Source organism: Vanessa tameamea, chromosome 9 (genome assembly GCF_037043105.1).
Source record: "Vanessa tameamea isolate UH-Manoa-2023 chromosome 9, ilVanTame1 primary haplotype, whole genome shotgun sequence".
Classification (NCBI taxonomy): domain Eukaryota; kingdom Metazoa; phylum Arthropoda; class Insecta; order Lepidoptera; family Nymphalidae; genus Vanessa; species Vanessa tameamea.
The window spans coordinates 5,775,992-5,897,887 of NC_087317.1; the positions used below are offsets into that span (position 1 = coordinate 5,775,992).

Sequence of the window (121,896 nt, forward strand, 5' to 3'; positions counted from 1 at the left end):
GAAATATTAATCATTCCTTACATCACCTATGCGCCACCATCCTTGGGAACTAAGATGTTATGTCCCTTGTGCCTTTAGTACATTGGCTCACTTACCCTTTAAACACACACGGAACACAACAATACTGAGTACTACTAATTGGCGGTAGAATATCTGATCAGTGGGTGGTACCTACCCAGATGGGCTTGCACAAAGCCCTACCACCAAGTAAAATAATATGATGAATAGATTAGAAAAAAGTGAAGCGTATAGAAAGAATATCATTCTTGAATATATATATATATATTTTAAGCTACTTAGATATCATTGAGAGATTGTCAAATATGTCACCTACACTTCTAAGCGAATGTATATTATCTAAAGATAATATTATCATAGCATATCATATTTCGATATTTTTTTATTTTTTCTTCCAGTAAAATAAATTATATTTGAAAATTACTATTTTATTCCTTGATAAAATAATAATTCGAAATGAATCACTTTTCACAAGGGTATTGTGAATATAAAATGTACATTGTTGTTACGACATGACAGAAAAGATAATATTTTATTCAAATATTGTGATGTCGCAAAAAAATGATTAATTATTATATTCCTCGTGAATAATATTTTGTAAGTGGGTCGGATTGAGACAAATAGTTCTTTTTTATAATATTCGTACCACTGTATTAAATCGTTACACATTTAGCTTGATCATAAAGCTCGGGAATAAGTTATTAGTGCTATATTCATGAGCCTCCTGCCCGTTTGCCACCTATAGCATAAAAAAAAATCCTCTCAAGTGTAATAGTTCGTTCTCCATTTGATGAATAGTGAAGTAATAAAAGTTACACCTGTTTTTGAGCTTGTTTGTGTTTGTTATCGCATACGTATGCTATAAAAGTATTGTTTTGCAATATCAATGAATATTGATATCGAAAAAATATTATTGTATGCTAATCGTAAAAACAAGGAAACACTGACTTGCTGGGAACATTGTTTATATGACCTTTTCGAACCCCTAACTTCACTTGATTAGTTAAAACGAGAAAGCGTAACAAAGAAATGATTGCTCACTTTTGAATTTATAATATTATTTATTTAGGATCATATTTTAATGTTTTTTATTAAGTTTGTATGAGGAATACTATAATTGTTATGTTCAAATATAAAAAATACTATCGCTCGAGCATAATATTCGTAAAAAAATAAGGTAAACTTAATTCCATACTGCACTTTAAACATCAAGCGTCATCCAGATTCTCGCGTTAATCACGGTTTAACGCCTCGATTTTACTCACGAAGCTCGCATTAAAATCATACCTCCGTATTAGTAATCGTTCACATCTTTGGCCCAGTTAACTTCATCACAAGGATGAACGTTGAAACATTACCTCCTGCTACAGCTGTAAAGCAAAGTCTAACTAATTTCAATGATTTGTATTTTAAGTGACGAAAATTTCAAATGTAGCCTTTCCGGTCTTTGTCACTTCTGTACATAGAGTATTTCAGTCCTTTGTTCACAAATTTTACAATCAAATTCAGTCAAAATTACAAACGTTACATGGGCGATAGAGAACTGAAAGGAAAAGTGCCCTAATGAAGATATCCTGAAGTTACTAACCAAAGACTTTGGGATTCGCCATTGTACCACGTTATACTACATAGTTTGACATAAAATTTAACCGGCTTCTGGTATTACCAACTAAAGAGTCAGGTCACTGGTTGCATACGTTACCCTCTAATAATCTTTGGACATTTTTAAATTAATGTTTCCACATACCATTAGGTCTTCGAGCAGGAACAGCGCTGTGCTTTGAGCACAGATGCCCAAAATGTGTGGTAAAGAGGTGGTCTCTTTCAGATTTCATGGATTCTCTTGTCCAAGGGGTTTAGGTAGCTTTTCCGCCAAGATTCTCCTAATAAAACAATAAAAAGGATCGCTATCGAATATTTTGCTCAGGTTGAGCCGTATGGAATTAGTCGTGACGATGGCAAGAGACGTGGTTTGCAAATGAAATACTCGGACCTGGGAGTATTTGTACAACAAATTTATTAAAAGTATAACACCTCACCTTATTGCCTCCGCTGATGACAGCAGGGCTTGATTTTGCCCAAAAGATTGGAATTGCGATTCAATGGTGAAATGCTACCAGCATTTTTGTCACTAATCTACGCGGTCATAAATGTATAATTCTTATGTAAATAAATTTAAATACACGCGACGCTACTGTTTTACAGTGCGTAGCATTTGTATGTAGAGTTGCACAGTGCGTGTGCGTAGGTGCGTCAACGTTTTCACTAAATTCTCGCGTAAAACCTGCTTTCGCGATCGCCTTGCTCGCGGGTGTTCACGCCGTAAATGTGGAGCCCGCAAAATACTTGATTTATGATCGCTTAAAGTTGAGCCGAATAATGTCAGATTTTATATTTTAGCAAAAATGCATTTTCCTTGATCGGAGTTTAGCTCATATAACTCGGGTTATCGGTTATCTATACATGTTTTAAATAAATCACTGTAAGTTTAAGACTGGAAGTAATGAATAACTAAATATCAAAATTTGAGATGTTATAGTACAAGAAATCTTGATAATAGAACAATTATATATCAATTCTATAATAATGTTATTTAAATACAATCAAATATATATGTAAATATATAACATGAGTATATGTCAAGTATATGTCCTGAACAGCTTGAGGCGTCATATGCATTGCCCTCGTAACATCTTTGAAATAGATCGGAAAGAAAACATTATTTAAAATAGGTTTTAGAGCATATTCCACTACGCATCTAACAAACACAAGTCCTCAAGCCAAAATCGAGATATATCATTATTTTATTAACAAATTAAAACACGGAAAGAATTCAATCTGAAATCTTTTATATAAACCAAGCACTCTATCCATTATTTGGGTGTAGTACTTAAAACATTTATTATTTATTATTCTTATATAATTTTCATAAATACTAAATAATATTCTTACCTTATGGATAACTTTGAATATTAAATTATTCACGGTTTTAATAAAGGATCGCATCAGAGCGACGCGTTGAATTGAATTTAGGGAAAATGATAACTACATGGCTCGTGTTCCAGGGATTTTGAATAAGCCGCGTACTAAAATACGTCCAATATTATTTTGTATTTACGTAATTTTCGTTTTAATATACTAATATACATTATGCTCAGAAACATTTGTGAAAAAACGGTCACATTGTTTTCATTATAAACGTAGTCACTTTGGTTAAATAAATCGATTTATTTTTTTAAATCCTAGTTATATTGAGGAAAAAAAAATGTAATGAGTAATTTTGTCAGCCATGATACGCCTTAACTTGAGCTTTTTAATAAGAACAAACTTAAAAATAACCGCATGATAACATCGTGAACTATTAAAAAGCGATATGCGTTTATGACTATAATAATTATACCGTTTAAAAGATATAATAATAATAAAAAAAATATATTTTCAAAAAGCCAGCTACAATACATATGTCCGTCTCAATTTGATATAAAAACATAATTATATATGATGTTGTATTATTGTATATATAATGATATTGTATTGTATTATATAAGGATGTTTATATATCAAATTAAGACTACATTGTAGGTCCAATTCTATACATTTTGAGACAGAGTGAACGTCTTTGTCCGTGCTAGTATAAACTGTGTTACAGACACAGGCGCCTTCCTCTTGCAGTTCATTCACAATTTGCTGTTCTTTGTAAAGTATCAAAACTTAATTTACCATAGGTACTTAACACTAATTATAATTTATATTTGCATGAAATGGGTACGTGTTGTGTGAGTGTGTGGGTGTGTGAGGTGTGTGTGAGGTGTGTGTGAGAGTGCGTGTGTGTGGGGGTATGCGTGTTTCTTATATTAGAAGATATTAATGAATATATTAAAGGAGCAATTTATATCTGTTTATAGAAGCGTTCGTAAGATTTATTGCAAAGATTTGTTCAGTCTCATCGTACGTTAACTTTTGGAGAAAGCTACTTATAACAGTTTTACATTTAAATTTAGATGGACGTATCTAAAAATCAAATCACTGTTAGTATATTTTCACCATTTAACGAGTGAGAGACGAATTGCTTTATTTTTGTACTGACAATGTGATATTAATATATGGTTTGTGAAGATTATGTCAATTCTACCGAGACTAACCAACTAAAGGCTCGTTTGGTTAGAGTGAGGCCACCGGGGTGCGTTGTACTGCGTATCGTCGACTGACTGTTGACGCTTCGTCGTATTTCATATAAATATCCATGGTATGCTATATGGTCCGCTGCGACGTTGTCCGACGATGCAAGGATGTGTGACGGATAAGGAGACGAGGAAGAAACTGGGAGTACCGCGTTGTCATAGTAGCGGCAGCATTCCGTTGCGATATCGCAACGCATGTGGTACCTACTCAATTAGTTAAAATCATAGCAATTTACAGCACAAATGTGCAATGTGCAAGCCACCACGCACTCATCAGATATTTTACCGCTAAACTCTGCCGCTGCAAGCCGACCGCTGTTGCAGATGTCCATGGGCGGTTGTAGTCACTTTCCATCAGGTGAGCCTCCTCCTGCCACCTATCACATAAAAAAACAGCTATTATTGTGTTTCGGTTTGAAGGATGGGTAAGCCAGCGGAATTACAGATATAATAAAGGGTTAATATTTCTTGTAGCATCAATGTATATAGGCGGTAATGTCCTGTAACCACGAGGTGGCCCATTTGTCCGACAGCCAGCCTACATTATTAAAAAAAAAAATAGCGTTGCAACGAAGAAACAGACTGGCAACATCCATGTGGCCACACACTTACACTTTCAATAATTTTACTGTGTGTGCTTATTAAGTAAAATTAAACTTGTGCATCCTTGCATGAAAATTACCGAATATAAATTTCTCGCTTTTAAATATTTTTTTATTACTCTATAATAAAGGCGAGGAATTGTGAAATAGTGAAAAGGATGTCATGTTAATAGTAAGTTTTTAATCATGTATGACGGTAAAGGTCATAGTGGGCTTGTAGATGATTTTCATTCCACAGCTGCCTGATTAGGTTAACGCTACGAGCTGTTATACATTGGTGATGCCAGTAAAAGAGCTGACCATCATCTTTGTATCTGCTATCTCATCATCATGAGGTTAAACGATAGTGAGGAGATGGCAGTCGAATCTCAATCTCGTTACGGGTCGGTCGCATTCCTAAATCGATAATACAAATTCTTTATTAATTAAAATACTTTATTCTAATTCTATAATAAATAAACTTATGTGTTAATAAATAGTTTTTTTTTAAAAAACTAATATTTAAAACCCGTGTAACAGAGCGTAACGTATAATTTGCATACCGAAAATTTACTTATAATTAAAAAAAAATGTAATATTAAAATAAATATTGCTACTGCAATGAAGAACAGTGAAATATATATATATATTATATACACATATACATTATATATGTATATACAGTTTTTATTGGCGAATGAAGTTAAAAGATTTTATGAGTGCCAAGAGACACATTTATTATTATTGAGATAACACTATGTAAAGATTTTATTGAAAGCGTAAAATTTAATAGCAAATTTTCGTCTTCAGTTCGAAGGATATACCGATTTTAATATTTTTTTTTAATAAAGACGTTCAAAGTCTAGCAGTGGGACATATAATATATAGACAGTATTTTAATATTAAATAATCTTTTATTCTTATATAAAATATTTTAAAATTACTTAATTTATTGAAAGATTTAATTTATTAATTTCATTACAAACAGACAAACATTTTTTTTTATATAAACTTAATGTTATCATATCTGTCAAATTGCGGTGGCACTAATATGAGAAAGTAAATAAGATCATAACATTATACAGAGTGCTCCATAAAGATATTTTTATTTGATGTCAAATTACATCTTACCAGAGTTCTTACGGTCACGGTGAGTCTTTAAAAATCGCCACATTACCATTTATATTAGAAAGTATACTCAGTTTATACGAAGGGATTCATGTGAGGGTAGAAATTGAAATGTTGACTTATAATGTACTAGCGGTATTACCGGTACGTTACTCTATGTATAAATTTAGAAAAAAAAAATGTAAATATTTTCTTTTTTTTGTTTTTTGTAAATAAAGAAATGTCCTATTGATTAGCTCCAGCTACATTTATATAAAGTTTCATTTCTATCTGGTCAGGGCGTGATTGAACGACATACATCCAAATAAACATTTTTTATAGAATGAAATGTATACACATTTTGAAATCGACTTCAAAAAGGAGCTTGTCAGTATCTTTGCATACTTTTTTCTTTATGTTCGGGTTTATATTTTTTGTTTCTGAACCGATTCGTATTGTTCTTTTTTCATTCTGTTGAGTAAAGCTATAATATAAGATATATAATCAATATTTTCATTAGTATTAAACATTGTTAAATGTTTAGTTGAAAAATTTAAATGTCTTTTTTTTTTGCATATATACATTTTTATTTCACAATAATATAAACAAGAATAGTTATATTAATAATTAAACTTCTAAAGATCGTCGATAGAAAATACGTCCAAAATAATATCATAGAATAAAATGAATATATAGACAATCTTAAGTACAATTCAACTTAATAACGTCTATATTGAAGGAAACTTAATCGTTACTAATTACCCTTTTGTTCTGAAGTATAATCTTTAGTCTTTAATTGAAACTTTGTACGTATATATACTAACGGATATTACGAAATAAATTATTTTATTGATGAAATATTTGGAATAGATACCAATAACCACATCCCTTTTAATATTCTAATCTTTTAAAGACTGAAATATAACGCAAAGGCTTAAAAAAGTCCATCATAAATCCATATTTTGGTATGAATTTGGAACTTGTACTCATATTTCAAAATACCATAATATAATAATAATCAAAACAATGTAGGATTATAATTTCTTTGTTATGATTATTTTAAACAAATGTATACTTTAGCTTTATTTAGAGAGGCATAAATATTGAATATTTTTTTCATAACATGTGTAGGTGCAGCTTTATTTAAATATTTATCACTACGGAAGGGACACTCGGGATATTGTAAAGGCTAATAATTTTTTTGTATTTTTTTTAAAGAAGCTAATACTTTACCTTTTTTTGCGCCATGTGAAGATGCAGCTTTATTAAGACATTTGTCACTAGGGAAGGGCGCTCAGGGAAATTGTACTCATATCGTAAGGGCTAATCCTCAAGAAAGATTCATCAGGTTTAACCGAGGTTCATATCAGTAGGACCCTCGTCGCTGTCGTATATCATTATTATGTTTTATACAACTTACGCTTCTTACCAAATAGATTATATATAAAATATATATTCGCACATAAAAGTAATTTCAAATTGTGTTAAGAATACGATATTATTTTGAATGTAATACAAAGAAATAAAAACTTTACTTCATCAATTTTATCACACGCTATTACAGATGTGATGGTTTCAATTTAATTCGACCTACACATTCAATCCAAAATTACACATTTCAAACAAACAATGGACATTTAAGTATGGAACTCCGTCCTATGTTGCGTCAAATCCTAAATTGTTAAATATAATCGAAATTATTAAGCTTTTTTTTTTGTATATCAGCGTCCAGTATCTCAGAAACGAAACATAATTTGAAAAAATTGTTTTCCGCTTGTCCTTGTCAAAAGTAAACCCATAACAAGTGCTATTTAGGTCGCGTTTTTTAACTCGTTATGAAATGTTGGTAACATTTTATAAATCCATACTTCCATACTAATATTATAAATGCGAAAGTAGCTCTGTCTGTCTGTCTGTCTGTCTCGCTTTCACGCCAAAACTACTTGACCGATTTAAATGAAATTTGGTACACAAATAGTCTAGAGCCTGGACATAGGCTACTTTTTATTTGGAAAAAAGTGCTGTAAAGGGTTGAAAAGGGGGATGAAAGGTAGCAAGTTGAAGTATTGTCATTTTTAGAACTAGAAGCATTAAACTTACATTTTAGGCTGTACACTTATAAACTAACATATCATGACACCCACTAAGGAGCGAATTTTGGAAAGTCTACCCCTAAAGGGGTGAAATAAGGGTTGAAAGTTTGTATAGAAGTCCGCCATTTTTTAAGATAGAAACATGAAACTTTCTTTTTGGGATACTGATAAAAAAGGAGTACATATTTATTTAAGTGATTCTGCATATTCTACCCCTAAGAGGGTGAAATAAGGGTTGAAAGTTTTTATGGGAGTCAGTCATTTTTAAGTTAAAATCATGAAACTAAATTTTTGGGATACTGATATAAAATAAGTAACTAGGTATTTAGGGTCTTTTTGTGATATTGTACCACTCAGGGGATGAAATAAGGGTTGAAAGTTTTTATGGAAGTCGTCATTTTTAAACAAAAAATATGAAACTTTATTTTTGAGCTATTGATTAAAAATGAGTACATACGTATTTAAGCGTTTCTTGATATTTTAGGCCTAAAGGGCAAAATAGGTGTTAACATTTCGTAATCAGGTTAGTCCGGAAGTCTGTCATTTTGAAGTTAGAAGCCCGAAATTTTATTTTTGGGCTACCGATTAAAAATGAGTTGATTTGCATTTAAGCGTTTCTGAATGAATATTCAGAGTTGTTGTGTTGTTGAGTGTGTTTTTAAGCCCTTAAGGTAGAATTACCTTAAGGGCTTAAAAACACACCAATGTGGAATACAAAGAGATATTACATTAACGTAATATTTTAAGTTATTTTGTAAATATATTCATATTCTACGCGGGCAAAGCCGCGGGTAACAGCTAGTTTGTAATATTTCCTATTCAATGTTAGAGATTAAATATCTTTAAGTATAGTCGAATGAGATGTTTTATTTGTTATAACTACTTCAATTCAAAACACTTGAACAATAAGAATTATTAAAAGAACTCGTCAAAATTTCGACATCATTAGATTACCATTAAAGTTGAACAAATGCTTTTCCCTTGCTTGCCATTAAAAATAAACCAAGTTTCATTTAAACAGCGACTTCTATACTTTCAGCTTTCAGCAAGCTTCTAAAAAGTAAATTTATCAAAAGGAGCGCTTACTTGAGAGTTAATGAGCCGACATTGTGGTGATAATGTCCCCGGTACTTAACGCTCACAACGCAACGAAAGGAAAAAATATGGTAGACAGGATTTCTGGAAATATTGTTAAAAGTTATTTAAATTATTATTAGCCGCTGAAAAGGTACCTCACTGTTTCAGGTTATATTAAAATAATAATACCTTTAAATATAATCATTTGTACATCTCTCTCGGTGTCACCGCCTACCTGTGACGTCAATTCCATCGCGCAAGAAATATGGCAACTCTTTTCTTTGTCATAACGTTAAAAATGGAATTCCGTACCAGCACCCTTATTTCCCTTATATTAATCTTATAACCTCGGTTTCTTTAAAAGAGACGTAAGAGGCATGTTGTGGGCCGGCATGGTGAGGGCGAGCTCATTCTTCCTGTTTGTACTGGCAGTCTACGCGTTTGGACTCCACTGCCACTTACGAAAAGGTGGAGTGCCTACCCGGATAATATATTTAAACAAAAATCTTTCTTCTGACAAATATTTAAATATCAACAAAATAGTTGATCAAATTTTATCCTCATCATTATAATAATAAATAATAAATATTGGACAACATCACGTACATTACTCTGATCCCAATGTAAGTAGCTAAAGCACTTGTGTTATGGAAAACCGGAAGTAACGACGGTACCACATACACCCAGACCCAAGACAACGTAGAAAACTTACAAACTTTTTCTACGTCGACTCGGCCGGGATTCGAACCCGGGACATCGGAGTGGCGTACCCATGAAAACCAGTGTACACACTACTCGACTACGGAGGTCGTCATTATATTAGTCTCATCTCCTTTTCTTAATACAAAGTTGGCTATCAGCGGACCGCGTTCTCTACTTATTGACCTTAATTATTGAATTCCTAAAGTGTATAAAATTCATACTGTTTTATTTTATTTTTTTTTTGTACTCTCGATTGAAACATTTAAGTTAATCGAAGACATTATAAATATCTGCAAATAATATAAAAAAATTATGTCTTGTTAACCCAGTTTAGGTCAATATATATGAATAGCCAGGAAGTATACTGCACAGCTGCGCAAACGCAGGTTAACTCTTTATTCTCTTAATTTCATAGTCCGGATGAGGTGTTCCAACGCGACCGGAAAAATATGCCATCCTGCTCCAAGTGCCTGCTTGACCATTAAATACCTTATTTATGTATACATAAATATCCAAATTGAAAGTATATCGGGTACCTAAAATCTTAAAGAGACTTTCTGAAGTTCGTCACAAATAACCATTAACTCCTAAGATATATAAAGCTATATACAGCGTGTTTCGCAAATATTACTAAGATTATTTAATGATAAACGATCAAATAAACTTTTAATACCTTCAAAAGGACTCAATGAAACCATAGTATCATTAGGTTTTGTGCTTACTCCACCACGCTGCACCAATGCATATTAGTGGATACATCGGCACATTCTCATCTGCCACGTGTTTCCTCACGATGTTTTCCATCACCACCAATATCAAAAATATTCATCAAGGAATTTCAAATAAAAAAATTAAACGCATAAATATATCAGTTTGAGAATCCCTGCGTGAGGAGCGAATAACAAAAAACAGACTATCACTTATATTCGATGCCCATTTAAGAGTTCAGGTACAAGAAAGAGGACGAACTCGCTGACCATTAAATATCCACTATCCACTCTGACCCATTTAAACTTACACTGCAATATCAGCAGGTTACAAAGTTAAATTTCCTTTTGAAGTGGTTCGATCCTTTGTGTTTTATATTGAGTTCTATATAAAACGTAACTCTCGGGAGACAGACAAATGTTAGTTTTGTAATATACTATGCACTTATAAATCAATTATTATCTTACTACTAAACATAGTAAGTAATAATGAAGATGTTAAAGCTTAAGGTAATAGCTGTGTTCCGCAATGAAAAGTTAGCGAGCCATTTTTTTACAACCACAAGCACAAGGAAACGAATATTTTACACTTCTTATGTGGTCAATTTATGTGAAATGATAACCATTAGCTCTGCTTCTGCTCTCTGCTGCTGCTCGTGATTTTTTCGCTGGCCGTAACCAATCCAGGCTCAGTTTCGATTGCTTTTTAACGAAACGGGCAAATCCTTACTAGCACCATTAATTGCCAGTTTTTTAACCTTCTAGACTTAGCAGTGTCAGCTGAAGTGCGAGGTGAGTTTTTATCAATCCAGTAGTTTATTGCCGTTGACAGCGTTAAGTATTCAAAACTACCAACCGCAAAGATTTTCACATAATAATAATTTCTTATAAAACAACAGGCATCGAAATTATAGGAGGATATATAGAACAGCAAAATTGTCAAAACTAATATAAGTAGATGTTTATTTTACTTTGTATCCGCTACTGTACAAGTAGATAAGTACTTACTTGTTTCGCTATTTATGATGACGTCAAGTACTAATAAACAAGCACTCTGCTCAGAGACTTGAACTAACTACATCAAACTATTTGATGTCGCAGAAGTTAGGGCTCAATATCCTGACCATTAAATGAACAATTATAAACAGCTGTTAGCAATATTACAGTTCTATTGTAAATTTGATGAATCGTCTATGTGAATTATTCAAGCTTCTTGGAAAGTTTTAACGTGTTTATTTCCTGTGAAAATAAATAATTATAGTATGTTGATCAATGCTTACTAAATATTTTCGTTCATAATATATGCGACATTGTCAAGTTCGTAAAAAATGTCAAGTACCTTATTTAGTAAAAGAGCACCAGATTCTTACCCATGAGAACCCATATGGCCATCATCGATACGGATCGGAGAGGAAGCAGGATCATGAAACAACGTAAGCATCCGCTGTCCCTCTGGTGGTTCATTGAAGGTATCTTTAGGATTTCTCCCCCTCTCCTTACTCGTGCGTACGCCAGCAAGATACCATCGCTTTTTAATAAGGCTTTATCGCTTTTTAAATTTAAAACTAATGACCAAACATGCAAAACGAGGTCAAGGACGATAATTCACTCCAAGACAAATGTGTTTTTGGAGGAATATAGGAGTAACTCTGCTTACAACTCCTAGACGTCTGGGCTGGAACTAAGGCCAGACATAACTTATTGGCCAGACCTGGGATTCTTTCGGGGATACATGATTTGACCGAATTCTTGACCTGCAGCTGTTTAAATTAGTCAATAAAACTCATTCAAAAGTTAAAATAAAAATAAAGAAAACGTAGATGAAATCAAACATGTAGAAGTGCCGAATGTTATAAATGAATATTTAAAGCTCTGGGAGTCGATTTCCTTTTCAGCAAAATGCAACATCCAAGTAGCTCTTACGTGATTATCGTTTCTTTGCCGTTCATGTCTCTAGTACGTGACTTTTCCGGAGAGACAGTAGCAGCCGTCCATCGCATTTTTCACTAGAATAGAATTTGCGAGGAAAAATTGCAAATTTCTGCAACGGTGTCGAGATAAGATGTGGCGTCGCGCACTGACGTGAAGATACACTCAATAGCCGATAAAATTCTCATTACACGCTAGGCAAACTCGTTAGCTTATTTATAGGATGCATTTTAATTTTGTCGGGGAAAATACATCATTTATTTTGTGTTTATACATTAACTTTTAAATATACATATAGCCGCTGAGGCCGAGTGGTTAGAATGCGTGAATGTTACCCGTGATTGTGGGTTCAAGCCCACTGAGGTTGTGAATTTTAATTGACTTTGACTTTAATTAACTATTGGAACCTCCACATAAAGGAACTTATTTAATAAAGAGCTATTTTGTTCACGACTTGTTAATGAGGATGGAATATTTCTTTGACGGTTCCCTGGGAATACTTTGATTTCGGTAGATTAAATTTTTTTTTATATAAAGCCAAGTTATTAGTTTTTGGAATGTGAAGTCTTCATAAAACGAATTATCATAGAATTACTATGAAGACTAATCAAGACTTACATATCCACAATTTTCACAATAAAAAACCACAATTTCGAGCTCATTTGAAGCACATTTTCATAATACGAAGAACTATATTAATGAGTATATTTTAATATTATAAATGCAAAAGTAACTCTATCTGTTTGTCAGTCTGTCTGTTGCTCCTTCACGGCTAAACCACTGAACCAAATTTGTTGAAATTAGTATGAAAGAAACTTGAACTCCAAGGAAAGACATTTATACCTAATACTAACCCCTAAAAGGCGATGGGAAGCAGTGCGCAACAACTAGTATAATATACATTTCTAAAACTGTATATAAATAGAGAGAATACTATAATAATAGTAGAAACAAAAACAAATGAATTATTAAAATTATAATAATTCTGAGAATGTGCTGACGTAGAACAAAACACGGTTTGTCCTTAAATCAACGAATTTCAAATCAAAGTATGCAAGTTCACTGATGCATGAAAAAGAGAGCTTATCTAAAGAGATTTTATATAAAGAGGACGGATTTTCATAGACCAAATTCTCACGGTTCGTATTACAAGTAGAAGCAATATTCTGCAGAGTTGAAAAAAATGGGGCAATTTTGTTCACTGTAGAAAAATGACAGCGACACACAAAATTTTACTCACAGCTGATTTTTTAAATGTAAATTATGCTGTTACTGCGTGTCTTTGAATAATTATTTCAACAGCGAACACGACATTATGAACATATTTCAATTACTACGCAATAAAATAACAAATAAATTTTACGAATGGAAATTTTTTCGTGTTACCTTCTTTCTAATTTTTGTTGTATAAAAGAGTTATTTTATGCTTAGATATAATTTGTAAGGAACACTACGTCTATTTTTAATTACTTCTAGCTTGAAGAATCGATTACATGTTAAATAATTTTTCACTTTTAAGAGATATGAATGTAGCCGTAACTCTATCGAAACGGATAGATTATAATTTAAAATACTTTATATGTGTCGCTAAAATGACTTTATTAGTAATTTTATTATTTTTACTTAAAATAAATATTACTCTCACCATTTACTACACAAACAATAATTCTATGGACATATTTGAAGTGTTCAAAGAAAAATACAACAAGAGGTACGTAAGTGCAGTGGAAGAAGAAACTCGTTTAAAAACGTTTGTTAAGAATTTAAACATTGTCGAAAAACTAAATGAAAATCAAACCGATCGCAAAACATTTTTTATACTTAACCAATACGCAGACTTAAATCCTGAAGCAATTGACGAAAAATATGCTATTAAACTACAAACATGTAAGTTAATCATTTAAAACCTGAAACCCAAATATACTTACGTAAAACGGTACTTAATAATAAAGATGAAACCTCTACAATACCCATTAAAAATGTTGATGCTACGCTAATTACGTATATGGCTATATCGCTTGTATAGGGAATGTCATGAAAGCTACAAATTTGAAGGTCTGGAGTTGGAATCTTGTTTTTTATAACAATAAATTTTCAATAGGAGCCAGAACTTAACTACTACGATACTCTAATGAGAAAGTATGATTTACTGTTGATTCTTATTTGGCTAGTCAAGACTGGCGTCCGCTCTGATTAATTTATTTAGAATGCATGTGTTTTTGCGTGCTACATGCTAACAGATCAGATGATATCTGCGCAGCTGGTTAGGACCCGAAATTGTAATTGTCATACAGGAATCTTTAACAGACGTTCTAATTTTATTCATAAAATATTTAAAAATTTATAACACCATTCATGGCTAATGTATCATTATAAATGCCTCATAACCCCGAGTGTGTCACTCTAGATTTAGAGGGATAAACTCGGAGGTGCCTGATGTTGTTTGTCTATTTTATTTTTTATTTGAATTATTTCATTAATTCGCTTGTAACTGAAAGAAGAAAATCTTTCAAGTTTCATCTAAATATTCTGCTTTAATATACTGGTTGATATTTTTCTTATATATTTCAGGGTATTCTTAAATAATCAGATACACGTTATTAAATTATCTCACTAGCAAAGAAACAAACAAATTTATAACATATTGAGTAACCAATTTGATATTTGAGATTTATTAAAAATACACCCTAAGATTATAACATTATTGAGTATTAACAGAAAAAATTTTGGTCTGCCGTATTATGTTCAACAAAACCATTATATTTTCAGTTTACAATGTCAATAATAAAGATGAGGCCGAAAATGTGGCCAGACAAAAGGACAAAGAATTAAATACAAGTGAATTGTTCAATTTAGATAATGCTTCGGAACTTTATAACGATTTTATGAAAAACTACAAGAAAAACTACACTAAAAAGCGGGACCGAGCCACACATTTCTATCGATTCGTGAAAACTCTTGTTGAAATAAATAAAAATAATTTTGATGGGAATACAACTTTAGCGCTTGATGAAAATGCAGACGCTATCAAAGAACCGAATGAGTATTTTTATTAAAACTATGTAGAGTTTATTTTTTATTGAAAATAAATTACTTATTTCATTTTTTTTTAATAATTTTACATACTATGAGTTCTCTATTCGCAATTCACTTGGTTTTCACAGGTCTTTGTACAAGTCTGGATATGTACCGTATAGCACGACACAGTAATGTCGTGTTCTGGTTTAAAGAGTTATTACAGATTCAAGGGAAACTACTCATTACACTAGAGTGGTCGTGCATATCTGATCACTGGCCATTTACCATCCCAAAGTCCATTTATTACTCCATTTACCTCTATTATCTACCAACTCCATTTTCGTCAAAATTATTTTCCCCGTATCTGTCGTAATTTATATCGGCATTAAACATAGCATAACATGTATAGCACTATATCAAATTTAACAAATTAATAGACATAGTTACAGTTCCAGTAAATAATAAAGTTTGTATGATTAATTATAACCAAAGTAATCTTTTCACATGCTTAACAAAAATTAAGCACGGATGTATCTGTTCTACTCGTTGAGCCAGATCGTCTCAAATGGCTGTAAGCATGGGAAATTAAACACTCTAACTTTTACGTCAACAAATAAGTCGTTCAAGTTAGTCGAGGAGCCAAGCTTGAAATTTATGATAACTTCCTTGTTGTAATAACACAACATAATAACTTATTCTTTAAAACGTTCTAGTTCTTAATGCTTTTTCAAAATTTATGTTTGTTTATATAATATCGTTTATATAAGAGCCGTGATGGCCTAGTGGTAAAGAAAACATCGGATGAGAATTTGAGCAGCGTGGTGGACTAAGCTTTAAAACTTCTCCTCAAAAAGGGAGAGAAAGCCTTTGCCTAGCAGCGGCACATTAACAGGCTGTTACCTTATGTATTTATATAAAGTACTTCTGATTAAAATTTTACTACCGTTATAAAATATTATTTTGCATTTATTTCAGTAACATTACATATTTGCTATCTTACCTCAAACTGTCTGTATATTAGAATTTATAAAACGAGAACAGTATCAAAAAATATATTTCCATTTATTTTATTTGTAATAATAATTCACCTAATATCGATGATAGATGGCTGTTGAAAGAATTTATAATAAAAGAAAATTAATATTAAGTAAAATAAATAAGAAAATATAATTTATTCAATAAATAAAATATGTTTTATTATAATAATAATAATAATACATGCGTCTCGCGTTCTAAGCGGTAGAGAGCGGCAGTGGCGAGGATGTAACAAATTCAAAATATACTTTATGCAACTGATTTTAACATTCCAAACTTAAGGTTAGCACCGGTTCGGAATGTTAATTCTACCGAGAAGAACCGGAAAGAAACTCAGTAGTATGAGTCTCATACTAAGAGAGAACAGCATAAGACAGTATTATGTCGTTTATCATAACGGCATATGAGTCGGTCGAGTTAAATATGAAACATATTAATTTTATTTTGTGTCCAAATCGCGAGCGGATACCATTTTACAATATCCAAATTTATTAAATACTAGTTTTCACATGCGGTTTCGCTCGCATTTTAGCGGTTGTTCGTCAGGTCTTACGTATAATGAGTAGACTTTGTCCTCCCTTGGGGTTCCAGCTTGCTTTCTACCAAATTTCAACAAATTCGTGAAATCGTAACGACAGAAAGAGTTACTTTCGCATAAATAATATTAGTACAAAAGTACTCTTAAAACTTTAGCGATGTATGTCCATTTTAAATTTACAATGGCGATTTAACCGCGATCATACCTTTTTATTTTACCCGACATTTCGACTGAACGTCACTGAAACGTCAGACAAAAAAGACACCATATAAAAATACAGTAATAACACGATTAAAACCTGATATTAATATAACATAAAATATTTAATTCAATGAAAATACTTTAATCAGTTGAATTATTATTAAATTAAATTTTATTCGTATTCAAATAAATATTGAGACTGCTTCTTAGGTATTTGATTATATTATATTTTTTTGGGATTATTTATATAGAAAAAACAAATAATGAATCAACATCAGGTTTACGATCCTTCACAAGTAACTTTAACTCAGGGTCAATCTTAGTCGTAACTTTTCTGTTACTCCTTTCAACTTCAGATAAATCGGCGTATTTATTTGGCTTAACTTTCTGTCCGGGCTGTGAGTTAATCTCGTTAATGGCCTTTAAAGTTTTCATAAAGTTACTATAACGGTCGCGATAATCATCCTCTCCTTGAAATGTCTTTCCAAATTTTTTAATATATAATTTATACAGTTGCGGCCCATCGCGAAGGTTGTATGTTAAAGATTCCAGGTCGTCTGATAACGTACCTTTTATATTTAAAAATATAAACAAAATTATAAATAATCTAAAATTAACAAACATTTTTTGTTGGTAATTTTCTAATAATAGATTATCAGGACACACGAGCAATGAAAATCAAATACGAACGAACGTAGCAATTCTTGAAATTACTTTAGAAAGACAATTATGACGATATAATCAATCATAAATGCACGAGTAATGCGTCTGTACATAATCGATCTTTTCTTTAATTAAATAGTTAATTTATTTTTACTTATAAATCTAAAGTGCTTTCATAGAATAATTAACCGTAGCCTGGAATGCTTCTAAGATATATTTTTTTAACTGAATCAAATCATACCTTATTTAAGTTGGGTAGATTCCAACCACGAATAATCTCCACCAAAATAACAGTTCGTCAACTTTGACTAAATTATCGCAAGATCAAACTCGATCAAGCATCACTGAGCTGTTCGATTACTAGATCTGTATTTACAATTCATCTCGTGTTTTGGTAAAGATCAAACATCTCGAAGTTACCTGCATCTATTGGATTGAATTCTGAGATAAGCATATCCATAAATTTTCAGTGAAGCAGAATATTAAAATTTATTCCAAATTGGAATAAATCTTGTTTAATAGATAATTAATTAATAATAATTATAGTTCATACGTAAGTATAACGCATGGCAACGTAAGGAATGGTTAATATTTCTTACAACTGAAATGTTTATGGACAGTGGTGACCACGTACCATATGGCGGCCCAATAAAATAAAAAGAAGGAACGTCAGTCATAATATACGGGTAGTTTATTTTCCAAAATTTTATAGTCAAGGTTTTCTATACTAGAACCCCAATTTTTTACGAATAATAGCGTATAAATTATAACACATTTCATATTATTTTCAAATATAAATGCTTTTCCAATTCCAATTTAAAGATTAAATAATAATTATCTTAAATTATTCAGACTTCAGGACATTCGCCAAAGTTATATGACTTTTGAAGCGGTTACCCTACTTCTCAACTTTGTGTGTACACAGGCGGCAAAGTTATTATAAATATCGGACGCAGTATGTCTAACTTAAAGCATATGGAACGGATTGTTGACACTAGAGTTAAAGTAGTTTAGTCAGTTTTACTAGTTGCAGGGTGGTCTGCTTGCATGTCTGGGTGAGTAACCCCCCCCCCCCCTCTCACCTGGTAATCTATCGCTAAACAGCGATATTTTTTATTTCAGGGTTTTGCATTGTGCAAATGCAAAGCAATGACTAAAGGATTTGTTAAGGCACTTTATAAAACCAAAATATACTTTATTCAAGTAGGCTTTTACAAGCACTTTTAAATCGTCTTTAGCAAACTATATTAAGTAAAGCAACACCGGTTCGGAGAAGAACCAAGAAACTCAGTAGTTACTCTTTTTCAACATCTAAAAATTCAGTCATGTTAGTTAAAAATAATTATATATGTATGTTATATATCCTGCCTGGAAGTCAACAAGCGTTAACTCCACTCTTTTTCATCATCTAATATCCAATTTAATATCCAATAGTTTATATTACCTAAGTGCCAATAGGTGATACTCAATCAATAATTTACAACGTTAATAAAACCACGTTTATAATAACTAGTAGTCGCTAATTGCTCAAAATTCGATCCGTCATTTTTTGCTAATAAAAATATAAGATATATTGATTCGAAACAGGAAAGACGAACCTCAGCTGAACGATTTCTATTCATTAAATTTGACATGACGTAAGTTGTCGCTGGTAAAATGAACGTAAATGAAATAAATGTTTCATATTAAATATGTATATATTGAGTGTGTGTAATGATTATTTATTGCATTGGAAATATGTTATTATATTATATAACAATATTTAATTTCGACTTAAAAAAATTAGTACAGAGTTTTCCTTCGTGTATTTATAAATTACCAAAGGGTTAGAAAATACCAAAATTGTTTCAATGAACACAATCAACTAACGCAATAATAACAGCGTTTCTTCATTAACTTCGTAACTATGCGATTAACAATATACCTTTCTAGCATTAACATTAAAATCACTAATAATACAATTAATATGCGAATTAAAAAAATCTATAAAATTCGAAGCAATTACTACAGAGCATTCTTCAAATTAAATGCCCGTTTATTCAAATATCATTTAAGATTATTTAAAACAAAAAATATTTGTATTCAAGACCAATCCTATGTTTACTGCATTGCGTTATAAACAAACTAATGATCGTTGTATAAATTTGTCGCGCGTATTTCAAATTCTCTACTTTATATGTTGATAGTGGAATCGTAAATGTCAAGTTTCAGCGACAGCAGACAATTCAAAGCGTTGGGAATTCACGTTCAATTAATTTATTAATGTTGATGAATATCAACTAGTTTGAGCCAGTATAGTAATCAGACCATTGTACGGTTTTTATTCGGGACACATGAAAACGATTAAGTTCACAATGAAGAATTCTTTTGAGGCAAATTAGCGGCAGTTTTCAGCAGAGTCGAATAAATGCGAGTAATTTGAGTGAGCTATGCGCTCTTAGCTAAAGAAAAGGTTAGGCGACGCGACCTCAAAACTACCATCATTTATGCTGAAATGTAGAGATAATTATGGTAGTTAAGGTACTTTACGATATGCCATGAATGTTTTATACCATTATTTTAAATATTAATGTTATATGTATATATAATGTAAACGGTCAAATATTTTTCTTAACTTGGTCGTAATTTATCTATCAATGACCATGTACGGCAGTGACCACATACCAGCAGGTGGCCAATATGCCAGTCTAGAATATACTTCTTTAAAAAACCTCATAGTGAGTGGAATTTAAAGTGGTAGGTTGAGTATAATAACATACTGTTAACATAGTAAATTTTCGGTTTCATGTTAATTTTATCCTGTCTATTCTATAATGTTTCAATGTTATAATATGTAAATCATTTAAATAATTTGTTGTTACGGTACCGTAAATTATAAACAGTAATTTGGATAAAGAGGATAACAAGGTCCTAAAAGTTCTTTAAAAAACCTTCTTTTAATCAATAGTTTGTCTAAAAAAAAATACAAATATATTTTAGTAAAAAAAAAATAACGTAACTATTTTTAATATAGTCAGAAGATTAACAAGCAACCATGTGCCACGTTATGTCCTCAGTATATCTAACTACATAGGCTCACTCAATGCTTAAACTGGAATAATGAATGCACACTACTTGCTTATATATAGGTACTATAAGTATAGCAGGAGAATTGTTGGTTGAATGGGTTATAATTACCCAGATGGACCATAATATGTATTTATTTTACATATGGCTTCTAATGGTTATGGTTCAATAAAACGTAATTTTAAGAAAATAAAAATAGCGTATATAAATTCAAAGCCTATAGTAATATATTACTCTTAATAGTTATACTGGTTTTCAGATCTCATATTTGAACTGGTGACACTCGTACGTATAATTCAAATTTTATATTTCCATTATGACAAATTAAAAATTCTCAAAATTTATTTAAATTCACAGTCGTTTATTAGCTAATTTTTCATAATTATCGTTTTTACAATGTTGACTTACCTATATTTAAATGATCATGTAATTTTAGAACACCTGTAAATAAGTAGGCAATTACCCAATTACTTATGACTTTTAGTTTATTGTGTATTTTTGTTGTACTACTTGTTGATATTGTCAAATAAATAAATAAATTTAGAAAAAATATCAATTTATACATATTTATGAAATTTTAAATTACTCCCATTTGATTAAGCACAAATGGCGAGGACGTTGCCATATGAATTTTAATCGTAGACGTTGCATTGATGAGCACACAAAAACGCTAGGGTACATTTATTATCAGAATGTCATTCGTGTGATTAATATGCGATGATTTATGTCGTTTCGTTACATGACAAAATTTTTATGTATATATTCTGTAATATGGCTTACAGATGTGTTGCTGATCACTGACGAAATTTTGGTAATAAATCATGGAGAAACTGTACATGCTTCGTAATAATATTTATGCAAGCGTAAATCCGTTACTGATAAATGAGAAAAGTCATTAGAATATATTTCAGAAGTTATTTGTACAAACGAAAATTAGGTGATTACGTCATTTTATAAACTCGATGCCGCAAAGATAGATGTACACAATTAGTTTACTTAGTCATTTTTAATAAATAAAATGTTTAAGTTTCTAAATTATTGTTAAGAATATTTTCTTAAATACAAACTCTTTCAAATTTAGATATTGTAAAGAAACCACTTGAGACATCTTTAAAATACTTTGAATTTGTAAGGGAAACTGCCCAAAAGTTGAATTTGGAAGGACCAAAACCCTCTGGGAGTCTCGTTACGGAGGTGTCAGTAAACTGAACTTCGGCTACAGTATCGGAATTCCAACTGGTATTTTATACGTTAACTTCTAAAAGTTATTTGAACAAGTATTTTAATTTCAACAATTTTGGTCTGAAAATTCAAATGATCTGAAGTGTTTTTTTTAAATATATAGACATTAGAATTCAGACCATTTAGAAATACCTATATTATTTAATATATTTACTGAATGCTTTGCAAGACAAAAAAATAATAAAGACCACTCTTGGTATTATTTTTATGGTATAGGTTGGAAGACGAGCATATGGGCCACCTGATGGTAAGACGTCACCACCGCCCCAATAGACAATGACGCTGTAAGAAATATTAACCATTCCTTACACCGCCAATGCGCCGATAAGTATCAGAAATTAAGTATATTTTTCATACGACATGACATATATTTCTGTTAGTTTATAAAAATAATCAATTATTATTATCAAATACAAGGAACAATTTTGATCAACTTTTTGATTGAACACAATTTTGATTCAACAGCATTGACAAGTTGACTAATCTATAAATATTACTTTTAAATTTCCTATCGCGTGTGCATACCTACTCGTACATACAAAAAAATCATGATAAATGCTCAAAAAAAAAATCCTTACATAAAAAGTAATAGAAACGGCTCAATAAATAAACGCTGTAGCAAAGACACGTATATGTATATGTTCACAGGTATCACAAATCCTATTACGGTGTAAAATGAAAATTCGGACATGAAATACTGGGTGTTGCGGCAGTGATTGGCATGCCGCAGGTCAGAGGCACTGATTACTGAATTCGGACATGCCTCTCGCAGATCGGATGTGTACATGAATTCTACAATGACGTTTGCATGTAAATAACGCATAATTAAATTTTCGACTAACGATAACAATTGAAAGTAGGAGTATTTTAAATTTAACATACATAATATCCAACTAATTTTATAATTATTTTATTTTTGATGATTATTATGTCGTTCTTCCGGTTTTGGTCTAGGTTAATATAATAGGTAAAGGCCAATCTCAAGGGAGACAGGCCAACTACGCAGGACATATTAAAGTCAACAAATGTTTGCTCAAACACAGAGGCACTCATAATTCCCTCACTCACAAAATTCGATGAGACGGCAAATCCGACCGGAAGGAGTTTAGGCACAGGATCAACTCCTGGCTTTTACTGAAAATTTTTGGATAGAAACACCCAATAACGTTTTTATCGGCCCGACCTAGGATTTGAACTCAGAATCTGGGAATCTGCGGCCTTATATCTAGCCAATAGACCAACGAGGCATACTGTATGTATTGAAGCCATAATGAATCTCATTTTTAAAAAAAAGTTTTTACAGTCATAATTTGGTGTTTATGCTAAAAAAAAATTATAATTATATTTATTATCTAAGTAATGCTTAAAAATAATCTTTAATTAATATTTTAGATTAGAATTAAAAATTTAGTGGTGTTGCCTCATTTTTGACGGACAGAAAGTCAAGTTTACCTTACGTATTGATATTATACTACCATGTATTTATTTTTGGCCGATAAATTATATAAATAAAGTTGATGAAGATAGATTACGATCACGCAATTTATAAAAAACAATTGACAAAATAATTTTATCTACTCTGAAAACAACCGGTATGAAAAACATTCCTGTTGCGCTGTTTTTATTGGATACAGTGATATGTTTTAAAGCTATCGACACATGCTCCCAATTCAGCGGGCTTAAATTTTAATGGGTCTTTGCTAACGCATAACTATTACGGTCTAAAATGAAAATTAAGTCATGAAACGTTGAGTGGTGAAGAGGTGATTGCATGCCGCAGGTCAGAGACGTTAATTACTGAATTTGAAACATGTTTTGCTTGTATACCGCGTACTAATTATGAAATGAAGTTTTAACAAACTTCATTAATACAAGTTGTAGTGAGTCAAAAATTAAGTATGTATTTTTGATGTTATAAAATGTAAACATAAAACGAATGTATTATGTTTACATTTTTAATCGTTTAAAAATAAACAATGCAATATTGGCTGTAAACTTAATACCATTTAGAGTATAAGATTAAAGTTTAAAAAAAAATGTCTAGTTAAAATCATTAGAAAACTTGTTCGTCAGTGTTGAGGTTGTCAATTTGCACCTTACCTTACAATCGTATATTTTAATAATTTATAAAATTCATTTTTTAAATAAAGAACGCGACGGAAATAAAATTTACCACATCTAACGTGATATATACGATGTAAAAACGAATTATTTAATAATTTATATGTATTTGATAATAGTATTGTGACGCATTTTTGTAAAAGGAAAGATTTTTCATACAATCTCTACTCATATAATTGCACAGCTTTTAATAAATAAAAAAATGTATTACAACAAGAACCCAGAAAATGTTTAAATATTTTGAATTTTAAAATTGAAAAAAAACATAGTTAAGGATCTGTCGTGTGCTGACTTTTTAGACGATAAGAGTACGCGTACCTGGGGAATTAAACGATCGCTTCAAGGCCGTTTCAAAGAAAAATGTAATTACATTAATTTTAAACAATTGTTGAAAAAGTGTAATCCAACTGAGTTTTTTTTCGGTTCTTTTTACGTTTCAGGCATTACATTTCGGATCTGTGCCAGTTAATATAGTTACATTTATTGAATAAATATTCTCATTTTGACTTCAGGTATCGTAAATGTTGCAATGTTGTTTATTGGTTAACTGCGTTATTAAAATTGTTCTAGTAGTTAGTTTAAGGTTACTACGGTTGCGGATCATAAAGCCTCGGCTTCGTATACGATATAAAGTAATATTAGTTTTAATAAATAAATTTTCGAAAATACTACGTGTAATATATGTTTACTTTCTTATTATTTATTAGACCCATAACCAAATAATGTACATGCATATATCATAACTTATGAATAATATTACAATTAGTACGTACTTATTCTATGAGTACAAGCGCCTGAACTAGGCCGAGCCTGAGTCTCAGACGCTAGTCTCTTCTATTAGAGCTGTCTTTATAAACACAATGTCATAAGGAAAATAATTATGAATTGGGTCTCACATAATGTCTATTGTATCTTACTCTATAAATGCTTAATTATTGGGTCTTAAAGAATGTTCCTTAGCAGTATAGTTTTAAAAATTGACATAACTCACTTGCTTCTGGAACGTTCTCGAATGTGTTAACATACGGATTAAAAATCTTTTGTCATCTCTTTGGTGTTTGCATTTCCGACATTAATCTATCATCTTCCGATAACGTTATACAATTATACAAATATAAAGTGACATGCTAATATGTATGAAGAAACATCCTAATATTAGCAAAGTAGTCTATTATCGGTAGAAGTGAGTTCATGATAACAAAATAATTGTAATTATTTTTTCATCACCCACCGACTTATTTATTCGGTGTCACAACAACAAATGCGAAGTTCTACAAAAAAAAAATATATATAAAATTAGGTTGTAAATTATTACTAATACTATTAATTTAACAAATTTAAAAAGCAGTAAATAACTATGTATATACATATAGATATTTTATATTTTATAAAAAGTGAATATACTATACCTATTACGATAATTATTAATAACCAATAAAATATATTCCCACATACGGATACAAAATGAAAACAAAAAGTATTGTATCTGGATAATTTGTTTCTTTCATAGTTTAAAATTTATTGACTGTACAAAACGTTTGCTGCTTAAAGCTATTGAACGTGTACTTTGCTTGGGCGAAATCCTCTCGAGGGCCTCGTTATCGACGTGTCAGAGGAATAAACTTTCGTCCGATATCGGAGTTCAAACTCCTGGAATATGATAACGAAGTCCTCTGAGATACGTATCGTTTATTAGAATTTATAGAATAATGATATAGAACTTCGTGGAATATTAAAATTCATGCACAAATAAATATTAAAACACTCCCACATGTCCCCAAAACCAAACTACTGCAACTAAATACATTTACGCTTACAAGAACTAAATATACGTAAGGGTTGATAAACTTGATCGATGTTAATATTTTATATACTTTAATACAATGAAGTATAAAACATGGACCTTCCATGTATCGAATTTATTATTGTTCTATACCCAAGATTGTCTACATAAAATAAACAATTGAAATTATATTAACATATGCACTATCTTCTGAATATCAGCAATATACATCCTACGTATTAGTACTTGATCCATGAAATAATTTTAAATTTGTAGTAAAATTAATTCCTAGCAGAATTTATGTACCTGTATATTATTATTATTTTTAAAAATCAACGAATTTTGCTTAATCCAACAGCTTCACACTGCTTTACTACAGATTAGCGGATATACGCGTATCCAAATTTTCGTTCAGTTTTTCACGCCTTTTTTATACTTTTACAGCTATTTTTTTATGAATTTTATGAATTGAGCTAATTACATAAGACTATCAAATGGATATCGCCGACGTTGTATTTCCATTTAATTATATTTGATATATCAAATTGCCAATGCAACAATGATGTAACCATTTTTCAAAGTTTTTTTTAGTAATAAATTTATAAGAACAATTATTCCATATTCCCACCTTGAAGTGGAATCACCGTTCGTAGAGTGAATTTGTAATAAGTCTAAATATAATTAAAGTTAATTTAAAATTAATTTCGGTTTTAAGCCTGTCTGTCGCAAACGTAATTACCTTAATAATATTTGTAAACAAATTCACTTAAATTTTTTTAATAATATTTTCTTAAACTAAAGGCTTATTCTTTGCGTTAAAGCATGGCTATACCAATTGAAAAAAAATCACTGTTGTTTTTGGCACTTGCATAAGAGTTTAGACATTTTTATTTTTTGATTTCCTTGGAAAAATGCGTTACGCGTTTTCCTCACATGAAGTGGGGGGTATGTGGGATTCGCCGGTGCCCAGAACGCCCCTGCCCCTGGTACATCAGAATACCCACTAAAGAACCAGCGGTACCCTCTGCGCCTTTTCGGCGGGCGCCACAGGATCGCTTTCGCATGCTAGCATGGCGCCCTGACCGTCGGCCCGTCTATGCGGGCCACCAATTCCTAGGGGGAATTCCTAGGATACTGAGTACCACTACTAACTGCAACGCCTATTGAGGCGGGAGGAAAAGGTGTGCAGAATGTTGTTTCCTCCTTCCCGGGCTTCTTCGGCGGATCGGGTCTGCAGCAGGGTTAACCTCCCGAATTTACCTTCAAACATATTAACACGACCCAATTACAAAAATATATTTTAAATAATGTTATTCGCGATTTAGCCTTTAAGATATCTTCACGAAAGTCAATTACCTGCAATTTGCAAATCGAAATATTCGCGTGTATTAAATTGCAAGCAATTCAATATTAAAATTTGATATAATACGTAGTAACTCGTTTCTTAAGTTATATGTAACTTTGGAACTGTAATCTTCTTAACGTTTTAAAATAAATGACTGCAGAACAACGAACAGCCCTTTTTATATCGCTGGAAAATCCCATCTATGCGTTTCTCCCATATGGGGAGTAGCAACTCCCATAGTATGTGGAACTTGCAAGCGCTGAATGCGACCTTTTCAAAATCACGGAAGCGCTTGCGCTTGCTATCGCAACGGTTGTCCCAACTATCCATTTGGCGCTCCAAGTTATAGGAGTTCTCAGGCAACGGTGGTACTCACGATATGAGGAGCAGGTACGCATAGCGCCGACGCCTCTTCTCCGGCTTGATATCATTTCCAACGTTTAAGAGAGATATCAGCCAATTAACGCCGCCAGGGAATTCATCCGGCACACTCCGTCACGGTGTGGTGGGTCATGACGAACTTTGAAGTTAGAAATATGGAAATCAGTATTTATGTTTTTGTCTAAAGTGGAATATATTTATTACAGGGTTTTAACGAAAATGAAAGAGGGCTCACTATCGGATGAAATTTTGTACGGTCGTTCGTCAGAACATAATTATTGTGACTGCGTCCTTTGTGGTCATTTTAATTCGGATGCTTTGAAATAAGTTCCTAGTTGTTATACAGTTTTGGAGAGCTAAGAAAACGGTAATGTTTTTAAAATAATCTACAGGACAGGTTTCATAGAGATTTTTTTTGTTTTTAAGACATTTTTGATCAAAAAAAAAATCAAAAAAGTATTGAAATAATATCGTTTTCCGCCCTTCGTCTTCGTCTCGCATTTTTAAATTTGGACCGATGGTTATTGTTTTAATATTGATAAATGTATTCTTGACTTATTTTGAAAAGCTCAAAAACGTGATAACTCAAAAATGGTTCACTTTTGCACGATACTATTGCACTATGGGAGTTAAAATCGTCACAAATAGTCACACCTATTACACCTATATTTACGGCTTCATTTAAAGAATTATACAACATATCCCTGTCGAAATAAATGATTCCATAAAAAATATTAAAAATATACTTTTAAACAATAATCTTTTACATATTAAAATATTAAACCATTCCGTTATTTAAATCAAAGGGCTTTATAATCCGATTTTATTTATATAAAGTTGATGAGCTTTTGTAAGAACAAAGAGAGCAATATATTACTAGGATTAATAAAAGTAAATTTAAAGTAAAAAAAATGATAAAAAAGACATATTATTACTTAATACAAGATTATATTAATGATAAAAAACGTGAAGTTAGTATTTGTTGATTTCCAGGCAGGATATACATATATAAATGTAATCGTATTTAATTGACATAAACTTCGTAATTAAAATGGCGGAAGAGAATAACAACTGAATTTCTTACCGACTCCTCTCAGTGAAATCTACATTCTTAACCAGTTTACACTTAATTCAATACTGTAACGTGACGACTCAGAAGTACTTTTATAAGCCTACTTGAGCAAAGGATATTTTGACTTCATTTGTTTTGGATATATCACATTCCCCCGACACTCATGTACACTTCAAACAAAATAAGTTGAATATTTATCTGTTATGTTATGTACTTATGCGTGTTATAAACTGTATATAGGTAAAACTGAATAAAAATAATTTGACTAACAAATCGCAACTCTTATATTAATTAAACCAAAAGTATCAACTTAGTGATTTCTACAAAATTCTCACAAAGACAGATAATAAAAGAATAGATTCTATTAAATACGAACGTTTAATACTTGATATAAGTATTTATATGCTGCGAATAATATTGATTCAATTGTGTTCCAAACTGACTGCGCAAACTGCGCAAACGCTAAAATATAGTGATCACGAGTGCGCAAATGCAGATGCACTCAATTCTCTTCTCTTCTATTCTCTCAACCTCATAATCGAATAGATTAGTAATTTTACACCACTGGGAAAAGTTCAGGTGAGGTTTTTTCACGGCACGATAGGGTCGTACTGCAAATTCGAACTATAACTTTATATCGCCCCGATTTAGTATTTGAACGCAGCATCCTGGACGAGCCTCATAAACTAGCCACAAGATCAATGAGGCAGTCACAATAAAAATGTCATTTTAAACGACATCATTACAATTTTAGTTTTAAAATTATTTCATAATAAATCTTACTAAATCTACTTAAATTTAAGCGTAATATTAATTTATTACCAAAAATCATTTAACTAAAAGAATAAGCGACTTAACGTTCTTTTCAGAACAAATCTTAAATGGGGCTTGTCGGAGGACACTTGAAGCCGTTCGCTTGGATACCACACATTCAAGACCTCTCTACAAGAAAGAGGACGGAATCACTGACCATTAGGTAAGGCTTGAAAGGATTATTTAACATCAGGGGTATTTTTTTTTCTATCGCAAGGCCTAAAAATATCTCTATTTTAGCTAGCATTCTTGCCACCATTCCACGCGGTCAACATTTATACAGTAACTATTTTTAATTCATATTTGTATATATTTAAGCACTTAATGTTATCAATTTTTATGTTAATATTTTATTATTTAGACACATTCTAGACTCGCAACCTTTTCAATTTTGAAATAAATAGTTCGAGACTAATAAGGAATAAATTGTATACCTATTTATTATCTATATGTAATTACTAAATAATTCTGAGAACATTGATTGAACTATTCAGTATTAAGAGAACTATAGTAATCATTCACCTTATGTATTTCTATTTAATTTAAAATAATCGCAATGTTATGACATTCCATTTGTCTTTTTTATAATTTATTAATTACCATTTGTTAATGTAAACGGCCACCTCCGTTTTAACCTGATGTAAAGGAATAATTACATTTTAACAGACAGTTGATTTTATTAATGAAAAAAATCATGTATTTATAAAAATTGTTTAATTTCATACAGACAGACAGTTAATCCATACTAATAAAAATGAAATTTGGTATACAAATAGTCAAGAGCCTGAGAAAGGACATAGGCTGCTTTTTATTTGGAAAAAAGTGCTGTAAAGGGTTGAAAAGGGGGATGAAAGGTTGAAAGTTGTTGCAAGTATTGTCATTTTTAGAACTAGAAGCAGAAAACTTATATTTTAGGCTGTACACTTATAAACTAACATATCATGACACCCACGAAATTCTACCCCTAAAGGGGTAAAATAGGGGTTGAACGTTCGTATGAAAGTTTTTATGGGAGTCAGTCATTTTTTAAGTTGCAAACACGAAACTTCATTTTTGGGTACTGATTAAAAATTAGTAAATACGTATTTAAGTGTCTTTTAATATTCTACCACTAAGGGGGGTGAAATAAGGGTTGAAAGTTTTTATGGAAATCGTCATTTTTGAAGTTAGAAGCATGAAACTTTATTTTTTTTAAACGTTTCTGAATATTCTACCCTAAGGGCTGAAATACACACCAATGTGATATACAGAGATATTACATTAACGTAATATTTTAAATTAATTTGTACATATATTCATATTCTACGCGGGCAATGCCGCGGGTAACAGCTAGTATTTAAATAATTAGCATTTTACTTCTTTATCGAAATTAGTAAACGACGGCTGTGGTTGATCACGATTTAAGTCATCACTTCTAAATTGAAATACAACTTTGTAATAATAATGATGAATACTTATTTAAAAAATGTGTTGCCATAAAACAGATAATTAAATATTTATTAATTTAAAACATACATTAAACTTAATCAAACACATTGATGAATAATAAAAAAGGAATGGTTATCCAAAATCGACTTCAACTTAAGTCAGTCCTAGGCAATAATATTGAAGTTTAGCAGTTTGGTTTCGGATAAGATCGTCCAATCCATTATTCGTCGCCGCCATATCTCCAATAGGATTAGCGCACTCGTCCATTAGATACTGTTTTACTGTTCTTTTGTTTTATGGTCACACTTTCCCGATAATGTATTAAAAGTGGCCACGAAATGTCGCTATTTATTCCGACAAAATGTTTTTTTCGATATTGGATTATCGTGTTTTTCGATATTTATCTATCACATATTCTTATATTATGTTTATTGAGTGCTCTTTTGTATTTTTTGTTGTTGGAAAAATAAAATACATGTAGAGTTAATTATATGGAAATCTGTCGGGATGCTGTATATATATATTACATTTCATGGGTACATAAGCAATACAATCAGAACATACATTGAAATTACAGACTTACTCAATTGAGCTAGATTAAATTCCCGAGCATGTGTACACGGCTGTATTAATATAAGGTGCTTTTTTATATAATAATCAAAATTAATAAATTAAAATCATTAATGTAAGTAACATTATCTCAATAACATTAAATATTTATCTCTGTTAGACTGAGACTTAGAATAACAATACTCATTAAATAATTAAATATTTTATTTAGGCTTAAATCATTTGACTAAGAAAAAAATAATTCAAACATAAATTCTGAAATATCTATCAATAGGTCATTAAGTATTACACTTAAATCTATTACTTAGAGTTGTTTTTTTTTTTAATTTATATATATATATATATATATATATAAATATTTCATTTATTTAATGAAAGCAGCTAAACAAATAGATCCAGTTTCAATGTTAACTGATCACCTTCGTTTACATACACATGCAATATAAGAAACAAAAACTTTTACCGTAAATGTATCTTGAGCCTGTAATAACACTGGCAAACTCGCCTTTTTCAGTTTGCTCCTGGAACTAATTGGTGAGTATGGCAGCCACATAAATACCCTACAACGATAGTAACGTAACTGAAATATAAATTTAAACTAAATCGTCTCTCTATGTACATCTAAGTAACTAATACCTGTAAATAAAAATTGAAAATACGCGAAGGTAATTATTATTAGTTATGTTTCGATTTATTATTTATATTATCGTTACTTGTGGTTAATTACAAGGTTTGTTCAAGACTTGACTCCGTATTGATATAATAATTTCTTGATCACTAAACTGGGGCGATTGTGTTTTGTTCGATGTAGAGAAAAATCATATTAAAAAAACCAATTATACGTGTTCCCAAACAAAATTATTTATAATTTTTTATAATATTTTTGTATCTAATCATTTCCTATATACAGTTTCTTTGAAACAAACAGAAATGTAATCAAAGCTTTAAGTGTTTGTCGTTGCTGGCGAATCGTTTGTGGACAAATGACGTCGCATTCATTTTGGTTTAGAGGCCTTGAAAGACAGATTTAAGCCTAGCCTTAGTATCTTTTAACCAATACGATTAATAACAAAGTAACAAAATTATTTATCGCTTTAAATGAAGCGTTTGAACGTGGAATAATTTTGTTGTTTTGCATAATTCCTTTTGGTAAATTTTTCTCGCTAATAAGATTCTAACCATGTAAACTCCTACTTACTTACTTATATAATAAAAAATATATTACTGTTAAATATTTTGGCAAAAAAAACTGAATCAATTCAAATTGTAATCCTAAAACTTCGATTTTTGTTTATTTCATCCCCAGACGGACTGCTTATAGACTTGAGAGACGTATGAAATTTTACATAATGCACCACCAACCTTGGGAGCTAAGATGTTACGTCCCTTCAAACCGGAACACAACAATACTAAGTATTGCTGTTTCGAGGCATAATATTTGATGAGTCGGTGGTACCCAGACGGGCCTGCACAGAGTCATGCCATCAAGTAGTATGCAGCTTGGTAATAAAAACACTTGGACACATTAAACTATGTAACTCAATAAAAATAAAGTGACAACACGTCGATAGAGATACGATATTTTTAAAAACAAAAAAAAAGCTAATATTAATAATAAATTGATCTCACATAAGAGATTATACATTCACTTAATCTAGACAAAAATTAACGAAGTCATACATATATTGAACGGCTCTCAAATGTTCGTATAAAGCGGCAATTAATTAACAAACTATAACAAACATCTTCAAATAAAATTATACTTACGAAAGTTAAGTAATAACATTTATTCTATAACCCATTTTGCTACACATATTATAACATTAAACAAAAAGAAATAATAATTCAAGAGATGAAGAGAGGATAAAAGGCTACGATAAAAGATATAAAAATAAGATTTACACCTAATAGAGAAATTACACGTTTCTTGTATTCTTCGCCCTGAATACCTAAACGTTGAGACTCGGTCTCCAATGTCTTGCTACTTTTATTTTCAGTTGAGAATGATACGCTCGAGACAATTAGATTGCACTTCGAGATAATTCGATAGAGAATTCAATACATTTGTAATTTATCAAGTCTTTTAGTGTTCATTTAAGTTAAACATTTCGCTTAAACATTAATTATAAAAATAAACTACATAATTAAGGTAAATACTACACACTCGTAACACTAAAAAATAAAGAAGTTTTGGAATAAGCCTTAAATGTTTTTTCAAAAAGAGAAATATGACCGTAATACGAGGGCTGCCTTTTAAGTTATGTCGTTTGAAATAAGTATACAGAATCTAATAGAATTTAATAGATAGAATTCTCCGCGATATTTAATACACTTTTGAATGCGTTCAAACCTGTTTTTAAAACATTTATTCCACTCCGAAGTAGGGGTAGTCAAAATGGCCGATTCGTATGCGCCAACAGCTTCTTCGGGTGAGCTGAAACGTTGACAACGAAGACTTTGCTTAATTTTGGGAAAAGTAAAAACATCGTTAGGGCTAAGTCTGTAAGGATGATTTAAAATTTCGACATTTTGGGTGCTCAAAAAAGTCTTTGTTTGGCGGGCGATGTGGAAACTTACATTGTTATGGTGTAGTATCATACGACGTCTTGAATTGTTTTTTCGAAAGTCGGATGTTTTTAAAATGACTTGTGACAAACAAACACTGGTATACCAGTCAGCAGTAACCGTCTTGTGATCTTCTAGTACAATAATGATGACGTGACACGCTTTGCCACAAACGAGGCAACCGTTTTATTTGAAGTGCTCTATGAGTATATGATTTTGGTCAGTTTTGGCTCATCTTGGAAAACCCAGACAGTTGACTGCTGCTTAGAATCTGGATCGTAAGCATATATCCAAGACTCGTCACCATTATATCATAAACATGCTTTGACTCTCCGAGGTTGAATCGCTGCAGAGTTTTACGACACCAACTAACACAGGATGTTTTTTGGTCGTCGCTAAGCAAAGATGGTAGGCTAGAGTGCCCACGTCGAAATTCTAAATATACCAGCGTTCTACAGTCCTAAGACATGGTGCTGCATCATTAAACACAGAAGTGATCTCCTCAAAGCACTGAAGTCGCGATAAATCCCTTCGAAAGTTGTAGAAAATTATCGCACGCAATTTTCCTTAGATAATTCAATTTTTACAACCGACTTTAAATAGACGATACAATAAAACTATTCGGCCAATCTGAAAACATTCTTTTGTTTTCGAATTCTAAATTCAAAAAGATGAAAATGACATAAGATTTTTTTTTTAATAATCGCGGGTGGTTGGCATATGACACGATTTAAAAGGCAGACTAGTTACTTAATGACTTTATTACTAGATATTAACATTTTTTTTTAATATTTGACAAAGTATTGATTTAAAAAGGCAAAAAAGATATCAACGCTATTTCTATAACACAAATACTTTACTTAAGCATGACGAATTATTTTGGACAAATTCTCTTTATTATAAACTCCTGCTTGAAGTCCTTTTTGGAGTTGTGTCCCAAGGTAATGTCACATTTGTTTTCAGGATAGTTAAACTTAAAACTCATAAAATTCAACTGACAGAGTATATTAAACTCCTCGATGTTCTCGAAATTGCTTCGTCAAGAAATCAATCAATTTAATATGCAAGTACAGAGTGAAAAACTTACCATATCTCAAAGGTTAATGCGAAGATGAAAATTCGTGTGCAGTAAATATATTTCATAGCCGATCCCAAGCGAGCAAAGAATCATTTCTAGGCGTTCGTGTCTGCACACCCTTTTTATGGTCTGAGTGAATTATGACATAAAATATTTATCTCCTTTTGGGGATATGTAATACGCCTGTTCCTGTTAGATGATAATACAGTGAATTTGCGTTTTATATCACAACAAAATTAATTGACAATTGTAAAAGAATTGTTGAATATGTATAATCGATGATATTTCTATATTAATATCCGCATGTACTGAGACTTGTGTTCGATAACTGCGCTCCGTGTTCCTGCAACTGGTAAAGTAGTGGATTCGTTCGTTCTCTTGGAGCGTAAATCGTTGCTTGCTTTACGGTGAGCGCTCTACATGATGGCGGTTTTTGAATAACCACAAAGTGGAGCTTATATATTTGAGCAACTGCAGGTAGTATTCATATGTTGTACGCGCGCACATATATATATATATAATTCAACTCCTAGGTGGGTGAAGTGATGACTTCACCTTGAGTGATGAATTGATCTACTACTACTGGGAGTTCATCTACTCCTAGCTAGGTTATATTTTAATCGTTGATTATAATCTGTATTGAGCAGTAGCAGAACATGAAGAGATTGTTTCATAATATACATGTATGTATGTATGTATGACGGCTCTATTTCTTCCTCAGGGGATGTTAACGTACATTTAGTTTATTCCCTCTATATTAGCTTAAGCACCGCCAGCTGCCAAACTGCTACCGAATTTTTGTCATCGGAAAACCTCAATTACTTTTGATTGGTCTGTTTCGGGATTTGTAACTAGGACCTTGGATTCTTAAATTATAAAACAAAAACAGATGGAGCGCACGAAAGATTATAGTGAAGAAACAAGAGCGAAAACAGAATTAAAAGCAAATACAAACTCCCGGTAGTGTGCAGTAATTACCAATTTGTTAATACGTCGTACACTTTGTCAGATGGGTATTAACAGAAAGACTTTTTACAGTGTCGGGGAAAAGTATTCGCAATAGATTTTGTAGTCGCTTTTGTTGCTTCACAATAATGTATCATGCGCTCCAACTGCCATTTGTTTCATAATCTGAACTCGGATTTATAAGCCACATTTAGAATTCTCACTTTCATATTTCCACATTTCTCTGTATCCCGGGATGCGTTCTAGCTTGGACGCCCGCAAAGGTGGGCCAACCGTCGGGTCATTTCGGTATCATGAGCGAGTAATCATATGATGCTCCGATGAAACAGAGTTGGTACTGCTGGTTTTTAATGGGTATTCCGATGTGCTGTGGCAGACATGGGACAGTCCAACATAAAGCATTTTGTGAAAAAACTGCATATAAACTCTTTTTCACCGATATTTTTTTTTTATAAATCTATAAATAAATCCATTTAGTGTACGAGTCGGTTCCTAATTGCATACATTTCATCACAATATATGTACAAAATTATTAATTATAGAAACATACAGAACCAAACGAAGACATACATATAATATAATTATTATTATTCAAAATACATACGTCTAGACAGGACCGGAGACTGATTTATAAGAGGCATAAATACCATGTGCTGGGAGCGATATTGTGTGCAAATTTTCGAGTCAAACTAACACAGTACAAGATTAAGTTCGAAACTTGTGAATTAAGTATACTTGTAGTTGTTATTAGTTAACGAAGTCGTTTTGTCTAAAGTCAGCATCTTATGCGAAGCATATAGATGGGTAAGAAATAGAGAGAGTATAGTAATATATATATAAAAATAAAAAAGCTTTAGACGATAACTATATTACATTAGCAGCCTGTAAATTTCACACTGCTGGGCTAAAGGCCTCTTCTCCTCTTTGAGGAGATGGTTTGGAGCATATTCCACGCTGCTCCAACGCGGGTTGGTGGAATACACATGTAGCAGAATTTCGTGAAATTAGACACATGAAGGTTTTCCTTCACCGTCGAGCACGAGATGAATTATAAACACAAATTAAGCACATGAAAATTCAGTGGTGCCTGCCTGGGTTTGAACCCGAAATCGGTTAAGATGCACGCGTTCTAACCACTGGGCCATCTCGACTATATATACGTACTTATTAATTATTTGTTCGTTCGTTTATTCATTTATTTATTTGTAATCAACAACCCTTACAATTATATGTTTACATTTATTATACCCATATCAAATATAAACACCACATCATTTTGATAAAAGAACAATGAATACAATAACACGTAGACCACTGTATGTGTGTGTGTGTATAAGAGAGTGAGTGTATTTACTTACTTACTTTTTTGATTTAATTAAAAGCTTTTAAGGGTTTAAGGTTATTTAAAAAAAATAAAGTCAGATTAGGACAGAGTTTGTTATAAGCTCGTGGCAAGCGTTGAATTTTCAGAATACTGAGCGTGATGTGCTACTCGTTCACAAAGATTGAGTACTAATTGAGGCTGACAATTAGCTAGGCTAATCTATTTTGTTAATACAGTAGAAATAAATGGTTTATTTTTAGATTGGGTTTTAGTTCATAAATGTTTTAAAATAAAATGTTAGTAAATTTATAGTAATTTATCATCCATATGGTAAAGTCTGAACCGTCTTTTAAATAGATTTTATTTTATATTAATAAAATAGAAAATATATTTTATATACCAAATTTATTTAGTAGATAATTTCATCTGTCTGTCATTTGCTAAAATCTGTTATGGCGTAAGTCTTGGGGATGAATTAAAAACATAACTGATTACAATACATTAAGCAACATATGTTATTTATACTTGGCAATCAGTTTAATGCTATCAAAATACATCCAATGATTTTAAGATAAGAACTTATTTTAGATGAGTCGATACGTCAGTGTATAAAGTACGTAAGTAGATCGTAACCGTCGTGGGTCGCGGTTGTATTTCTTGAAAATATCGTGAAGAAATATGCATGTCTCAGATGAAATTCTAACACATTTGTATTCATTAACATGCAATTTCGTAATAAGAAATAAACTCAAAATTTCTCCATAAGAGACGATAACAAATTTGCCCAGCTGTAGAATTTATTTATTAATTTTTGAATCTACTAAACTCCATTTTATTCATTTTTTAATATAAATTTATCGAAAGCAGAACTTAACAAAGAACAACATATAAATCGGATTATCATTGAAATAACAGATCACCTCGATAAAACTTAATATAAACATCTCAAACAACGGTTTCCGAGAAATATTATCAAAGTTTTACCGTTATTTTAAATCAGGGTATCAGTAAAATGAAGAAGTCATTCTGGTAAATGGAAATTAAAATAATTTAATTTTACTTGAAAAGCGTCTATTCTATGATGACGGAACGTTTAATAATAATTACCTTTACAACTCGTTTTCATTTGATTGTTGTCATTAATATCACAAAGGTTATATAATATTGTTGGTATTTTATTTCAGATTTATTTTTAACTAATTGTCGCCCGCGGCTTCGCTCGAGTTTAATCGTCGGGTGTTAGGAATAAGGAGTAGCCTTTTAAAATTTCATCAAATTTGGGTTCAATGGTTTGGTCGTGAAAAAGCAACGGACAGACAGACAGTGTTACTGTCGCATTTATAATATTAGTAGGGGCTGGTTTTTGTAATTATATTCTTATTAAATGAAAAAATTGAGTCAGCAAATAAGCAGACTGCAGATTATTTATTTTATTTCGGGCTTCCGATGAATATTATTATTTATTTATGTTAATAATTAATATTTAATTTTTGATTTCTTGGCCCAAATACAAGCAATTCAATGTTTAAAAGTTGCTGTATAAGATATTTCGACTGGTACAGCGACCACGGGAAGTAGGTATCATGCCAGTAGTAGCTTATTTGATGCCCATTGATAATCGTATTAGACTGTAAAATTAACTCGGAACTCAATATAAGACTTTTTTTAAGGGGCTTTGAGTGTGATTATTTATAATCCACCAACTTTTTTTCTGTTGATTTTTGTAATCATTGATGAAAAATATAATTCTAACTAATAATTAATAATTATTAATTACACGTTGTATTGGGTACAGAAAACGACATAGAGCATCTAACACCTCTTGGGTAAATGCAGGCGAAGCTTCGGGCTGAAACTAGTAGTATTAAGAGAATGAAATTCGAAGGAGTAAATAAGCATATGTTTTATATAATTTCGGGATTACGATGAAAATTATAATTCATTTATGTTGATGCAATGTAATTTACTCATATATGGTGTTTAATTCATGACTGTCAGATTTTTTGACTTATTTAAAACTGATGCACTGGTCGGAATTATATTGATACAATAATTAATGTATCATTTCTTAGAACATGTTTCATAGTTTGCTAGCATTTGCAATGTCGATAAATAAATCATAAGGGCAGTAGCTTAGTGTTTGTGACATAATTCTTGAAAATCCATGTTTTTCACATGGTTTTCAATTACGTAGTAGTTAGTGTAGAATTTAGTGTAGTTCGTACGTAAAGCCTTTGGTCGTAAACCAGACCTCTCCTCGGTCGTGTCGGTTTGAGAGATTGTCCACACTTGTGCACAATATCCTCTGCGATGCTGAATATTCCTTGAGGTTGGCTATCATAAATCAAATTCGGTGTAACGTTGACATCTGAAAATAAAACTATACTAAAAATATAATTTTATGTTCATTTTTTTTATCATCAGGAGCACTTGAAATCTTTTAATAATAATATTATCAATAAAATGATTAAAAGCATAAACATACTATGATATATTTCAATACAATATTGTATATAAAGATTAATTAACAAGAGAGCTAACATTTAGAAACTGTCTGCTGTCCTAAAAACAGGCATCGCATTGTTTATTTTTATGAAACAAATATATTGAATACTTTATTATCTGTACCAGAAAATGAAACAGATAAAAAATAACAAAAGAAAACTAAGCAAACAAAAGACAAGCTTATCCCTTATAGAAATTTCTTACTACTGGCTGTACTGAAAATTGTTAGATGGAAAGAGAATTATATATAAAAAAAATTGTGCGTAAACGCGTACAATAAGAAAAACAGCCTATGACCTATAACGTTAGTTATATAGTTTTATGTTAACCTAGTAAAATCTAGCAGACGTTGCCTTGTCTAATGTTCACTTTTGAAACGAGCCCCTATAATTTAATTGTTATCGACGTGCATAACTACATGACGTGAGACGACGAAGAGTAAAAAAATATAAATTAGATTATTTTAATTAAGTGTATTGTATTCAAAATTCCTATATGACACGTCTTTACCTACGTTGTGTTGTCTGTCATATAGACAAGCTCTTCTCGTCTCTTCTTCCCTAGTGCTACAGCAAGTTACAATAAATTAGGTAGTATCAAAACAACAGAGTTAGTGTAGGCTAGATACCGCACCGATACTGTTCGAAGGAGACGACGAAGGCGTCGTCTCGGCCCTCATACTGCCCCACAGACGTCCGGGACTTAAAAGATAGGACGTGACCCTGGGGTAGTAGAAGCGTGAGATTGGGGCCTCACGTTTCCTATTTCAGACGGCCTTGAGGAGGACGGCAGCCGCGATGGCCTCGTTTTGCTGTACGCACTAGCGAGGATTGTCAGGAGGCGAGATCACCGTCGACCCTGAGGAGAGCGAAGCCACGAACGGAGCACTGCACGGGAGGGGCCGCGGATGCGTTATATCGACACAATCCCGCAGCCTCTTCAATCCGGGCCGAGGACAGCCATCGCAGTGGTTTTAGTGGGTAAAAATCCCACATAACCCGGTTTAACATATGTTATGAGTTCCCTAGGTGGATCGCCCGCGAGAAGTGTCACGATAGTCCACGACACCGTAAGGTACCCTCTTATGCATCTCAACGCTATAATATAATATCTAATGATTGAAAGAACTTGCTTAACTCAGAAATAAAACAATGTGTCTTAGATTTTCTTATTCAATTTTATAATAATTATATTTGATGTTTTTCACGACGTCCAATAAAAATATATATAATATGTATATATCAAATCAATTTCCTCGCACTAACGAGTATCTGTCAATGTTGCCAGATTAAAAAGATAATATTATAATGTTTATTATACAAATACTCGTCCGAATATATAGACAATAGTAATTGAATATTTAATATTAAAGATTACATTATTAAGGAATCTTACATGAAGATCGTATGTTCAGTATATATCTAGCTTATCTAAATCTATGATCGAAACCTTTTCCATGCGGTGTCGAGTTCTATTAACTTTTAATATAAAAAATATATATCAATATCCACTTTAACTACAATAACTGATTACAACCACGTGTACCATATAACCTTCATTACAGAAAATAACGTAAATTAAGTAAATTTTGGATGAAATTGACGATTACATAAGTACATACATAGTACATAATAAAGAAATATGCACCTATTATATAACTTAAATAGTAATACCGACGGTTACATTATTACAATATTTTTGAAACAGTTTAGTTAGTAAATAACCAACACCCTGAAAATCAAATCACTCTATTCAATATAGAAACTTTACGATTGCTTATTGAGTGTCAAATTAAGTACTACCAACGGAGAAGAAAATACCCTGTCCTGAGAAGAACCGACGAATGAAACTCAGCGGGTTTTTTGATAATTTAATTCAATATCAAAAAGAAATAGCCAGGAAGCGATCGTTTGATTCCCAAGGTGTGCTATCTATCGTCAATTTACTAATTGTATAATACTTACCTTTCGTATACAAAGAGTTTTTTTTTTAAATTGGCAACCGTGGGATTTTTCACGGTTTCTGTGATCATGTTGTAAAACCACAAAAGATTTACTGACTCTATGTAGTTAAGTAACATGATCTACTGCTGAATACTCTACTAAATAATAGTGCTGAATGATATTCTGCTTGGCTAAGGCCTCTACTCGTAAGGTGATGGTTTGGTATTTATTCTACCAAGCTGGTTCTATGCGGATCGGTGGAGATTTGCCGCTGAACATAATATAGATTAAAACAATTATAAATAATTACACACATGAAAACACTCAATTGTGCAACTAAATGCATTTGTATATTCACTGGACTTTTTTTCATTTATATAAATAAATATTTAGAAATTTAACTTTAATATTTTACTAGAATATCTTCGCATGTGATAATATTAAGTCTAGTGCAAATATTTTATTACACAAATGAAGGCGTGAAGTGGATACGAAAATGTTATCATATCGCCAACTTTGCGAGTTCGAGCGCCCCAACGTTTACAACTTGTGCTCGGCTGAATGTCACTTTGACACAGTTCTATTTTCCGAGAACTGCACTATACATAACTATAGGTAGAGCCAACGTAGGAACTTTGCAAAGTAACGCTTTGCAAGTAAGTTGATGTTTTAGCTATAGACGGTACTCGTCGGGCTTTTATTTCCTTTCCCTTATAAAGTGCGGAGAATAAATAAGATTTCATACTCCTTCGCGTACATCGAAATACAACATTTTTCCTGTTTTATTTCTATCGTCAATTTTTACTACCGTATAAAATATTCATGGCGCTTAAATTTTAAAATTGTAATAACTTTTTAACATACATATTTAAGTTATTAAGAAATAAAAATCTGACAAATTTATAATACACTACCTACCCAAAATCAATATAATAATGATTATCCCTAACTGAGAAACAATTTTACTAATTTATAACGATTTCTATTCCGATCCAATTTTGGTCGAAACGCAACTGGATTGTTGTTTTAGTAGAATAGGAAAACGACTAAAAGGCAACACTTACGTTTCGATTTGATTGCAATAATGTGTCAATTTTTTAGTAGAATTGACCCTGTTTAGAAAATCTATTAACATAGCCCGGCGTCCTGAGCGCATCCAAGTGCCTAGAGAACCACACAATACTAATATAGAAAAAAAATTAACGTGTCTTATAATTACTTTTTTGTCCTATTTGCTGTCGAAACACTTGGCCCATGGAGTAGAGGTACAAAAAGCTTCATCAAAAGAATAACGCCTTATTGCCTCCACTGGTGACAGAAGGGCTAGTTCGTTTTTAGCCCAGAGGATCGGAATTGCGATTCAACGGGGAAACGCTGCAAGCATTCTTGCCACCATTCCACGCGGTCAAGTTTTATACAGTAACTATTTTTAATTCATATTTGTATATATTTAAGCACTTAATGTTATTATATTTTATGTTAATAAATTACAGCAAGCGATATATTTATGTTATCTTGCGAGTACATTTACACGTTCCGAATTTAGATAGGCTACATATAAAACTATTTTTAATGTAAATCTTGCCGGTCTGAATATCGTCTGGTATAAAAGACCTTTGAAAATAAAATAGCACAATTATTTAACTTCAAACAAAGAATATAACCCTCACAAAAGACGTTGTACAATACTTAACACAAACCATTCGATTCTTAATAAACATCGTTTCGTTTTAACTTCTGAGACGTTGTCTAGAAATAAACAATGGCTATTTATAAGCAATGTCGTTTATCACAACAACAAGTTGCACCAAAGCTAATATTAAAGCGTTATTTTCAACTACTTATCAATAAAAACTAATACGTATTTTTCGAACTTCAATGTCTTTGTTTGTTACCGGCATTTTCGTATATCGAGATAAAATTGTCAAAGTATCTTTTCTAGCAGGATTTGTGGAACGATGACATTGTTATATAAAATATATCGTTTTCTTTACTAAATTGTCATGTGATTTTATTTGTCTAGACAAATACAAAACCTGTTCTACGTGTGTCTGATATAACCATGATACTTTTAGGAAGTAAATCTGAAATATACTGCATATGGGATGGAATTCTATATTCAAAATCGAAAGTTTTGAATATCCAAAATACGATTGTCTTGAAAATCGATAGCAGATGTAAATTTAATTAATAAAATTGAATGTTTGTGTTTTATGCATTCCTAAGCCGTTCACTCAATTGTAATTATTAATTATTAGGTGAGTTAGTCTATATACGGCCGTATGTGCAAAGGTAATATAGTAATATAGCATTGTGTCTTTCTTTAGGTACTCGGATGCGGTCAGGACGCCGGGCTATGTTAATAGATTCTTTAAACAGGGTCAATTCTACTAACAAATTGTCCGATTATCGCAATCAAGTCGAAACGTAATCCAAAAAAACAAGTTTTTTATTTTTATGTTTGTCCTTATTCTAACCTTGAGTTGCTGGGATGGGTAGCTATACCTATCTCACGGGCATCTCGCGTATTTTATATTTTAATTTTTATACATAAATTCAATTCAGTTAAATGTAAGAAATTCTAGTCTAATTATAATCTCCTGACTTTTCTAAAATTTTAAGATAAATCGCAACGTTTTTATATGTAGCGTTCGAAATGAAGCGTTTCTGACCCAAAGTATCATTGCCGTCTCGGATATATGTTTTTATTCATACATCCGGAAAGCAGCCTCCAGCGAGAAACAGCAAGAAGCATAGCTGCTCTTTTAAATAACCAGATTTACAACGATTATATATGTCTACTACACAATTGTTATTTAATCAGTCCTGCGTTGGAATCCTAAACCTTAAACTTTTTGGATAAAGACGCCTAGACAAATGATATCCTAGAGCTAATATTATAAATAGTTCAGAGAGCTCTTTTCTGAAAGATAAATACAATTTAAATATTTGCAGTATCACCCCATAACTACATTATGATATAAAACTATGAAAATTACGAAAATAAACTAACCTAGCAGTACTTATATCCTATATAGACCCTGCAGGCCTAAAAATGGATGTATATACAGCTACATATATATGATACGATGTGTTTAGAAATTATTTCTATATGTATAATATATATATATATATACCTACACGGAACAGCTGGTTAATTTTTCGCCAATCGGATTTGCTATTCAACAGGGAAACGCTATTGGCATTCATGCCACCATTCCACGCAATCATGATTAGTACAGCAGTTGTTATAAGTTATTAAGTCCTTAATATTAATAATTCTGATACGTATTATTTTATTTATATATAGATCAATAAAATATAGAGGAAAATCCTTCCAAGATTTCAACCAAAACTGAAAAAACAAAAATAAAGATCGCTTAATCAAGTGTATTCGACGGAACATACTCGTACCAAACTGAACTGAAACGAGCTTGATTATGCATAAAATGTCGCAAAAGAAAAACGTACTGATGCGAAATTGACCGACAAATCCTCTACACAATCCGGATTCCCGACAAGAATACGTTTCAGGGACACGCGTATCCTTTACCCCTTCCCTTTGTTATGTAAATATCTGTGTCTGGCTAAACTTTTCCAACAAATATCCCCTTAGAGCCGATCCATTAGAAAATGAAAGAAGGTTTGCTTTAAGCAAAACAAGAGCTCACTCGCGCCTCCCACGCCCTTTGATATTTATTAGGAGCCACAAATTGTGTTTGTACAACCACTGTTAATATTAGACTAGGCCGAATGATTCATTATCCCCGTCTTGGATTACACCGACTATTTTAATTGCAACTTCATACCTCTTGCGTTACTTCCCTTTCCCTTTTTTAATACCTGTTCTGTTTCATCAATAAATACTTTACTTTTATATGATTAAATTTATAAGTTATTGTTATTATTGAAATTAAAATGATTGCATTATAAATATTTTTCGTGGAAATTGAACAAAAAAATATCGTAATGTTTAGTACAAACATTTGTCGAGTCAAAGAAATGTACATCATATGCATACATTTTTTTGACCAATGCATTAACAAACAAAAGTGAAAATCACGATGTTTAAACTGAAACAAAATAAGTCTGTGTCAAAATAAAATTTCAACTTATAATCGGAGTCAATATTTCCACATGTCATCTTCAGATACCTATTACATTTATACCTAATTTTCAAATTAACCGTGAGTAAATCATCACTGTTTTTCTACGGGTTTCGTATTCGTCAACCGTCACGTCGGGAACGGTTGCTTAATCACGTTTACGTATTCAGGAGGCTCGCTAGCCGCTAACGAGAACACGAGATAAGTTTACGAACGTCGCCTCGAATTCCCGAAGACGCAGACCCGGCTTTGATTATCTGGGATTTGAATTAACATAGAAACTAGATGACATTTGCGACTCTGTCAGGCATTTATCACAAATATATCGCTTATATTTTCTAATTAACTATTTATATATTACTATGAATTTATTGTTACATTTTCTATTGTATATTAAATATGAAATATATGTTCTACATTATGAAATAATTTTTAAATTTGTATCGTCAGTTACTGCAAGAGATGATTTTAGCATAAATACTATTCAAACAGCAGATTGAGGTCTGTCCTACTCTTACGGCCTCATAAACAATGCGAATGTTTGCTGGAAGCTCTACGTAAATACAGATACGTGGTTCGCGTTTAATTAAACGCATGTCTAAACACTATCTGCTTTTAAACTGACAGTAACAATTGATATTAACTCTTGATGCTTTAACCAACATATAATTAATTTCAGATCAAACATTATATCCGTTTATCCGTGGCTTCCGATTACAGCTGTTTTTCATAACGTTATTATAGTAGATAGTAATTTCATACAAAAGTAGAACAGCTAAATTTCTTAGCATCTGATACCAACATATATTAAGTGAGGATACTAATGTCTTGGGCATAATTTACTCATCAGTAAAAGTCTAACAAAAAAAAACTAGAATCTCTGGACACATATTTATAATTAAGTTCTGTCAAGATAATTCGAATCATTCATACAGTCAAATGTGCAAAAATAATATTAAGTTATTTGTATCATATCGAAAATACGTGAAACAAACGCCTAATGGACATTTCATATAAGCTGCCACATAAAAAATATACATTTTAACTAACATAAAAAATTTAAAAAAATCTAAAGAATGATATACTTTTACAACTGAGTGATTGAGTAACAATGAAATTGTATATAAAAAATGAATTGATAAAGTTATGACATTGATACGTTCTCATAGTTTTTGGATATGTCAATGTTGGCAAGTAACAGCTTTTATGAGACGTCCACAAATTGAGATGAAGAGCAGAACTTTGAGAAGCGTATCATTGGCATCCCGAAGCGCGGTAAACGAGGCCGAAAATTGCTTGCAATTTATTTTGTTCAAGGGGTGACCCGGATTGAAAGGGAAGCGTTTGTCACTCACTATATTATTTGTCGCGGACATTGAGCTTATTGTGTCTCCGAAACTGATGCAGGGGATTTTATTGACAGGTATAAATATCTACAGTATTTAAGTTTATATTAATTTATACATTTCAAAATTTCGTTATGCTATTCTTGTCTATTTTCTAGATGAATACAAATAATACAGTGATAAAGTGAGACTATCTTAATATTCCGCTGCAGGACATACCTCTTAGGGAGAAGGTACTGCGCCTCCTTAATGTGTGTTGGTATATATAGCAGAATCATCCGGCACAAGATGAATTATAAACGAAAGTACACGTAAACTCAGAGTTTAGTGAACATTGAAAGTAACATAGCATTTTACAATATTTTTTAGAAGGTTCAGTTAAAAAAAGAATTAAATGTGTAACCGAATTGGAACGTATGTACCGTAAAGAACCGGCAATAATCCTAATTGCTACCCGGATTTGAACTAGTGACCGCTTAAGATACACGAGTTCTAACCATGACTATCTTGGCCATTATATAGCTTGTAAGTAACTAATTTTATGTAACTGTGATATTATGAGGTGAGCAGAGAAGAGGTTATAAGTGGAGTGAAGGGGAGTGTTGTGAGGTGAGGCGAGGAAAGGAGAGGAGAGGAGGGCGCATTTGACGGTTACTCACAATATATTTGTATTGTGATCTTGTTAGCGGAGGTGACAGTTCCTTTAGAAAAAAAAATGAGAGAAATAAAATAATTACTAATTCAATTAGTATTGCATTATTATGACTAAAGTTTTAGTAATTTACATATTATTAAATTCCGTTATTAATGAATTAATAAATAATTATATAATAAAACAAAATAATAGAATCTTCCAGCTTCGTACAGACTTGAGAAAGTTTTGTTTTCTGTCTAAGAGCACGTATTATTTGCTATAACGTGCTCAGTGAAATAAAACCAGTAAACGGTGTATACGATAAATATTAATCATCTGTGTGACATCTATTAAATTTAAACAAATATGACGTTGTAAACTTTTCTTTAGATATTTTAGAAATCTTTAGTACGACTTACATAGAAAGTTTTATTATATTTTATACAGTTTGCCGTGTTTATATGCTAATATCTCAAAAAATTATATATAAACACTGCAAACAACACATAAATATCGGCCAAACTTAAACGTTAGTTTAAATTCAATCATAATTTCATAAACTTGTATGCCGTGATGGTTAATGATATGCCGCTCCCTCCTGTATGGTATCATGCCTTCTCTCCGTCACAGCACTCTACTCCCTCGGATCTGTTTGGCGCCTATTCTTTATTAATTGCTTAAAAAATATGCCCCTTAACATAAAACCTTTAAAACTAAATACTCTTATAAAATTTAAGTAAAATGTTCACAACATTTTTCTTATAAGAAATGTTCATGCCCCAAGAGACCCATAAAATGTAAAAAGTCTATTATTCTTCAGAGCTGGTTTCATTTAGTAATTAAGCGTGTATTTAAAAGAGCATTAATGTTTGCATAAAGACTGCTTTAATACATGTTTTAATAATGTGAGTAATGCATTTCATTGTTATACTTGTTTTAAAATATCATTTAATTTGTTTAAAGGTTTTGTAGTTTAATTTAGAATACAAAACAAATGACAGATGACATAAAATACACATTCAAGGTTTTTTTATTATTTATCATAATTGTCATACACGAATATGAAATAAACGATTGTCACGTCAATTTTCTAAATTTGAAAGCGAGTGACTACGAATCACATCTACTTGTACATGTAATAATATATAAAACCTTTTCCGAAGCGCACCGAATCCTTTGGTATAAGTTTTATGTTTATAAAATAGGAAGTTTTTTTCAATTAGGACTGAGGAGACTGACTTATGATGAGGCCCATTTCTAATTATTATTAATATTAACTGGTACCCTGACGAAATATTCTTGGCAAAGCCGAAGATAGATTAGTAAGAATTATCAAGAGTTTATCAGCAGGCTCACAGAATCATCTCTAGCTATGTTTTCGGCTACCTTTCTGTAGTTGCCCATTTCAGGTATCTTGTTGACAGATAAGAGCAAGCCAAAGAGGATATCACAGCGTAATTCAACGGCTTTGCGCAGTGCGTGCCTACAGTCGGGGCCTGATAAACCTTTGTTGTTTTCTTATCTTGTGTCGCCACTGGGTCTTGACTGTAGCACCGAAATTAAAAAACACTTCTTTTGTAATTTGAGATATGTCTCCGTTACATTTGTTGTCTTCAACCGTGTCAGGTCAAGATAAAATTACAAAAAAAAAGAAAGCTACCTCTTACAACATAAATATTTTTTTAAGTTGTACAGTGTTGCTATTGTTAAAACAATAAAAATGAAGACATCGGTTAAATATATTAAATCTTATTAATATATATATACTCGTATATATTGCTTTCTAAATTTACTCATCTACATAAAGAATTACACGACGATTATTAATTTAAAACGAACTTTCGCCCGCGGCATCCCCCACGTGTAAGGGAAGGGGGTGTGTGTCTTATGTCGTAATTTGTACCCCTGGCAATATATACGCAATATAACCAAATCACGGGTGGAGTAGTTATGGCGTGAAAAGGTAACAAACAAATTCACTTTCGTATTTTTAATATTAGTTAAGATCAATACAATTATCTCCTGCTTGATAGAAATAAAAAGTTGAAGATCGTTTTTCTGAAAATGTTACTAAGTTTTATAACTTAACACCAGAAGCATTTTCTTATTTAAACAAAATATTTTCTTCCATATATTCAAGATATTTTTTTCTACTAATTCTTAATTAAAATGTATGTATGACTAATTCGTTTTAATTAACAAGCAAGATTACTTAAATAGATTAAATATCTTTATTTGCTACATATTATTTCATAAATTTAAATAAATAAATATTGGACAACATCACATACATTACTCTGATCCCAATGTAAGTAACTACAGCACTTGTGTTATTAAACTAATGAACTTTTTCTACATCAACTCGGCCGGGAATCGAACCCGAGACCTCGGAGTGGCGTACCCATGAAAACCGGTGTACACACTACTTGACCACGGAGGTCATTATATCAATGATTTTCTGTGTAAATTATTTTAAGGGAATTTAAATAATATTTTTGTAAAACTCATGCGACGTACATATTTACAATCAATATAAACAAAGAAACTAATTAATTTATTTAAATTATTTGAGATCATTTAAATAAATTAGACTAGTCTTAACGCTTCGAGTGACTTCTCGCAGATATTCTTTACGTAACTTGTTAGTTACGTAAAAATGATCAGTTAATAAAGATAAACAGATCTTAATTATCTAAAATCCAATATATAAATACAAAAAAAAATCACTTATATATACAATATAAAAGACACACGAGTAACTTGGGATGGTGTTTTTGCTATCCTCCAAGGACTTTGAATATAAGAAAATATTTCCAATCGAGATTATTGACCTATGAATGATTTTATATGGATATAATATAAGTAATATTTAATAATTTGATTAAAGTGAGTTCATAGTTATAATTGGTATCTAATAGTATTTATAGTATAGTACATCTAAAAACTATTCTTCGTATAATTAGATTCTACCAAGACAAACCATAACTATAACGAAGACTGAAATTTTTCGTAACTTAGCCAGGTGTTTAGGTACTAAATTTGGAATTCAAGATGGCGTCGCAGATTATTGAAACTGATTGAAAAAAATATCAGATTGTGGAATAATTAAATAAAACCGGTCCTTCTCGAATTCGATATTAGCTCGACATCGATATTATAGATAAATAGAAAGGGCATCTTAAACATTGAACAGATGGCATAAATATATAAAGTAATAGATAATGAAATACCAAAGACGCGGATGTAGCTCGGATATTCCATGTTATTAATAAATAAAAAAATTGACACAATTGGAAACACAACAAACGCGACCTTTGGTCCGCAGAAACAAGTTTGTCGAGGCCGAAACAGGAATTAAAATTAGACAGACGCATCATAATCTTCAAACGACTCGTATTGCGTGTGTCAGAGATGAAACATCTAGTTATCCTTGCTACACTATGCTTAATATTTATAAATATCGCTAACAGTTTTGAATTCAAAGAAGACGAAAATTACGATTACGATGAAGACGAGGAGACGTCGTTGGATGAGAAAGGGCCGATTTACGAATTCAAAGATGCCCCGATGTTGTTCGAAAAATTTATGAAAGATTATAACAAAGAATACAAAGATAAGAAGGAACGCGATAAGCATTACCAAAACTTTCTTTCCAACTTGAAATATATAAATGAAGTTAATTCTGAAAGTGGATCTTTTACGTCTGATATAAACATGTTTTCGGATTTGGCTGATGACGAACTGGGCGCCTTAGGATAGATGCTCTGTGTATAAATCAGGTAAGACAAATATGAAATTATTATTTTTAAATGAACCATTACCTTTTGTCATTGGTCCGTTCGTCACAATTACTTTAATCACTTAATTACTTCGTGGCGTTATACAATTCCAATTTCAAAATTATGGTTTTAATCTAAATAAAAATTTATATCATTATTCAGTTATTTATTTAGTGATTTTCCTTATATCAAAATACGATAAAAAATAATTCAGTGTACGAAATGGCAATAACATGTGATTGTTGAAAGAAAATGTTAAAAGATAAATAATAAAACCATTTATAAGTTATCTTACAAAATAAGGTCATATAAGTCAAAACAATAAAATGCTAATTTAAATTAAAAATCCTATTTAAAAGAATATCTTAATTTTTGAGACAAGGAAAAATAATCTTGTTCCTTCGCTGTTCTATTTGGTGAGACAAGAAGCTGACCTGACTCAAAAAATATTTCCTGGTATATACTTTCAATCCTTATGATATATAGGTATTTAAGTATAATTAACGCATCACTAAACGTTTGCATACTTTATGTGCAGAGTTAATAGGATGCGTCACTTATAATCAAAATATAATCATTTCATAACTAGGGGGAATTTTATTTTCAAGTAAGTTTGAATATAACAACAGATTTTTGTTAATATATGTACATCTCTACAGAGTATAAAACAGTCACCGTCTGTGCGTTTAGATCTTTTAAACTACGCAACGCATTAATGCGGTTTTCATCAATAAACAGAGGTAATCAAGAGGAAGGTTCACATGTATAATATAATATAAAAAAAGAAGGAAGAAGGTCGATAATTTCAACTTCTCTATTCGGAATTTTTTTTTTTTTGTTTGATGTTAGTTCTTTAATTTAAAAGCAGTATCGTACCTATTATAAATACCCTTAGTATAACCATGCGAAGCCGGGACGGGTTACTAGTAAAATTATTGTTAACAAAATTCAAGTGTTTGTTCTAGTCTCTCTGAAGGCGTCATCGCGTTATATTGAATATAATATTTTACGTATGTATTTGACATTCAATCTCTACAATATTTCAAGGACGAAACAACACTACGTAGGATAAATTATCCACTTATCACTAATGACTATGATCAGGTGCAGACGATGACAACAATAATGACCGAAGCTTAATATGCTCATCAATTTGAGAGCATTGAATATATTCTGCTAATCATTTGTGTGTTTGAGGCGTTTGATAAAGAATTGCCGATTGTTACAGCTATAGAATATTTACTAAAAGAAAAAAAAACGACTCCTTTTTTTCTAAATGTTGGCCTCGGAATAATAATACTAAATACATTATTTAGTATTTAATTTATTTAATGAAATACTGATGAAAATGAGATAGAACCATGTTTGATCTATATTGAACCCAGTGCAAGAAAAACACCACAATCAATTCATAAAAAATAACTTCATACCCAAGAACGGAGATCTGAGAACTTTTTTTTATTCTGGGTATTTCCAAAAATCATTTAAATTTTATACAACATACATAGCCATTGAATACAATGGTTTTTCGTGTATATTTTTAAAATTAAATAGCAATATAAGTATATATAAAGAAAACGTAATATTATAAATGATGTATTCGAACATTAGGTAATCACTTTCCATCTGACGATGATATACTATTCTATAAAAAAAAACGGTACGCAATACAACCATGATTGTCTAATTCAATCAAAAGTTCGTTCACCTTCATAAATCCACCTGCCTTTAATATAATTATTAAATGGTATTTTTTATTTCATTATTTAAAAATGTAAGGGATCTTTAAACGATCAGTACAAGTTATGCAAATATAAATATCAAAAAGGCACGGAAGGTAAGGTCTTTTAAGTATTAAATTAATAAATGTAAAAAAGCCTTCTTGTTGATATCAAAGATTGATTTATAAAAATGTTCTTCATAACGATCTTAGTAGACACATAGTATAAAACGCTTCCCGCCATCTTTACATTTAGATCCTTTAAACTACACGCGGATTTTAATGCGGTTCATTAATAAACAGAATAATTTATGAGGAAGGTTTGTATGTATGCTACAATCATATAGTAGAGAAGAAAAGACGAAAATTTCAAATTTCCTAACAGGAAATTAAAAGACTCTTTTATGTTTGCTCTTCCAGTAATAGTTCTATATAGATCCTTGTTGTACCCGTGTAAAGGTAAAACAGGTGCGTAGTTCATTATAAAATATATTTCCAATGGGTCCATCATCGATTTTTTATTAAAAACAAAAGACTACCGCATGATTGTGTTAGTTCTACTTCAAGCGTTATACGACTACGTACACTTTTCTTAATATATTCATACTATGAGCAGTAGGAATATGAATATTATTATTATTACTGTATACGATTCATGTGTTTATTATATTCATAACTATAATAAAGTTTTAGCATAATAGGTTTTTAGAGGATACATTAGTATTCAATTATTAACAAGGGAAGGTTGTTTATAAAGTACCTACAGCATAAAGAAAAATAAACTTCACTTATCGTATATCTTTATACAGCCAATATTCAGGATATTCAAGGGCCTTGGCGTTAAGCCTTAAGAAAGTAGATCTTGACATAATAATGGAAAAGCTTTTTACCCGTCCGTTAGTATGCATAAACATCAATAACCTTCTATAAATGGACCAGTTCAGAAGGCCCTCCACTTCAGTTATGGCTCACTCCATTTACATTTTGGGTGTTTCGCTTATAATATATTCGGTATATTAAAAAAATCTTAGGTGCTTTGGATAATTTATCGTTAAAGTCATATTACAATCAAATCAAAATAAAACGTTACGGGGAAATACAATACATACATTGTCGCTATGAAAATAATCAATATGTTTGGTTTTCAAGTGTTTCAATCTAGAATATTATATATTATATGGTTTTGTAATAAAATCTGTACGCGTAAATTAATGAAAAACAAAATAAGACCATCAATTGGGTATGTTTGCATAGTACAGATACAAAAGCTAGACTGTTGATGTTGAATTTTACTCGAATAATTTACATATTCCGTGTTTCTTTATGTCCTACAAAAATATGAATAAGAACGTCATAAATTATTTTACTTAAATATAATAATAGCGATATCTAATAGAGATAAGATATTATAATATTAATAAATTAAAAATAATCAACGAACTCGTTCTAATATTATAAACACAAAAAATATCGAGTCGTTTCTACTTAACGAAGTTATTATTGCTAACTCTCGACTTCATTTTATTATTCAACGTTGAATTCTTTGAGCTATGGTTATTCATATTCTTTGATTTCCTTTGACAATAAGCTATAGGAAACAGTAAAAATCCTTTCATTTCTTAACTTATTTTACCCGAATAAGAAATAATACATCAAGAAATAAGAATAAATAATACATTGGATTTTATGGTTTCTTTCCGAATTAAACAAAGTCAGCCGATGGTTTCTATCGCATTAAATGTATAATAAATTACAATTTTTACTGAAAATACTTATAACATTACTATCCTTTAATTTAACATGATGGAAGTTAAATTTTAAGTAGGTTTTACCCTTCGTTAGCATTTCATGGGTTGGTCGTCTGGTGTTAAGCATAAAGAAGTAGACTTTATCTTTCCTCGGAGTTCAAGCTTGATACCAAATTTTATCAAAATTCATCCAGTGGTTTGACCGTGAAAGAGCAACAGACAGACAGACAGAGTTACTTTCGCATTTATAATATTATTTATAGATGAACAAGTTTGAAATATCTTTCCTTTTAATATTTTATATAATAGAATAACAGAAAGTATTGTTTTATTTACAAACTATTATTTAAGATAAAAATAAAAAAAATAAATTAAGCTCGTGTATTCAATGAATAAAAAAAATTCTAACCTTGTTCTTTCATCTTACAAGTCCGATGAGAACAAAAGGTTTAGAAGCAACATTCTCATTACTCTTTTATTCTGCTTATATAATAGGCCAGCGTAAAGAATAATGAACTTGTTATATGTAAATGAAAAACCTAATAAGCGAAAAACATAAGAAAATTAACAGCTTTTCAGCGGATCCCATTAATATGCGCAGTTAAAGATTTTTGCATAGGGTCGTTTACGCTTTGTCGGTAAGGGTCGACAAGGCGGGGACAATGAATTAAATTAGGTCCCTCTGATAACCTCTTACAATCTCGGACTTGGGTTCGAAACTCCCAAAGGCTTAGTATTAACTGAAAATGATAACGCATGCGGTTCGTTGTCTATTTTAATTAAGCTTACATAAAAACATACTCGATATGACCTATAAATACTGGTAATATACTATTTTAAACATATCACATCACATCACATCATCAGCCCATATTCGTCCACTGCTGGACATAGCCCTCTCCAAATGCACGCCACTGTGGTCTTTCTTCGGCAACTGGCATCCAGCTCCTGCCAGCCGTCTTGCGCAAATCGTCACTCCACCGTGCCTGAGGACGTCCTACATTCCGTTTGCCGAGACGCGGTCTCCACTCTAGAACACGTTTTCCCCAACGGTTATCGGTTCTACGACAAATATGGCCAGGCCACTGCCACTTCAGCTTACTAATCCGGTGGGCTATGTCGATAATTTTTTAACCATATAAACATGCTTAATTACATATTATAATATTTATGTCATAATTTTGTTTAACTTTACGCACGCTTTATTTACACAGTAATATATAACTTAGAACATACCATAAATAAATATGGTACCATCAACTTATTTATACGACTTAGTGGTACGACGTGGTACATCTAACATTGCATTTAGCTATTTTTATGGTTATGATGCACATTTATAAAAACTTCTTATATTAAGGTGATAATTGAATATAGAAAAAGATATCCTAAAACTAAATAATTCCGATGTTTAATTATTAATTTTTAAAAACCACACATATTATTAATTTAAATATTCGACTAATGTAAATATTACGTAATTTAAAACTATTATTCAATATTTTTATACATTAATACGTGTAAAGAAAAGAACAGGGCGGCATTTTTTTTTAACATTTCCCTTAAGAGAGGAAATAAGCATTTTAGTAAAAATACGACGTGTAAAAGACAATTTTATCCGCTAACCTGAGTTACCGTCAACTTTCTTTTATGTTTCATCACGTACAGCATGTTGTAGTCTGAACAAGTATACACACATTACATCGAATTTATTTATACAACTCACCATATTCCTGAATACTCTCGGTGATTGTACAAATCATGAATGAAACATAACGTACAAAGATTGTAATCTTTTGTCTCTATTTCTGTTCGTATTTCGAAATTTTGCAATTTGTTTTACCAAGAGAAGAAAACAATGAAAGATAATAATCGGTCAATGTCAGATTTTTTTTATTGATCGTCTGAGTTAAAAATAAAACTATAATTATTTTTAATATAATTGATAGTTCAGAGAAACTAATTGATAATAATTGATTTTAGTAATAACATCGTTCGTGTAACAAATGGATGAAAACTTCATTTTTATTTAAATCACAATATTCGTTTGCTAATTCATAAAGAACTATATTAAACTTTTATATAAAAGTAAGTTCAGAATAACTAATTTATAATTCATTTTCCATAAACATTGTTCGTGTAATTGAATGAGAACTATTGTTTTAATGCACAAAACATTAATCTTTTATGCACGGCATAAAATACTGATAAAACTACTATAATCGTATTTATTATGGTATGAAGTTGTGTACTTAATAAAATGTTTAAATGACTGACTGACATACAATGCACAGCCTAAACCGATAAGTCTAACAGGATGTAATTTTGCACAGGAATTTCTTGTGGGAGGAAGTAAACACTAAGATTTTAAGCAATAGGATTTTTTCTTCTTAAGAGGTGGGAAAAGCAAGTGTATATGTAAATTCATCATTTCTGATGTTAGAATATGGAAACAAGTATTAGGCTTATGTTAATGAGTTAAAGACAATTGTTAAAGCCTTTTTGAAAATTCATCCCATAAGAGGGTGAAATAAGATGAGAGTTTGTATGGAAGTTCGTCGTTTTTGAAAGTTAGAAATCTGTTTTTAGTCTTCTGTTTATGAGGAAAACCCGTAAAGAGTTTTTTTAAAAATTCATCACCCTAGAGGGTAAAAATCTTCTGGAAATTTGTAGGTAATTACGTCATTTTCAAAGTTACAAACGTGGAAAACGTTTTGGCTTCTGTTTATAAAAATACCAACGTAACAATGTTTTCCGATACAAAATCCCATCGGACATACGGCTAGTTTATAAATAATTACGATAAAAATCAGAACCACTTGAAATAATGGTAACAGCAACAAACTATATTGCATAGTATAGCTAGCATAGCATAGCTAGCTAAAAACTTATAAATATTATTTTTTCGGACTAGTGTTCCAATTTCTACGTTTCAATTATTATAAATTGACTTACTAAAAATAAAAACATGTATGTATTTTATCTCATATTTTGACAAATTTTTATATAAAGACTGGACAATACTCAGAATAAAGCCAATAAGTTTCCATAATGATGAATATGACTCTTCTAGTAGCTAATGGTCCGTGTTAGGGACAAGACAAGGTCTAATGTCAAGTGGTCCGAAGCCGAAGAGTTATGTGCATAAACGCCTGCTCTGTGATTTATCTCGTTCGAGATACTGACCGCATACATATGAATTGGTCACATATATTTTAACTAACGCTTTTTGGACAACGATCTACATTATTTATTTATGAAATTTGTTTAATATTTTATCTTTTGTTACAGAAATGAAGATATTTTCCTGAAAGGTTGAAAACCGTGAATCTTTATTGGAGTTACGATTCAAATATTTGCATTTTTATTTCATCTTCATTAAATATTATTTTTAATTAGCGATGATTTTTATTTATACTTCAGATGATATTATTAATAATAAAAACTTACAGCAAGCATATTTAATATAATTTTGGCACTCCGATCTAAAAAGACCCAAATCTTATACATATTATAGAAAATATTTGTTGTACCATGTTCTCTTATTTAACTTAAATTAAGTATTATAAGCGATACATTTTACTATTAATAATTAAATTAATAATTGTACTATAGATTTTGTTACTTCGCTTTCTTCATTGATTTATTCACAATCGACAAGAAAACGAATGAATTCAAACATTTCGGAGTATTTATTACGAAATATTATTTGACAGGAGTCAAAATAGTGATTAATTAAACCAGCAGTGGGATTCTATAAGAATCCACTTCGCATCTCACTCATGAAATTTTGACATTCGCCTTATGGTGATACATATAGATTATAGGTACATAAAGGGCTTAAAGGCCGGCAACACACCTGCAAGCCCCCTGGTGTTTCAGATGTCCATGGGCGGTAGTCACTTTCCATCAGGTGAGCCTCCTGCTCGTTTGCCAGCTATAACATTAAAAAAAACATACATTGTGATACGTGTATCCTATAAACTTTACAATAATTATAGTCAATATCATTCTGACATTTCACGCTCGTGTTCTGCGGTGAGTTTTAAGTTTCTTCTCATAGAATAATTCTACTGCACTAAGATCTTGAATAGCACAGTATGTTGCAGATATATATATATAATAACAGTATGATGCACTATACAGTTTGTTGCAGATTTTATTATATATTTATTTTATTAACGAAGATCTAAGTTGCTTTTCACTTTATTGTTTATAATATATAAATCTCTCAATGATCATCAATTGTTGCCTATCTGCCGGCTACATTTTTAAATCCATAACATACAAATTAATATAAATAACTAACACACTAAATTTCTCAACGAACTCAAAAAAAAAATTCTTCTATATTGAGAACCTACACAATATTTAAACTATAGAAATATACACAAAACATAGACATCTAAATTATATAGAGACAGTACGAGTAATGCATATTGTCTAGAATGTGCTTGTGAGTTAATGATTTCGTACAGAGCAATCCAGCCACGAAATATGGTAGCATCTGTCTTCACACAACAGAGAGCATTTATATTATGTACTAAACGTTACATAGTTAATTTTCACTATTCATGATGCTCCGCGTATACGTTTGTACATTCAGCAGCGAAAGCTACGTTATTATGTGAGTAATTAAATATACCTGCTTTACAATGTTTCCTATTATTATTATTTACAATTATAATGTATAGCACATTTTAAGAGGTCATGAATGTGTAACATTTGAAATATTATTTTAATAAATATTGTTAGGACAATAGCTTATTATTATTATAAAAGACACATGATATATTTAGAAAATGTTTATTGTAACCTTAGACAATATTATTTATAAACAAAGAAATGAATTACAAATAAATGCCGTACAATTATTTTTTTTTATTTTTTATTTATAATATTTATATTCTGAATGCACCTATAGTGTAATCACATTAGATGACGTTAATAAAAAATAGAAAAGGATTATAATGAGGGCCGTGTTTCCTCTAAGCTAAGCTCTATATGGAGTAGATATTATTAACATTTAATTTAATAAGTAGATATAAATAAGCAAAAAGGTAATGGTTATTATTTTAATCCGCATTTTACTTTGTTTTAGAATCTCATTAGATTTTACTAAACAAAATGGAAAAGTAATTTAAAAATAGAAACAGAAAATTGAAAAAACTTTGTAAGCTCCAATATTCATTCAGAGATGCAATCAAATATAAAAAGTTAATAATAAAATGATAAAAGTCTAAAATAACAGACAAGGAAAGCACCCAGCTTATACTGTTTGGAATTTTATGAGCTATCGCATATGAGGATAAATCACGGATGTGCGTAATATGACGAACGAACGATGTACCTACCCCAGTTTCATATTTCGCCTAACGCCAGCTCATCGGTTAAATACAAACAAAATAAAGCGTGGAGCACAATGACATGGCCAATAACGAATATTGAGCAAATAGAACCACATAAAGCAAATTTCTTCGACCGTGAATTGGTTGGAATCAATCACCCAATCCTATAGTAAGAACTATTCAAAAGATACGATCATGCGTGAATATTGACATTGCCCTTAGAAATACATTGAGGTAAATTTATACCTGAAATATGTTCCAGATTAGAACATAAGCGAGTCCGATCGCTTGATTACATGAAATATTTACATACCTCAATTTTATTTCTTATCATACGTTGAATGAGTGATTAAATATCCCTTATAAAGGAAATTACTACTTTATAAAACGAAAGGGGCTCTATATTAGCACTATGTTGGCATTGCCAAGCAAGGAAGGTGAAAAAGAATATCGCCTGTCACTTGTTGATAAAACAAAATATATCTGTGTGCATTAAATGTATTAAAGTATGAGTCAAAACAGGAACATAAAATGATATAATTTATACATGGGCGCACTAAAGCAAAATAAGCAACATTTCAAATTCGTTCTTTCAAACAAAGTTGCATCCAGTAGGTACGAAGTAGTGTCACTCGGTAATATCGTTCGCTTAAATTTTCACTGCAGTATGTAAGTACGCTGCTTTAGGTGAAAACGTGAGTGGCGTTTCAATTTTCGACTGATATCAGGTAAATACATAAGCGTTAGAAGAAAGATACGAAAACGTGAGCGTTACGTGCAAGAAATTTCGGAAATTATTAACTTATATTTTCTGAATACGGTTATTTACCATTGTATTACATCTACTTAAGCTTGTTTACAAAAATAATGTTTTTTTTTTGCGAGACTTTTTAGGGTTCCGCACCCATAGGGTAAAACAGGACCCTATTACTAAGACTCCGCTGTCCGTTCGTCTGTCTATCCATCCATCACCAGGCTTAATCTCATAAACCAATCATATAAAATGAATAAAATCAAAGTTAGACGGTTGAAATTTTCACAGATGGTGTGTTTCTATTGCCGCTATAACATCAAATAGAAAAAAACAGAATTAAATATATATTTTAAGGGGCTTCCATACAACAGACGTGACTTTTTTGTGTGCGAGTCCGATTCGCACTTGACCGTGTTTTTTTATACATCTTACATACTTTTTTCTATGATCACAATATGAATATGTTTGTCAAACAAGAAATAAACTCAAAATTTATAATATTTCATTATTAACTACATGCATTTTATTTTTAATATTATGAGTATTTCTAAACAAAGAGTAGGTAACAGTCTCACCGGTAAGCCCAAGAGGATAAATACCTTTTCTCATGCAAACATCGATTTTTAGTATTGCGCGTGTTTTGAAATCAAATAAAAGTACAACGAATAGTTCGTTGCTTATTGAAATCATTGTGTGGGTTCTCCCTTAGGTAGGTATTTTATAACTTTGTAATGTTTGTATCACAGATGTGTACATAAGGAAAAGCAATAAAAGTAGAATAAAATACGAAAAAAATGTAAATTTTTAAAAATATAGTACCTTGGCAATATTATCAACTCATTAATATTAAAATTTGTTGCAGACGCGAAATTCAGTTTAATTTCTACAATACATATAATACAATACAGGTAATTTAACTTAGCAGCAATTATTTAATTATAATGTGGTACAAGAATTTTATTAAAAAATAATATAAATTTGTTAAGTGCATGAAATTGAAAATTAACGCTACTTAGCCGTGGCGTGAAGCGTGCGTGACGAAACCAAATAATCGATTCCCGTAAATGTCAAATATTGAAAATTTTATGAGAATGAGAAGTCTGATTGTGAATAGAAAGAATTATATTTCAATTAATGATTTTTCCCCAATTGTTATTTGGCAAATCAATTTCCTCTATTTTTCGACGGGATATTTAAAGGGCAGGTGAATGAGGATTTTTAATATAAATTTTTTTTCATTGTATGCAAGACGACAACGTTAATTGGCTCATCGGTTAGCTAGTTATGACCTCCTATAAACATTAACAATTTAATAAAATTAACTATTCCTTACATTTTTAATGCATTGTCATTTATTTTGTATCAGTCTGTTCGCTCACTCACTGTCTATCATAATAACTTATATGTATAATGATCTCAATCTATAATAAATTATTATTATTAGAGAGCAAATTAATTAGTTTCTTTCCCTCTACGGCTTAATTAACTTGAAATTTAATTTGAATTTAACAAATAGTTCATATCTTATTTTATTTTTGAATTTTAAATAATTCATTTGTATTACTGGAAATGTAGCTGTATAGTGCAATACTTTTGCATTTTCTTAGAGGAGGAGGAGGATAAACTATAGAAACACTTAGATATGTCAGTGTCACATCGAATTGACACCTGACGTTACAATCTAGTTGATGTTCGATGTTGAACTTTGAGCGAAAATAAACAGCTTACATTCTAGGTTTAAAAAGCTGTAAATAACTAACATTATATTAAATTAGTTATTAGTATGACTGGTATATGTTTAAAACTATTAATTAAAATTATTGTAAAGAACGAACGATGAATTAAAACTGAACGATTATTAAAACCCGACTGCAGTGTTTTCAGTTTACGTGGATATCAAAGCTGTGATTTGGTAAGAATTCACTTAATAATATTTACTTTAGTTAACTGCTGTATGAAATATACTAATTTGGTTTAAACATAACACCCTTATAGTATAATATATCACTAATTTGTATTGTTTGTTAACGATTTACGAAGACAGCTTTTAATATAGGACTTATTTAAATTAATATTTCTTTATAATACCCGATGTTTCAATATTATTGATATAGAATATTTTTATATTACACCTTACACCTTGTGGCTTTCAATCTTTTTAAGAAATTGTTACAAAACTTAGCTATTTTAATTTATATTAACTATTTTAACTTATAAAAATATCAACTGAATTATTCTTCAAAATAACCTTGAGATTGAAGAAAAACTGATAAATTGTTTTTGTTTAATTTTTGCCACAGCTGATTAAATATTGAAAACTATCTAATGTATTGTTATGTCAATTTTACAGTACTCAAACTTATTTACATATTAACTAACACATGTAACAATTTTATTACAGACTTAATGGTACAAAATTCATATAAAACTAACTAAACTATTTGTAAATTTTTGTATCTTTATTCGCTTGATATTTATTCATGTTTTTGATTGATTTATATTTTAAAATATTAATATGCTACAAATACTTGTTCATGTATACAACACATAGTTACCCTGAGATTATTTAATTACCTCAAATCGAAGCATTGACTATCGCAATAGAATACACTTGGACTCAGACAACGACATGATATGTTTCCAAAAATATTTATTTCACAAGGCATTCAATGTGTTAACAGCTATCGAGAAATGAATTTGGTAATTGGAATTTTCCAAAATGTCCTTATTAAAAATACATAAAGGAAACTGTTAATTATTTAGAAAGGGGACAACAATAAAGCCAGTTTATATGAACAGTATTTAAATAGTCCTGCCTTATGCATAGTATGTATGTATGTATCTTTCAAAGTATAGAACAGTAATTTATCATAATAAAATAACAGAATATAAATATTATATTTTGATTATGTTCTTATTATTTAAAACAAACTTTTGTAGCTTTGTTCAATATAAACCAGTAGTTCCCAAACTTATTTTTCTCGTGGACCACCTATTGGCATGTGTCCGTAACCACAGTTTGAGAGAAACACTAAAATATGAATTAAATTTAAATTTGTTTAATATTGGTGTTTTTAATTCTATCTTAAAATCTATGAATTTGTTAGTGATTCTCTCAAACTGATGACGAAAAAAAAAAAAAAAGGTAGGTACCTTTGGCATCAAGTATTTATAGTGATGATCAAGTTCATGTCTGAACAAGCATTAAGCATTATCGGTATCTTATCTCTGGCATAGATGCCATGCAAGATATATGGCACTCCATGCTTTTTCGATGATGTGCCTAACCGATTTTGGCCCCACCGGCCACTCCCAAGGAAAAAAGGCCAAATGGTCACGTTATATTATTATAGTGCACAGCTGTATTATTATATTCCTCTCACATAATAATTTATCAATTGGACAGTTGTAATTAATTTTTTTCCGATAGAAAACCAACAATTTTTTTTATGATCGACCGGTCTATCTGGTCGATCTTTTACGTGGGAAAATCTAAACAACTTGCCAAAAATACGCAGGCAAGGTTAAGGCTAAGGCACCTATGTGTTTTGCAATTTTTGCAATACAATTATACTACCTCGTCGTGCATTGGTAATAAAACTAAGGTATTAAAATTTTACACGAAAATACAATTCATGCGAGTCAGTTGAATAGTGAACGCGTAACAAATCAGGCGTTTTGTTAAAAATCCTATTTAGGCCTTATGTCGTTTGGAGTGACAGTTTCTATAATTTTAATGACATTAATTTAATAAATCATTGTGGTGAGTATGAAATTAAGTTTATTTACTTTTACATTTTACTTGTTATTTATTATTTTAATGAAATAATGAAAAAAAAAACCAAACACATACTTAGAATATATTAACGTATATTACCTCTAGTCGTCTATGTGTGGATTAAGTCTGTTTGTGTGAAACGGGTGCATGCGTGCGGCTTGTGTTCGTTCGTGCGTAAGATCTATGAAAAGTAAGAGATCAAGATTATTTACACAAGGATATTGCAAATCAATTTGTTTATGAATTTGTTGTAATTTAAAATATAATGCATTATATTTATCATTTTTTTTAATTGTCATTAGGGCAGAGGAGGCCCTTTCAAGATCTATTTAACTACAATGTTATTATGTAATATAAATAAAACTCTTAATTGTCCGTTTGTTCGATTTTCATACAAATACTACTATACTAAATATGATGAAACTTTTCTGTATTAATAGATAATGTTGTTTATGTTTAAAGACGTACTTAATTCTTTTATCTCGTTACAATTATTAATTCGAATGTAATAAGAAAATAACTGATGTAAATTACCCAATGGATACATAACGAAGATTTCGTAATAAAATTAAAAGCTTATTCGATCAGGCATTTAGTTTAATTATTATAAACACAATATTTCATCAAAACTTTATCCTATTTTATTCATTAAGGCGTTATTTAAATGTAATTTTATTTAAATTTATTAACTAACCAAGCTACAAAATAATAGTTAAAAAACCAGCGACGTAAACTTAACTTAACAGATAAGTAGTGCAATGGCCTTTTAATGAAAAACCGAGTCATTTTCCACCATGTTAGATATGTAAGGAGAATAGGTAAAAAACATTTGGGGATCGAAAATTAATTCTGCAGATTTTTAAAATTTCTAATTTACACAAACAACATCAAAGAAATTTAATAGTTTTTGTTTTAAGGAACACTCAAAGTGTAAGGTTCGTTAAGATATACCAACATTGCCATTTCTCTCTTAATAGATTTTTGGTATTATGTTTCTCTCGTGTGAGCAATCACATCGAAGTAACATATTATATAGTACGGACTTAATCGTACTTTCTCCTGTTCTTTAACATCGATTTCCGTCATTTTTTTATGCCTTGGCTATTGATTGAAATACACGTTTTGCAGATAGTAAAATAAATTCAATATAGAAACTTAAAATACAAATACGTATTTAAACGGTTACCTACACATGTAAAGGTATAAATATTTATTATAATTTTTAAATGTATATCTCTCTCAAACAAAGTGTTACAACACTCTTGATGCTAAGTATCAGTGATACGATTTTGTTATTTATATTGCTTCAAAGCATATTATTTTACTCGTGATTCTCAATTACAATCATATTGAACTATATAATAAATCATAAAGGTATTTTATTAAGGATTTATTCACTTACGAAGGTTGCCATTCCATATTAAATTATCCGCGTGCTGTAACAATTACATTTTTGCTTTCTTCATTTTGCACCATATCAATAATATAAGGTCCTCCTGGGCTGTATTGTAAACTTTATGGGTAACATGTACGTTAGTTAAACGTTACACAAGTCCAAATTAAGGAACTTCGTTAGAATCCGTTTCATCACTACTTCTAACTCTGTCTCTCTCTCTCTTAATTTCCCATTACATCACACATTAACATTAAAGTTAAGAATGTATATAGATTATTACATATACAGAGGTGAGATGACACTATTAAATAATTAGGTAGAACATGTTTTCATATGCCTAATTTGTTCTTATAATTAATCTCGTTCTCGGCGGTGACAGAAAACACTGAGGAAACGTGAATATATCGGATGAAATACTGCCCCATTAGAATCCTCTAAACAATATTAAAGGAGCTGGTGGAGTAAGCACCAATCTTTCTCGTCTTCAACCAGCAGTGAAACAATTACAGATATAAAGCCGTTACTTGGAAATCTATCTTAATAAGTATAAAAGGGATTAAATCAACCAATCAGTCGAGCCGTTTCCAAGAATTCTGAGAACACGTAAAAAATATAAATATTTATATTATAAAAGCTAAATTTACAAGTAGCTTCAAGTAAAGTAAAGATATTTAACGGATAAAATCAAAGGATTATTTTCAGACATTACGTTTTTGGCTCATGTGTAGACAATAATGTATTAATAGTCTTAATTATTATAAATGACTTATCATTTAAGACATATCTTGCTCCAAATTAATTGTATTCAACACATAGTAATTATATGGTTATAACCACTTTATCGCTAGGTAAGACGTCGGAGCTATGGATCTACGCTTAAACCTCATTGTGAATTAATGTTCATGACTGTTTAAGACATTGTCTGGCCATGAGCCAGTAAAGTTATACGCTAAGCCAAGATTAGTGCCTAGGTATCCCATATTAGTGTGAAGGACGAGAATTAATTATGGAATAATTGCTGCATAAGCTATGAGACTATCTTATCTAGACATCCGCAAATTACATACGTACGAATATGATATGCGTACAACGGACGATTCCTGTTAATCATATAATCGCTACTCACCTAGTTCCACGAGTAACCTTACAAGAGTCCATTGCTCCATCTATGCACATAAGAGCCACAATGATTCTCCACAACTTTGAAATGCTTCAATGAGTAACCATTTATTCTTTGTTCAAAGAATAATGTGACAATTGTATTGACAATAATTCATGACTGCCTAGCGTAGTCAGTGAATTGGTTTCCTGTAATATAAGCTCCTCTAATCATCGTTCGTCCAATCAGGGGTGATTGAAATGTCAATTTGCTTTCAAATTACAACTTGTATTGAGAACAATCGTTCCACAAATTTGAATGAAGTTGGTCATTTTTTGTCAAATTGATATGACAAATTATATCATTTAAACGCAAAAGTTTACTGAAGTTACAAAAATCGAGTATTACTTTATTGATAGTTCTCTGAAAAGTTAAAGTAAAATTAGTACGTATTTATCTAAAAATTAGTTGTGTTCAGTTGAAAATCACATATAGGTATACATCATAGCAGTTTTTATTCGTATCATAATTTTAGCTTCCAATGTATAATGGCACTTATAAAATGCCACCGTATATTGAATTTTTATAAAAATCTTGATAAAAGCTAAAAAATAATTTTGTTGTTCATCTAAAGCTCCCTCCCGATAGCGTTGACGGATCGAGGATCGGACAGGACGGGATTGATGACCGAAGTACGTGCTGTACCGTTCGACGCCTGCGTGATGAATCGTTGACTTGTAATCGGTGGACTAACATGGATACCGTAATTTGTTAGAGAAACAGTCAAGTCTGACCCTTGCAGATGTGCACCGTCATCATCCTAGACCGGATCAACATCTCATATAGTCTCAATAAAAACCATTTTCTCATTGCCTGAAAACATTAACGTAACCTAAGATCCCCCTTTTTCCTTTTTGGAACTGGTTGTGCTTGTTGGAATCCTCAATCTTCAGTAACGATGAAATTTTAGTCATTGGTGAAGGCGCGCCCCTCCTTATTAAATGAATATCGGTGTGAATTAGCACGAGTGAGTGACGTTCGTGTTTACAAGTTGTCTTAATGTGCGTGAGAGGACTCAGAGAAAAGATGACAATTTTTTTTAATCTATGTTAAGTTTATTTGATTTATTCATGAAACGTGGAAAGGCATGCCTTCGTCAGTGATTTATATCATGTGCTGGTTTTTAATTAATATACAATTCTTACTTTAAAAAAATAAGTTGCCATACAAATGAACCATTTTTTAATATAAGGCCAATAATACAACGTTTTCCACAATTCATATCTTTACTTTACTCTTTTATAATGGTTCTCCTGCTTATCGCTCGCTGCATAAATATTAAAGTTGTAACAAACGGTAAAAAATGAGAGAATTCCTTCGTATTAATGACTAATACGTGTCAAGCTTGCACTTGGCGCGTAACAAATCGAAGCCTCGTAATCGACGGGCGCGCATTCCCAGCAATTTGTTAGAGAATAAATATTTTTTGTTCACCGCTTATTTGCTACTGAAGCTTATTAGTAGAATTAATTGGATATTACTCTCTCGATTTTCCATAGGAACTTGGCACTTGATACATTTTTCTTCAGCAACAGAAATTAGTTATTAAAATAGTTCCTGTTTTCCATCCTTATTCATTTGCTAAGTTTATTTATTAGGAATTACATTTTTCAAATAAATCAATTTCCGATAAAAGTGAATTATGAAGTTCAATATATCTGTATTAAACGTTTCTGAAGCATAAATCTAGTTCTAACCCCATGTGCTTAATGTTATTGCGAACTTTACAGTAGTCATTTCTTATTTTTTTTCGAATCCATTCATCCTTCTTTTTAAGTTCTAATACTCTGTTGGAGGTTTTTACTTAGAACAAAAAATGCGCAGTAAACAGGAATTTTCAGACACATAAGAGCGTTTATGCCGTATTAGCAGTTTACTTGGAGTTATCCAACAGCAACAGTAAACCAATAAAAAAATGAAATGCACGTGTGCAAAGGCGGCGCTGGTCGCTAGTATCTCGATAAATATACAACATACATATAATCATACGTCCATGTTATGAAATGTTTCTGATTGCGATTTGAGCTGCCCACGCTGTCAACTTCTCATTTAACTTATTTACATAAATTTATTTTTAAAGCACAATTACAGTTTTCTCTTCAGAGAATAAACGAACATTACCAGTGAAAACATTCATACGAAGATTAAAAACATTATCTTTTGTTCGTTACGTTGTTGATATGATAAAATAAATGTGTTTTACGTGATTGTGAAAACTGGCTGCCCTAATAACCACAAATAGTTACCGTGTGTTGTAAAAACCTTCACTTTCACCCAACAACACCGCAGTTAAACATAAAGGCATACATACATACATTGTTTTATTTATATTGGGTATCAGATAAAATTATCCCGAGTAAAATATAGATTAATTTTTTTTGCATAAACTGGCAAAAATAAAGTCCAGTAGTAATTAATATAAGATAAGACACTGAGTTGACATTTCGTATATAGGTTAGTCTGGAAGTCTGTCATTTAGAAGTTAGAAGCATGAAATTTTATGTTTGGGCTACCGATTAAAAATGATTAGATACGTATTTAAGCGTTTCTTGATATTTTACGCCTAAGGGGAGAAATAGAGTTTGACATTTCGTGTACAGGTTAGTTTGGAAGACCGTCATTTTTGAAGTTAGAAGTATGAAACTTTATTTTTGAGCTACTGATTAAAAATTATATGTATTTTAGCGTTTCTTGATATTTTAGGCCTAAAAAGAAAAATAGTTGTTAACATTTCGTATGCAGGTTAGTCTAGAAGTCTGTCATTTAGAAGTTAGAAGCTCGAAATTTTATTTTTGGGCTACCGATTAAAAATGAATTTATTCGCATTTAAGCGTTTCTGGATATTCTACCCTAAGGGCTGAAATACAGACCAATGTGGTATACAAAGAGGTATTACATTAACGTAATATTTTAATTTAATTTATAAATATATTCTTATTCTACGCGGGCAAAGCCGCGGGTAACAGCTAGTATTTATTATAACATAAGTGGAAATTTCGACAAAATTTCAATAAAAAAAAAACCTGTCTATTAAAAATTGACATGCTATTAAATTGTGTCAGTCCTTGTACGATGATGAGTAGCTCTCGAATTTATTTATATAATTAGAATTACGCAAACGTGTCATTATCTAGCATAATAACACTTAAGTAATTTAAGACATCGTAAATTTATTTCCATTATTATTATTCGATTTTTATATAAATAATTATGGTAGTTCATGTTTAAGAAGATTTTAGTTAATTTTTCAATCGAATTTCAAATCGCAAGGCTTTTCAAAGTGATGCAAGCAATAGAAGTACCAAAGAAACAATTCCCTACGAAAATGTCGTTGTAGGATCAATGTAATTTCAATTACTTGTTTCAGTACCAAATCGAAATTCAGTCCAATTGAGAATTGAACTTTGATAAGCTCGTTATTAAGACAAACTAATCAGGAATCCGATGATACCATAACGCATTAAATAGTTAGATTCAGGAATATAAAATGTATATTTGGCTTTCAAATATTATGCAAACGAGTTAGCTACGTACAGTTTAATTCGGTAATAAATTGTAACAAGATTATACTAAGTGGTTAAACAGCAAATAAGTACTTCCGGTCAATTACATCATCATTTTGTTAACCACAAAGTTACATGTACATTTACTAGATAACATGTTGTATTGGCCACATGCAATTGCTTTAGCTCTGTATTGTGGACTAACTGACAATTCAGCAAACACAGAGTTAATGAAAATCCTCAATCCAATAGTGCATAATTGGCCCGGCAACCTGCCTGGCGGAACAAAGAGCCGTGCGACATTGTCTGCTATAGGCTTATTAGCTCGATGTACCATCAGAGTTAACAAAGCGAAACGCAATGTTATATAACCAGTTCGCTGATCAGTACTGCAATGATAAAAACGTTCGTGTTCCGTTAATTTTTGCTAACTATTTTCTTTCTTAAAAGGCCCATTGACGCTAATTGATGCGAACCCTTCGAATCCCTTTCCACTAGTCCTCGTGAAACACCGTTAAACGAGAAAAGAGTATTTTCTATTTTACTAGAGTTCTTCTAATTGAAATTTTGTTTAAAGTTTTGTTATCTGTAGTACAGTATAATCATCTCACAAATATTGTTTAACTTGTGAAGCCCGATGTATCGTTTTAAAGGGACCGACTCTATCCAAAATATAGTAATAAAACGGAAATAGAAGATATTATCGTCCACACAACCCTTTGTGTCCGTTCATTATTCCCTTCACGTTTGCAAATGGAGAAGTTTGCTTACTGTTGAACACGGAATGTTACTCAAACAATAATACCTATAAGATCATCAGTTATTTTATCGCCGTTACGTAAGAACTACTTTCGACCTTTTGGTTTTCGCTAGCAATGCTTAGAATTGGAATATTTATTGAGAAATGGTAAGTGTATAACACAAAGGGTCTTAAATTAAATTAACCCCCGATATTCCCTACCGAGAAGCTTTGTAGGTTATTAAGGAAAAGGCTTACATCCGTCGCCTTCACTGACGCCCTTTCAAGTCCATATTGGCTCAAATCACGAATCCTTTATTAAGTAAATTATATAAAAGACAATGATATGATCGATGTTATACTGCTAAAAAGGTATAAAAATATTGCATGACAATACCCCATACTAGAATGATATAGAAAATAAACTGAAACTTGGATCTAAGATTTTTCTTGAAATCAAATCGAATGAAGTATGTGTGCCTTAAAAAGATACAAGTTATTCTACAACTTTCTATTTGTAGAGCTAATAGAATTTCCTACCTTACATGTTCAAACATTCCACCATTCATTAAATTTTAAAAGTTTCTTTGTATGTACACGTACTAACTGCTACCGTATAAATTAAGAGTAACTTCGAAAGTTATTTCCTACCAACTTGTCCATATTATTTGAACATTACAATTGCCTAGTAAACTAAAACAAAAATAGGCAACCAATGAACATCATATCCTGAACTTTGTTGCCTATGAAGGTAAATACTTCGTAATCCGTACTTCACAAGTGTACGCGTTCTGGGTCTCGGTGGCCTAACTGTTACATAAAATCCATCGCGCACTAAGAAATCTGGCCACTCTTTTTCTTTGTCACACCACTAAAAAATAGAATAGAGAATTCTACTCTCACTCACTAGCACACGTGCTCTCCTCCACTTATAACCTGGGTTCGTTCAAACGAGACGTGAAGAGGTGTTATGCGGACCGGCATAGCGAGAGCGGCTAGAGCAGTTCATTCTTCCTGATTGTACTGACCGGAAAATATATATAAATAAATAAATAAACTTTTCTCTTCAGTACTTTCGTCTGTAAGGATTTATTTGGTGTTTTCTGCATATTTATATAGTTTAACTCCAGTAATACGACTAAAAACTCCAGACACTAAGGAAGTAACATCTTAGATCCTATGGCTGCGACCTATAAAAACATCGTTATTAAACTATATATGATAAAAATATTTAATTTTAGTAAACCTTCGTTATCAAGCAGGATATTGATAATTAATTGTAATTTGTAAATTTCGACAAAGTTGATTTTCTTGCCGGTTCTTATCGGTAGAATAGAATCAAATTTAAACCATTAATGACTAATGTTGAAATAAAATGTGTTGTTAAATATTTAGAGCGGCCATCCTAATACAAGTAGTAGTCCTTACCAGTAACTTACTAGGTTTGGTTCCTAACCTGTTATAGATTAAGTATTGTAGGTAACACATTAAACATTTTTATTATAAAAAAAATAGTATTAAGTATCTACTTAATAAAATAATAGTTTTTTTTTTTCTTTTAACAGGTAAATAATAATCATGTCTTCGCCATCAAAGAAACGTTTCAAGAAACAAACCTGGTGTTCCAGATTGATGTATAAAAGATTGCCTATTGCACAATGGCTTCCCGAATACAATTCGGAAAAAGCTTTAGCAGATTTTATAGCTGGTATTACAGTTGGGCTTACTGTTATCCCACAGGCGCTGGCTTATGCCACACTCGCTGGACTGCCGCCTCAGGTAAGTGAAATGAGTTCCATTACCTTATTATAATATGCTCTTAATTTTAGCATATCATTCACAAGTAGTACGCAGATTAAATCAGTAGCCAAAATTCAAAGTATCTACCTATACTAAAAGCATGTCTTTTTGATCTATTTAAGGACATTACCTAAACGTGACCAAGTAAAAATGTCTACTGAAAAGAGAACATGCTGATTTCAATATGGGATATAGTTTTGTTTTACTATAGTGGATTTCTGTACTTGTGTGTCAAGTCGTAAAAGTGAAACCCTTAATTCAGTTGGTTCGTCCCGCAGCTTTCTTTTCCCTAGAGTTTACAACCTATCACGATGAAATTTCTCAGACAGATGTGTCTTGAGAATCGAAAACAGCCGTAAGAGAAAAAATATTTACGGCCGTCCATTAAATCGATAAAACAGATTTCCCCTCGGAAAAATTATTGTACAACATAAAATTTATATAAATCTAATGAAAATTTGGTACTTAAACTTGCATAGATAACAATTATTGGTGATATACTGTATATCTATACATTATAGCAATATTAATAACAAATTTGTATTAATAGTTTACTTAAGAGTTTGTATTTATTCTTGGTTAGGACCATTTCAAATAAGAAAAGTAAAAAGTAGTATTTATGGCAATTCGGAAACCCTTTCTACATCAGCTATCAAAATATATAATGATTTTGCAGCTTAAGTGAGAAGATAGCGGTGTAAATACTATTAAGTGTAAATCATCAGTACGAAATGACTTTCCGTATAAAATTATTAGTATCTTAGATTAAAAAGTTGAATGAATGCATAATATAGTAAACTATTAATACAAATGTTTGTTCTAAGTACAGATTAAACCGCGATCGTTGGCATAAATCAAGTTCTTTACGGATTGTTGCCGCACACATCACATATGTTTATAACCCTGCGTCATTACTTATAACCCGGTGACCCTTGTCGTCATCACATAAAATGTCTTGATTTTTCAGTAAATCATTTTGAGATTTTTTTTTCTTGAATCATTTTTATTCATTGTTGACTTTTAAAACATTGTAGATTTTTATTTACTTTCATCGGTTTTTTAAAGGAATCAAACATTTTTTTTTTTAAATAAATCGACTAATTTGGATTGAGAAATGTAATATAAAAAATCTACTTTCTAAATTAGTACAAAAACACTTAAAAGCTAAAAATAACGAACAATAAAAAAAACAGGTTTCATTAAAAGGTGTAACTACAAATTTGTCTGAAATCGATGTCTAACCCTTAGAAATTTTAAAACAACAACAACACTTCTTCAATCATATCAATAAAATAAAGTAAAGAACATCCAAATCGGTTATTATTTCGTGTGATTTTTAAAAATACAATATACGTAACCTCAATTTTTTAGTTCAAAACAAAACAGCATAGCATGTTTAGTGATAATATTATTGTTGGTTTAACGTAAACAATGTAACTTTGGTTGGAATTTAATTGATAAATGTTATTGCTTCAATTATTTTTTTTGATATTATTTTATTGGTCTCATTTACCTATGTATGCATTTTTAATGTGTTTACTACATTTCTAACAAACATCTACAAGATATTGTGATTAATATTGAGCGACTATTCTCTTGCTAATTCTTCTCTAATAATGATTCAGTAATATAATTCTCTAATTGCTTACAACTTTACTGTCAATGAACTGTTGTATGTCAGCCTCTGATCTTAACATATATTTATGATTATAAAACGAATACAACAAAACTAGGAATAGACTTATACTCGAGATGGACCGTAATATAATACTAAATCTAAAATGCTAAATTAGCTTTGTTACACTGCTGTTATCCTAATACAATTTGTTTCTTTACAAATACACAAGTATCACTAGAAACTACAACTGCAGGAAAATATCATGACGCGACCTGCATGTGTCGGACACATTCTGCTATATTAAAATGTAGAGCAACTTTGTGGAATATACTCCAACCATTTGTTTCCTAAACAGAAGACTAGGCCTTTACCTAGCAATGGTATATTTACCAGCTTTACATATTCCTATTGCTTGTAAATATTATAAAAGAGTAACTATTTGTTTATATCTGTAGTACTTGATCACTAATGTAATTGAATCAAAGTTCATTAAGCATCATTGAAGTAAACGATGCTTCATTGGCACCGTAGGCAATCGTTCATAGAAACACAGCTGAGCTAATTTTATTTTCTACGAGCTCATTACAATACATTGTTCATGTGAAACTTTGACAACAAGTATAACAAAACCATTTCATATTTGTTACCTCTTTATTGATTGTTAAGAAATACAATATTATTCTATACACTCCGTTGTCATTTTGCATTTTATCGCAGAAAAAGAAATGGAAAATTAATAAATCCATCAACAGCTTCTACTTAATATCGTTAAATATTTATGTTTATTATTCTACCATGCAAAAGTATTACAGTAATACTTTATATATCAATAAATCATAGTAATGTTCTAGTTTGAAGCGTGTTTTAACCGGTAACTAATTACAGGCACAAAATATATAATTTCTTAGATCACGTGGTTAGCAGCGCATTGACGTTGTGAGAAGCGGTTTATATAACAGTGCCAGTGTCTATGGGTGTAGAGAGAAAGTGTGGAATAGCAATTCAAAAACTATTCGTTTCAAAGCAATTTGTAGTATTTTATAACTTTTATCTATTAAGTAAATAACTAACAGGTACTTAGTGTACCACTAACAGATACTCAGTGTATCTGTTAGTTATTTACTTATTAGAATCCAAACATCTTGAACAGCTTTAACAAATAGTGTTGTTAGATTTTTAATAATTTACAAATTGTATGACAACACGTAGTTGAGTAAAATGAATTCTAATAATCAGTCGTTAATTTTTAACGCATAATAAACAGTAGTGAATTTAATTGTATAAGTAATAATAATAATTGTCTCTAGTCGTATTTTTTATTATTATCTCGTTTAGTAGTATTTTATACACTTGTGTCTCTGTTTAGTATATACAATTCATTCTCATATTAAAAGTTGTCATCATTAACGAATGATTCATGAAGTTGGCAAAAGTGATCGCTGCCGAAATTACCACTCATTTTGTTGGAATGAAGAGAAATGAATATGTTTTATGAGACCGATATTTTGCGCTATTTTGCGTTTGTCCTACCAATTAACAGTTATGAGTGTGGACATTACAATTAACGAATTATTTATTATTGAAATATCCGCACTGTGGGTAATGAAAAACGTATATTAATCGGATAGTAATAATGGTTAATCAAAAGATGCCAAATATTTTACAATATAATACGATCATTTAAAATAGGTTTTTAACACATTTTTATCAGCTTGACCTGTACGTATCTATGTATCGGAATCATTGCGTAATATTCGCCCTCTTCAAGACGTCAGATGAACTTGAAGATTGGCACGCGTCAAAGAGTTTCAAGATCTAGTACCCTTTTATGACTTTGGCACACGTACTAATGACCGATGACAATATCATATAATATTTTGACCTACCTTATACTTAAACAGGGTTGCCAAAATTCAAAATAAAAATGGAATAGACTAGTATTAAAGATTGTCTATTGTCTATACCAATCGAAGGAGGACTAAAGATAAACAAACCTTAGATTTAAGTACGCCTCGCTAATAGCTCAGCTATTTTGTGCACTACCAACAGTTCTTGATTGATGACAGAAGATATATTAAATCTTTATTTATAATACTACACTATTTCACGAAACTACTTGTATCCACTTAAATTTGACTTCTACAGTTCCGATAACAGTTTTGTCGACGTTCAAAATGTCATTTTATTATTCAAAACCAATAATATCACCTCACTTTGATGTCAGATGTTGTTTATTTTGCTTTTGTCATCTTGTGGTTGGAATAGACAATACGAACCTTCTATTGGTGAATTTTATTCTTTCGCGCGTTTTTCCTGATTTTTTTAATCTATTATATTATTAGTCTGAATTAAATAAGGTACCTCTATATGTTTTAGTTTTGACAACATTATTTTGTTTCAGTACGGTCTGTACTCTTCGTTTATGGGATGTTTTGTCTACTTAATTCTCGGTTCGTGCAAAGATATTACCTTAGGTCCAACAGCACTGCTAGCCCTCATGACGTACGAACAAATACAAGGACGAAACATTGATTATGCAATATTATTGTGCTTCCTAACCGGCGTTGTGCAACTCATTATGGGAATATTGCATTTAGGTAAGTATAATGCATTTTATTATTATTCACATATAAGATAATTGATTATAGGTAATTAAGATTTAGAATATAAATCACACATGCGAAGAAAACAGTTCAATAACTTTTTCTCCGCTATTCGTCAACCAATTTTTCTTTTAGGGTTCCATACCTCTAAATTTAAAAAAGGAACACTTATAAGGTCACTTCGTTGTCCGTCTGTTTGTCTATCTATCGAGACCCCTTTTCCCAGGAACTCATAGAGGTTTATAGTAGAAATAATAATACCAAATACTCGGTCACTTGGACCTGTGAAAATATCTAACCTTTAAGTGTATGTAATCAAAAGATATAGCCGTTTGTGTCGTATTTCCATCCATCCATAAAAAAATAAATTTGGTAAAGAAGGCATATTATTCGATATAAGATTATATTGATCATAAAAAAGCGTGGAGTTAATGCTTGTTGACTTCCAAGCAGGAGACATATATAATTGTATTTAACTAACATGACTGTATTTTTAGATGTTGAAAAAGAGTAACTACTGAGTTTCTTGCCGGTTCTTCTCGGTAGAATCTACATTCCGAACCGGTGGTAGCTTTACTTTAATTAGTTTGTTAAATGACGATTCAAAAGTGCTTGTAAACGCCTACTTGAATAAAGTATATTTTGATTTGATTCACAAAGCAAAAGGAAAGGATTCAAAACCTATAGGGTACTTCCCGTTGACCATAAAATTTTGCAAAAATCACTATCTAGTAGCACACAAGTGTAGGAAGAAATCCGAAAATTTGTTGTTACATCAGTGTCTGTCTATCTGTCCGGTGGTACGGAACCCTCAGTGCACGAGTCAGACTCGCAGGGTCAGACTTGCCCGGTATTTTTTAGTTTGATTGTCATTGACCAGTGCTAAAAGTCTGCAATAGGAGCCGAAAAAAAATTTTCGTAACATGGAAATACATATTATATATTCTTTCCGCAACTTTTCAATAATGACTACAATCGAATATCGACTACTAGGCAAATACTCTTAAATAACTTAAATAGGTGATATCTTAAATAGGTGAATAACTATTTTCCCCGAGTAAAGGTTTGTTTGCAATATTTTGTCGAATAGCGAATAACTTAGGATCGATGTGGCTTCGGATTGGCCAAAAAATATTTGCACTGAAAATTCATTGGTCTAGCATATTTGGGACTTCGATAGAATTCTGAAATAGTGCGAACAAGTCATAATATTCGTTATAGAACATGGTGATAATTGAACACTGGAAGTTGGCATGATACTTCTAAAAAATAGCACAATAGCCAATTTAATTATTATCGACGTCATAGTATGAATGACACTCATGCGTACAAGATATCTTAGTGTGCGTGAGACGACACAAAAAATACAAAATAGATAATATAATGTGTAAAGTTTCTTTTAATAATTATTTATAGAGGAAGTCGCGACTTTGTAAGTGAATATTAAGTTATTTAAAGTTAAATTCTTAAGCTATATACAAAATAACTTAGTAATTATCTTTAAATGGCACATTTGCACGTCTCGTTAAAAATAAAATTTATTAAGATATAGCTTATACTTGTATATTATAACGATGCTCTCTCAACAGGCGTCCTCATAGATTTTATATCAGTACCAGTCACAGTAGGTTTTACATCAGCGACGTCTGTCATTATCGCCGTGTCTCAGCTCAAGGGATTACTGGGAATTCAGTTCAAATCAAAGGGTTTCATAGATACCTTGAAACAGGTAAAATATACTTTATAACTTTAGAATACAATGGAATACAATTTACAATTATTTATGTATTTTAAAATTATTATCATGTAAAATTAAATTAATTCCTGTCAGCGTTTTTTTGTGTGAAGCGTGTCTTACGAGAACCACAAAGTCATGTAATACCTATTTCTTAGATACACGCTTAAAGAAATCTAACATAACCGATGTCATTATACAAAAGTAATTTCAGACAGGAAATAGTTCTGACTTTATCATATGTTTATGAATGTTATGATATACTAGCAGCCATTCCGACATCGTCCCTTTGAAATAAGAATTTTATTTACGTCCCAATCGTATCGTCACCTATTGGATACAATCCAAACCAGGGACCAACACAAATACACAAAAAAAATCATCGAAATCGTTCCAACAGCTTAGGAGTTCAGTTACATACGCGCGTACAAAAAAAAAAGATGTATAAGTCCCTGTGACGTAATACAATAAAATTTCATTTATGGAATACAATGAAATATGATATAATCGATGCCATTCGAAAATCAAAACCAATTGGCTGAGTACATACGATTATAGTACCTTTTGATTGGGTTGTCTTTCAATCATAGCATATTTTCGTTGTGTTTTGTTTTTGAAATATTGTACTTTTAACAGCAATTCTAACAGTGCACATGAACATCGGTCAACAGTCTGTCAATATTAACTGAGCGTAGTGATATTGTTAATGTAATTGTTAGTGGGGTGACCTGATTCCACTAAAATGTTATCTGGTAATAAACTCCTAAGGGTAATAAATACATCGTCCATATCGTCCTGCAGAAACCCCGTTAAACTCCAATTAATTTCTTTTTTCTTTTATTTTTCCGTTGAGCTGAAATTTTCCTGACGCGTAATTAACCCATGTGCACAGTTTCATTTTTATTTAATGCAAACTAAAAATGTTGTCAAAGATACCGTGATATAAAGGTTAATTAATCAATTAATAAATTACACAATTATATAAATAAATCAAAGCAAAATTAATAATATTAAACGCATAAGCGTAAGGGACTTAGTTAATTATCATATGAATAAAAAAAATAACACACTATGGGTATATTTTTACAACTGTGGTTTAACCCAACTCGACCCTTTCAAGCTGAAATGTTTCACACAGTTTTTGCTGATCACAACATAATCTACTATGCTATATTGTATGAGTTTAAATCTATACATATAATAAAATTTGAGTGTCTGTTTGTAATATTAAAATAACTCATTTTTACTAAATGCGTGTGTATATATACACGGTACATATACCAAAATAACATTTTTGAAAATTTTTGTCTGTCTCTCTGTTTGTTCCGGCTAATCTCTGGAACGCCTGAACCGATTTCGACGGTACTTTCACTGGCAGATAGCGGATGTAATAAGGAGTAACTTAGGCTCCTTTTATTTTAGAATTATATATAGAATAAAAATAAAATCACGCTACAAAATCCAAATAACTTAAATTCAAACAACGCGCACGAAGTCGCGTGCACAGCTAGTATGAAAATATAATTAAAAATAAAAAATTGTTTTATTTTTTAAATTTGACAATTTATTTTTCATATGACAGTTTAAGCCAACGAAAACTTGGCCCCAATTTTATTGAAAAATTGATCCCTTATCGCAATCTAATTGAAACGCAATAGTTGCCATTTGCCGTCCTATTCTACTAATGCAACGATCCAGTTGCGGTTCGGTTAAAGTTGGATCGGAATGTAATCAGGATGGTATCGTAACCGATATAAATAAGTAGAATTGATCCTCAGCTACGAAAGCGTAAGCTAAGTTTATTTTTTGTGAGATACTATTAAACAAAAGTCGAAGTTATATCGAAATAGATTAGGGAACTATAATTACCGCTATAAAATAGTAGAATTAACCCCCTGGTGATGGTTAAAAACAGATGAACGTATATTGTAGCCTAAATCAGTTTATTTCTGTAATATATATATTTTTTAAGGTTTTCATCAACATTCCGAACGCTAGACTGGCGGATAGTACATTGGGAATTTCGTGCATAATTATACTTCTTTTAATGAGGGTAAGTGTTAAATTATTTCTTTTGTTTTTCCTTTTATATTGTATTGCATACTTATTCTAATATAAAAATAAACATTAAATAATCGCTCGACTGTATCATAGTCTATAAAACACCATCGAAAACAATTTTATGAGAATTTTATATTGAAGATATATTTAAAAGTATTGGATTACCCCACACTTTATGACCGAAAGCTTCGTGTGATACAGACCTTATGTACATCGTAAAACGCACGATTAATTAATAGCCGTATTGCGTGCATTGCGTGATAATGCCTATCTTGAGATTATATATTTTAACAATACATATTTATACTCCTTACTTTATATAAATTGTAATACAGCTAAAGTGCCCAAAATAATAATATTTTATAGAGCTTTTTTTTTAATCAGATTCGTGGTATGACTCAAATAAAAAACTAAACACTACTTTAAACAATATACTTTTGCATAATTAAAAACTGTTTTAAATAATATTATGTAGTTTTATTTCGGCCGTGGCTTTATTTTTTTTTATATAAAACGCCTCGTCCATAAAATAAAAATTACAAACATTAAATGACCAAAAAGACGTAACAAAAATGTTTATATTAAAACGTAAAGTGTTTAAACTTTACAGTTTAATATAAACATTCATTTCTTGTTCTTTATGGTATTGTAGTGTTAATCCACATTTATTTCGATGAAATTAAATTAACGTAATGAAAATTCAATCTTACATGTTATAGTAATTTTAGCTTATATTAACAGGTAATATTCATTTGTTAAACATAATTACTGTGTATTCGCATTTCGCCCTTTCACCTACCAGAGTATGTCAAGTGAGATTACATCACCAAACAGAATCCTTTGACAACGCTATTAGCGACTGTATCAATGTACCTTAACACGATAACAGCGTTACAGTCGCGATAGTGACGCGCGTTTGTTTTCATGTCACTAAAGCCACTGTATTAGTGCGATTACTCTTCGCTATTCAGACTGATAATACGCATTATACGTGTTTTTATCATTTCATTTGTGTTTTTTTTTTTTATCGCAATTTTTTCTGAAGTACCATAGATTCCTAGTCGAAAAATTCGTCGATTTTAAGAATGGAACAAAAACTGGTTCCATTTTAAATCACGTGTGTGAAGTTAGCATCTCACAAATAAACTTCAGTTACAGTGGCATCCAGCACAGTTCTAACGTTCTTGATAAGTTAAACAATAAAAAATCGGAAAAATCTCGAGACCTCTTCTGAACTTTGCTTTGAAACTTGTAAAGAACATTGAACATAGATTTCGACTTTAGTTTTTGTGTTGTAATTCTCATAATTCGCATATCATATATAACAAACATAATCATGTAGATATAATATACTTGTATTTTACTATATGCACACATTTGATATAAGAATTATTAACCCGCCAAAATATTTTAGAAATTTAGTGTCGGGGCCGCTCTTGATGCCTCGGGGCTTTAACTGCCCCTCCCCTAATCCGGCCTTGGGCGCGTATCTCGAAATGAATATAGCGTTAGCATCACGACCATATAAAATTATATACTATCAGTAACTATTATTATCAATATATTAATGTCTCGATAAGAATCTCTCGTAAACATATGTATTTTTTTCCTACATAACCAACCAAAGATATAACATGTAACAAGATGTTCAGCCTGTAAATTTCCCACTGCTGGGCTAAGGCCTCCTCTCCTTTTGAGGAGAAGGTTATGTTCATATTTCACCACGCTGCTCCAATGCGGGTTGGTGGATTCACATGTGGCAGAATTTCGTTGAAATTAGACACATGCAGGTTTCCTCACGAACCCTGCATGTGTCTAATTTCTTGTGTGTCTGTTTTCCTTCACCGCTGAACACGAGATGAATTAAAAACACATGAAAATTCAGTGGATTCAAACCCGCAATCGTCGGTTAAGATGTACGCGTTCTAATCACTGGGCCATCTCTCTTAAGATAAAACATATAACATATAACCTTTATATTTCATCACACTTCACCTTATTCGGAAACTGTATAAATGTTTTTGTTTGCAGAAAATGAAAGATATGAATACGTCGCCAAATAAAAAAAGTTTAAAGAAGATATTATGGCTGTTATCAACTTCGAGGAATGCTATAATCGTTCTTGTATGTTCTGTAATGGCTTTCACATGGGAATCGCATTCAGTATCGCCGTTCAAACTCACCGGAACTGTGAAGTAGGTTATTACTTTTAAATTATTTTATTAATGTCATTATTTATAGTACTTTGGGAATTTCGATTGTAATAATAAATATTTTTATTAAGGTAAGTGTTTATGGTTTATGGTAACATTTTATAATTGACGTTTATATATTGTTTTTGTATCTGTGTTTATACATCTACCGTAAGTATGACAGTGTCTCAATTACGCTTCGTAAACAGTTCTGCTATACGTATGTAAATGTTTTCTCAATCGCACGTGACATTGGCGAAATAATCTGTGCCCTCTTTGCACAAATAAAAGGCAAAATAAAAAAAAAACGTATGTAAACCGAATCATTTCTGAAATATAGTTAACAGGCTTCACAATGCCCACATATTCGTCGCGCCCACTTTTAAAATGAAAATTAGATTAAAGTCGTTATTTATTTTATATATGAATGCCATTAAAACAATTAAAAGTAATGTTATTACCCGTTTATCATTACTTAATAAAGAAATAAAATAACATTAAAATTCTTAATTAACGATAAGCATTTCTATGAAATGTAAACTTACAGCATTATTAATTATACATAATATAATATTATTCGCATTATTAATACGAGTATATCGTAGATAAAAAAAAAATCCGGTCATTGACCCAATCTACTACGCTGAACTAAGAAGGGATCAATGTAGATTTTTTATTTTTCATAAGTTGGCTTCTTATGTTTTCATTTCCTGGTCAATTATTTCCTCAAAGTGACTCCCAATTTTACGCAAAATAAATTTATAAATTGCCTTGAATTAGAATGTGTTGCTAAGGTATCAGGCACATTTAAATTGATACTGACATAGATGATGATAATTATCTCATGACCTATATGTTCCCTCATTCATTGTCCAATGGGAAAGTATATTAGATGCGATCGGAAATAGTTCAGCTTTCCGAGTTGCGACCCACATGGTGGGCGTTACATATACAGAATTTATCGAAATAATTCATAGAAATAGTTCAAGTTTAGGAAGACTTTACGTACTTTCCGATGTGCTACCCACGTGGATCCATTTCCAAAATTTATCGAAGAAACATTTTGTTTTAATTATTTCCCGAGGTTTGATCTCCAGATCTCGGGATTTGCAGCCTTATGAGCCACTAGACCAACAAAGCAGTTTTTTTTACGTCTTTAGCAATTTATGAAAGCAATTGCCGCTATTTTGTCAATTTGCTGCGTGCGCTAAAGGCGTACATGAACGCACTTTATTCAAATCACGCATATGAATATTTCTTTACAACCATTTTTTTTTTTAATTTATATGTTTATTTCATATTATAATTGCCTTTTGGCCTTATTATCATATTTCTTTGTATGTATTGAAATGTTTATTGTCATAACGCTATTAGATTACCAATGAATAAATAAACTTTACAAAAGGTCATAGGCGCCTGTGTGATTTCCGCTTCGCATTCTCAAGGTTTAAATTAGCAACTTCAATTTATTAATCGGAAAAGATCAGTCTTACATCGTTGATATTTTTTGATTTGAAACATCGACGTGCCTCGTTGTGACCCGTATCTCGTGACGGCAAAGCATGACGCACTTTTGTTTTGTCATGCCTTCTCCGGTGCTCTCTTCCGAATGCAAGTGTTCCCTTGCTAGTTTTATTATAATAATAAGAATAATATGTATTTTATATTTTTGTCAATTTCACTGATAGACGAATGTGTCAATCTTTCTTCCCGTTAATACGGACTACGATAAGATGTTTTCCTTAATCGAACATGAAACTATTAATAAACACTAGTGAATTACTAAGGTAAAGCTCAATGCTTAGCCGGAATTAAAACCTGCGATAAACCTTCACTCGAGGTCAACGCGTTGTCAACCACGCCATCACAGTTTTCTTGTATACATATATGATTAAAATATCATATAATATTATCTGTGGAATGCGAATGTTTATTACAAATTGAGCAATATAGTTTAACAAGTTCATAGAAACGTCCTTCGTTGGTTAACATACTTATGAGCCTCACAAAATATATAGGCAAATGTAAATTTATCATTCTATACATATATAACGTGCAGCCTGTTTACGAAAATGACATAAAGGAAATATTATGTCAGCCACAAACATCCTGAAGTTCTTCTCAAGTTATCAGTAGTACTCAGTATTGTTGTGTTTCGGTTTGAAGGGTGCATGAGCCAGTGTAACTACAGGCACAATGGAAATAACATCTTAGTTCCCAAGGTGCATTTACGATGTAAGGAATGATTAATATTTCTTACAGCGCCTTTGTCTATGGGCGGCCACTTACCATCAGGTGGGATTGGGGTGGTTTGATATGATTTGATACCAACATCTATTTTTATATATAATTGAGATTGTGATGTAATTGATATGTGACAATGAATACTTCGCGTATTTGTGAGTTTAATGTTTTATCCTACAATGAGCGATTTGTTCTAGAGAAGGGCTGCCCTCGTGGTCAATTCCACCGTTTGGCACTGAGCACGACGGGAGAAATGTGACGTTTATCGAAATGTGCTCAGAATTGGGTTCTTCGATAGTACTTGTTCCAATTATCGGTGTACTGGGAAATGTCGCTATTGCTAAGGCATTCGGTACGTATAGTGTTATGTTAAGTGATGTATTTCTAGTACAGGCTGTTTGCGTATATTCATAATTAATTCTATGTTGTGATATTGTTCGTAATGTTTCTTTATATGATTTAAGCCATTCATACTTATAATTAATAATAAATAAGTATTTTTGAACATCATTATAAAGTCAATAACGCAATAGTTTACCGACTGTCAAGTGATGTTATAGTCGTAGGTTTGATCTTGAGCCCTCGACGTTTGGAGGGGTTATATATTAATATTAAGTAGAAATTCCTTGTCGAAATATTTTAGATACTCTCGTCAATATTAAATGCCAAACCTAACAGTTGTTGCGTGATATTTAAAAATAAATAAAATTGAAGTGTCTGTCAGTGATTTCAATATGACTGGCTCTGTTTAAGTCACGACTATTTGCGAGTTACCGTTTTTTTTTTTTTTATTTATGACTACCGCTGATGTCTATACTGATATTATAAAGAGGTACAATTTGTTTGTTTGTATGTTGGGAGTAAACTCCGGAACTAATAATGTAATTTATGATTTACTGGTAGAAACATACATTATTCCCGAGTGTTGTAGGGGTATAATTTATATTTATGTCGTATAATTTAATTAAAATCTTTTTCAATAAATAGCACACTTACGAATTCGGGGCGAGTCGCTCGTGTTTCATATTTATAATTCATATAAGAATTATGTACGTTTTGCTAGTTAGACAACTAAATTGACTAGAAATTTAGTTTTTTTTTTTTTAAAGTTTTTCGCTGAAATTATGCAGACGACAAAAAATCGAGGTATAAAAAAAAAAATTGGGCCTGTTTTTTTTGCAGCTAGTGGCGAATCGGTCGATGCCACGCAGGAACTACTAACATTATCTCTTTCAAATGTCTTGGGCTCATTTGTAAGCGCAATGCCGATAACTGGATCTTTTTCACGCAGCGCGGTGAACCATGCCAGCGGTGTCGCAACGCAATTTGGAAGCATTTACACAGGTAAATTAAACATTTATTTTACTTTTCAATTTTTATCAATGTAGTTAAATAAGAGCTAACTACCCAAAGTTCTACCATTGGACCAAGGCCCAAATTCCTCGGGAACGCTACCACAATTTATGATGGATGCACATGGCAGATTTTCTACGTTACACGTGAAGATTAATGTTATCTTTTATCGCTAAGCACGAAATTAATCTTATGATTGTTTTTTTAATACACACTAGTCACACGTGTATACATCGTGTATACTTTAAACAAAACAAAAAATATACGAAGGTCATGAGGTCCTACAGTTGTGAAACATCGAAATTGTTAGATATTGAAATAATTACGTATAATTAAAGAAAACTAATTAATTAACAAGGAATAATTACGTTAATATAAAGTGTATATATTATTTTTATCTTAACAATAATATATAGCAGCAAATGTATGCACGCACAATGGTAGATAAGTTCAGTAAAGATTTTTATGAGATCTTCTATGCGCATCAAATCCAAAACTTGACGGTCATTGGTGCGGCGCCCCCTAACGCAGTTTATAATATTAAGAAAGTTCTAGAAAGTGACAGTATGGGAGCGTCATGTCATTTGTCGTTACGGCGTACGTGTCGAGTCGCTTACCTTATTTTAATAAAATTCACTATGTACTACTTTAGTTATAAAACCATATTTACGTGTCTTTTATTAAGATCGTTATCTTTTGTTTGTGCAATATATAATACATATATTAATTAAAAATGATGGTAAGTGATCACCGCCCATAGATAGAGGCGCTGTAAGGAATATTAACAATTCCTTAACATTGCGAATTCGCCGTCAACCTTCGGAACTAAAATGTCCCTTGTGCCTGTAGTTATAGCGGCTCGCTTACCCCTCAAACTGGAACACAACAATACCAAATCTTGTAAAAAAATTGATCTTTGGCGGTATAACATGTTATGTAAATGGTGGGTGGTACCTCCCCAGACAGAGCTCTAAGCAAGATAGTTAATTATTTTAAATTATCATTGTTTCAATTAAAGGTTATGTAAATTTGAACAGACTTAACCGCCAGTGCAGTAGTACTTAATGATATTGTAAAATAAATATAATTACTTGTTTTTATTATTCGCATAAATCAGCTGTTTTATTTTACTGTCTATTAATAAATAGTTGAGTGTAGGCCTTGACAGTTAGATTGGATGACGTTCACCAACTTAACAATTGCTTCTGGGTTTTTTGTGTGTTGTTATTGTCCATACACAAATATTATAAGTGGTTTTTTTTAACTGATATATTTTCAATACTGTGCGAAATTAGTTTTTATTCCGTATATCAATTTAATCAAACACTTGTAGAAACAAAAAAGTTTTATCGTGTTTATAATTTTATTGTTATTTTAGTTTAACGCTTAACATCTAATTAAACGAATATTTAAGTTACAAATTAGTTTTTTTTAATTTGTTAGAATTGTGTTTTATTTTAATAGTGTAATTATTATTATTTTGCACAGTTAACTCTTTTATACCTTTTAGAGGCTCTTCCAATACCGATTTGGTATGAAAGATTCAAAACACATTTATTTTAAATTAATAAATCGTTTATTTTTGCGTAGTATTTTTGTTTTTTTTCGTATTAAATTACCTATCATTTAAATTGTGTCGTACTATACATCAAAATCTAATCTAATTATAGGTACACCGAAAAGGTGATTAACTTATAACATATACATTCATTTTATAACGTATAATACACACATAGGTATGAGTCCAACACGAACAATTTTAGTGTTCGGATTGCGAAATCTAATTAAATATTTAAGACTCGGCCTATCGAACTCAGGACCCGAGTATATAGGCTTCGTAGCCACTAGTCCAACAAAGCTGTCATTGGATTTAAATAATTATTCACGTCATATATATAATTTTTGATTAGTTATGTTTATTTATTTAAAGGTATTTCAATGTGTGTGTGTGATATATTTTATAGTTACAGTATTTCGTTTCAGGTATATTGGTTCTGTTATCTTTGAGTCTCCTAACGCCGTACTTCTATTATATACCGAAAGCATCGCTTGCCGCCGTTGTGATATGCGCGGTTATATTTATGATTGAATATGAGGTTGGTATAAGATATTAACGTTAAAAAAGGTTGTATATTATTTAGTATTTATTATAAAAGAAAGGAATTCAAGTGTGGCAATGAAAAATGTCCGAATTTCATCTGAACGCGTTATTTGTTAATATAATTATATAAGGTTTACTTCGATTTTCAAATTTTTGAATGTTATTCTATATTTTTATTGTTTTTTTTTATATATATAGAGATATAACCGCTATGAATATTTACTTGCGTTTAAACCATGCAGTGATTTTTATAACCATAAATTTTTCATAAGCGAATGTAATTATTTTAAACGACATAATTATTTAATTTTATCCATTCTTCGAATATCCACTAGATTACTTAAATTACTTCTACTCTAGTATTTTCAAAGATTTCCAACGTATATTTTTTATTTGATCTATCAATAAAATAAAATAATTAAAATTACTAAACATACTGGCAAGAGAGTATGATCAAATCACCAAATCGCGTTCGTAGATTTAGCTGATCCACCTTTTTAATTTAATGTCCAGTGACGCGGAAATTCAACAACAAGATACTTATATAGATCAATTAAAAAACTCAATCTAATATTTGGTTCCTTATTAGTTTAATTTGTAATGAATGTCGTAGGTTGTGAAACCGATGTGGCGCTCGCGACGCGCCGACCTCGTGCCGGCGTTCGCTACATTTGTCCTCTGCCTCGTCGTCGGAGTGGAGCTGGGTATAGTCGCTGGAGTCCTACTGAATGTTATATTACTCCTGTATCCGAGTGCTCGGCCAACTATGGAAGCTGAAATTGTAACGGTGAATATTCTATACATTTTTAGTATTGTCAACGTACTTGCCCAGGTGTACTTAGTGCCTTATTGTTCAAAATCTTTGAAGTATTGAGAGGTAGTAAGAATGGACGATATACGTATGTATTATAGAACTGTTAATATTTATATTCGTAATAATATTTTTCTAGGAATTGTGTACGACGTACTATACTGTTATTAATAACTGGATCACGGTAACTGATGTATATCTGACTAACAGAGTTAATAATTATTTTATAGAACAATTTATACGCTTTTAGAAAAACAGACAAAAACGACCGAATCTTTAAAAAACGTTTGCATTGTAAAGGTAAACCCACATAAACCACGAATTGGGAATTGGAGTCCTTAAGGGGAACGATCGCGTTCAGACAATTTCCATTAAAAATATAGTAAACAAAATTATTAAAATGAAGGATTTCTCCAGTTTCTTTCGACAGTTCTTCTAATATTCGAAGAGTTTTGACAATCGATAATTAATTGGTCTATACAATAATTGTAATATCATAGTAAGTCCGGTTATTTGAAAAGTGCAACTCTACGAGTTTCTTGCCATTTTCTCGGAAATTATGGTAGAGTTGAAATGTTGGCAATTGATAAATTATTGTTATATTGATAATTCAAAAATGGGTTATACTGTATAAAGATTTTAACCTTGGTTAATCATTCACTGGTTTGTTGTATAAAACACTTCAAAGTTTCTTCAAACGCAGTTTTACTGATGTTTTTTTTTGCACTGCCGATCAAGATAAAAAGATAAAGATTATCATTCAATAAAGTTGACGCGTGAAAAATACTGCAATTGCTTTCACGGATAAGAACCAGTATACCTTACTTGTCTCTCACGAATTCTTCACGGCGTTTTCCAAATGTGTTATTGTTAAAATGTTATTATGATAACAATCTACCTATGAGCAACATCTGAATCTAATCTGATTTCCTAAAATTTAAGCAGTCTGATAAGAATCATAATAAAAGTATCACATTATGATATAATATTTAATATGCAGATATTTAACAGATAAAAAAACATATTTGCGACAAAATTTATATCATTCAGCCATTATCAATAACTGTTATTAAGAACAACATTGTATCTGTGACGTGATATCGAATCAAATAGATGTTTATGACAGTTTTATAGATGGGTATTTCGAAAACTTATCCTGACATAAATTACCGAGATAATTATTTGCCAATCTATTTGAATGGTAGACATCGTATCGTGAAATGAGCAACGTGCTAAACGGACCAAATTTTGAACCTTAATAACAGAGGAAGGCGTACATCATTGACAAGTTATCACGTTTCACTATCGTGGATTCGAACAGATATATAATTCATAGTTCTAAATAAGTTTTATTACAAAAAATATGGGATACATTAGATTCTACGATTGCCATAAAATTTAACTTATTCAACTAATGTCTGTTACGATGCTGTAATGTCAGATGACGAAACCGTCATTTTGATTTTTATGAGACTGATCTACTCAATCTCTCTTAAAAATTCTTGTGTTTTTCTATCAGTATACATTCCCAAATGTGCGCCTTTTCTACGTATATAACTCTAGTCTGATATGAGTATATATTTCAATAATATCACAGTTATATAATGTAAAATTGTATCCTTTTTGACAATTATGTTACATCTAGTCAATAATTCTAGTAACTTCTCGAAATATTCGGGAAGACACGATTCTCATCGTCATAAAACGGACGCGTCGAAACAAATGAATTAACTCTAAATTAATAATATTTGTCATGTCTCTTGCAATCTATATTTGGGATTGTATTAAATTTTTATTGGCAAATTAAAATATATTCAAATAATGGACGCTTATTTATTACGTTGGCATTTTAAAGTGCATATTGCGTAAATTTCAAGGCCATCGCAATCACTAAATACTTAATAACAGCAATAAACGTTTTAGTTACGCTTGTAAAGTTAGAACTCATTCTGTAATATAACTTGAAACCGCTCGATTGTGATAGCATTTATAACGTTATTCACAAACATTCAGTTTATATTTCACTAGCTTGGACACTAGTTTGGATTCAATGTTCCAATAACTGGATGAGAATTCACATGCATATACATCCTTGGTCGAAATTTAAATAATCTCCAGAGATTTTAGTGACACACAGATAATACATCATTATTTCATTTTTTTCTACTCAAAATCTCAAAAAGTTAATTCTGGAATTAATTGTCAAATTGTACTTTGGTTTCGGTACTTTGTAAGTCAGTTTCAAGAGATTTTGAGTAGAAAAAAATGAAATAATGATTATCTGTGTGTCACTAAAATGCATGTAGTGCGCTCATCTAAAGTCGTTTAACTTTATTCCTTGCGTCATTGCAGTATAGTAATATATGTTACTGTAAAAGTTCGAACTACGGAAATACTAAGACTTTCCAGTAAAAAGATTTACCAATTCTTAATGGTAAATGTCCAAAAAGGTTTGCGATTCGATCTTTTACCACCATTCACTTGGTTAATCTTAGGTTTTACCTTAATGGCACGGTAAGGGTTAAAAAAACATGTTATAATATTATATTGTACAAAAATACACTACACTCACAATTTCCGTTTCGCTCCACATGTCTGAGGGACAAATAAATATATCGACTCCAGATCAATTAAATCCGACGTGTATTGGAATAACAAATAAGTATCTACTTAATTGAGCTATTAAAAATTCAGTGTCACCAGTTTCTGTTATCATATAATATTTTTTTCTAACTGTCAATAATTCGCATACACTTTATTTTATTACAGAACAGCACAGGATTTAGTTACCTGCTGATAACAGTAGGAAACAGTCTATACTTTCCTGGCGTAGAGTATATTCGACAATACGTCAGTCGAGCCGCGAAAAAACAGGGCGGCTGTAGCATGCCCGTCGTAATTGACTGCAGATATGTTTTAGGTAAGTAATTTTCATTATTCAATTGTTTAAAAACAAAACCCAACCGATATGAAGCCAGCTGATTGTTACAAGGGTTTGATGCAAAGTGTAAAAAGGGAATGAGGCATATTAAGAGTAATAATAAAAAAAAAAACCTTCATAGTATGTGAGTCAATATTAACACCTATAATAAAAATAATTTTGCACCATTTATACGTTGGAGGCGGGCAAATGATAAACCACCTGGTGGTAAGTGGTCACCATCACCCATAAACATTGACGCCGTAAGAAATATTCACCATTTCTTAAACCACCAATGTACCACCAACCATCGGAACTAAGATGTTATGTTATTTATGACTACACTGGCTCACTTACTCTCAAACCGGAACAACAATACTGAGCATTGCTATTTGGCGGTAGAATGTGTAATGAATGTGTGGTACCTCTCTAGACGAGGTTGTACCAGGACCTACTATATATGCAGTATAATTACAAAAATTGCAATGTTTACTATAAGACCAAGTACATCGATTCAAATAAGAATTCAACTGAAGGTGGTAGTTTTGCCACGTAAATATATACATATACTTTATTTGAGTACGCTTTTACAAGCACTTTTAAATAGAACTCTGTTAAACGTAAAGCTACCACTGGCGCTTCCGTACCGGAATTTACATTCCTGTAGATTCTATCTAGAAGAACCGGCAAGAACCTCAGTAGTTATATTAATAACTATAAACTGAAATTATTTACCGTTAACGCCACCAGATAATATGGCAACACATCTCAAATATAAGTTAACAAATGTTTGTTTTATTTTTAGGTGCCGATTTTACCGCAGCCAAAGGTATATGTGCACTATCAAGCTCACTGTCGTCACGTGGCCAACCTCTGGTTCTGTTGTCTCCGAGGTCGAGCGTTGCATCGGTGTTCAGCGGAGCCGGGTCGAACGTCGTCGTTGTGATGACCGCTGCTGAATTGGACGCTACATTACAGAGTAAGAAAACTGAATTTCCTTATATATCCTACTTTTTCATTAACATATTAATAGAATAGTCTAGAATCTTTATTGTACACGAATTCTATGTATAAATAAAAATAGCGTACAAAGGAGGTATCATTGCTTTCAGCAATCTTACCCCGGGCAACCTTTAATAAAAGAATTTATGAATGAATAAATAAATTTGTGAACTATACTTGTGAGAACCATCACCAAAACGCATTCCTGATAAAAAATGGTGTCCACTCAACTGAATAAAATGGGTTATTTTGATTAACGTAACGTTAATCTTAAATGGTTTAAGAATTTTCATGGAATGATCAAACATTTGTTTAGTGTTAGAGATCAAATCGAATCGAATCAAAATACTTTTTATTGTACACCAGTAAACACATACATTAGTCACGTTCAAGAAAGATGCACAATAGGCGGCATAATCGCTTAAACAGCGATCTCTTCCAAGCAACCTTAGGGTAGAGGAAAGTAACAGATATTGAAAGAGGTAGGGGTGTACAAGGCAGATATAAACATAATATATAACATAACATTACAGTTTTATTAATAATAATATATTTAAAATAAAATAAGCTACAGTACATTGCATACGTTTATATGTGTGTATCTAATCAGATATAAATTATATATAAAATTAAACTAAAATTCTCGCGAAAATATACAACATTAACGTGCTTGATATTATTGTTTGAGGCTGCTTTTAAATGAAAATGAGATCTTATATTGTATTGGATTATTAATGTTGATTATGGACCACTAGACTAGTGGTCATTGCTATGAATCTTAACAGTTTGTAAGTTTAATATTAGCTAGCACAGAATGTCATGTGCCTAATTTGTGTTCATCAATCGTCTCATAAGGAAAAATTTCGTCAGGAAAGATGCAACTCGCAGATAGCTTGCATTTTTCATCGTTTTATAATAGTCCAATGAAAGTTGGTAGATACTCATGGGGCAGATTTTCATACGGCACGTATTTGTCGTCATTGAAATAGCGTGGTAGAATGGGACATGAGTCTAACAGTTGGACATTTACTTTAGAGTTTACTGTTACTTTATTTTAATTACAAAAATTAATAGATTAGTCTTTTATTATAATAATTGTTCTAATTAAAATATTTCATAATAATTATTGTCTAAAAATAAGTTATTATTTACAGATCTCACGGGCCAAGTACCTTTATCTGAACTGAACGGTGCTGACAAGAAGCGAATAACGCCACCGCCTTCCTACAAATCATTAACTCAAATGGACGAAGAGTCAATTGAAGTTATAGTAACCGAAGATAAGAAAACACCTCTACTCACCAATTCAATATCATGCAAGTCTTTACCGAGAGAAATTTACGATACATGACGTTATTTTAAAAATAAATAATAATAATTAGAAAGTCAAAATAAGGCTAATACCAGTAACTTTATATTTCTAGCGAGTAAAAATCGATGATGACGTGTATTGACTTCGCTTTTATGATTTAATAAATGTCTATATTTGGACGGAATAGTACTTATATGACGTAAATGGAAAACATATTCGAAACGTTTTCAATATGGCTCATTTACGCCATATTCAACGTCAGATGAAACTGCATGAATAGTTCGATATAGTCACTCCCAATCCGCATATGAAAAAAAATCAAATGATACACAAATTAAGCCAATTCAATCAATCTTTGATAGATCAACATTTACGCAGGTTCACAAAGTACACACGCAACATAGTTATAAAAACATTAAAAAGTCTTAATAAATTTAATCTCATATTGAAATAAAACGTCAGTAGCGTTTATGTCATTCGAGATATTTATTAAAATTAACGGTATTTTTATATTTTATGTCTACATAAATATAGTTCAAGATAGTTTTATTTCAGATAAGACGTAGCGAGTCGATTCTATGAAAATAATGCAAGTTTTTATGTATACAAATTTACCTTGTGTTACCACTGTACAAAATGCAAATTATGACATTTTATTATGGAATTGAAATAAAATAATCTTAAAGTAATCTTACGTTTAAATCACATTATAAATAATTACCATTTACTTAGTTACCAATCATACCTCACAGATAAAATAGAATTGTTGCTAAGTTTCATGTTTTGAACATTAATTTATTATCTGTGTATTCCAAGGGGAAAACCTTGTATATATTATAGAATATAGCAAATTGTATGCAGTGTAATATTTTAAGATTAAGTGCAATCGGTCCAGTTTTCTTTAAAAGAAAATAAATGGTACTTAACTACGATAAATTTGGTTTTATTTGCAAGTGACGTGAAATATAAACTCTCACCCACTTGTCGATTGTTTTAATTACACGTCAAGTAAGGAAATAATATTTGGTAAATAACGAATAAATTGTAGTTCGATTAGTATATCATCACTCTGCTCATGCACTCTAAATGGCATTTTGAAACTATGTCAATCTCATCAACATCAACGTCGTATTTAGCAAAGTAAGAACATATAGATTGATCGTGATTTAAAAATTAATTATCCCATTGAATTTTCTTTAATTTTTAATGAGCAGTTTTTTACAATGATAACACTTGAAATGGGAACGAAAACGCCCATAGTTTAAAGTAATAAGAAGCTACTTGTTATATAAAAAATAGGAAAAATATCATTTTTCCAAGTTTAGTAAAAGACCTACGATTACAATAATTTAAAAAAAAATTATCGTCTAATACTTCTAATCTTACAAAGCGCAACTTTGTTTGTCAAACGTTACATTGTATAGTTTATTTTTAACGGCCAGGTCTTCCCTAATCATAAATGTTTAGCACACCTAGTCTTATAAGTAATCTATTTCATACTTTTTTGGATAAAAATACATGAAATATTAATACCTACTATTTATTTTAGGTAGCGATGATAATATGTAATTTTTGATGAAACGAGTTGTGAGGTAAAGGAAACACATATTTTAATTTAAATAATATAAATATATTCGATGATACATTAATATACATCTTAGCACCATTAAGTTACAATAATAAATGCATGTTCTGACTATTCAGTTATGAGTATCATAATATCTCATTCTGTCGCACTTTGCGCAAGCCATCGTAAACATAACTTACAACACTATAATATCCTAGTCCAGTCGTTTCATATCCTATCACCATATCGTTTTTTCATCCTGAAAACTACTTCCTTAATACTAATAAAAATGAAAATGCTTTTTAATAACCCATAAATTTTAGTAACGGGTTCGATGTGTTTTCTTTTTTTCTTCGTATATTTTTATATATTTGAGTATGTTAAAGTTTTGTTCTTCTTTGATTGTTATCTACTGTCTTACAACACTCTGGTGAACAAACATCGGTTTCGATGCTGATCTTAGTTTTTCGGAAACAACATGAGCAATTCTTGCACTGCGTTGCCATGCTAACTCACGCGTTCTTTCGTGGTTGCTGTCCACACGAACCTAAAAAAAATCTTTCTATGTAAATTGTTACAATAAACTTTATTTTTCTTTTTTTTTAAATCCTTTTAAATAAAATATTTTTACCACAATACTCTAGTTTACCTGTTTGGGTTGCAAAACTTTGATTGAATGTAAAGATGCAACTCCCTGGTTGTTAACTCGTAATGTAAGTTTTCCCATCATTTCTGCAGTCGTTGCTGTTGCTGATTTCAGTTCCTTTTTAGCACCACGTCCAACCTGATAAAAAAAAATTTAATATTTTGTTTTACCTTTTTTCATTCAGAAATATTTTTTCATATTAATCTCTTATACCTCTTTTTCCACGCGTAATATTAGAGGGCCAACGGCGAAATTTCCCTTAACAGTTGTTAAATTAGACATTATGCTAACTGAAACATCACCGCTCCTCCTCAGGGATGAAAGTCCATACAAAGTGCCTTTAGCTCTTGGTTTACTCTTTTCACTGGTCTTAGTTTTATTTTTTGTTATTGTTGGTTTTTTTGTAGTAGTCTTTGTAGGTGGTTTCGGTTTCGGTTTAGTTGCCTTAGTGGGTTTTGGTTTTGCGGTAGTAGTTTTAGCTTTAGTACTTGCTTTCTCTTTGACAGCTCTCGATTCGCTTTTAAAATGTTTTCCACCAAACTCATTAACGATCTCATCTTTTGCCATAATGTCTTGTTCGATTTTATTTTTTTCTTCCAATCTATCATTTACATAGACTTTTAAGGTATTATTTCCGTTTTTCGTATCAGTTAATCCTCCACGGGCAGAAGTTTTCTTCTTATTAGAAGTTTTCCTAAAAGTAAAACGTAAAACTAATAACAATTTCCAAAATTATATGAATCTAAATTTTGTGCGTTTTTATTATAGAAATTTTACTATTAATAAAAAGTTCAAGGGACAGTGTCGGAAATATGTCTTCTTAATAACTTATTTCTTACTTTTTATTCGTCTTGGGCTTATTTTTCTGCGGCTTGGAGGTCTTCTTGTTTGCGTCGATCGGTTGCAGCTTGACATTGACAGGATCATAAGAGCGTCGCAATATTTCGTTCATTTTTTCAAGAATATTGTCCACAAATTTATTATATTTAACTATGTAAATTGCAGGAACAGTTGCTTGTTTCTTTGCTGGCTCCTCGTTTAACGCACCTGTTTTGAATATCATATTAGGTAACTCACTTTGATTGAATACAGTCACATTTTATAGAAGTACTAAAAATTAACAGACTGAGCTACATCTGTGAACATCTTTGGTTACAATGAATTTTCATATATATATGTGTTCATATTATATTTTCTACATCGCTTCATTATTATCTAAAGCTTACAACTCATAGAGACTTTTATCAACAAAAAAATTAAATTCCAAGCCTCACCTCACAATCTTTACTGTTCAAATAATACTACACTTTCTATTATTTCATTCAATGATAAAAATACTCAGAAATAAAGTCGACTCTAGTACTAAACTGATTCACTAAATTTTCTCAATGGTTTAATTTCTAACATTTTAAACCAAAATAAAAAAGTTAATTAATTAATATTGTAAAGCCAATTTCATTTTCAATTTAATTGTTTCCTTCGAAAAGAACAACTATTTTTAGAACGAGATAACGCTAATTTATTACTGACAGTCACGAAAAGACTAACTAGCAATACTAAATAGTAATTTATTAAATCCTTTTTTAAATATTTACTCGTCCGTTCATGTTATCACGCACCTCAATTAGTGTCTATAATCAGGTATGCATTGGACTAATAATTCATACGGCAACATGTTTAATGTTATTCACATCGATGGGCACGCCAACAACTAACTGTTTCTCTATCTGCGAGCCCGGTTGAATTCTAATCGCCAATAACAATTAATAGGACCAGTCAACAGTGGATTTTCTATTTTCCACACGTAAAAGAAACTGCGTGCCGAGTCTCGGACATTCAAAGAAATCTAATTATGGAATACGTATTAAAGTTTCTGAAACTTATGACTCGTACAAGCTTTTTAGAATGTTTTTTTTTTCAAACGTATAACTAACAAGTACGCTTTACATGGCTATTTTAAAAATTTCTTTCCCATGAAAGGGGACTTATATTGAACGCGCCACCAAACTGCTTTAGGTATCGCTGGCAATAAACGAGTTTCATTTAGGTCGAATATGGCTCCTCACGACTCTCCCAGAATTTCTCGTCGGTAAACATTTGAGAATTTCTCTTTTACCATCTCATTATGTTGTTTTCACTCGACACGCAAAATTTTACGGCTATTTCGTCATTTAGTGAGAGTAAATATTCGGTTCAATTTACTTTCTACAGATAGCTTAACTGATTGTTAAGTTAGTCAAGGTCATTTCCTGAGAACTATCCGAGCAAGGTCAAAGAAAGTGTCAAGGTTGTAGAAGAAATCGGGTGAGTTCAACGAACTAGCTCCGGATGGGAAAGTACGCAGGCAGCAAACGCGCTCGTCATAGCCGACCCCTTAACATACATCGGGCTACAAGAAACTAGTTCCTCCTTGACAGTCTCGATGGCATACTACTCGTCCTTAAAATTTATGCGCAAGATTTCTAGATTGATATCGGGTGACACTCGCCACTATCTTTGAAGGAACTTTTAACATTCATTTGGATATAGAATTTGTTGATATTACTTAGACATTACAGGTGTGGGAAATAGGAGCAGGGATTTCTTTGTGCGTTATACTACATAAATAAATCGGTCAAAAAGCTAGTTACTTATGTGTTACATTGAAGTCCTCTATGCGATATTAATATATAGCCAATATAGAAGAATTATAAAATAATATATAGTGATAAAAGTTAAGCAGTATACAAATAACAAGGATATATTTTTTGTTATTCTTGAGGAGGGAAATTTTACATAAATACATATAGGATTTTGACTAGTATACGTTTATTTTTTTTTACAAATAAAATTAAATTAATACAACTAGATAATGTCACTGTTATCTGACAATAAGAACTAGAGTTCTGACCGATAAATTTCTCTCCTAATCGTTTACATTATATATTTTCTAGACGCACAATTCGCAACAAAGGTTATTTTGTATATGAAAGTATAATAAAATTTACACAGAAATTAGAACAAACAGATTTATTTCAAAAAACTGCCACCGAACTGTTGTGACATGATCTAGACATTAATTTAATTTTTAACTTTTGCCCCATACTTACACTTTCACACATCAAGCACGCACACTTAATAAATAAAATAAATAGAGTAAATAAATAGTCAATAAATAGTTAAGCTAAGGAGGGAACCGCGGGGGTCTCTCAGGTGGATGTTAGGGCGAGTCTCGCCCGGTCTCCGGTGCCTTCTAACTATCTGAACTTTTTATGCTCGACGGCTGCAGCCGCGGCGGATGTCGCTTTGGTTTTCTTTACTTTGATGTGACTGGTTTTTTTTCCGCTCTTTTTCGCATACGCCGCGACGTTTGCCTTCAGTTTTTTAGACTCACGTGCTTGCTTTTTCCTGCCAAGGGCATCAGAAATGTCATCGTCGTCGTCATCATCATCGTCCTCCTCTTCATCTTCGTCATCATCATCATCTTCAGGGTCAAGTGCGTCAGTGATGTCGTCGTCTTCTTCTTCGTCATCATCACTATCAGCAGCGGCGGCAGCTTCAGAACTTGCGGCAACAGGAGACTCCACTTCAGCGCTTGCTGGCTCTTTTTGTCCGGCTTCAGGTTCGTCACCATCGACGGCACCTTCAGCAGCTTCGGAAGCTTCTACTTCCTCAGAAGCTGCAGCAACCTCCTCGACAGGGGTGGCAGGCGCAGGTACAGCAGCAACAGTGTCAGCTGATGCTACAACAGATTGTACTCCAGTAGATTCATCGTCGTCGTCATCATCGTCACCGCCTGTACAAAAAAAATAATAATTTAGTAAATAAAGTTGACAAAAACTTGTAAAAGTAATATCTCTTTTTACTTTAATATTGTATTTACCTCCTAAGATATCATCGAAGAATCTTTCCAAATAATCATCATCTTCATCATCATCAGCTTCATCTTCTTCTTCATCATCATCATCGTCATCATCGTCGTCATCGTCGTCTTCTATAAAGGGAATAATAATAAAACATGAGTATAATTACTTTGTTGCCTAACTCAATCTTACTATATTAGAGGTTTTTACAAAATTCATGACGAATATGTATACATAATATTTATCACTCGCTTCCAAACACGACTTGAACATAGATGTCACACTTTTAGGTAACGGAACTATTAGCCTTTACTTTGAAGATATTTACTTGAAACTGTTGATGCGATTTGCTTATTCATTAGTACTTTTACTATTTACTGCAATACATCTTTGTCGAAATGAACTATTTGTTAATACGAGTTAATCAGATTCCGCGCTGGGGATTGGTGCGTGACGTCCTGAGCAAGGCTTTCGACTGTGGAAAGCAGAGTAGCTTCAATTTCTCTGATTGAGTTTTTATGTTTAAATTAATTAGCAAATGAGAGCACCTGTCACGCTGTTCGATTCACATTCCGTTGGTCTGCGTCCTGATTCATTGGAATTTTTATCGACTGCACGTAACATTTAGTAGTTGTAGCAGTAGGTAATACTTATACATAGTAGTAGCAATAATAAACCGTTAAACTATCAGATATAAAATAGATAACTTTATTCTTTTTTAAAATTAATACGTATTTTAAAGAAGGAAAAATAGTTGAGAACTCTTTTTATAAAATAGTGTAATCACGTCAGTTTACCGTAAATTTCTATAACTACGACATGAATGCATTTATTACGGATTAGATTCTCAGGTGTTCATAGAATGTTAATATGATTTATTATTGATATTATATCGGTACAATAATTGCCATCTCGTTTCAAAAGAAATTGATTGATGTTATTTTTTATAAATGAATTCTTCCGTTATTATTTTACTTCAATAAACGGGCTATATTTTATATTTACAACAGTTAGGTTTTATTATTATGAATTGGAACAAAACATGTCTTATTTATTGCACATATCAAAACGGACACCATAATTAATTTATAAAATAATAATGGTCGTCTAAATAGCGTGTAATTTATAATACAATTTCTTTGAATATATTTAATCGACACGCTTATTTTATAAATATTATTTTTTTATTATTAATATTAATTTAAAAACATTTTGCTTTTAATTGTTAAATTCTTAGTGAATTTGTAGATGCTTAACACACCTGATAATGGGTCGAGGTCAACATCGTCATCATCATCATCATCGTCGTCATCATCATCGTCGTCAGAGGAAGCCGCTGGAGCGGGCGCAGCTGCAGCTGCAGACTGCCTACCTACTTCTTTCTCCTGGACTTCATCAGGCCGTGAGATGGGACTTCCATAAGTCGACAACACTAAGCAGCACAACGCCGCCAAAAACAACAACGACCTCATCTCGTATCTGAAACAAACAGAGGCCTTTAATCATCACCGCCAACATGACCGCGATTGCGACAGTGCCGATAAGTCCCGCCACTATCACGGTCACTGCTATCACGATAACACAACACTAACACAAACACAAGATCACTATGTCCTATGGGCACTTCACCTTTGACTTTCACTGTTGAGTCCTTTGGGGCTCTAGCGGAAGAGGTTCCGCTCGCGTCCTTCTATGTCGGTGAACGGGACGCTATGACCGAGGTTGGCGATCGGAAACGATATAGCGGCGGCGTCTTCACGGCACTCTCTTTTATAGCGTTACGTCACTCGCGGGGAAGGAAAGTGGTGATGGTATTCACGCTGGACATAGATCAGCGACCGCGAAGACTTTCACCGCTCATTGGCTTTACTTGCTTATCTAGCAATATCTAGCAAAGGTAAACACCTTTGAAACGTAACGAAAAAATGCTTACATAATTCCTGATAATTTGTATATTGCTTGTATGTTAAATTTCAAAAGTCGCGCTATGAATATATCACATTATATTTCTAAATTAGCTAATTAATTTAATCATAAATTTAATATAGAATGCCACCTCTGTTTTCAAACTCTTCTATTATTTAGAATCGAAGAGGGGTTGGTAAGTTCGATTGACTAATTTATTCAATTTATTTGCCGACTCGGTATGTCTGCTTAGAGAAAAGTGCGGTGGCGTGTGGTTTCGGAATCTTAAAACAGTTTTAAGACATTAGTATGTGGGGACCAGCCCCATACTTTCACTCGAGGTTATGTATATAAACGCGTCCAAAGTGTAATTGATAACGTGACGTAAAATTGGAGGCAATCGATTGGGAAATATTGCCACTTTTACTCAGCTATTATGATAATTTATTGCTCGAATGATCTTAATAGGATATCATCAACTTAATTTGGCAAGATTTTTAAAATTATACTCAAAATATGTTAAACAGCTTCATTTATCTAACATGGAAAGTTCAGATGTAAATATTTGAGTTTTATTCATATTTTTTGGCACTTTCTTTTCGTATATCTTTGAAATAAATTACATAAACATGTAGATAAGCGCATCAGTCTTGCCAACATTTAAAATTTTAAAAGTTGTGTAAAGTTTCGAAATTGTACATTTGAAATTTGTAACTTCCTGAACTCCATAATCCCAATAAACACTAACCAGACCGACACATACATCCTTATCGATGAAATAATAATAATCGTTGTAGTTTTTAATTGTATATTCTTTACATTATTTACATATCAACAAATGGGCAAAACTAGTGAATGCGTTTACGAATTTAAATTAAATTTCTATAATCTATCATTTACTGAAATATCTGTTGATATTCTGTAACTATAATGTATTCTGTAATGTATTTTACATTTAAATATTATGCTGGACCCACTTCAATATATTTATACATATAAATAAGGTGAGAGTTAATAATCGTTAATTTCCTTGTAAATTAATTTAATTTCATATAATTCATGGCGTAATTTCAAAAGACAAAAAAATTACATGATGACAGATTTACATTATTTCTTTTTTGTTAAACGATTGAATAGTCGCAACAACCAAAATAATGACATTTACATGCGTAATTCTAATGTAAACTGTATATATATATATATATATATATATATACACTTTTTGCATATTTCATAAAATTATATGCCTGAAACAGTGTATTTCAGTTTCTGTAACAAGACAGATGTCTAACTTTGGACAAATAAATAATTTCGAATATCACAAACGATAGACAGTATAAAAATAAATGTATTTATAATAATACCATTTCGTAAATTGACAACTCAAAAGTGCTTGTAAAAGCTTACTCGAATAAAGTATATTGAGATTTATTTTGATTTTGGTCTAGGCACGGAACATGGGCCGGTAGTCTACCCCCAGAATACGAAATTTTATCAAACCTGATTATTTAACTAAACCAAAACCATCATATATTATCGATGTTAAACATAAAATAGCTATACATTAAGCATTGGATCAATTCAACAGGTTGATATGGCGATAGCTTCTAAACCGAGAAAGGTCTAAACCCGTTTTCGGTATTGTAGGCGGCTACAAATATTTGTATGCGGCTTGTGAATGGACCTCGAAGACTTTCTCTCGAACCGACTGAGTCTCTAACACTCACACATGCAAACGTTCCTGTAAACATTGTTAGTTGGTTGGTAAATAAAAAAAAAAGGTTTTGTTTAAAATTTCCATATTATAATAATATATTATACATTATAGGATATAATACATATGAAAATTGGGTTAACGTCGTGCACAAATAATTTGAATTAGATGTGGTAATTAAGCAGTTTCTGATAAACTTCATACATAATAATGATAGCAGATTGTAATGTTCATGTGCTTCTGTTGGATACACGTCAGTGCATTGTGTATTAACAGTATAATTTCTGTTCAATCACGGTTCATTTGTTTAGTATTTCTTTCGAGTTAAATAAAACCTTTTTTTATATCGACATCTTAAACTTTTTCCTTGAATTATATTCAAAAGAGAAAGTTAATATTTTTAATTCTAAATGTAAAGCATATATTTTTTAACTAAAAATAAATAACATTTTGTTTTAACATTAAAAACTTTTTAACGATTTAACTTGAACACGCAGTCAAACACGAAAATACCTAATTTTTAAGTTGCACTACGTCGTTAAAGCGACGTCATATACGTACAAAAGGAAACCACGGATGCGCCGTAAGGTCAACGTATTTGCAATACGGTACGGTTACTCTAAATATTTGTGTTACTCATTAGACTTACACCTTTTCAAATTTACGTATACTGTATTCATAATGATAGTTATTGAAAATACGGGGTTTTGTGAGTACTGAGCTTGTGTACAGGCATGAGGGATAAAACATCTTAGCTCCCAAGGATGTATGACCACTTACCATCAAGGGTCCCATATCCCATCCTACCTACACAAAAATAAAAGAAAACATATATCTCAATAATATTTAAAATTGCAAATATTATTGGTGCCTGCAAATTATTTTCTGTCTAAAATTACTTGTTGTAATAAAGATTAATCGTCCGTGAATAATGAGCCTTTTTTCGCAACAGTAGGACATTAATATAGGTACTGTTACAATGTAGCTTATGACATTTTTTTAAAGAAATCTCTTACAGAAACCCTGAACATTAAGAGATGTTACACTAAAGACTGAAAGGTAAATCAATATAATAAAAACAAAAAAAACTAAACAACATCAGTAATCAAAAATAGAATTTATATACATAAACGTACACGAAATAAAGTAAAATAATAAACACGATACATATATAGTGACGTAAACAAACCTACTTTTTTCTATTTTATTTTAGTCTTCTATTAGAAGTAAGTAGGAAAACACTCAGATCAAAAAACGATACAAAACCAGATGCCGACGCATTGGTTATTTCGTATGAAGTGCCTTGCAAATAATATCAACAAATTGAAATTTTGTTAAAACGTTGTTTAAAAATATACTTTTCGTCTTTAGAACACCGAATGAATCTTGCGGTTTCGAGATATTAAAGTTCATTACATTCGTTTACCAGTGATACTATTAAATATCCATTATCTAAAACAGCTTTCATAAACCCATTTGAAATAAAAGCCATTTCTGAGAAAGAAAGCCAACATAACACCGTCATTCTTATGTAACCAAAAAAAAATCTCTTCTCTAAAAGTAAAATTTCAAAAGACATAATATTCTCAATTCTTTCTTCGCGGATATTAAACGAAAGTCGTTCATGTTTCATTTATAATCTAGATAAAGAATTCGTTCATTCATCTTTATTTTATTTTTTGATTTGAGACTCCATTTCAATGTCAAAAAATAAGATATTCTGATGAATAATTGATTCAAGTGTAACTTGTAACTAACGGAATACCTACTATAAGAATATTGAATATATTCTGGTTTACCTATAAATGTTGTTTAAGGGGTGATTAATTAAACAATGCTGTCTTCTTCTTTCGAATGTCAAATCAAAGATGTCAGAAAGAGAGAATTCAGTGTTGATAAAGACCGTTTATAAGTACGGCCGATTAAGTATATTTTTTATTTGTGGCACTTTCATTTGTGGCAGTAAAACAGACGAGGAAATGAGTCCTAGGGATAACGGTATCATGTCTTGATATAGATGTTAGTGTATATTTCTAATACATTGTATGCTGCCGAGTTAAAAACAAAATCTATATATATTTAAACAGGGCCAGACCGTAAGTTAAGGGGGCCCTGGGCTAACACTACTTAGGGGCCCACCTAATACATATCTGAACGTAGACTTGAATTAAATTAATTGAATGGGTTTGATTTATTCCAGGACTCGCAGAGCTGCAAACCATACGATATGTTTAATTTAATGAAGTTATGGATTCTTTAGCATAATAGTCTATTTTTGACTTTGACTTGACTTAGCTGGGCCTCCTATGGTAGATTCGGCATTTAAATAAGCTTTTGCAAGTATGTTTGAAATGAGATAACAAGCTGCCTCCGGTTCAGTATTACATTTCAATATTACAATCGGTTACTCTCAATAAATTTTTTTACTAGTAAAAATACGTATATATTATACAATTGAATTTACATATCATGCATAAAAATCTACGAATATGAATTTCGCGCATTTAACACTCATGTATACGTTTTGTGTAATAATATGCTTTGGCGGTTAATTATTATACAATAATTGTTAAGAGATTCATAATAAGGATTGAAGGTGTTTTAATGAATATTGAAATAGATCGCGTACAATAAGTGTTGAAATAATAATTGAAAATTATACAGTCATTTTACATCGACCAAGTAACACATTCAAAGCTTATATATCTAAGTATACCTTCATATATATACTCGTATAAGCTCTCGCTCTTAACATATATTGTAAAGTGAACCATATTATTTACTGAACGTTTTCAGACAATAAATATACCGATATTTGCAGATCAATTAATAAGAATAGTCAAAATATTACTGAATATTAGATTAAGTGTAAAAAGTTATGAATTTGCAAATCATCTGTTATATTGATGCCTCAATATAAAGTAAAGTTGTAATTTCATGAAACGTGAAATCTGATTTTTCTGTTGGTAACATTTACCATTTATATTTTAAGAGTTTCGACTTATCTTCAAATAAGCAACTAATTCGAAATTTTTGGTAAAAACTTTATTAATTGTATATCGAATATCGAATATTATTATTCTTTAACTTACAGTTTCCCGAACTTCATTAGTTTTGGGAGAAGCCGAATAACTACTTATTTTGAACCTTTTATCTAGGCAACATATTTGTATTTCTTAAACTGAGTTATATAATTAATTCCATTTTCCAATTGGAATCTTATAAGAGTTCGTTTTTATTTAATTTTTAACTACTTCTTGGAACAGACATAATTAATTCGGTTATCTAAAATATAAACTATGAATATGCTATAATTCATAATTTGCGAAAGCTTTCTTTAAATAGAAAACACGAACGTGTATTTTACACCAGAATATATATTAGAAATCATATTACTAAACCGGGTGAGCTATACAGCCAGCGTTTGTACATCGCGAGTCACGTCGAGACCGTTACATTTAACTTGACCACAATTGAACTGACACATGTTTCTGATGATACATGACGTTAGTTTGACATAACACATTACACTACACGTCTTAGTTGAGCTCTAGTTATAACCGCATATTAGAGACTGTCTATCAACGTGTGTTTGCTTATGTAATTTTAAGTTATTTATGAAAAAATATTGAGTTTTAAAATGATTACTTTTCTTTGTGTGTGTTTTTATTGTATAATGATAGCATTAAGATTTGCGTGCGAGATATACTCAAATACATCATACATACTTCTCACAAGTATCCAATACAAATGTATAAATATATTTGTACTGAATTGATAAAATAACATTATGTATGTATCATAAATTAAAATGATTAAATTTGCTAATATGATATAATTTGCTTGTAAGTTAAAGTATTTATATGTTATTTGGAATAAATAAATCGCTATATACTTTTTGCAAATTAATTTTAAAATATACTTTATGGAAAAACTTTATTTAAATAAGGATCATTCGATTAAAGCCTACGTCATATAAATCATACAAATAAATTTAAAAAAAAAATTACTATACAAATCATGACCGCATCGATATATCTGTTAATCTTTGGATTGTCTACGTATTACTTATTTAAAATAAAATCTTAAGATTTTTGACAATCTTTCTGTTTTTGCTTTGTATTCTAAATACACTAGGAACAATAAAATGTATTAATTTAAATTACATAGATATATATATAAAATAGTATCAAGTTTGTCCGTTGGTATTTTGTACGACCTGATATTTCTGACTGACATGTATAAATGCGACCTTGATGTCAGGTACGTGAACTAACGGGGCCAAGATCTAGTATACCATAGACACAGACTATATGATGTACATACTTTATGATTTTTATTCTATATAACATAAATAACTCAACTTCAATAAAGCTTTTCTTTAGATTTTCTTTAATTAACAAATAATATAAAAAATAGAATAATAAAAAAAACAAATTGTGGCAATATATAAGAGTTATATCGAAATAGTATTTTCTGATCAAAAAAATAATGAAATTTGTATAAATTTATACGTACGCTTCCAATGACAAATCAAGTTATCTTTTACATATTTTTAAACGATTTTTAATTTTCATTTTTTACAAATATATCTAAATCGGTTTGTTATGTTATGTTATAAGTAAATAATCTTCTCTTCGAAAGAGTAAACACCTTATATTGTATAACATTGAACCGTTTCAAATAAAACCGTTAACAACAAAGTTATCGATGTTTGTTCAAATCTTGAAGCATAATGAAAAAAAAATCGACATATTTTATAAAAAAAGAGTATCCCATTACAGGTTTTCCTACAGCTACTTGAATTTTTCAAATATATAAGCTGGATTTTTTATTCTGTGGTGACATTGGCGCGGACCTGCCGTTGGCCCACTAACGACCGGTTGTGAGTACTTTCTTTCTGGGCTTCTCACTTCCGCCTGCGCGCCTCCACGCGCAAGGACTTGAGTCACACACCTATCTTTTATATATGTAGGTAAAAATATTCATTTTAACGTAACTTTAATTTAAAAAAGATTTTCTTGCATACATATCTTGATCTACTACCATTTGATACTGCGTTAGCAAGAGATCTTATTATAATAATTATTAGAATATTTTCGAAAACATTAAGATAATATCATACTTTAAGTACATCACTACTTAACTATAAGAGATCATTTTAAACAAACGTTCCAACGTTGGCCCAACATTAGATACAACTTCAGTATACGCATACGGTAACTCCTAATACATTACGAGGTAAATAGGTTAATATGACATTGTTTTATACTTCAGTGTTTGCCATTCACAACCATACACAATTATAAATTAACTGCACATATTATATTCATTGTATGATTATTTCTAAGTTAATCATTATAAAGTAGCAACTTTGTTGTTGTTGTAATGTTTAAACATAATTAAAGTTAACGCTTGTCATAAGATAATTTAAAATTTAACCATAAAACGAGAACTACAAATAACTTCGGAACAAACTTGGTGAATAAGATTGAGGAATATTAAAATTTAATATAATTGTTTTATAAAGTTTTAGAAAGAATAAGAAAATTATTATGTAATTTACTGATTAATATAAAAGTAGATACATTAAAATGTTTGACAGATATATATGTACATTCCAATTTCGAATCTTATAACCATAATTCATAAATATACTATAATTAATCTTTATATAAACGACATCTAGCGGTAGCTGTATGTAGCACTATTAAAGCCCCAACTCGAGTATTTGATAAGGTAAACATGAGAAGTCAATAACCACAGACTATCCAAAAGTAAAACATCTTACGTAATTGTTTCGGGTGTAATTCACAGATGGCGCTGCTTAGCTATTCATTATTTTAAGTCAATTTAAATATAGCTGATATTTATGTAGTAATTGATCTTAATTCGATATTCTAAAAGAAGAGCAATAAACTTACTTTTTATACTTTCATAATTATATCTGGATGTTCCAGGATGTCCATAAGATATTCGCCATTACCTGTAATAAATACAGGAAGGAAAATTAAATTTCGAATATATAAGAAACACATGCCATATGCATTACATTAGTCAAATTAGACGACGATAAAGTAATAACAACTACTTAATAAAATAAGGAATATAATCTGCAATAATAAAACAATACAACACAATCAAATTCCCTATTTAAACTCCGTAGTTGTACTTCGTAGTCATTTATTGTAAAAATAAATAATATTAATGCGAAAATATTTCTATAATCCTATTATCGAACACCAAACAAATTCCTACGTTATGTGATGAAGTAGGAATCAATAAATATAACAGACATATATATTTTGGTATCCTATATTAATAAAACTTAAAATGTCAATGACACAGGACCAACAGCAATAAGCAATCATTGCAGAAAAGCAAATACATATATCCAATAACTTAGATAGAATGGGCGTTAAACAAACGGTAAAATAGCTGAGACAAATATATTTATCTATATATTATTTACTCATCGCAAAACAATGACACCTCACGTAATAAAAACAAGGATGTGTGCCAATCTTTTTCATCGAGATTATCGGAATGTGGCGGTCGTTCCGAGTAATCGGAACTACATAAATATTTGTTAAGCGTCGCTAGTCTGAACTCGTCTTTAATGTACTACTTGAATTGAACCTTATAACAACTTTAAAAATAAAACTACATTATTTAAATGTTCCATTGAATAGAGCATGTGGTGTTTAACTAAACATCTTAAGTAACCAAAAAAAATACCGATGACAGATAGAAAACCATACTGTTAACAGATATATTAACTATTCAAAATACAACATTTATTAATAGAGATTTTCTTTGATAAAATAAAACATTCTAAGCCATGTACAGCAATCAACGCGCCATTGGTTATATTAAATATTGTGGTGAATTAAAATGGATCAAGAGAGAGACCTTTACTCGGCATGTGACATTTACGGATAAATACTTTTTTTACTGCCACTATATACAATACGCTCACTTTGATGACTTCATGGTATAAATAAAAGAAGTCACAGAGAATATTTCTTTGTATTTATGACTATTTTACTACTGCAAATTACTGAATTTGTACGTATAATATAAATACTAAAGTTAATAAACGTTATTGAACATTTAATATACTATATTTAAAATCTTAGTTTATTAAGCTCTATCTCAAGTTAGACGAGGAAACATTAGCACACAGTAGCTTATCTAAATGTTTAATTATTGTTAAGAATACAACAATTTGGATGCATTCTAGCGGATCAAATCTGTATAAACCTCCAGCTCATGTGATTTAGTCATGTGACGGCGAGACAATGACAACCTTGACATTTTCAAAGAGGACGATACCGAGCTTAAAGTTATTGCCGAGCCTCATCAAAATAACTAGTAGCCCTTAACCCTCTAACAATAAAGACTACGTTTGTATAAAATTTAAATTTATATGTACTTTAGAAAAAACTGTTGGTTACCTGTTCGTAATATTAAGAAAATCTTTTGTTTCCAAGTGAAGCGCCTGTGGATAAATCGGCTTACCTAAACACCTTATACGTTTAATGCCGGATCTGCCTCAACATAATAATTTATTAACACAATATTTTATTTCATACAGATGATACAGTATATATTCGATCAAGGATTTATGTAATTTAAACACAGCTACAAAAAAAAAGACATGACGTAGTAATATCAAATAATATTGAATTGAATTATAAACTACATACAAACTTTGAATTATTTTTTTTTCTTCAACTCATATGACCTATCAGATCAAAAATGTAAAAACTCTACTGAAGGTTGTAAACATATATATGGGCAAATACTTCAAGTTTTTTTTAATTCCTACATTCCAATTTAGATATTTATTTCCTGCAAAGCAAGATTGTTGTGCCTAAATTGTCATATCCTCCTCAGAAGTGGATGAACATTAATGTAATATTTTACTGATGGATACTTTCTTAAGAGTTTATAGATATAATGTACTTAGTCAATCTTGATACAGACCAAAAAAATGCTTATTAGTGAGGTGGCTAAGCGGGACCAGTCTGCCCTACGCAGAACACTATCACTGGTATTCCTTGTGCAATCATTAATAAACTATGTCAATGAAACTATTGTAACTTGTTTTTACAAATGAGTTACAATATATGCAACTTTATGTTAACAACGTAAATAAAACATTTATCTAATTTAAAATTATCTGTATTATAATTAATCTGTATTCTTAATTTTAATTTAACTCCGTATTCGAATATATTGTCCAAATTATAAATTGGATTTTTTTAAGTTACATAATTGTCATCAGTAAGTATCACAATTACCATGATTGTTTGAACGATTTCAGCCACGGCAGCCTTCGTCAAGAAAAGCTAACCATCTGTGCACGATATATAGTGCACAGTGTGAGCAGAAACACAAGTACACCTTCTATTCCCTGACTCTCATAATCCGATATTAAAGCAATTCGACACGACCAGAGATAAACAAGGCGCAAAAGGGTCCAAAATGTCGCTGTATAAGACATTTAGAAGTATAATAATATTTTACGTCTGGTTGGAGGTACCACCCACTTATAATTTATTATACCGAATCACAATAATATTCATTGCTGGACTCAAGAATAAGTTAGCCACAGTAATAACCAGTACGAGGGATACATTAGCGAGGTTTAATAACAGGCACAAAGGATTTTAAAAACGATAACAAAATCGACAGCAATTACATGCATCGACGAAGTCTGTAATTATTTATTAAGAGGAGGAAATACGTCGACGTTAAAATTGCTCGATCGGGCATTACCGATAAATATGCCACACGGAACCCCTACACCCTCCGCGGGCTCCGGGTCCTGTAATTAAGGAGAAAGTGTCACAGATCCGTTTTGCATATCTCGTCCCGCATTGATTTATTCGACGACAGAGGAGTTACATCTCGATTTGTGTGAATTGAATACATAAAAAAAAACTATTAAAAAAGATTTATTGCAAAAATCAGCTTATGGCTTCCCTTAGTAGTATGTTATGTACTTAACATTTTAATGTAAATGAAAAAAAAATGTAATTTTTCTTGGGAAAAAAGTTAATAATAACAAATTCCGAGGTTGCTTTGGATATTTGTTAATATTTCGTCATTTTTTTTAAGAAATGTTATATACTGTGCCTACATTTATGTTACGTTAGCCTACTAACATATTTTTTTTTTTAATTTTTCCGGCAACGACTGCCTAGAAAAAGAAACTAATCCAACTTAAATGAAGCCGCTTCTAGTAGATCCATACCACAGGAGGTTCTTTTTCGTATTCTTAGATACCACCTTTTACCTACCCGTTTTGCTCATCCTACTTAAGGATACTTAAAAGACTGATTAAAGTATAATATGTAATAATATAATAAAAATCTAAGATTGATTTTATGTAAATGTCAATTATATAAAAATATATTTGCTAAATTGTGTCCCAAATATTGAAAACCATCTCCAATGTCCTTTCATTCACGTGACTCGTATAAATATCATTTCTTTATTTCATAACTAAAGACTTATATCATATGACTTTAATATTACATCCGTAATAATAGTGAAATGAAAAATATGTTGTAAGATTATCTCTATTGCAAAATATATACCAGATTTATTTTTCAAACAGTCATAAATATTGAAGAACTCACTAGTGCTTGCGTTTACACAAACTCTTGGCACATGTTAATGGAACAAAGAATAGCAATAAAATAGTTATTTTTTTTTAATAAAAGAAGTAATAAAATAAATAAAAGAATCCGTTCCATCTCTATACCGGCTCTTATGATTGTCTGAACGATCATACAGGCCGACTCTTTGTTACTATCTACTATCGCATAGCAACAGTGTTGCGTGATCGACGCCTTAATATGAGTATTTACTCAAACCAATTAAATACAGTATGTATTTCGTTTTGTTACGTCTTCGTTAATTAAAAAACATATTTTTTGGAATGATATTTATTTATAATATATATTTGGAGATAAATAACTTTTTAAGAAATATTGTATATTTTATATCTATATAATTAAGTCTTGTACACACTACGTAATCTTATTTACAGTCTCTTGAACACCTCTTACTAAAATTTACTTAAATAATTCCATCTATCAGCTTGGGAATATATTGATGAGCATTCCATTAATCGGTTTTAATATTTTAATAAATATTACATTTTCAAAACTTAATTCCTGAATCATTTATAATTATTTCCCCACTACATATAGCAGTTACCTTAGGAACATTCAATTATTCACAAATAATATGATTAGTTTTTTTTTACTTCTTGTTTTCTTATTATGCATTTACTTGTATTATTCGATACTTCTTATGTCAGAACTGTAAATAAAACTAACTGTATTTACTTCTGTCACATTTAAAAATGCATATTGACTACACAAGAGGTGAAAAATTTCTTATCCGAAGACGCAGCTTTATGTATGTACTACGTTATTGAAATACACTACGCATCTGTTAAAACCAAAATGTGATTCAAGTCATATGGAAATATCTTAAACGTAACGGATTTTCCTGCTACAAGCGACGAGCCTCCTTCTTACTAGAATGATGCAATAACACGTACATTTGCAGTAGATCTAATTATAATCGCGTATTAAGCATATTCTAAAGGTGATTATTACGAAAAAAAAAGTATAATTAATTACATATCATTAAAGCAACTTTTAGTAAAATGTAAAATATTTATATACAATCACAATTTATTTGATAGAAGGGCTTCATACAATCACTCATCACAAATTTTACCGACAAATAGAAATAGTCAACACTGTTGTGTTCCGATTTCAAGGAAGAGTGGACCAGCATAACTGGCACAAGGGACATAACATTTTAGTTCCTTAAATTGACGGTACATTGGTGATGTAAGGAATGGTTAATATTTATTACATAGCCACTATCCACTTACCATCAGGGGCCCATTTAACCGTCCGAAAACCAATTTTATAAAAATAAATAAAAACATTGCACACATAAAAAAATAGATGAATCAGAAAATCCAAAACAATATCATAAGAAATTACAGGTAATGGATGATCTTGTCACTGAAGATGCGATGTATTCCAGGTAACCCTGCAGAATGATTCTCGTTTGATTCTTAAACATTATACCTACAGGTTTAGCTTAACCTATAATATAATAGAATATATATAATATAATATAATTTTTAAATACTCCAAATTCGGTAATGTATTTCAGTCAACATGATCTTTATTTCCTGTTGTAATCTATAAGCCAGCTATTTTGTTGTTATTCTTACTTGTTGTAAAGAATAGTTTTCTGTCTCTGGGATAGTCTTTTTTTTAATGTTTTACGTAAGTGTATGTAAGTTTCGAACAAAGGACGTACGCGGTCTAATCTAAACACCGCAGTTGTAACTGTGAGTGTGTAATCGCCCATTTAGATATTTTTTTTTTTGATGCGGGTTCGTATCGTCAATTACAATAGTACTTAACTATATAGTATATTTAATAAAGGACGTACTTATCACAGTAAAAACAAATAATTAATCTTTTTACCACAAACTTACCTATAATCCATAAACCCCTTTAGTACAACATAGTGATTACTTGATTATATAATGATATATATTTTCTTAATATTCAGTTTTAAGAGATATTGGTTTTAGTTGCAAATTATTACATAGGAGTTATTTATTGAATGTCTGTACGTGAAAAAATATCCTCAATATAATGTCCTAATATTTATATAATATATTGATTTATATATAAATCAATTGCAATACAACAAATATCCTAGAATAAATAATAAAATTTACAAATATGCATATGAAATATGCAAATAAGATGCTGCGCTCTAAATTCGTACAAAAGAGTTCAACGCGGCCTCTACGAATAAAGCTGAAAAAAATATTTGATAAAAGTATAGCTAACAATATAACTAAGTTATTTAACAGAACTTAAATATTTAAAATATTAATATTATAACAGATTTTCATTAGTACATTTTTAATGTTTAATGTATATATAAACGCAAAGAGTCCACTAATAAGAAGAAAAAAAAAATTACGATTTTATGTTTTGCCGAACAACTTTTGGCTTTTCCACCTCGTTTTATTCATGTCGCTACCTTTAATTATTACACTTTTATTTTTTAATTTGTGACATCGATAAACAAAAACAACGATATCCTCGACTGTACCTATCAGATTGATCCGGCTCGATTTGCACGTGCAAGGTTCCCTCGACATTAACATCACATGACTAAACATATTCAACACGTATAAGTAATACATGCTTATATTATGTAAAATGTGTAATGCGTAAAATGATTACTAGACATGTTTCCTCATGAATACAATCCCGGAAGAACTCTTGTATGTTTTTTTATGAATGAAACAAATTCATATCGTACTCATAGTTTTTAACTGCCATTAGTTACCTGCTCCGATATTGACTTTGCTAATGTCAATATAAGCGAGAATATATACGAACCGAGCCAAATAAACTAAGGCTAAAGACCAATTTTACAATCGCTCTTGGTCTTGTAATTACAATGACTCGTTTTTAAATATTAGATGCTACGTATATTTTTGAGAGATGTTTTATTTATATTGATTAACTAAAGGTATACCATTATCAGATTATCGAATAAATAATAATATAGACAATAAATCTTAGAAATAAAACTATAAAACTACAAATTACTACTGTTGTTAATTATACGCAATGGGTGTTTATTTCCGGCACAGAATAGAGTATCCATGTGGGAATCGAGAGAGTTAACTAAAAGTATTTTTAAACGGATCCATTAATTGTGAATGCAAGCGCCTTCATCTATCGTATAATGATAAGGAGTTAACTCAATAATAAAATAATAAAACAAAAATTTAAACTTCTTTTAATAATATAAAATATAAAGGAATTATGTTTTCCCGAACCCACTTGCCTCGTCTTTTCAACAGTAATATATGTATTTGGTATAGAAATTTTACTTCAATCTTCTACATATATAAAAGCGAAATACAACTCATTGATTAATCATGAAATCTCAGAAACTATAACACCTAGTAGATCCCTTATATGATGTACAAATCTTACGAAACTCCACTCCTAAAGGGGTTCAAAAAACAGTTTGTGTTTTATAAATTTCGCGCAGGGTTAACTAGTATTAATATATGTATTGATAATAACCAATATTGCGAGTACAATACAATACAAGTGACGTCGCCCGTACACAGCCTGTTTAGCTATTTACTCGAGTTAAATACATTATCTTCTCACCCCTGTTGCATCTTCCTATGTATTCATTCCGATATGTTTTCATCAGTTTTGAAGTTAATCAAATTGCGGTAAAATAAAGGCATTATTTTTATAGACATTTATATCGTTATTTATGTCTCACAAACTATGGTGTTTTTTTTGTGGTTGTAATGGTATAACCATTATTGAGCAAACAAAGCATTTTAAATAATGATGGTTACACCAATTTGTGCCAGCGTTTGCCAGTAATACGTCATTTTACTTAAAACTTATTTGGCATAAGTTATTTGCTTTATCATATACATAAAATATATACACTAAATTATAATCGATTATAAATTCAATTCAGATAGTTTTTTTGTATAAATACTATTGGAAAAAAAAAAATTTTTGTAATATACTACAATTTATTTTACCGTCCATATTACTTAAAAAAATAAGTGATAAAGTCAATACCTAATTGTATAAATTGGTAAGAATAAACAATATTATTTTATTTATATCTCTAACAAAAATATTCAGTAATCTTAAAAGACGTAAGACTTTTTCACCAGTTAAAAGACCTATCTCGTGATATTCAAGATCAAGTCACAAAACAAATGAATGAGTGCATATAACATATGTATAATTTCCATATATTACGTATGAATAAAATTATATTGGAAATATGTAATTATATTATGAATGCAAAAGGCAGGTGGTCCACCTTCAACTATATCCGTAAGAATTAGAATATATACTAACTTTTTGGTTATTATACTGTCCCATATCCTGCAAACTATGGGATCTGATATGGTATATCCCGTTTGCCTGTGTACTAGTTAGTCTCTGTTTGACGTCATATCACAAGTAACATTATTTCCAGGCATATCGTCTTTCACACAATCTATCCATCGTTTCTTTGATCGTCCCCTTCCCCTCTATCCATCAACATCCACGCTCAAGACATTCTTCAGAAGATTGTCCCCATTCCTCCACGTAATGCATGCCCATACCATAACAAGAATAGGCCTATGCTAAGTATTGTTTTTTTGCGATGCAATAAGTAATTACATAATCGTTCCTACCCAGACAGACATATCCTATATATTTCTAACGCAAGTATATTGAAAGGTCTGCTACTGTTTAATTATACTAATAAAATATTTTACAATAGAACTAATTTCTTACACAATAAGGGTCGACTACCTCGTAAATTCGAAGGGTAAATATTGGATAATGTTATATAAAAACTCAGTACGTTTCTAAGCTATATTATTCTCATGAATGTAAACATTTTAATTAGTATTGTGAAACCGTTTTGTATGTCAATAAAGCACATGTTAGAAATACAAAATAACACGTAACTCGAACGTAACGTTAGCCCAGTTTACGTATAGTTTTCGCAAGAGTATACTACACAGGCGTTGTTAAAAAAACAAGAAGTACACGGGAAAACGACACCTATTGTATTCATCGTAGGTATACGAAATGATTGTACGTATTCTGAATTTTTAGTAATCTGCCGTGTATACACGAGAAGCATTGTGTACCTCTCGCCCGCAGTCACATGAGCGGAGTCACATGCTCCCGCGCCGGTTGCATTTGCGGAAGCGTCTACTTTCTCCCGCCATTTTACATATTTGAAGGCCCCCCGCTCCACGTAAAGGGCAAACGATTAGTCTGACAAAAATAACAATCGAATATATTTTATTTAAATATATTCGAATGACATCAGTAACGTGGTTTATAATATTAACTCCCACTTAAACTAATATTATAATTTTCACACTTATAAGATTGTTTGTCCGTCATATTGGATCTCGAGATTAGAAACGATTTTTTCTTAAAACTAAATTGAAGTAAAAAAATGATTATTTTAACAAATTACATAATAAGTAAAAACTAGGATTAAATATCTTAAATATGATATGGTACAAAATGTTTAAAAAAAAATTGTTACGTTATTTATAGTAACTATTTTTTAACGCTCTTTTTTTAGAATTAAAAATATTATTCTAAGCCCATTCAAATTAATTTAAATAGAAGTAGCTACTATGATTTTAAATCAACTAGTGAATAATTTTATTGAAAGCCAATCTACCTACTAATAACCTTTGCTCATAGTTACGAGAGTCATAATCCACTCCTTATGCTGTCAACAACGTCTGGATTTAAACTCCTATTTTTCTTGTTTTTGTAATTGCCGAGCTCACTTTTAAAACCGGAACAAAACAATGATGTAACTATAAAAGATATCCTACAAAAACATGAGTGTAAAATACGTGAATGATTTGTAGAAAACTGATTTGATGAAATTTGGTATGAAGCAACATAGAACATAGGCTTTTTTACTTTCACGAACACCTGTCGACCAACCCCTAAAACGTGAGAGAAGCCACAGGCGACTACTAGCTGATTGTAATTATGTGACCTGATACTGAAAGGGCTTATATCAATAACCTTTTAGTATTCAGGCTAGAAATAACAAATAGATAAACAACCAAGTTTCATATAACTTATGTCGTTTTGCGTAATATTCGTATTAGTAATGTTAAGCTTTAACCATTTTAGTGTTAATAAATTTATTAATATTTAACTGATTTGGCAAATGGCAAAAATCTCGTTTAAATTTAAATCATCTAAACTATAATTCAATTATAATTATAACAAGAATTATTGAGTTGTAATACGTATAAGTTTAGACCGATTGTACCTCTAACTATTCACATATACACTCCAAGAATGTGTTAAGATTAATAATAAACCTACTTACTTACTAGTCCGCGTCTCTTAATTGGTGTCTTAGCTTACGTCGTCTCGAATAATTTTATTACATGAAATTTGCATAGTCATGTGACTTGTTAAAACATTGCAGTTATTCTGAACCGCGTGGTCGAAGTTACGTAAGACGTTTTTATCACCTGGGAACCGGTCGAAATAGGACTCGCACACATAATATTTAAAATATAAACTGCTTATTATTTATGAATTAAAGTAAAGGTTAAAGACGATCTTGTGTATTTACATAGCTCTTATGTATCGCTCAAAACAGACCGATGCAATAAAAATTAAAATACAAATTATGCTGTTTGACGGTAGAATAAAACAGTTTAGTTTGATTTGGCGGAAAAGCATTAATGAGCCAAAATGAGCCAAAACTGGGCTAAGTTATGCACTTGAATGTAAAC

General features: G+C 31.2%; 2 protein-coding genes and 1 long non-coding RNA gene across 4 annotated transcripts; 2 read left to right on the forward strand and 1 right to left on the reverse strand.

Annotated features, from left to right (window-relative positions):
- The first annotated feature begins 51,328 nt into the window (after positions 1-51,328).
- LOC135193414 (uncharacterized) lies at positions 51,329-58,781 on the forward strand. Its single transcript, XR_010309223.1, has 2 exons — positions 51,329-51,917; positions 58,677-58,781. It is a non-coding gene; the product is annotated as an uncharacterized LOC135193414 (long non-coding RNA).
- Positions 58,782-63,140: 4,359 nt separating this feature from the next.
- Positions 63,141-120,066, forward strand: LOC113395007 (sodium-independent sulfate anion transporter). 2 transcript variants are annotated; one of them, XM_064215821.1, is made up of 14 exons: positions 63,141-63,399; positions 73,628-73,841; positions 77,882-78,077; positions 79,673-79,812; positions 81,791-81,871; positions 83,911-84,074; positions 86,513-86,667; positions 87,498-87,659; positions 89,652-89,764; positions 90,383-90,556; positions 93,350-93,500; positions 94,306-94,479; positions 95,657-95,887; positions 120,053-120,066. In XM_064215821.1, the coding sequence occupies exons 2-13, from the start codon at positions 73,641-73,643 to the stop codon at positions 95,851-95,853; spliced, it is 1,908 nt and encodes a 635-aa protein (XP_064071891.1). In that variant the 5' UTR covers positions 63,141-63,399; positions 73,628-73,640; the 3' UTR covers positions 95,854-95,887; positions 120,053-120,066. The 2 variants fall into 2 exon arrangements, with proteins under 2 accessions (XP_064071891.1, XP_026488301.1); XM_026632516.2 differs by lacking the exon at positions 120,053-120,066 and having other exon boundaries at positions 95,657-96,074.
- Positions 97,768-103,656, reverse strand: LOC113395050 (germ cell nuclear acidic protein-like). Its single transcript, XM_026632592.2, has 8 exons — positions 103,499-103,656; positions 103,131-103,348; positions 101,890-102,000; positions 101,401-101,802; positions 98,867-99,074; positions 98,241-98,721; positions 98,031-98,165; positions 97,768-97,928 (listed from the first exon to the last, which is right to left on the reverse strand). The coding sequence occupies exons 2-8, from the start codon at positions 103,339-103,341 to the stop codon at positions 97,791-97,793; spliced, it is 1,686 nt and encodes a 561-aa protein (XP_026488377.2). The 5' UTR covers positions 103,342-103,348; positions 103,499-103,656; the 3' UTR covers positions 97,768-97,790.
- Positions 120,067-121,896: the final 1,830 nt, after the last annotated feature.

What these genes read in the sequence shown, in the direction of transcription:
- LOC113395007 (XM_064215821.1), top strand. Translation starts at nt 73,641, where the DNA reads ATGTCTTCGCCATCAAAGAAACGTTTCAAGAAACAAACCTGGTGTTCC. An exon ending in TTATACTTCTTTTAATGAGG is followed by an intron (nt 81,872 to 83,910) that starts GTAAGTGTTAAA and finishes TTTTGTTTGCAG; the next exon opens with AAAATGAAAGATATGAATAC. An exon ending in AAACTCACCGGAACTGTGAA is followed by an intron (nt 84,075 to 86,512) that starts GTAGGTTATTAC and finishes GATTTGTTCTAG; the next exon opens with AGAAGGGCTGCCCTCGTGGT.
- LOC113395050 (XM_026632592.2), bottom strand. Translation starts at nt 103,341, where the DNA reads ATGAGGTCGTTGTTGTTTTTGGCGGCGTTGTGCTGCTTAGTGTTGTCG. An exon ending in TGACCTCGACCCATTATCAG is followed by an intron (nt 102,001 to 103,130) that starts GTGTGTTAAGCA and finishes TTCCCTTTATAG; the next exon opens with AAGACGACGATGACGACGAT. An exon ending in AAGCCCAAGACGAATAAAAA is followed by an intron (nt 98,722 to 98,866) that starts GTAAGAAATAAG and finishes TTTTACTTTTAG; the next exon opens with GAAAACTTCTAATAAGAAGA.